We start from the raw sequence: 124,563 nt of genomic DNA, 5'->3' as shown, positions 1-124,563 counted from the left end.
TATTGTTATTGTTAGATCCAATAAAACTTGGAACCATTTTGATCCCTGGTCAGGGCTGGTAAATCAGTCAAACAAGCTGAGCTTGGGTTGTTTGGATTTGGCTTATTAAGGGTGAATTCTTGTTTGTGCTCATTAAGAGCTGAGATAGAGATTGTTACGAGCTGATCACGAGTTGTCAATGTTTTGTTTGTTTAAGTTTGTTTTTCAAAGTAATTTTTAAATATTGATAACATATATTTAGGGTTAATATTTGGTGCTAATGAAGTTACATAACTGTTAAGTAAAAATCACATTAAGGGCTTCAAAAATCCACAGCCCCACAATGTACCAAAATTTCAGGGCTCAAAAATTATACCTTTTTACATAAAAAAAAAGTGATCCAAGGTTTGAACCTATGATTTTCAATGTATCAATTTTGTAACATCACTAGCACCAAATATAAACCCATGTAGGTTAATATTTGGTGCTATTGTAGGAATAGAATTATTGAGATGGAAATCATCGGTTAAAGCTTTATCGACTTAATTTGACCGCATAGATGTGTTCACCATTTGTTTGTTAAAACCTGGATCACATTATTTTGACATAAAAATATAATATTTTGAGCCATAAACTTTTAGTGTATTGTGGGACGTTGTTTTTTTATGCCCTTAAAAAAACTTGTTTACATGTCACAATCACATGATTCAAATTCATTTTATACTAAAGAAACATTACATTGAAGATAAAATTCATAATTAAGGTCGTGTCTATAAAGAGTCTAGGAAAGGTGATTTGTACTTAATAGTTTTGTTTCTAACTGGGTCACCTCTGGTTGAACCCGTTCTGAAATATTCAACACCCAGAGCAGCTATTGGATGGCTATTGATGACAGGTTATTAACACAAAATCGACTTCAACAAGTTGGATTTCACATGGCCAGTTGTGTTTTGTGTACGAACCAGGCAAAAATGGGCAATCATCTTTTCTTGAACTGCAGTGCAGGGTGGCTCTCAAAGTTTGGAAATGGACATGCCACTTATTTTGTAGGTAGGTGAGAGTGGGCCAGTATGTGGAACAAGCCATATTTCAATGGTGCTCTATCAAATTCCATAACAAACTCACCAATTGAGGGTGAAGAGTGGTTTTCCAGCTTGTGATTAGATAAAAATTAAGAGGTAAAAAACCACGTGACCTTCAATCAAGAGGTAATGACCGAGGATAAGTCAGTGGCGGAGATTCTTAATGGTGTTCGTGAGCACCTGATGCCTGTTTTTCATGATTATGATCACCCAGCAAAAGGTAACTGGTCCTTTGCTAATCGTTGGAGGGCCCCTCCTAATAGATACATTGAACTTTCAGTCTTCAGTGTTATCAAAAGGAAATGGACGATAGGGTTTGACGTGAGGGATCACAGTGGCCTTTTTCTATAGTTAGGTTGGATAATAAGGAGATTTTGTGCAGGGAAAAGATACTGAAGAATGGTGGAGAACGTTGTTTGGGGAGATGGAGTGTCAAAGCTGATAATTGAATCTCCAAGAAAAGACGTTGTGCAACGAGGTTTTAGAGTGTCTCGAATAAATTATGATTGAAGATAAGATCGTCAACCACTTTGTAAACAAACTGGACAGTGTAATACTATTTCATATATTGTTGGATATTTGGGTTTGGGTCCAACCCATGAACTGGTTTAACACTATGAGTAAGTTAGTGGGCACTAAATGGGTGTCTAGTGAGGTGGAGGTTACGTGAATGTGAAGAGCTCAGGTTCTATAACCACCTCCTATCTTCCGTTATAAATGGAGGGCTGGATTGTATGATGAGAACAATCATAAATGATACCTATTGCTCGTAACTGTCATTGGGTTCACGGTCTTGCTCACCATCGACTTCAAGGGCTCATGGGGGCATCGATAGGTTGAGTAGAACGCCAAGTACCGGCACGTCGCATCGACTATGACATCTACTGGGACGTGCTTATTTTGTATTCTGGTTTTAATTTATGCAAACACACTAACATTGGGTTATAGGCCCACCGAAGCATGTTATATGTTCCCCCCCGAACAGGGCAGTTAGCTACATCTCATGATCGGGGGTCCCAAAGAGCACCACGTATGTAAGCATGTGCGTCTCGTATCCCCATGTTTATCACCATTAATTAGCGTTGGAGTTTGATGCGATTGCAAAGACTTAAGTACCCTCTCCTCCATTGGTGCAAAAAAAAATGACGGTTCTTGAAAAGGAGTGGTTGTAAAGACTTAAGTGCCCCGAAGATGATTATTTAAGACCCAGTCTCTGCACTGCAGGATTATCTGAGAAAGAAATCTCCCCTGGAGGAGGCTATGAACATCAACCCTCTTACTCTCTCTCTCCCTTCTATTTCTGCTTCTGTGCACATCCATTAGAAGATCATACATTGCTCCATCAAGCACCGACTGACCTGCACATTGACTGTTGTGGAGCCTGATTCAAAGTTTTTACCCTTACAGGAGGAGGGTTTGGGGGCTCATCCCAGCGTGGGTAGCATCATTCAACTCTCACTCTCTCTCTCTCTCCTTTCTATTTCTGCTTCTGTGCACATCCATTAGAAGATCATACATTGCTCCATCAAGCACCGACTGACCTGCACATTTACTGTTGTGGAGCCTGATTCAAAGTTTTTACCCTTACAGGAGGAGGGTCTGGGGGCTCCTCCTAGCGTGGGTAGCATCATTCAACTTGAAGAGTTGTGGAGTCTGATTTAGAGTTTTTACCCTTACAGAAAGGGGGGTCTGAGAGCTCCTCCCAGTGTGGGTAGCATCATTCAACTTGAAGAGTTATGAAGTCTGATTCAGAGCTTTTACCCTTACAGAAGGGGGGTCTGAGGGCTCCTCCTTGCGTGTTCATGGCCTTTTGGCCTTACAGAAGGGGGGATTTACATTTCGTAGAACACCCGTCACCGGAACGAGATGAACACCCGTCACCAGAACGACGGCTCCGCTGAGACCTCCTCGCTAGGGAGAGGAAGACGACGTGGTGGAGCTTCTGCTGGCCATCCTCAGCGCGACTGCACCGACTGGGTTGCTGTCGAGGAGGAGGGCGAGAACGGTGACTCTTAGCTTGGGCAATCTTTCTTTTGATGATTGTGGTTGTAATGTATCGTTGAAGTTAAAATGGGGAATGAAATGACAATAGAAATTGTTGAAAATTTACAGAAATAAACTAAACTCAATAACGAAGACACCACTTTTTACGGATTTGGAATATGACCTCCGGTTAGGGAGATATGGCTCTGACAAGTTGGTCTTAATTTGCGGAAGACACTACAAATCGCTATAGCGATTTGCGGAAGACACAGCTCTAACAAGTTGGTCCTAATTTGCGAAAGACACTACAAATCGCTATAATGATTTGCGGAAGACACTACAAATCGCTATAGCGATTTGCGAAAGACACGGCTCTGACAAGTTGGTCCTAATTTGCGGAAGACACTACAAATCGCTATAGCGATTTGCGAATCGCTATAGCGATTTGCGGAAGACACTACAAATCGCTATAGCGATTTGCGGAAGACACTACAAATCGCTATAGCGATTTACGGAAGACACTACAAATCGCTATAGCGTTTCGCGATTTACGGAAGACACTACAAATACTACAAATTGTTGTAGGAAAGCCTGATAATACTACAAATCATTGTTGGAAGACCCAAAAAAAATTTGGTCCGGAGGGCGCTGCCCCCCGAGCCCCCCGCCAGGGGCGGCCCCCCCTGAACCCCCGCCCGCTGACCGCGGGGCGGGATCCGCGCCGGGGGAGAGCCCCCGGACCCCCCTCCTGTAAGGGCAAAAACTCTAAATCAGGCATTCTCCAGGAAGAACTCTTTGTTTCCCTTGATTTCTTCTCTAGAGAGAGAAAGGCTTTTACAGTGTTTTACGGAGAAAGAAGAAGAAGACTTTGAAGAGTCAACATCATCCTCGACTTTCTGGATGGAGGACATGTTTGTCCTTTTTTTGAATTATTTGTTTTTTCTTTTTTGAATAAAGGGCATTTTTGTCATTTTATCAAACTATCACTTTATGAGAAGAATAACAATAAAGGGTACTTAAGTCTTTGCAACAACACCAGAGTCCGATGCAAAGTTATGTCAACATACACGGGAATACGAGCCCCAATGTGCATGAATACGTGGCGCTCATTCGATCCCCTGAACACGGACGTCGGATTCAATCCCCCGAACACGGACGTCGGATTCAGGGCGAACATACACAACCCTCTCTAGTCCCACACATCACTCATTCCGCTGTGTATGTGGGTATGTCGGGAGCGTTCTGTTTACACTCGTCGATGGCGGCATATCCTGTTATCGATGTTGACGCAGACTCGAGTCTCGAGCATGCTGTGTTGCTGACGGACCAGTGACAGTGAGTCATTGGTGGCATTTCGCAGCCAGTCGCCTGTGCTGGCAGGTAGCAGGAACGGGGCCGGCATGCTGAATGCCTGTCTGCTACCAATGGTTGGCGGACTTGTTGAACCGTGGTTCGTCAGCGGTAAGCGTAACTCTATACCTCTGCTAAAGTTTTTCTTGAAAAGCAGAGGATCCATGTACCCCTTTGCACAATCGGCTTTGAACGGGAACAAAAGGGGGAGCAGGACGCTGCATTCGGACTAGCCACGGTCTGTCTGTTTCTGAGAAAATCGAATTTGTTTTCTCAGAAATAGAAAGACCTGCATTCTTTGTTTTTACAACATTGATAGGGTTTTTTCCACTTTTTATTGCTTCTGCCAAAATGTCGGTAGTGGCTGACGACAGTAGTCGTCGCCATCGACCCACCATCGAGCCCGACTGCCTTGGTCAGCAGACCGACAGCCTCGTAGTTTGGCCGCCGGTGGAAAAAGCAACCAAAAAAAAATAGGGTCGAAAACTATTACCTGCGGATGGATTTCGCAGGGGAGATGAGGGGGCTGAAGATAGTCGGCGGCCTCGCCGGCGCCATTGGATGCATTAATCCCTCGTCAAATTTTCCTCGTCGTCGAACCGTCGTGCTCGCCGAAACCCTAAATCTCGTGTTGGATGGGTCTCTTTCAGAGGGGTTTCGACCATGGGTCATCGCTGAGGAGCAGGCGATGTTTTCTGTCACTGGATGTCGTCGTCTTATCGTCGATGATTTTTCCTGCAACTGGGAGGTCGAATGGGCATTTGCCCTCTTTATTGACGATCGGATCGGGGCGGTTTCCGCCAGGGTTGTCGCTGGAGACCGTCGGGCATGGTGTTGGTCACCATTGTCGGTAGACCTTTCGGTCGATCGTAGAGGGGCATTGTCGATAGCCACACGACGGCGTTGGTCAATGCAAGGCGACGTGGGTCATCGTGGGGTGACGTGGGGCCTTTCGGTTTCTAAGAAACGGAAAGGTTGGACCCCTTTTTTCTGTGTAGTGTACCGGGTCAGATCGGTTGTACCGACCCGGTGGAGGGCCTGAACTAGACCTGTTTTGGGTCGATCGGGTCTAACTCACCTTCTTGGATCGGGCCCGATCCTAGTACCGGATCTGAAATGTGGGTTCGGAGCAGACCCAAACCCATTATGGTTCAAGGTCTAGGTCTGCTTCGAACATCGGGTTGGATCTTACCTGGTTGGATCAAAACTGGACCCATTTGGATTTTGTGTCTGGTTTGATTCGGCTGTACCAGGTCATGATCTGGAACCAACCGGATCGGGTATGGTTCAGGTCTGATCTGATTGGTTTGGATCGAGTCTCGATCCGACTTTAACTCGATCTGACTTTAACTCGATCTGACTTTAACTCGATCCGGGTATGGATCAGATCTATACTGATCCACTTAGATCGAGTCAAGCTCTAGACCCAACTAGATCCGGGCTTGGACCAGGTTTGGCTTCTGGACCCGACCTGGTTTCTGTTTCGGACCAAATCTGGGTCTGGATCAGGTATTGGATTATTGGATCCAATATGGGACCCGGTGATTATGGATATGGATTTAGATTGGATCTAGACCAGAGGTATCCAGTTTGAGATCTATTTTAACAGGATCTGGAACTAAATTGTAACAAATTAGATCTGTAACAGAGTCCAGGTACTATTTACACCTGAACCAATTCTGTGACCTATACGACTCTTTCTAAGACCAATTTAGAGCCATTTTTTATTGGTTTTTATTGGTTTTCACCAGTTTCGAGATGTGGAGACTCTATTTTCATGAATCCATGAAAGTACAAGGATTTTCTCATTCCGTTAGAGGGTTTTTGTGAGCTTTTGTTTATGTTTTATACCGGTTCATTAGGTTCAGAATCAGTTCAGACCCTTAGATGATCGGTTTAGAGTCATTTCAGACTGATTCAGGATATTTTTAGACTGGTTCCAACTTGAGGACCCCGGGTTTTACCCATATGAGTATGTTTTTGTTATTTTTCATGTTTTATAATTGTTTAGTTTTAAAAAAGCATGACTTATGCATGTTAATATAAGTGTTTTATGCTGGTTAAGTTATGCATAAAGTCTTTAAGCATGATTATGACTAAATTCATGACATTTTTTAATGTGTTATCATAAAAAAATAGTTTATGCATATATGTTAAAGCATGAACTTGTATTTTGATGATATAATGCATATTTTGTCATGAATATACATGCATTAATATGTATGCATGGGCATGCTCCATAATAAGAATATGATTTTGGTAAAAGATCATGATTGACTCACTCATGCAATCAACAAAGTGATTTGAGTTACGTTAATTAAGGATTCTTTAGACCGTATTAAGATTCAATATTATGATTGTGTTTGACTTTATAAAACAACGATTCTACCCAAAGGTAGCTCGTTGTATTTCAAATTCATACAGGGTGTAATAGTAGATGTGTATTCCAGCCAATGAAGCATGTTCATACCTAAAGGTATAGTGTTGAATTAACTCTGGTTACATGATTTGCTAGTGTAACGCCCTAGATTTCCAAAACAAAACTAAGTTAAAATTTTCATGATTTTTTTTTCTTTGCAGCGAAACTTATGAAAACTTTTAGCAGCAGAATCAGACGATAATGAGTCATCAATTTTAGAAAACTCTAGGCAAATCACAGGTATATGGCCAAGCACTCATTGACCACCAAAGTGTTACTTTTATCAAAACAACTTGTTTATTACAAACATCAATGCATGAAAAAGTAGTACTTAGTTTTAATAAAGGAAGTAGTACAATCCTGTTTAGAGAAACCCTGAAATTCGTTGTTGTCTTACTTCGCATATCGCAATGCAGGTCCAACACTTGAAATCCCCATTAAACGGAGTCAGAACCACTGTTGCTCTGGTAAGCAAGCAATCATCCACACATCCATTCAACTCAAGTAAATGCATTCACCACTCAAGGTCACAATTCGCAATGATGATGCTCAAGTCTCCCCGAGTTAGCGTATATCACAATAACCTCCTCAGAGCTTTGAGTTGAACACTTAGCTCAAATCTTTATGATTTAGCATGAGCCTCTTCAGGGCTGTGATTTGAATCTCTCACTCAAGTCTACATGACTTAGCGTAAGCCTCTTTAGGGTTGTGATTTGATTACCCGCTTAAGTTTTTATGACTTAGCATTGAGCCCTTTTGGGTCTCAATTGGGATGTCAAAGCTCAAGTCTTCATACTTGACACATTCGTATCTTACGAGCCTAAGACTCAAGTTCCTCGAGCTTTGCTTAATCATGTAGATGCAACACGGGTCTTTGCCCTATCGGTCCAGTAGTATACCGATCATAACACATTCACTAAGGTTATGCAGGACTTGACACAACAATATTCATTCAGTCATACATTCAATACATCGCTGAACCTAGAGCTAATGCATTGTTTCGTTATTAACATTTCACCCCCTAGTATGTGAGAAAACTTTTATCCAGGCATCAATGTGACATTCTTGGGGTTGATTATTTCATGTCTTTTAGATACCCCAGAGGCCTGTTGACCCCATCCATGTTAGGGCGGTATACTCAATATCGGAAGAACCCTAGCAGGTTGGTTTGAATGTATTCTCTACTTGCAGTAGTTGGGTTCAATCCTTAGATCTTAAGGATAACCAGGACCTCAAACCTCTTGAGTGACTGAGGTCCCATTGAACTCTGTCAGGTTCATAATCAAATACATGTCACTTAGGTTGTACCATCACTGTCTGCCACGATGAGCGTTAGTCCTGAAGGGGTTCGTCGGTCTAACTGTTACTTGTCTGATATGTTCTTACCATTCAGACAAGTCAATGCATCCCGCACTGAGGATATATGTACCCAACCCATTCAGTAATCCCCCTAACATGGACATTAGCCACGGGGTTCATGAGACATTTAAGTCTTATTCATATGCATGCTTGGCTGAGTTTTCGGCAATACGGCCATCACGAGCACCTCACCTCTTTTGAGTGGACAACGTACTCTGGCTCTGCGGCCCTTATAAGTCTAGTTGTATAACAGTATCCATGCGCATGCATATGATTCAATCTCAACGGATCAGATGCTCGGCGTGAATCACCATAACGAGCAATTGGCCTATTCAAGGCGCAATAACTACTCTAGCTCTGTAACCCTTACGAGCAATGGCCTAGTCAAGGCATAGCAACTACTTTGGTTCTGCGGCCCTTACGAGTAAAGTGCCTTTACAGGCGAAACATGGAAATGGGTCATTCTTGAAGCGTTCTAACAACAAGGCATCCTCGTGTCATTCAACTACTTCTGACAGCTCTTCTGCCAATCATTTCGATAGCACTTCCCCTGCTTCGATTACAGGAGTGAGTCGAATCTTTCTAAGTTATAGAAAGTACTTGACAGAATATGGGCAACACCTCTTCTGTATGATAAAGTAATATGCTACCCTCTTTCCAAGCTTGGTTGAGCTTCTTCAAAAAATTTTACAACACTCCCTCTCTTTTTCTAAGGAAGGGTGCGTTTCTTTTAAGCTCGGTGAGCATCTTTTTAGAATTCCAGCAACACTTCACCTCTTTGATGAGAACATTGCTACATTTTAACTCAGGAATGGATATGCACCGTTGTACATACTTTGTATCCATCGAGGTTCAATAGAACCTCATGTCATTTCTAGGTTATGCGCAAGTGACTTAGGTCTTTATGAAAAAACAATTTTGCGTAAAGGTGAAGCCTTTCCAATAGGGCTTCATTCATCAAGCAAAATCTTGATCGAAGAGCAGTAAGAGAATCGCATCAGTGATTTGGAGTTGATCTTTATTTGAATACTCATTTATGCACACTATATGTAGTATAAGATGAAAGTTGTGCTTTACATGGCGGTGGCATAAATGAGTGCATATACATATTGTTAGGAGGGTTAAACCGAACAAAATATCTTACATATATAATTACAGAAAGCAGAAGCTTTGGTATCATTTGATGCGACAACAAGACAAAATGCGTAATGTAAATTGCAAAAAGTGGGAGCCTTGGCATTATATAACGCGATGGCAAGATAAAATATAATACACATGGGAATCGACATCTAACGATAGTTGCAAGGCGAGGGCGTGAACACTGAAGTATCCTAGAGGGCTCAGCCAAGGACTAGGACGAGATACTATTTTTAAGAACGCATATACTGCGCATTCAAACATATATATTCGATGATAGTCACAAGGCGAACGCGTGAACACTGAAATATCCTAGAGAGCTCAATCAAGGACTAAGATGAGATACTATTTTAGAAGGTATATGCTATATACAAACAAGCAAATACTTGAGAGAGATGGATCAATGAAGTGAACTTACTTCTGATCGAGGAAGAAACGGCTCCAGAATGCTTCTTCTGCGTCGAACTGGGTTCGAACCTTTCTTTGAGAGGTCAGATGAGTTTGACCTAGTTGAGAATAAGGTCAAGCTACTAAACCCAAGTAGTTTGAACCAAACTAGGTTCGGTCCAAGTCAATTGGGTCAGGCAGGTTCAGACTTAGCCCAAGTAGGTTGGGTCTGGGTCAAGTGAATCAAACCAGGTTTTGAGACCAAAAAGGACTTTGAGTTTGACTAAACTCAACTAGATTCAAGCAAAGTCAAGTGGGTTTGGATCAGGTCAGGTAGGTTCAGGTCAGGTCAGGCAGGCTCAGACCAGGTAGGTAGGCTCAGGCCAGGTTAGGTTAGGTAGGGGAGGTTTAGGAGAGAGAGAAAAGAGGAGGAGAGAGGGGGGTGGCGATTTTTCAAGGAGGGGGTCAAGGCTATTTATAGCCAAGATTACTTGGCCCCCAAGTAATCCCACTTCTTTGGATTTTTTTAGAAAAATCCAAAGGGCTTTTTTTCCCTTCTTGCCCTTAGCTTTTTGGAATTTTCAAGAGGTTCTATTTAGGTGGGGCCCACTAGATATTTTCATGGGATATTTTGTGGGTCCCACCAACCTTTTCATGGGTTTCACAAAAAAATTGGATTTTCGACGATTTCTTTTTAAAAAAAAATTAAGTACGTCATTCTCTTATACTTAGGATATTTGTATCTTCGTGAATATATGTTCAAAACCGTCATGAAGTCATAACTTTCTCCCTAAATAAAATTAAGAGATTTGTACGAACCAACTTTCTTAGTTATGTTGACATAACTAAGAAAGTTGGTTCGTACAAATCTCTTAATTTTATTTAGGGAGAAAGTTATGACTTCATGACGGTTTTGAACATATATTCACGAAGATACAAATATCCTAAGTATAACTGGTTTGTAGAAATCGATTCATTTTGTATTTCGAATATAAATGTTATTTTTACCTAAAAATGCCTCATGAATTTATTCAAAAGTTGTACTAAAAAATTACGGGTCTTACAACTAGTTTCACCAGCTGAAGTCAATTCCTTATGAATTAAGGAGACAGAGCAACTATGAGTATTATCGTTTCCACCAGAGTAGAACGATAATGACTCAATTATGCTTCTCTTATAAAAAGTAAATAATAAAGGGTCTCAATGTTTACTTTTTTATCACAAGTCTCTTGTGAGTAATAATAAAGTTTTCGCTTTTGTTCCTTATTGTATTTGGTTATTTCCTCATTGACGGTTTTAGTAATATTCTCCTATTAGATGGATTTAATTTTTCATATTGAAAAGAAACAGTGTTGTTCACTCTCGGATACATAGACTTAGATTTGACCCTTAGGATTGACGAACCTCCCGCTCTTACATAGGAGAGTATAACCGAACAGAGGGCTATATCTAAGAAGTGGGAGCACTCAAACAAACTTAGCCTTTTGCTTTTGTAATCTCAAGTTGCTAAGAGCATTCAAGGTGTTATTCTTTACTACAGAACACTGAAGGAATTTCTAAGAGCCATTGAGGCTCAACTTGTCAGTTCTAATAAGGCAATGACTAGTACACTAATATCAAAACTAGTATATATGAAATATACTGGTAATAGTCACATCCGACAACACATTTTTAGAAATGAGAAACATTGCATCTTAGCTAAATGACATGAAGTTTGTTATTTTCAATTCTTTTCTGGTCCATCTAATTTTGATCTCATTGCCTACTAAGTATGGACCCTTTAAAATCACTTATAATACACATAATAATTTGTAGTCTTTTAATGACTTCTTGACCAAGTGTGTTGAAGAGAAAGAAAGATTAAAGGGTGAGAGGGTGTCGAGTGCACATATGACCTCTTATAAGAAAAACTATAGGTCGGGGCCAAATAAAGGTTCCTTAAAAAAGATAAACAAAAAGAAAACCTTTAGGGAGAGTTCAAACTCTTAGGCGAAAGCCAAATCCCATGCAAGAGGCTTTTTTTATAAAGTATTTCATTTACAAGAAGAAGGGACATAAGAAGGTGGACTGCTTGAAGCATAAAAAATGACTCAAAAATAAAAGTAATAAATCATTTATTTTTCATGAGTATAATTTGACTCATGTTCCATTGCATAGTTGGTGGATTGATTTTGGTGCCATGGTGCACATTGTCAACTCCTTGCATGCATTTCTAAATAAAAGGAAACCAACAGAGTATGAAAGAAATATCTTTTCAGGAAATAAAGTGTGTTCGCATGTCAAGAACGTTGAAATCTGTAAAGTTATGTTAGAATCGAGATTCATTTTGGATTTAGTTGATATATTTTATGTTTCATCCTATAGTCGGAACCTGATTTCATATTCGAAACTTGATAAGTTTGGTTTTAGTTTTAAATTTGAAAACTCCAAGCTTTATAAAAAATTATATTAATGTAGGTTCAGCATATGTGTGTGATGGTTTGTATTGGTTAAAAACCGAATTCCAAATTTAGAAATCTCATTCTATTGAGAACACAATGATTGACAATAAACATTGTCTAAAGAAATATCAATCCTATTTGCTTTGACATCGAAGGTTAGGATGCATCTCGAAAGAGAGAGTCCAAAGATTGTGAAAGAAAGAATTCCTAAATCCCTTTATTTTACAGATATAGAGTCATGTATTGACTGCATAAAGGCTAAGTAGTCTAACACGTATAAGAAAGATATCAAACGCAATAATGAAAAGTTAGAGATAGTGCATACAGATATTTGCGACTCTTTTTTATCGTGTCATACGGGTGAAAAATATTTTATCACATTTATAGACGATTACTCATGGTATATATATCTCTACTTATTATTTGAAAAATCAGAAGTCTTTCAGGTTTTTAAGGACTTCAAGAAAGAAGTAGAGAAACAAACCGATAAAATTATTAATGTTGTTAGGTCTAATAGAGGTGGTGAATATTATGGCTATTTCACTAAAATGAAACAAAAGGAAGACCCATTAGCATAATTTCTAAAAAAGAAAGGCATTGTACCTTAGTATACCATGCCTGATAGTGCTTACCAGAATGGTGTAGTTGAAAGAAAAAATTGTATGCTTTAAAAAATGGTTTGAGCGATATTGAATCACTTAAACCTTCCCTTGACCTTGTGGGATGAAACTCTTACGATAACAATGCATATTTTGAATAAGGTTCCTACAAAGACCGTTTAAAAGACTCCTTACGAGTTATTGAATGGTAGAAAACCTTCTTTATCATTTATGCGTATATGGGAATGTCTAGAAGAAGATAAACTACCATACCTGTGAGGGATAAATATCCAGTTTTTCTTGCTATTGTCCATTTTGATAATGTCAAGAAAAGTTTGTTCAATGAACATCAATCTCAAATAGAGCAAGTTGTTGATAAGGATATACAACAACAACAGGATTCAGAAGTTCATTTTGAACCACCGATAGTATCTATATGGAAGTCTATGAGGACCAGGAAATTCGCTATCCATCTAGACTATGTAATATATTTACAAGAGTCTAATAATTTTATAGATATTGATGATGATCTTTTCACCTTTGCGTAAGCCATTGAAAGTGAAAGATCAACACATTGGATCAATGCTATGAAGGAAGAGCTTGACTCTATGACAAAGAACCAAGTCTGAGATCTTGTACCTCGACCTAATGAAGTTAGACATGTTGGTTGTTAATGGGTCTTTAAGACAAAGACAAACTCTAAAGGTCAAGTAGAGAGGTACAAGGCTAGGTTTGTTGCAAAAGGTTTCACACCGATACAGAACATTGATCATAATGAAACTTTTTCTCGTGTCTTAAGTATGGAATCGTTGAAGATAATTATGACCCTCATAGCTCATTTTGATTTAGAGTTACATCAAATGGATGTGAAAACTGACTTTCTAAATGCAGATCTGGAAGATGAGGTATACATGCAACAATCTCCTTATTTTAGTGTATATGACTCGAATCATTTAGTTTACAAATTGAAGAAGTCAATTTATGAACTTAAACAAGCCCCCCACCAGTAGTATAAAGAGTTTAATCAAGTAAATATGAACTTTTGATTCATTGAAAATATTGTTGATCAGTGTATATACATTAAGACTAATATGAGTAAGTTCATAATTTTGGTTTTATATGTTTATGACATTCTTATAGCAACTAATAATTGGAGTCTACTACATGAAACAAAAGATTTTCTTTTCTCTCATTTCGATATGAAGGACATGGGTGATGCCACATTTGTCTTTGAAATCGAGATCCGTCGTGATAGAACTAAGAGTATCCTTTCTATCTCTTAGAAATCTTGTATTCGTAAGGTTCTTAAAAGATATGGGATGAATAATTGTTCTCTTAATTCGGCACTCATAGTGAAAGAGAATAAATTGAGCCTAAATGGCGATCATCAGGATGATAATGAAAAAACTCAGATGGCAACTATCCCATATGCTTCGACGGTTGGAAGTTTGGAGTACATGCATACTTGCACACGACCTGATATAGCATTTGTTGTAGGAATGCTTGATAAATGTTAGTCAAATCCAGACATTGCAAAATAGAAGGCAACGAAGAAGGTTATATGCTATTTATGAGGAACAAAAGATCACATGTTGACCTACAGAAAGGTTGACCACCTAGAGGTCATTGGATACTCTGATGCAGTTTTAAGAGAATGTCTCGACAGTAGAAAGTCTACTATTAGAAACATTTTCTTACAAGCAGGTGGTGTCGTCTCATTGAGAAGTGAAAAACAGTCTACAACTGCTGCTCATACCATGAAGGCATAATTTATTGCTTAATACAATATATTTTTTTCATGCTATTTGGATAAAAAACTTCATTATGGGTCTTGAGATTGTTGGCTCTATTAAGAGACCACTAAACATCTTTTGTAATAATAAAGTTGCCACATCCTTCTCAAATAATAACAAGGGCTCAACCTCGTGTCAATACCTGAAGTTAAAATACTTTGTTATTAAAGGACTGTGAATCATTTGGTACGTATTGATATAATTGATATGAAGGAAATGACTGCAGATCCCCTTACTAAAGGGCTAACACCGATATTATATTCTCAATATGTAAAATAGATGAGTCTTTTTTATTCCTTATGATATATGAAAATACATTATGTAGTCACATTTGTGAAAATGAATTGATTCTCTATGGCTTTGTGTATTGTTGATTTTACATAAAGGTTCTCTCATTTGGTTAAAAAGAATAGCAGAATAACAATAATAAAAGACCAATAGAATATGTAAGAGTCCAACCTATTCATAAAGGTAATCTTAATACGCTAAAACACTAAAAATGAGTTGTATTATAGTACATAAAAATATAACATTTCATAAAGAGATGATTATCTCCATGACTCATATGATTCATTCTTGTGATACAGGATCGCATGCGAACCCACATAAAGAATTAAGTCAAGATAACGGTATTGTTTTCTTGCGACTTACATTATAAAGTTGTGCTTAGAGTTTGTTTCTCTTTTGTTGAGTCTCATGCAAGCCGCCCGGTTCAGGTGAATTGCAGCCGGTATGCTTGAACTGTAATAGTCCTCGGGCAAAATTGTGAATGAATTAAATGCTTGAACTTTCTTTTGTGCACCTTCGTTGTGATTGCTTCTTGTGATTGTAATTCTTCTCCCTTTATTTTCTCTTGCTCTCTTGCACTCTGATTACAAGCTTCTGCGACTGGCAAGTGAGCTGACAAGTAGGCTTGCAGTGGTAAGGAAAAACCATCGCGTTGCACTGGCCCATTGAAGGAAATTGGCCCATGACAAGTGGTATTAGAGCTCGTTCTTGTGTTGGGGAAGGGACTCCAGAGTCGGTGTTGACAGAGCAAGATATTGTGGTGCTTTATCAAAACTTGTGCAACACCAAAGGCAAGGCAGTTGTTGAAGTTGAGGAGATGAGTTCACCTCGGGGCCAAGATGGTTGCAACTGTCAACAAGCTGGTGGAAGATGTGACTGCACACGAGGAAACGATTTCACACGCAATTGAATCATTCGGTGGACTGAATGATATGATGGCGAGCATGCAAGAACATGTAAACTTGCAAATGGGGCAGATCACTTCATTGATGACAATAGTGACTGTCTTGCAGACTGACATAGGGGCGCTTCAATTGAAAAATTGTACATTGCAGCGGTCAGTGACCCTAAATGGTGGAAATGGTGAGAGGCCATCAAGGATTGATGTGCCAAGACCTGAAAAGTTTAATGGTTCTCGAGACAGCAAGGCCACTGAGAACTTTTTGTTCCAAGTAGAATACTACTTAGATATTTAAAATGTGATGCTTGAAGATCTCTGAATTAAGGTTGCAACAACGTTATTGGATGGGGATGCTATCACTTGGTGGAGGTGAAAGCGCAACGACATGGAGAGAGGTTAATGCGTGATAGACACCTTTGACGATTTTAAAATAGAACTACGCAATTACTTTATGCTGAGGAATGTGCAGAGGCAGGCATACCGAATGGTTTATGAGCTTAAACATACTAGTTTGTTATAAGACTATGTCAGAACGTTCCAGAAGCTTATGATGGAGTTGCCTAATATGTCACAAGATGGTAAGCTCAACTGGTTCATTGTGGGACTTCAGTCATGGGCATAGTCTAAAGTGGAAAGAAGCAACTCTTGTATTCTGGAAGATGCATATGTGACGACCGAGTGCTCAGTTGACACTTAGTGCAAGCCTTTCACCCCATCAACCAAAGTCGGGAAGAAGCCTGATCACGGAGGAAAGAAGGATGAGCGATGCGACAACAAAGGTGAGGCATTGACACACCATCAATCCGATAAGAAACAGAATTACACAAAGCATAACAATAACAAGGGTATAATTGTGACATGGTGGTTCTGTGGTGATAGACATATCGCCAGACAGTGCCCCAAGCGCCTCATAAAGGACGACGGGCAAGCCAATGCAATGCAGGAAGAATGCAGTGATATTGAATGCAGTGACACTGAGACCATGCAACCACAGATAAGAGGCATGTGATCGATCAATGCAGCTAGAAGTTGCGCAGTTGAGAACAGGCAGGTCAACAAAGAATTGATGCATCTCGAAGTCATTACGAATGAAAAGTCTACTTTAGCTATGGTAGACTCTAGGGCCACACACAACTTTGTCTCACGGAAAGAGGCATAACGATTGGGCTTAAAGCCCGAGCCAAAGCAGAAGACCATCAAAACGGTAAACTCTGAGACCAAACCCATCCTTGGTGAAGCAAGAGATGTAGTTATCCAAGTGGGGAGTTGGGCTGACAAAGCTAACTTCTCTGTCTTGCTCCTGGACGATTTTAAGATGATTATGGGTATAGAGTTTATGCAAAGCCAAAATGTTATGATGCTGCCAAAGTTTAACACGTTGACGATTATGGGGCCAAACTTGTCTCACACAGTGCAGTGCCTTACGCAGAAAAACAAGTCTTAAGTGTTATCGGTGATGCAACTGAAAAATGGTGTCAAGCATGTGGAGCATACATTGTTAGTTGTAGTGCGTACAGAATAAGGGAAGGTAGAAGTAGCAGTGCCACCGACCCTAGCCCCACTGTTGGAGGAGTTTCGGGGGGTGATGCCTCTAGAATTGCTAGAGCGTCTTTCACCAAGATGTAAGGTCAACCATAAGATTGAGTTGACCTCAGGAGCGAAGTCTCTTGCAATGATTCCATACCGTATGAGGCCAGTTGAGTTGAAGGAGTTGCACAAGCAGTTAGACGAGATATTAGACATAGGCATCATTTGTCCATCGAAAGCCCCATTTGAAGCCCCGGTTTTTTTTTTTAGATAAAACATGACGGCTCCAAATAGTTAAGTGTGGATTACCGTGCTTTGAACAAGGTTACAGTGAAGAACAAATATCCATTGCCATTGATAATAGACTTGTTCGATCAACTAGGCAGTACCCGTATCTTTTTCAAGTTAGATATGCTATCAGGTTACTGGCAGGTGAGGATTGTTGAATATGATGAGCTGAAAATAACTTGCATCACTCGCTATGGTGCTTACGAATTCTTAGTAATGTCATTCGGGTTGACAAATACTCCAACCACATTCACGACTTTAATGAACTAGATCTTCTACCCTTACTTAGACAAGTTCATGATAGTCTACCTGGATGATATCGTGATCTACAACAACAACATAGAGAAACATATTTGACACTTACGAACAGTGTTTCAGGTGCTTAAGGAGAATGACCTTTGTGTCAAAAGAGAAAAGTGTGTCTTCGGTCAGGAGGAGATCAGCTTCCTTGGCCACGTCGTGGGGCGTGGTGTGCTGCGTATGGATGAGCAAAAGATAAAGGCCATCCAGAAATGAGTTCCGCCAAGCAAAGTGCCAGAATTGCGGTCATTCCTTGATTTGGCAAATTATTATCGACGTTTCATCAAAGGTTATTCCCTCATTGTTGCGCCCCTCACAAATTTGTTAAAGAATAATCAGGTATGACTCTGGACAGGAGCGTGCCAAGATGCCTTTGATGGCTTGAAGAAAGCCTTAGTGAGGGAGCCAGCGTTGCGACTGCCTGATAACTCAAAACGCTTTAAGGTCCACATAGACACCTCAGACTTTGCCATTGGCGGAGTTATTATGCAGAAGGGTCATCCAATTGTATATAAGAGTCAGAAGCTGAAGGATGCAGAGAGGCGTTACACGGTGCATGAACGTGAGATGATCGCCATCGTGTATTACCTCAGAACCTTGTGGTACTACCTTCTGGGTGCCGAGTTCGTCGTCAAGACAAACAATGTGGCCACGATCTACTTTCAAACACAGAACAAGCTCGATGAAAAATATTTTTGACTGAGTTCAACTTTGCCTTTGAGTACAAGGTTGGAAAGACCAATGTTGCTGTAGATGACCTGAGGCGCAGAGCTGAACTGGAAGCTGCGCACACGAAGCCTTCTGAAGTGCATTTGGAGAGCATATTGGCGAGTCGCATACGCGAAGGGACGCAGCAGGATCCGACAACACAATACCTTGTTTCTTTGGCGCAGACAGGAAAGACTCAGCGATTTTGGCTACAGGATGATATCCTTATGACAAAAGGGGGATGCATCTTCCTGCCACGATAGGGAAGCCTCCACCGAGAACCACTTAAGGAGTGCCATGATACACTATGGGCTGGCCATCCTTGTCAGGAGTAGACCTTAGTGCTCCTTGAGCGTGGCTACTATTGGCCGCAGATGAGGAACAACATTGAGGGGTATGTGCGGACATTCCTCATCTGCTAGTAAGATAAGGAGACAAACCAGAAGGCTATCGGTCTCCTTGAGCCTCTGCCAATTCCAAAACGTCCTTGGGATAGCCTATCCATGAAATTCATTATTAGTCTGTCAAAGGTAGAGGGCCTCAGTTCTATTTTGGTTGTGGTGGATCATTTCTCAAAGTATGTCACCTTCATCCCAACTTCTAAGGAGTGCCCTGCAGAGAAGACTGCAGAAGCAGAGTTGTTCGTAAAGCATGTGGTGAAGCACTGAGCCATACCAAAGAGCATTGTGAGTGATCACGATGCTCGCTTCACGGGCAAGTTCTGACGTAAAGTATTTCGGCTACTTGGCTCTGATTTGTTGTTTTCAATAAGCTTTCATCCGCAGACAGAGCACATCAACGAGATACTTGAAGAGTACCTTAGGCACTTTGTTAGTGACAATCAAAAAAGTTGAGTGAAGCTTCTTGACATGACACAATTTTGTTACAATCTGCAAAAGAGCGAGTATTTAGGCTACAACCCATTTGAGATAGTCATGGGGCAGCAACCACTGACCCCACACACTCTTGTCGCACAAGAAAAGGGAAAGTCATCCTTCGCCTATTAGTTTGTTCACTACTGGCACAAACAGAATGAGTTGGCAAAGGCATTCTTACAGAAGGCAGCAAAGAGAATGAAGAAATGGGCAAACAAGCATCGTCGACCGAATGGGTTTCAAATTGGGAACCAAGTGTTGGTGAAGTTATATCCCGGGCGCAGAGGCATCTTGCATGGACGACACCACAGACTGCTCAGAAAGTATGAATGACCCTTCATCATCACAAAGAAGGTGGGCAAGCTGGCGTATAAGCAGGAGTTGCCCCCAGACTTCAAGGTGCCCCCAGTATTAAATGCGTGCAACCTCAAGCAATTTCATCCAGGTGATAGAGATCCAGAACGCGATGTGCCACAATACGCTCCCATCATGCAGAGGGCCCCGATAGCACAACGAACCTAGTATCGCCTCAGTAAGATCCTTTGTCACAAGGTCAACCACTTGGGCAAAGCAAAAAAATATCTAGTACAGTGGGAGGAAACGACGAAACCAACGTGGGAGCCTGCATTCTTAATGAGCAACCGCTTCTCAGCTGAAGTTAGGGCTTACCATGAAACAAATGACGCCGAGAACGACACATGATTTGAAGGGGGGGGGCATGTTCCCTTGTGACTTACATTGTAAAGTTATGCTTAAAGTCTGTTTTGCTTTTGTTGAGTCTGATATAAGCTGCCCGGTTCAGGTGAATCAATACCCCAAAGAGGCAACCCATATGCTTGAACTGTAATAGCCCTTGGGCAAAATTGTGAATGAATTAAATGCTTTGAGCTTTCTTTTGTTCACTTTCATTGTGATTGTTTCTTGTGATTGCAATTCTTCTCCCTCTATTCTCTCTTACTCTCTTGCACTCTGATTACAAGCTTTCGTGATTGGCAAACGAGCTGACAAGTAGGCTTGCGACGGTAAGGAAGGACTGTCGCGCTGCGCTGGCCCATTGAAGGAAATAGGCCCATGACAAGTATAAACCTTGATTTAGTAACCTTTTAGTGTCAATGGCTCAATTGAAAGAATGTTGAATATTTGGGTTTGAGTCCAACCCATAGTGTGACCCGGTTTGACACTATGAGTGGGTTAGTGGGCACTAAATGAGTGTTTAGTGGGGTGGAGGTTACGTGAAGAGCTCACATTCTGTAACCACTCCTATCTTCTATTACAAATGACGGGTTGGACGATACGATGAAACGATCGCCTCTGGCCTATTACCCATAATTGTCATTAGGTTCAGGGTCCTGCTCACCATCAACTTCAAGGCCTCACTCATGGTGGTGTCAATAGACTAAGGAGAACGTCGAGTACCCACACGTCGCATCGACTATGACATCTATCAGTAAGCGCTTATTTTGCATTTCAGTTTTAATTCATGTGAATAGGCCAACATATATTGCAAGTTTATGGGTCCTGGATTGTGATATTGCTACGAAGTTTAAACCGTCGGACTCGATTTGTAACTCTCAAGTGTAAGCGCCTATATATCACGGTTTGCGAGTTGGGTGTGCTTAATTCGAACGAAAGTTGGCAGGAAATAGAAAAATCAAGTCGATCATTTATTTATTTTGTCGTTCAACCTCTGGCACGAACCCGCGGCACGTGCCTCAGCGCGTGTATAAACCGACGTTCGTCTCCAACTATTCACTGGCGTCTCTCGTTTGGTCTCACACTTCCTCTTCTCGCTTCTCCCCGCCAATTTCATCCCGGGCGTCCAGCCGATCCCGAAATGCAGATCCCTACCTCGATCTCGCTGTCCTCTCGCCTCCGCAGTCGGAAAGCCTAAGATTCTTCTCGGAAGGAGAGGAAGGAGAAGAAGAGGGTTGAGGTGGGCCGGCGTCGCGGAAGAATGGCCTTCATGGCGGTTTTTGAATCCGATCTGCGCGCGCTCTCTGCGGAAGCCCGCCGACGGTATCCGGCCGTCAAGGACGCAGCCGAGCACGCCATCTTGAAGGTTAGCGTTGAGAATCGGTGTCGTTTGCAGTAGTTTTTTTTCCGTTTGTTCTTGAATTCCAGTTGATTCGGGCAAATTTTGTGTCATCGTATCATGGCTGCATTATTTCGTGCAAAAACATATGATAGATGTTCGTTTCGGGTTAAGTTTAGTGGCTTTCACTTGCGTCCGGGAGTTTGTAGAGCCTTCATCTGAAACGAGGAAAATAGGAGCGGTTGGATTGAGTTTTTGTTGTTTTCTGCGAACATTGAAGAGATTTCTTTGATTTAGGGATCAAATGCGTGAAATATTGGCTTTTTTATAGTTCAGTGCTGTCATCTATCGAAAATTTCTGGAGTTATACTTGGAATTCTGTCTAGAATGTCAATAAATATAGGTTTAGGTTTAGGTTTAGGTTTAGGATTGAGAGGTTTTTGTTCTAACAGGATCTTTTGGGTTACTTGATGCTTTTTAAAGGAGTGAGTGAAAAGACTTAGTGAGAAGCGGAATCATATATGGTTTTGGTTGCTAAAACTTGCTCTATTTGAGTATGGACTGTTATTCGTGAGCTATGTGAAACTATGAATGAATTTTGATTCATGCTTTTTGCAGCTTCGTTCGTTGTCGAACCCTAGTGACATCGCGCAGAATGAGGACATACTGCGGATCTTTCTTATGGCATGCGAGGTCAAGACGGTCAAGCTGAGTGTCATTGGTCTTTCGTGCTTGCAGAAGCTGATTTCACACGATGCTGTTGCACAATCCGCTTTGAAGGAGATATTAGCTACCCTAAAAGATGTAAGTAGTGTTGAGTCGTCATTCTGCTGCTCTGTATTGGATGTTGGTCGTATCGTATTACTTGAATCATTGAATGCATTATCCGCCGTTGTAGTATGTACGTATTCGTACAAGGTTGGTGGTCTTGCTTGTTTAGTGTCGTTTCTGGTGTGTACTGTAGAGTTCAATGACATTGAAGAACTGTGCTTGACAATTCTGTGATCGCCTGATGTTCCAGTCTTCCAGACAATCAGACTCCAGTCTAATGGTTATATAATTCCTCCCTTCTAAAAATATGTTGAGAGCAGAGCTCCATTTTTATCAGCATGGCTCATGAGAAGTTATCAATAAGCATCTTTCTTAATTGGTTAAACCTCATTAGATGATGTTGTTAAGTTGTACATGTATATATATGGCTAGGGGTATTTTTGTCTTTTTGTATTAGATGCTGTCCACTAAGGGCAGTTTTGCTTTTTTATTTTTCTTATTTTATTTTTATTTTTCTTTACTGCATTGTAGGGGCTTTATGGTCATTGGGACCATAGAGTCGTTGGGAGCCCCAACGATCACATTTATGACCATTGGGAGCTCCCAATGGCTTTATACCTTGGGTCCTTTTGTATATAATGGCACTACTTGTGCCCATTTTTCTCAATGCTTCTCTTAAGCATTTATGCTCAATAAAGATGAATATTTTTATATTTTGTATTTTTCTATTTAGTTCCTTAACGTCTTATATGCACTTAGTGCTTGTGTTGTTGCCTCTTGTTGGCTATTGTTTTATTTTATAGTGGATTTGTGCTTGTGCACATTATGAGTGTGATCTTGTAAGCCCTTAGTGACATTGGTTTGTAATTATGCATTTTTGTGATCGTGATCTTGTAAAGTCCTTAGTGGCATTGTTTTTGTATTTTCCGCTATTTCATTACAGATATATCGTTAGGGTTGTTGACCTGAAACTGAAATTTGTCCTTCTATATTGGTCTTGCTTCTGTTAAAATTTTAAGACTTCTGTTGACTAATGAGCGAAAACTACCATTGTTTTTTAAAAAATTGGATTGCTCTCTGTGGGTGGTTGCATTGCTTCAGCCCAAAGCCTAATTTGGGTTCGGTGTATTTCTTTGTCCCCTTGGATTACAAAAGAGTTCAAAATACTTTCGGACTGACTGACAATTAGCCCTGTCTGTTTTTCCTGCTTGTTTATGTGCTTTATTTTTCCACTCATATTAGTAAAATTTTGTTTCTTCATAGGAGAACCATATTGTTTTCTTATAGTTTGGGTAAAGTCATATCCTTGCACTCACAAGTGATGTCTCATTGGTGTTGAAATGATGGGCCCTTAGATGCTGCTGGTTAGATCCTTTCACTTTGAATTTTATATATATATATATATATATATATATATATATATATATATAATCCCCTTGAACTAAAATAAGAGTTCTAACATCATTCTTGCTAACATGGTTTCATGTTGATCTTATGCTTTGATAAAGTTTTCCCTACAAACAACATTTATATCATTTGGAAATCCATTAGGCTTAGTAATTTACCTAGAAAACCCACTTAAAACCAATGGCTTTCTTGACTATTTTGCTAGTGATTGTGAAAGTACCATAGCTTTTGAGTAAGCATAGCCGGTATCTGTTAAAATTGTGCATATATAATGTATATATGTAGACATACCTATGTATGTATACTTATTTGTATATGTATATATATGTATTATATATAAATAAATTTTTGTAATTTTTATTTGTTTTTTATGTATTTTATTTTTTGGTCAACACATGGTTGAGTAGCTATTGGAGCTAGTCCAACTGCTAGAGGACTCCCTCTTGACCCACTTAGCCCTCTTGGCATGTGTATATATAGGGGAGAATCCCCTCTTTGAAAGTATGATTTTGACATACTTTAGTGGATGAATAAAATAATATTTTTGTTCCTTGAGCCTTCTTTGTGTGTGCCTATAGTGGCATTTTTGTGGTTGTCCATTTTGGTTTTGGTAGACATTTTGTTCATGCTCAAAGGCTCTTGTTTTCTCACACGGTATCAGAGCAAGGGTGCTCTTGCTCATTGTTAGTTAACATTCACATATTCGTGTGCTTGTGTATCTCTCTTTGAAGTTGGCTAGATTCATTGCTCTGGTGCTCGTGGGTGACTTCTCAAAGTATTCGTGTGGTGCGTTGCTCATGCTCTCTATCTTTTTTTCTCACCTCTCTCTCTTTCCCATCTCTTATTTCTCTCTCCTATCTTCTTCTTTGTAAAAATGGAAGACAAGAAAAATGTCTCCATCATGCTCATTAAACTTAATGATACTAACTATGTCATGTGTTTTTCAATCATGAAACACCATATTTGGAGAAGGGTTTGTGGGGATTAGTGGATGGATTCGATCCTGAACCTAAACTTATTCTCACTAAGGTGGAGAACGAGAAGTTGCTTTTTTTGGTGAGAAAAAAAACAAGGCCATATCCGATTATGAGAGAAAATGTATAGAGTAGAGAATGAGACATTCACATATTATGCCTTGGTTTATTAATATCGTTGACATCAAGAAATGCTCGTCTTGCGAAATTTGAGCATGCTAGTAATGAATACCTCAAAAATATGTATTCCCTTAAAGATATTGCACATGTATGCAATTTACAAGATAAAATTTGGATCATGACTCAAGGTAATGGGAGTATTAGGGAGTACTACAATGGGTTATCCGAACTTTGAGAAGAGTTGACTCTTTCTGAACCAAAGTGGCATTTCCCTTTGGACATTGAGCTCTGACAAAAACAAATAGATATGAAACACTTTTATCAATTTGTAAATGGATTAAGGCCCGAATTTGAAGCCACTAAGCCGACTCTCTTACATAGAGAAAAAATTCCTTCTATTATTGACACTATAGAAGAATTAAGTATGGAAGAAAATAGGTTGAAGAAGCACTCACTCAAGAGTGATGACAAAATCCATTTTGGCTGTATCTACCACCTCATTGGGGAAGACAGGGCATTGAGTATGACAATCAAATAAAAATTACTTATCACTATTGCCATGAACCAGAACATATTAAACCTATGTGTCCTAAGTTAAAAACAAGGGAGAAAAATGAAGTGGCTACGGTTGAATCACCACAAGAGACTAAGGATGTAAATAACTCACATGATTTATCCGTTGGAGCATTGGTAAAAGCTCTTCAACCTCTTCTTAAAAGTTTTTCTTCTTCAATTGGAGTCGTGGTCAAATCCTACTTCAACCCTGGTAAGTTTCTTTGGCTTCTTGATTCTGGTGTATCATTTAATGTAACCCCAAATTTTGATATTCTATCCGAATATCGTACTAACTCAAGTGTGCCTAATGTTTTTAGTGCTGATGGTACATCACTTGAAATCAAAGGAATAGGAAATTTTGAGAACTTTCAAAACTCTAAAAAGATTTCAATAAAAAAAATTAAATATATTCCCAAATTGAATTTAAATCTCTTATCTGTTTCACGAATATCAAACCATGGTTGTAATGTCTCCTTCTCATCAAGTTGTTGGGTGCAGGATCGCCAGTCGGGGAAGCTGATTGGGGGACTATAGAGAAGAAAGTCTCTACTATATAGATTTTTTGGAGATGTCCAAAAATACATTCTGTTGCAATGTCAAAAAATTAGATTTAGACTTGTGACATAGAAGATTAGGACATCCATGTAAACTAGGGAGGTGATCCCAACCATAGAGACTCAACCACAAGTTTCTGTATTTTTCTAGGTGAATCTCTGATCTCGTGCAGGTGCAAGAAGTAACAAAAGATCTTCCTTTTATCAATGAAAGTTGAATACTGGGCCATGGACACTACTATGATGGAGGTGGTATGGCTACGAAGGCTGTTGGCTAACATGGGAATTCAAATAAAAAGAGCTTCAAAGATGTGTTGTAATAATAAGAGTGCTATCTACATCGCCAACAATTATATGCTTCACGAGATAACAAAGCACATTGAAATAAATTGTCACTATGCACAAGAAGAATATCTTTAAGGCATCATTGATCCGCTCTATGTCACTCTGGAGTACCAATTGACAGACTTCTTTACCAAACTCTCTCAGCTCCTAGATTTCACTTTCTTCTTAGCAAACTTTCGGTGAAGGGGAGTGTTAAAATTGTACATATATAATGTATATATATATATAATATATGTGTATCTATATGTATACATATTTATATATGTATATATGTGTGCATATATATGTATTATATATAAAATAATTTTTATAATTTTTATTTGTTTATTTTTTGTTTTTTATGTATTTTATTTTTTGATCAACACATGGTTGACTAGCCGTTGGACCAGCTCTAACAGCTAGAATTCTAGCCGTTGGACTAGCTCTAACGGCTAGAGGACTCCCTCTTGGCCCTCTTGGTTTGTGTATATATAGGGGAAAATCCCCTCTTTTAAAGTATGCTTTTTGCATACTTTAGTGGATGAATAAAACAATATTTTTTATCCTTGAGCCTTCTTTGTGGGTTTTGTGAGTGTGCCCATAGTGGCATATTTGTGCTTGTCCATTTTGGGGTTTTACTGGACATTAGGCTCTTGTTTTATTACTGTATCTTATTCTTATGTTACAAATTCTCTTGCAGCCTTCATCATGCTACCATAAACTATATATTACATTTGATGATCTAATACAGAGGTAAAAGGATCTAGTGTCTTGCTGGGCAGCCGCCCCATGCCGGGGAGGGCCTAGTAGCTAGGCCATGTGTAGGTGTTGCTTAAATACTTTTATCTGTGTTTGCTTTATTTAAAAATAATTAACTATTTAAGAAACATGCATTGTCTTGTACTTGGAGCATGTTATGTTATTCAACTTGAGAATCATATGGTATTTTATTTCTTAGAAGGTTATTCAGTGAGTGTTTCTTTTGAAGAAATCATAGTTTTTGAGTCTTATTGGTGCTTGTTTGATAGCCCAGTTTGTTTGTCTTGAATTGGCCATAGGATTTACTGTGGTCATTTTATGTGCTCCACATGCAAGGTTCCTTGCTTATAAAAATGGTTGGTTTGCAGACAATGTTTTTACATGTTATAGATGAGGTGTATATATATATATATATATATATATATATATATATATATAGAGAGAGAGAGAGAGAGAGAGAGAGAGAGAGAGAGAGAGAGAGAGAGGACTTCTTCTTCTTTTTCTCTCTCTCTCTCTCTCTCTCTCTCTCTCTCTTTCTCTCTCTCTCTCTAAGAAGCAGAAGAAGAAGAAGAACTAGGTGGTGGCAGATCACCCAAACAAAACAGACACTACCCCAGAAACAACTAATACCCAAAATTCCTATTTAATCTGAACCATAACCAATCCAATGACATCAAACTGATAGGCTCTCTTTGTATTGAATTCTGAATAATAGCTGCTTGAGAACGTTCAGTTACTTCAATGTACTGGATTTCTACAGTTGAACTGTTACTTCAATGTACTGGTTTTCTACAGTTGAACTGCTTAATGCATACTGTAATTTTAATTTATGTGTCATATGTGAGGGAGTCTCATAATCCGTAGCTTATAAGCTCTTACTGTATCTAACCTTCAGTTTCTGGTTTTGATGCTGCTTGTCCCTCTGTGTCACAACTTCCTAATATATCCTGTTCATGTTCATTCTTCAGCATTCTGAAATGGCAGATGATAATGTTCAACTCAAGACACTGCAAACTATACTGATAATATTCCAGTCACATTTGCATCCAAAAAATGAGGTGCGTATTATTTCTAGTCTATCATAACATTTTTGGTGGAAGGTAACTTCAGGAGAAATCTGACCTTGTTGTTCAGGATGATATGGCTCAATCGCTTGGAATCATTCTCAGGCTGCTTGCGAATAGCCGATCCCCTGACAGTGTGCGCAAGTAAGCTAACTCAGACATTTAGATCCATCTTTTCCCAGATACTTATTTAGCTTGTTTAGTTGTTGTGCTTTGGTTTGGTTATTTGATGGAATCTTTAAGATTGTCTTGCAATTTCAGCACTGCAGCAGCTACATTCAGACAAGCCTCTGCATTGATTTTTGATCACGTTATTCATGCTGAGTCTCTTCCGGCTGGCAAGGCAGGTTTGGGAACTCACATATCTCGGACCAATTCTGTCACTGGTGATGTTAGTCTCAGTATTCATACTTCAGTGTAAGTCACCTTTTGCAATTCTAAACCTCTTGTGATTATGTCTTTTTGTGCCATTCTGCTACTACTGTTACGATTATTACTATAACATATTATATAATGGCTCATTTGTCACTGGGTTTCTGACTCAATTATTTACAGGCCATTGGATAATGATCTTGTTTCCATTACCCAATCAGCTTCACGAAAGAGTCTAACAGAAGAAGGCAGACTTGGACTTCGATTACTTGAAGACCTGACAGCTCTTGCGGCAGGTGGATCTGTATGTGCCCATAGGATCTTGGTCTTTGTTTGTCTGTTTATACTGATTTTTTCTAAATTCTATGTCTCATTTTCATCAAAAGCTTTTCTAGATTTGTTATACTGCTGGTACTGCAGACTCCAACATATACTTAAATAACTTAGTGTGATGTTGAAGTTATTTGCAACACAAATTTTTTCTTTTATTTGGATTGATTTCTATTTTTTTAGTTTATCATACTGATGTAAGTTGTACTTTTCATTTACATTTAGGGATTGTGGCTACGAGTCAATTCTATTCAGCGGGCATTTGCACTTGATATATTAGAGTGAGTTGTATACCTGCTCTGCATATGTATTTTTGTTGGTGAAGGTGAAACTGTTAAAATTTTATGTTTATGCTACATGCTGAACATCTTGTTTGTACATCATTGGTGTCTTGGCAAATACCTTCATGGCCTTTTAGTTCAAAGCCCCATATGACCCTCTTAGTAGTCAGGACTATATAATATTCTATATGTGGATGAAAATTTTCGTTTGTTTGGCTTCATTAAAAAGTAAAATGATAAATTTTTTGTTAGATCACCATTTTTAAATTGAAGTTGTGTTTGAGGTGCAATTCTTTGTCAGAAATAATTAAATAAAAATGTCTTCTTAAATATACAGGTTCGTTCTATCAAACTATGTTGCGATCTTCAGACATCTCATACCTTATGAACAGGTAATTGTTGTTCTTGGTTGTCTTGTTGGGCAGCACTGAGTTTTTTTACATATTAGTTTCATAACATGCTTTTACCAAGTATTGTGCCACTGATCAGGTCTTGCGCCATCAGATATGCTCACTACTTATGACCTCCTTCCGTACTAATGCTGAGGTAGTTTATGTTTTAAGAATCTGCATGTATTATGTTCTTTTGAACAGCTATGCCCATTTAGATTTTTTAATCCATTTGGAAACTTCATTATTTATGCCAAATTTTAAACTCTATCTTTTACTGTTCCCATTGCGATCAGTTAGAAGGTGAAGCTGGGGAACCATATTTCCGTCGTTTGGTCTTACGATCAGTTGCACATGTTGTCAGGCTGTATAGTTCATCACTCATCACAGAATGTGAGGTATGAAAATCATGCAGTTTTCGTTGCCTATGTTATTGTTTTTTTTCACTTTCAATATACAACTGCAGTGAATGAATAAATCATTATGCTTAATCACAACAGATAAATAGGTCGATATGCAGCATATCTCATAAATATTCCTAAATGTGAAAGGTTTTTTGTTTGATCTCATTTTCTGAGTCTTGAAGTGGAAACAAGGGCATCTCAGCTTTCTGAATGAACTATGAAACCATAAATTTGAATGTAAAATATCTGCACTACCACTGGTTAATATTGTGAATTTTTTCCATGCTTTAGATTGATCCTATCATTATTCATGAGACATGTGCGTACACATGCATGTATACACGATAGATATATGCATACATATGGGTGCATATGTGCTTCTGATCATAGTTAATTGCTCGATGATGGTTGTGCATGATATTTTCTGTTGCATGGAATGACACTTGAACATATTAGGTAGCTTTTTCTTTTGTAATTTGATGTGGAACACCTTTTAGTTATTCTTTTACTGCTATTATTAAAGAAAATTTATAAGCCTGCTCCTAAAGGCGAAAAAGGTAATTTACATATAGGTGCCTAACATATCGCAAATTTATGTTTAGCCACCTCAGGTTTCAAATATCTAAGATAGATGCCTAACCTTTTAAAAAATTTGAAACCCCGCCATCACTTATGGCACATTGGTTGGCCTCTGTTGGTAAATACCATGAGGTCCTCTCTGCCCACCCAGCTTCGACCTTCTGGCAAGGGATGCTACCCGTGGGTTAACTTGTGACATCCCATCAACTTGGTTACATTGACAAGTTGCCCCTAGCAGATGAGGGGAGCCCTTGTGGCCTGAGTTGCTTTTTATTCATGTAACTCTAGCTAACTTTTGAAAATGACAATTTTAACTTTCTTTTTTCTTTAAATTACTCAATCTATTTTTTATAGCTCTCTACTTTTGCAGTTATACTTAGCGGTAAATAAATAATTTCTTTACTGATTTTTTCTTGAACAGGTGGAAGGTTGGGTGTCAATCTTAAATATTTGAAACCTGAGGTGGTTAAACATAAATTTTCCATATGAAATTACCCAAAACGTATTGGTGCAAAGTGGTAGTTGTTGGGTTTCACCTATAGTGAGCTGTTTTCAAGAGTTCGTGAGGTAGTGCTGTTACTTATTTTTCTCCCTATTGTTTTTTTAATGTTTTGCAGTGGGCTTGATTTGTTTGCTTATTATGGTGGTTATCTTGACAATGGAAGCTAGTCATTTTCAACCAATCTAGTGATACTTCTATCACAGTTATTAGATTGATGTATATGAGGAATTACAACTTATAAGCCTCTTTATGTAGGTTGTGCTATGCATGAAATTGCATATAGTGAAGTAGTTGTTCCATACCTATTTCATGATGGATGAATAGTCTCCATTGAGACTTCACAACATAGTGATTAGTATTGGTCTGACAATATGTCTGTGAGGATTCTTCTCCAAAGAATTAAAAAATAAGTGGTCTTTTTTTGGGAATATCTTGGACAACTTATCCTTTTTTTAATAAATGTCATCATCACTCCAATCTGTATTTAACACCTATGGTTTGTCCCTTATTCGACACAAGTGTCGTGGGGTTTAATATCCATTTTATTTTGACCTGTGTGTGTCCATATGTGATCTCTCCTCTCTTTTTTTTTGTTAAGAGTACTGATCTGGACCCCATGGTCTTTTGGTGCTAACCAACTCACAAGGTTAGTGAATATACTAATCTTTGAATCTTCTATCAGGTAGTTCTAGCCTTAATCTCTTTTTCTTCCATTGTCCTTAAGTATGTTTTGCTCTTTGTGACACTGACACTGTACATTGGAAAAATAAACAATTGACAATTCCATTTAAACTTGCACTTTTAGTTTTATATACTAGTTGAATGAACTTTCTTAAACAAAAATTCTACAAAGATGAACTTGCATCCATTCTTTTAATTTTAAGTAATTGAAAGTTTGTATTTGTTTTTCTCCAAATAGTAAAAAATCCTTGTTTCAAGAAACTATTATTTGAAAAGAAAACAGTTGCTTCATCATTATGATTTTTATTACAATGGAGGCATTTGTTATCCATGGTAAAAATGAGAAAAAAAGTAATGAGGATGGGAGGCCATGCATAGTTTACATGAATCTAATGGAATCGGATGATAAGTACTGTGTCTTGGGTGAGCAGATGGAAACACCCTGGAGGAAAGGATTGGAGGAAAGGGGGGAGAGAGTGAACTAGATAGGTTTCAAGAATGCAATCCACCTTTATTGGTCTACATGGAAGGAATTCAGTCTTGATAGGATTTTCCGTGCAAAATTGTTCCTCTGTATACTAGAATAGATAAGCTTTTAGTTTTGCCTTTTTTGCTCATAGAAGGGTATTCTTGCCAAACCTCTTATCTTGGAACTATTTCATATTAAGTGTTCTCCATTACTGTGTCTTTTATTTTGACTTTCTAAGAGTACAATGTAAGGATTGTGAACTCGTACAAATTGCTATTTTTGTAGGCTTATGTCTTTATTGTGACGGCCACATTGACATCTATATTTAAATTGTGTTGTAGGTTTTTCTCAATATGTTGGTCAACTCTACATCTATGGATTTGCCACTGTGGCACCGTATTCTTGTCCTTGAAATTTTGAGGGTAATCTTTGATCCAAGAGTTGTCCTTCAAATGTATGACCCCATTGATGGCTCTGCGGTGAGACTGATCTTGTGCTTATTGCAGGGTTTCTGCATGGAAGCACGCACCTTGCGCCTTCTATTCCAAAATTTTGATATGTGAGTAACCTCTGGTTAATATACTGTTCTGTGTGGTATTGCTTAATCAATGAGTCGTTCGTAGATGTAATTATTTCATTGCTGGTGGCATTATAGTTGGTAACATTTTAGAAGTGTCATGCTTTTTCACATAGTTCCGAGTACTTTGTGAATCCTAATGGGCTTGTCACTTTATATGTAAAATGCGCTTTTTTCACATGGGACTTCAGTGGACTTCATGAATCCTAATGGGCTTGCCACTTTATCTAGATTAGTCTCGTTTTCATAATGACATCAAGGCATCAGAAAATCTTTTGGTTGTCCACTGTGTAATGAAATACAAAAGTGCACAAATAGATGCCACTTATGGGCTTACAAGATTACAAGAATGTGCAGAAAAAGACAAAGCCTCTTATGGGCCAATACAAGCAAGAACACAAGTCTCTTATGGGCAAGCACACACATAAAAATAAATGAATATATTGCTGTAAAATGCTTAAGAAAAACAATTTATTAATATGGGATGTATCCCATATTTATAGAGTGAATAACCAACAAAGAGGGCTAGCCAACTAGCCCAACAGCTTGTTGGGCTAGTCCCTAATGGCTAGATCAGAAAAATAAAGAACATAAATAAAAGAAAAATAAAAGGTACAAAAGTGCCCCTAATGGGCACTACCTATTACACATTAATGAAATGACCAAAATGCCCCTAATGGGCATAACCTATTACATGCACAAATCAGCAAAAATAAAAATAAATAAATAAATAAATATATATATATATATATATATATATATATGTGTGTGTGTGTGTGTGTGTGTGTATACACATACACATAGTGTATGTGCCATATCACAGGGATTCGGCCAGACAGGTACCGCACCCGCGTCGACATGAGGCGACGCGGGAGCGGGCGCGGCACCCGGTGCGGTCAACCCGACCCTGGGTGCGGTCAACGCACCCAGGGTCATTTTGATCCATTTTTTTATTTTTTATTTTTATTTTGCCCTATGAAATGGTATAAGGGTGATTCTTTGGACAAATCAGAGGTGCCAGAAAAGTGCAAAGTGTGTTTTGGAAGGGGTGTTGTTTTAGAGTTGATACCTGGGGATTTGAAGGCAATAGGAAAAGGTTGCAGATTCCTTGTTGGAGTAGCTCCTGCTGCAACTGCACCAGCGGGGATATCGTATAAATCGCTCGACTTGCCCTCACTGTTATAAAAGGTGGGGCTGTTGTCACAACGGGAGAAGGGAGGCATCCTAAAGGGGAATGCGTCGGTGCGAGACAGCTTTTGAGGCGCCGGACTAATACCTTCCCTCTCTTCACCACCAACTCCTCTCTCCCCGTCCTCAAAACCACCACCATCAACACCAACACGAACATTTCTCTTGTCTACCATCTCAAGAACACCACCACCCACCTCCATTAAAACCACCAAAAAAGAAGAAAAATACTACTTTTTTCTTAAGGAAAATACACAAAAAAACCTTGCTTTTTCTTTTTATCAAAAGTCAGCAAACCAGACCACAAACGGAAAACAGCTCCCCTCTGAAGCCACCAACCTAAAGGGAATCATTCACGGTCATGGCTGCTGCTGCTGCGCCTGCAAAGCTCCCTGCTGTGCCTGCACTACTACTGCCCCGGTCTCTGATGCGTAACCAATCTCCCCCTTTCATCCTTGGTTGCTTCCCATGCTTCCAACATTCGGCCTTTGGGACAAATTAGTAAAGCTAACGCTGCTGCCCCTTATTATTTCAAATCACATCACACCCTACAAGTTAAATTTCTATTGCAATAATAAAAAATTCAAAACAAAAACCTCTCTCTCTCTCTCTAACCCTAAACACCAATACATATTTCACTCTCTCTCTGTATGGTTTGAGTCTTGACCTGTCTACATCCATTTTTGGCAGTCGCTTTCCTTCCACCGTCGTTATCCCTAACCCTTTACATGTCTAGAGTGTTGCACCCAACCAGGGTTGGGGACTCTAACCAAAGTTCCTTCACGTGATGCACTAACTAATTGCCCCCAACTAGTCTCTCCTCCACTTCCAGAAGGAAAAAGCGCAAAACACAAAATCTCCCAATATCTTATTATATGTTTTAAAAAAATCTAAAAATGTAAAGGAAGAAAAGATGGCTGGAGGAGGTAAAGTCACAGAAACAGAGGTCAAACTAATAAGATATTGACTGGTGATTTTAAAGCCCGAGTAATTACATCCTGACCAAGGAGATACAATGATATTCTACTTAAATTAAACTAATGGGCCTTGGTTTGATCTTCTTTATAATCATTACAATAAAAAAAATGATGTGAGCACTTGACCATTGATGGTGCGGTGAAATGAGGTTTGTGGGTTAGAGGGGAAAGGGCGGGCAGCTAAGGGCAAGGCCTTGCCCGGCCAGTTAATTATTTTGCTAGAAAGTGACGTGAGCGTAACTGGTGGTGGTATTGATTAGGCCTTGCCCGAAACAGAACGGCCTTGCCCAGGACCCGCGTCGGGGGAACCCGGACCCCTTATATATATATTTTGCCGCACCCCCGCACCCGGATTTTTTGGAAGTGCCGAATCCCCGCACCCATGTGACTTAGTATATGTGTATATAACTATGTATATACATGTGTACATGTCAATAAATTTAACACACTGTTGTAATATTCCATGCATTCTTTGAAAAATGACCTTGAAGAAAAAACTCCTGCTTCTCACTGGGTTTGGGAAACCATGTTAAAGATTAAATTCCATGATATAACTATTACATAATGGGAAGTTAGTGAATTGAGTGAAGTATAAAGGCAACCCCTTCATTTGTTTGGAAACTTGGTAACTATAGTTGTTATTCTGTGTATATAAACATTTCTTTGTTGGTAACCCAGCAATATGATTGCTTAGGGGTTCTTGGTAAAGACACTTTCTCTGTTATGTCTTCAATAAAAGATATCAAGGGAGATTTTTGCAATTGCCTTCTTTTTAACAATATCGTGATCATTTGTTATAGGCACAAATACTGGTCCTGGCAAAATCTTGGCAAAAAGGAACTCTAGGAAAAAGGAAAACCAAGAATATTGTTTTTATTGGTAATTTTAAAAATATTAAAGCCAATGTAAATCAATGACATAGAAACATATATTTTGATACTTTTTGATATTTCTGATATTACTTAACCATTATTATCATATTTTCATGGTGATATCTCAATACTTTCCTTTTTATTTTTAAAAAACATTTTAACACACAATATCTATGGATGGAGAAGCATTTCAATTATATGAAGAGGATCCATGATGCCATTGGTTCATAGTTGATGCGGTTCCATGTTTGGATTTGCATCCATGGATGGATCCATTTGGTTATTGTTTTCTCGTGTCAAAATTTTGTTCCTCAAACAATTGTTTCAAGATATCTGTCGTTCTTGAGTTCTTAGCTTCATTGTCACTATCTTAACAGAAAAGAAAGAGAACGATCTTAGCATCAGTATACACTGTTTCATCATAAGTTGAAGAAGGGAGGATTCCTTTCTATTGCTTCTTTTAGTATCAGAATGCTCTCTCTCTCTCTCTCTGCACACACATGCACATGCACTGTTTGTGGAGCTGATTTTTCTGAGGGTAGTTTCCTTTTAACATTAATATTTGCAACTTCTTTCTGGATGTTACATCATTATTTGAACTTCTCTTCACCATCTTTTGGTTGCTTCTGCTTGTTAGCAACGCAAATTAGCATCACATATAGGTTAAACCAATGTCTTTTGGAGATTTTTTTGGTCCTACAAATGGTATTTAATGTGGTGATGTTTGTCAACCTCTATATGGTCACTTGTTACATTTGTCATGGCAATAGGCTTTTAGTTGCAGTTGTAATGCTATATAATCAAGCATTTCATGATGGCTGTTGTTTTTCTTTGCTAGAGGAAAATAAAAGTTTTTTGGGGTCCATTTTACACTTATAATATTTTTTGGTCCGTATTAGACTTATAATTGGATACTGTTGATTTCATCTGTTTTACTTGTGTTCTATATTTTTGAACGTATGTGTGAGAATTTTATATTTATTGTAATCTTTTGTAGGAACCCTAAAAACACCAACGTTGTGGAGGGCATGGTTAGAGCGTTGGCTCGGGTTGTTTCAAGTATACAGGTTAAATGAACTCCTTATATAACTTGCGTTGCTTATTTGATCCCTTTAGTTTCTGGTGTTCATAATTTACTTCAGATTTGTATATGCATTTGTTATATGCAAGGATACATTTGTTATATTTTACTTCAAATGCATTTTGATACATTTGTTATATGCAAGGTCTACTTTGATCTTGGTTACAAGAAAGTCAAAATAATCCGGGTGTTAATAGCATGTGTTCTTTCTTTGTAGGAACTTGTCATTCCTTGAGTTTTTCAGTGACTATTGTTTTCCTAGGTTTAGTAACTTGGAGATTGACAACTTTATGAAATGTAAATTTTGATCAAGATTCTATTCTGTGCTGTCACGGTTAGTGTTTTTTCCCTTCTAGAATTGGTTTTCAAATGACACATTGCACATGAAGAGCCTGATCTGTGTTTCTTCTTTATTGATTGGCTGAAGTAATTGTTGACATGGAAAAGTAGCTTAGATTGCTTGCTAGAGGAAGACAAAAATTACAATATTTGCCTTACATATATTGCATTATATACAAAGATGAACACATGGTGAAGCTTTTGCACTGTATTTGTTTTTTCTTGTCTTACTAGGAGTGTGTCGATGCCTTGATGGCGAATGAAGCTGGCTCTTACATCATCTAGCAATTCTGTGTGAGCCAATGAAAACAGTCCAAAAGTGAAAAAAAATTGAACATGTAGGGACTTGTTGTAATGAGAGCACAAGAGAAGGAGCACAATCACAAGGCCACTAATGGGCAAAGTACAAGAGCCACTATGGGCAAGCACAAGAACACAATATAGCTCACAACACAAGCCACTAAGGGCTAATCACAAAAATAAAAAATATAATTTTATTAACTCTCAAATCCTTAAGAAAAGCATGAGCAACAAGAATGGGAGAGCACCCATTTATATACAAAAGGAAGTAAAGGGGCAAGTCCAACTAGCCATTGGACTAGTCTCAACGCCTAGAAATATGAAAATAATAAAAAAACATAAAACAAAAGATAAAAATTACAGAACTGCCCCTAATTGCAGGACCTATCACATAGGGTAAAAAGCAGAGTTACCGGAAGCGCCTAGCTAAAAGGGGAAGCGCGCTTCGGAAGCGCGAAACATCGCGCTTCCGAAGCGTGGGGGGAAGCGTCCCCCTTTTTTGGGAAGCGCGCTTCCCTTTAATGGGGGACGCGTTTCCCTTTAATGGGGGACGCACTTCCCTTTAATGGGAAGCGCGCTTCCCCCACGCTTCCCCATCGCTTCCCCAACGCTTCCCCCACGCTTCCCCCTCGCTTCCCCCACGCTTCCCCCTCGCTTCCCCTGTTTTTTCAAATTTTTTGTATTTTTTATTTTTATTTTTTTCGCTTCCCCCTCGCTTCCGAGACGCTTCCTAGGTCGCTTCCGAGACGCTTCCTAGGTCGCTTCCGAGACGCTTCCCGAATCGCTCCTAAGTGGTCCCACGCTTCCCCGCTTCCTAAAATTTTGAAAGTGCCTCGCTTCCCGCTCCCGCTTCCCGTATCGCTTCCCGCTCCCGCTTCCTCAACTGGCAACCATGGTAAAAAGACAAAAATGCCCCTAGAGGGCAAGACCTATTACATAAATATCACAATGAATAAAAAAATGCATATTCATGTATATACATATTAATATTAGAATATATATACATTATGTATATATATATATATATCATGTATATTAACAAGTATATACTTAACACCTCCTCAAACTGATGGGGAAATGACTGAGAGTTTGCTAAGAAGAAAAGAGAATCGATGCGATGACAAGGCCTTGGTGAAGAAATCAACAATTTAATATTCTGATGTCATGTATGGTAACTCGATGGTTCCCTTGAGAATTTTTTCCCTAACATAGTGAATGTCCCGAACCAAACTTGTTATAATGTGGCAAGCACGATGTTGAGCTCTATTGAGTGAAAAATGCATTGGATGCGGTAACGTGCGGTATGCGTTGAGCTATCGGTGACGTGCGGTGGTAGCATGGCATGCGATAAGCAACAATATCGTCGTTGAGGTGATGGTGTGTGGCGGCACAGACATGGAGCATTGTTCGGTTAAACAGTATGCCAGCGGATCAGAGGATGTTGCCTTTGGAGTTGGCACATATTTTGAAAGTATTTTTCAATGGATACTCTCCCAATCTTTCACCTTAGGTTGATGATCTTTAATGACCTTAATTCAGTCATCTCCTTCTAGAGCCTTCTCTTAATCTCCTTCTAGTTTGGTGAGCTTGAGTTGAGGCTCGGGGATAGTGCCCATCACATTGTAATGAAATAGCGAAAAATACAAAAGCAATGCCACTAAGGGCTTTACAAGATCACGATCATAAAAGTGCATAAGCATAAACCAATGCCATTAAGGGTTTACAAGATCACAATCAAAATGTGCACTAGCATAAGTCCACTATAGGACAAACCGGGTAACAATACAAGCACTAAGTGCATATAAAACATTAAGAAACTAAATAAAAAACACAATATAAAAAATATTCATCTTTATTGTGCATAAATGCTTAAGAGAAGCATTGGTTATAAGAGAGGGGTTCAACCCCTATTTATACACAAATGGAGATCACGAGGCTCTATTGGGAGCTCCCAATAGAGTTGTTCGGAGCTCCCAATAGTCACAAATGTGACCGTTGGGGAGCCCCCAATGACTCTATGGTCTTTTGACCATAGAGCCCATGCTCTTTACAAAAAGACATTAAATAAAAAGCTAAAAAATAATTAAGAGAAAAATTGTTCTTAATGAACAATACGATTATACTATTAAAATGACAAAAATATCCTTAGAAGGTTTACCTATTACATCATTATATGCACACATACATACACATATATATATATGTATAATATAAATCAAATATGTATGTATGACAATACATACATATTGTAATATCGCATATTTTTCCATGATTTTTAAATTAAAAAAATATAATTCTTAAATTATATATTTAATTAAATTGATAAAATTGTGGGAAAATATATTATTTTATAGGTGACGTCAGTTGGGTCTGCTCGTGGCCCAGAGCCCACTAACAAGACCTAGTTGAGCTAATTATAATTTGTGAAATTTTTTATTTTTAACCTTTATATTTGAGTAAAAATCAAGCAAAATTTAGGTTAAATTTAGGCGAAATTTCGGAGGCAAAAATCAAGAAGTATTTAGGTTGCCAGATTTTTTCTATGTAAGCAAATCTGATCAGACTTGTCGAGTTTTGCATGTGTTCAAATCTAATCAGACTTGCCAAGTTTTGTTGTGTGTTGAGTTTTTTTTAAGCATGTTATGGAAATACTTCTTGGATCAGATTTGATATGTGTGGGCAAATCTGATCAGACTTGCCGATTGTGACGTGTATGCAAATCAAATCAGACTTGCCGAGTTTTATTAGTCAGCAAATCTGATCAAACTTGCCGAGTTGCGCAGGTGTGTAAATCTGATCAGACTTGCTGAATTTCATCCATATGCAAATTTGATCAAATCTGCCAAGCTTTTATATATGCAAATCCGACCTGGTTTGCCGAATTCTGTATCTGTGCAAATCTGATCAGACTTGTTGATTTTTGTATGTGTGCAAATCTGATCAGACTTGCCAATTTCTGTATGTAAGCAAATATGATAAGACTTGCTTAGCTTTATATGCATGCAAATATGATCAGACTTGTCGAGTTCTGTTTATGCAATTCTGGTTTAGATTTGCCGAGTTTCATGGGTACATAAATCTGATCAGTTTCGTCAAGTTTAGGCGAACTATTATGGATCAGATTTTGCTGATTGTATTCAGTATGGAGATCTGGTCCAGATCTATCGACTAGATGATTGTTTGATTTGTGAATTCAAATCGGCCCAGTTGTTGGCTTGATAAAAAATTTCTGCATAGTTGATTTGGTATATGAATTTGATCATGTACAGATTGATGTATGCATTTTTCTAAAATGATACATAATCATGAGTTGGAATTGATCATGTTGCAATTGTATATATCATACACATGAATCTAAAATTATTTAATGTTTGCATAAATATGATCATATGCATGTTTGATTATTTATGCATGAAATTGATCATGTTAATGTGTTTTGTGAGCATCGATTGACATGCGTATGCGTTTGGTTTCATGTGCAATTATTTGTGTGTTTGAATATACATTTGTGGACGTGTTTTGAAACATTGAGTGTTGCATGTTCACTGAAATTTTGCAAAGATGCATAAATCACTTTTGAAATGCGTTGGTGGTCAGATGTGAACCACTACAGGCCGTATAGGACAGGAGCATGTGTTGCTCTACATATTGTTGACTTTAATTATGCATTGCAAAATTTATTTCTGAAAATTTAATGATTTTAAAAAATAACTGCATTATTAAATTGTGCCGGTCAGGGCTTGAAATTGGTTTTGCATATTGATTTGCAGAACGGTTCTTGTATAAAGAATTTGAATTTTTTTAAAAAGGTTAAAGAGATCAAATAGTGAAATTAATCTCTTCGTTGATGTCCCTTCTATAGTGTGAGAATCTTGGATGGCGGTCTTGGGGGACCGTGAGGATACTAAAACTTCGTGTGTGATTGTGCCCCTAAACCCAATATGGTGGTTCACTTCCCGGCTACGGTTTTAGCAAGATTCAGTCATTTTGCCTGAGAAGTGGTGTTGACTTAACTGTAGTTATCAGTATACCAAGAAAGTTGCGTGTGGATGTTGATTTCTCTGATGTCCCAGCATTAGATGTTGATTTCTAATGTTTCAATGGATGATGCTGATTCTTGATATCGGTCGATGATCAAGTGTGAAACCTAGTAATAAAATACAAATTGTGTGTTAAGCTACAATTGGGAACCTAACTTGGACTTCGAGAATTTGTGTCAGTTGTGAGTATCTGCAGGTTTAAGGAAAAATGAAAATTAAATTTGTGTGCATTTAATATGGACATGCATGTAAAAGTAACTCTGATAAATAACTTAATAAGTTATTCATGCATCTTCATTGAATCATACATTCATACTTATTTTGTTTCACATGATATTTGGTTAAATGCTTTGTAGTAAGTTGTTAATTGTGATATTCCTCTGGAATTTATGCACGAATTTGGTTTATTATATTTCTTTACTGTTTGGATTTTTAAAAAAATTTGTACAAAGGACTTTGGGTTTTGCCCGTTTTCTTAAAACTGTTTTATAGGCACAAATGCTCAGTGATGTCCTGACCAACTGGCTGAAGACTGCGAGCCTTGTCTGACTAGTTTCTAGTTTTTTGACAGAGTGGCTTGTTATGAGATGGACAATTTTTGTGTCTAGATTATTTGATATTTATTTATTGAATTAATAAAGTTTGATTTCTTCTTCATTTGATTCAATGCACAATTTGGTTTGTGGTTTGAAATATTAAATCTATGAGGCCTCGAATCCATGGGCGAGTTTCCGCAATCGTATAATTTTTTTTTCACTATTTTCACGAGGGTCAATTGGGGTCGTCACACACAGACACACACACACACATATATATATATATATATATCATGTACAACTTAACACACATATCCCTAAAGTTTCTATCCTTTGATGTTATTTTTTATAGCGGATGCCCACGTTATGTAGTTGGAGCCATTAAGCTTGAAGGAGAGATCAATTTTGTGATTATCCCTCATTTTGAATGGTAGAAGAGAGATAAAGAAAAAAAAAGAAGAGTGTGAAAGAGCACGTCCACTTGAGTTACCGTAAGCGCCATGAACACACAAACACTTTTAGGTGATTTTCCACAATCACAAACACTTAAGGGCCACCTTTATAGCTCTGATACCATGTAATGATGTATGCGGAATTACAAAACAAAGTGCATAAGCAGGTACACAAGTACAAAAGTGCATACAACGACTTCAAGGAGTCTAGAACTTAAACACAAAGGTAAAGAATATAATATTTGTTGAATAGAAATGCTTAAGCAAAGTATTAGATACAAGGGAGGGGCTCAACCCCAATTTATACAAAAAGGAAATCATGGGGCTCTATTGGGGAGCTCTCAATAGAGTGGTTGGAAGCTTCCGATGACTCTATGGTCTTTTGACCATAGAGCCCAGGCTCTTTTTAATAAAAGAACAAAACAAAAAATAAAACAAATAAAATGAAAAAAAAACTGTTCCTAGTGAACAGTACTGTTACAAGATTGTGAAAAGATCAAAATGCCCTTGAAGGGCAATACAAATTTCAAGGCTGTATATACTGTATACATACATATATATAACCTGTTTTAACAGAAGTGTTGGAATTAACTAAAGATGTTCTCCTTTATTTCTACATGGATTGGCTAAAACTGTGCCAGACCTTTAAATGTTCAGTTTAGCATCAAATTTTGCTCTCATTGTAAGAAGATTCATAGTACAAGATGACATTTTTCCATTATTTGACTTGGGTCTCAAATTGTATATTAGGTTCCAGATACAAGTGAGGAAAGTCTTGCTGCTGTTGCTGGGATGTTTAACAGCAAGGCTAAAGGTATGCCCTTATACTAATGGTTTGCCAAGGCACTAGGCCATACTCCACCTGCTTCTATTTTTCCTTTTTGTACTGTGCAGGTTTTTTTGTCATGTCACTAGATTTATCCCTGTAGCCTTTCTAGTTGGCGAAAATTTTCCTCTAGGAATGATTTACTTGTATGATGCCAGTTTCTAGATGGGTCTCTTATTGGAAGCACCACAATCTCTTTATCGGTTGTATGTTTATGATTGGTTGCTGATATTTTGTCCTGAAGTGTTGGTTATAACGTGAGAGATAGTGAGTATGAATATTTGTTGACTAGTAGCTTACATACATATAGTGCAGATGTACACACAGATCAAGAATACACAGAGTATATGATGCACAAAAACTTGTGTATTGGGGCCTAGTCGTGCCAATAGGGTGATTCAGTTGTCTTATTTCTTGACTGTTATGCAATTAAGATCCTAGTGTTTGGCGAACTTGTCACCAATTTCTTGGCAGAGTAAGATCCCATCAGATTTTCAGGAAAGAAATATGAGAAGATATGAAACTAAAATTTTACTATTAAGAAGTAAAACATACAAAAAAAAATTATGTCAAACTTATAAATAGAAATTAAATGGAAGAATCAGCCCTCATAAATGTTCAAGTTTGAAAATCTTCCAGATACAAGTTTCAAGTACCAACTTCTTGGCAATCGGCATGAACTGGAGCAACAACAGACTATTTGTATCTAATATGTCAAAAACTTATAATTTGAAATCAAATGAAAGAATCAGTTGTCTCACAAATGTTCAAGTTTGAAAACCTTCCAAATGCCGGTTTCACCAACCTACTTGTAATGAAATGGTGGTCTTCCACTGAAGCACGAGAAATCTTCAAAAGAGTGTCTATTGGAGACACTTCAACCATAACCCATAAAATGGTAAAACTGGAAGCACACTTAAAATAATAAATCTTTATTTCTTCACAAGAAATGCTTAAGAAGCATCGATCCAAAGTGGAGGGGGATCACCCCTATTTATACAAGTGGAAGAGATGAAGGAGAGCTCGCTCTAAATATAGCTGTTGGACTTTTCCAACGACTATATTCCTAGTCAAGTCCTAGTTGGGACTTGACTAGACTACAATGTCTAGTTCAAAATGAACTAGACAATAAATAAAAATAAAAAGAAATAAAGAAAACAAAATAAAAGAAAATAAAAAAAAATATATATAATAATAATAAAATATTATATATATATATATATATAATATGTTACATTTTACATTTTAACGCTCCCCCTCAAACTTACGGTACAATGAGCGAAAGTTTGTTAAGAGAAAGTGAAATCTGGGAGCAACAAAAGGTTTGGTGAAGAAGTCTGCTAATTGGTATTCTTATGTAAAATAGGGCAGATCAATGGTTCCATGTAGATATTTGTTTCTGACGTAGCAACAATCCATCTCAATATGTTTGGTGTGTTCATGAAATGTCCAGTTGCTAGCAATATAGATCGTACACTTGTTGTCACAACACATTCTTGAAGCTTGTGTTGTTTCAACTCCCATGTCAGCTATAAGATGTATGACCCAAACTACTTTCATTGTTGTGGTGGCCATGGCTCTATATTCAGCTTCGGTGGAGGAGAGAGAGACCTTCTGCTAAGGGTGGCAAAATCTGACCCGACCCGCTTCTTAGCCGAGTTAGGGTTTGGCTTAAACAGGTTCGTGTCGTAAACGGGTCGACCCGCCTAACCCGTTTATTAAACGTTTCGTGTTCGTGTTAGGGATATGCCAACCCGCCAACCCGTTTGACCTGTTTAATAAACGGGTTAGGCGGGCGGGTCAACCCGTTTAATTATTTATGTTTATCTTGATGATTGTAAGACAACTTGGTGGATATGTTTGTAGTATGGTTGTAACTTGTAAGACAATTATGTTGATGTTGTCTTTATGTTTATGTCTTTATGTTGAAGTTTTATGTTAATGTTGGTAGTATAATTTCATATTGAGATTTGCAGAAAAGAAGTATAATATGTATTTTTTTTGTGTGTTTCTAATTGTGTTATTCGGGTTAGACATGTTATTCGGGTTACTCAGGTCGGTTATCGTGTCTATGTTATCGGGTTGACCCGTTTAATAAACAGGTCGCCGTGTCGTGTCGACCTGACCCGTTTATTAAACGGGTTCACCGTGTCGGGTCGGGTTACCCGTTTAATAAATGGGTCGTGTTCGTTTTTGCCACATCCGACCTGTTTAATAAACGGGTCGTGTTCGTGTTGAGGTATTCTGACCCGCCAACCCGTTAACCTGACCCACCAACCCGTTGACCCGACCCGACCTGATTGCCACCCCTACATTATGCTACTTTTTGTATCTCCACGAAATTAAGGATTCACCTAAGAAAACACAAAAACCAGTTGTTGAGTGTCTATCATTGGAATCACCTCCCAAGTCTGCATCAGTATAGGCAATTAAATTTAAAGACGATGAATCAGACAAGAAGAGTCCTCATGAAATAGAGGACTTTATGTATCTAATAATACGCAAGATTGCTCCTATGTGAACAAAGGTGAGAGCATGTTGAAATTGACTAGCTGTGTATACAACATGTGCTATATCTAGCCTAATAATAGAGAGATAGGAAAGTGCTCTGATAAGTTGTCTGTAAGTAGGGATGGCAGTGGACCGTGGCGGGGGCGGGGGACAAGGTCTCCACCCCGCCCTGTTTCAAAATCGGAACCTCCATCCCTGCACGGGGATGGATTTTGGCCTCCACCCTTGCCTCCATCCCCGTTTCATGTCCTCCATCCCTGGTCCAAATGGGGCGAGGCAGGGCCCCGTTTCTCCTTAGTCTATAGTCATCCCTTAAAGGATTGGGGACGAGGCTAGGCGGGGATTGGGATGGGGCAGGGAAAAGCGTAAGTCCATCCCCGCCTCCATCCCCACACGAGGATAGATTTTAACCTTCATCCCCGCCTCCATCCCCACACGGGGATAGATTTTAACCTTCATCCCTGCCTCCATCCCCATTTCATGCCCTTCATCCTCGGTCCAAACGGGGCGAGGCGGGGAGGAGCCCCGTTGTCTCACGGTCCACTGCCATCCCTATCTGTAAGGAGTGGGATCATCAAGAGGTTCTCCATCATTAATCCTCATTTTGATGTTGACAACCTCTGTAGTGTCTACTTTCTTGTCATCTGCTATGTCACACAGACTCGGCTAGGGAGGTGCCGCACCCGAGTCGACACGCCCCGACACGGGTGCGGCTTCGGACTCGGCCCGGACTCGGTCAACGCCGAGTCAGACTCGGTCAATGAGTCAAGGCCGAGTCTGTCCACATTTTGGACTCGGTCAACTTTGACCGAGTCCAAAAATGTCCATTTTTAAGACAAAAAACAAAAAAAACATTTTTTATATATCTTTTTTTTTAATATATAACCAGACTGTGCAATGCAGCTGCACAGTCACTGCACACAGTCTGTGTGACTGTGCACAGTCTGCACAGTCACAGACTGCATTGCACAGACTGTGTGCATAGTCTGTGTGACTGTTTCACAACTTATGTAAAAATATGTATAAAACACGATAAAAGGTAACCCAACCATTTGAGGTAGCTAAATAAATGCTTTTCCAGTTTAAAAAAATACTAGTTTCACAAGTATTAGAAAAGCTAGCTTAAGAACTACCATAAAGAAATGGGAGTGCCAAATTGAAACTTTCGAAAAAATTAAGGTCATAGTTTTGGCTACTTAATTTACTGCAGACTTGAAGTTTACTATTACAAGTCAATTTAAATTATATCTGTAAAATGATAATATCCTTTTATCTTATATAGTTTTGGCTACTTAATTTTAATTGTTTACTAGAATTATTGTTATATATATATATATATATATATATATATATATATATATATATATATATATATATATATATATATATATAGCCAAGTCCCCGTGTCCAAAATTTTTGAAATTGCGCCGCACCCGTGTCGCACCTGCACCCATGTGACATAGGTCATCTGTAATTTCTGACCTGGAAACAATATCAAAAGCAAATTTAGACTGAGATATTAAATACCCACGAGGGGAATATGCAACTTCAATTCTTAAAAAATATCTTAATAAGCCTAAGTCAGTCATTTCAAAATGAATTTTAAGAAGAGTTTTGATGTTTGCAACTCCTTGTTTATTGCCTCCGGTGATCATCATATCGTCCACATAGAGGAGGATAATAATGCCTGTATGATAGTTCTTAATAAACAAAGCAATGTTAGTCAAACAAGATTGAAAACCAATATCAAGCATAACACGACTAAATCTGTCATACCAGGCTTTTGATGCCTGTTTAAGATTATAGAAAGCTTTTTCTAAACGAAGAACTTTACTCTTAGGGATACTAATATCAGGTAGAACTTCCATGTATACTTCTTCAATTAGATTTTCATTGAGAAAAATATTTTTAACATCCATCTGAAATATGAATCATTTTCTAATGGAGGTCAAAGCTATTAAAGTTATGACAGTGCTCATACGAGCAACAGGGGCAAAAGTTTTTTCATAATCGATGTCATACTCTTGGGCATACCCTTTGGCCACTAAACGGGCTTTATACCTTTCAAGAGTTCCATCGCTATTGGTTTTGACTTTGTAAACCCATCAACAACCTATAGGTTTCTTACCTGGAGGAATATTTTGAATAGTCCAAGTGTTAGCCTTTTCTAATCCAATTCCGTTTTCATGACTTCTGCCCATTCTATATGGTTTTTAGCTTGAGAATAGGATGATAGTTCTATATGTGATTGTATTAATGTAATAACTGCCCTGTATGTGGGTAAAAAGGATTCGTATAATACAAAATTTTCAGGAGGTCTAGAAATTTTGGATGACCTTCTGGTTGGTACTTTGGAATATTTTTCTAATGCACATAGAAGATTTGTCTCTCTACGTCTTGAATATTGTAGACTAACGTCCCTATGAGTTTGCTTTTCATTATCAACATTATGTTCAACAACAATAGGACTTTGATCATTGTCAAAGTCACATTCAAGATCCCATTCATTGGATTTTAAAGTCAAATCTATTAAAAAGGAATATTCAGTGACTTTCTTGGGTTTTTCGAATTCAAAAAAACTTTCTTTCTCTAGGAAAGATACATTTTTTGATACTTATAATTTTTCATTTTGGAAATCAAAACACCTATAGCCTTTTTTATTATCAGCATATCATAAGAAGGCACAAGGAATCGCATGGGGAGAGAGTTTGCCATTCTTGTTGGTGAAAACAAGACACTAACATCCAAAGACTCTTAATCTAGAATAATCAGGAGATAAGTTGACAAGGTTTTCAATTGGAGTTATGTTTTTCAAAGAAGAAGATGGCATTCGATTAATAAGATAGGTAGCAGTTAGTGCAACTTCCGCCCAAAAAATGTTTGAAACTTGATTTGCTATTAATAAGGTCTTAGTAGCTTCCATGATGTGTCGATGTTTACGTTTGCCCATGCCATTTTGTTGTGGTGTGTGTGGACACGATCTTTGATGTGTGATGCCATGTAAGTTAAGATAGTCTTTGAATTCTTTAGATATAAATTCTCTCTCTGAATCAGTGTGAAGATTAGAAATATCATTTTGAAATTTATTTTTAACCATTTTATGAAATGCTTGAAAATGTGAAAAAACCTCAAATTTATACTTAAGAAAGTAAATCCAAGTATGCCTAGAAAAGTCATCGACAAAAATCACATAATATGCATATCCACCTTTTGAAATAACTAGTGTAGGGCTCAAACATTCGAATGTATTAATTCAAGTGGTCTAGAGGAAACAAAAGTTCTATCATGAAATAGTAATCTTTTTATTTTGCCAAGGATACAATCTTTACAAGTAAAACTTTTAGAATTACAAATTTTTCTTAAACTTGGAAAATGTTGGATTTTAGACATATGAGGATGTCCAAGTCTTTTGTGCTATAAATCCAACTCTAGTTTCTGAACATTATAACAGAAAGCATTCTTAGGCAATTACAAAAAATCCATGTAATAAAATCCTCCTTCTCTATGACCTTCCCCAATCAGCTTCCCTGACTGACGATCCTCTACCGAACAACTATGAGAAGAGAATGAGATATTACACCCATAATCAGATATTTGAGAAATAGACAAGAGGTTTAAATTCAGTTTAAGAATATATCTAACTTTTGGAATAAAAAATTTCTTTGTTTTAAGAAGTTTTTCAAAATTTCCTATTCCTTCTATTTCAAGAGAGATACCATTAGCTGTGAAAACTTTTGACACACTTGAGTTACTTTTAAAATATTTGGATAAGCCATTGACATTTGGGGTCATATGAAAAGAAGCACCAGAGTCAAGGAGCCAAGGAAAGTTACCGAGATCGGAGAATGATGAAACAACTGCTCCAGTTGAGTTGGATTCTCCTTTGAGAAGAGGTTGAAGAATTTCATCAATTGAGTCATAGATACTGGTGCCAAGGTTTTAAAACCCGTGACTCGGAACTCGACTCGTTCTTTATTGACTCGTGACTCGGCGGGTCAACTCGGTGACTCGGACCGGGTTTTGTTAACTTTTGATTTTAAAAGAAAAACAATGTATATTTTGTCTGAAACCATGTTTTTGAGTAAACATAGTCTCCAAATGTCTGTAAGAATATAAAAACAACTACAAAGAGCTATAGAGGTTTGCTTGAATAATTGAATTTGATATCTATACAAGCACTTTGACTAATTCATGACTTGAATTAGAGGATTTGGTCACCATGAGTTCAGTCTGCTACTACCTAAGGTTCCTAAAATGGCCAATCATATATGCTAGCTTGTTTTAAAAGTTTTAATTCCCTCTAACAAATCCATAAATGTAAAACAAGGATATATGTGCATATTGAAAGTTTACAGAATGCCCAATATCAACATAAATAAGCAATTTTCTCATGTATAAAACTATGCAGGAAATATATTAATGGCACAACTATAAAAAGACTACTAATATTTGAATATGTACAATTCTTGTTCACGTAACAAATGGATGATGAAACCTAAATGTGACTTCTCATAGGCACAGTTGACCCGCCATATATAGTGAGAATCATTTCTTTAAAATATTTTGCTAGAATAAGTTGATAACACAGTAGTTCGAACAACATGGTGATTTTATTCTATGGATTTAAATGTTTTTTTATCTTTAAATGATTTTTATTTTCTTTTTTATACAAAATCTGGGGGTAACTCTTGTTAAAATATATGTACTTATATATTTCGAAACTGTAATTTGAAACTAAAAAAACAAATTTCAAACATCCCAAAACTCGCACGAGTCAGGCCGAGTCAAGCTGAGTCAAGCCGAGTCAGGCCGAGTCAAGCCCGAGTCAAGCCCGAGTTTTGGCAAACCGAGTTTGCCTTGCCGGGTTGACTCGCTGGAGGGGCGAGCCGAGCCGAGTCAGCCGAGTCAACGAGTTGACTCGGCGAGTTTTAAAACACTGGATAGAAGAAAAAAAAGAGAAAGAGAAAGATAAGAGAGGAAAAGAATGAGCACAATCACAAAATTTCGTAGCAAAGCTTCCTCCAAAGTCCTTTCATTCTCCAAAACGATCCCTTGAGTCACGAACAAGAAGATAAATCACTCTTTACAAATAGAGCACAGAAAACGAGGTGGGAATCTTCAAGATTGAAAGTTATTCAAGGCTCTTAATCCATGTAATGAAATGGTGGTCTTCCACAAAAGGACCAAAAATCTTTAAAAGAGTGTCTATTGGAGACACTTCAAGCATAACCCATAAAAGGGTAAAAATGAAAGAACACACTTAAAATAATAAATCTTTATTTCTTTGCAAGAAATGCTTAAGAAACATTGATCCAAAGTGGAGGGAAATCACCCCTATTTATACAAGTGGAAGAGATGAAGGAGAGCCTTGAGAGTCATTGGACCTAGTCCAACGGTTCTAAATATAGCCATTGGACTAAGTCCAACGACTATATTCCTAGTCAAGTCCTAGTTGGGACTTGACTAGAATAATGTCTAGTTCAAAATGAACTAGACAATAAATAAAAATAAAAAGAAATAAAGGAAATAAAAAATAAAAAACATAATAATAATATAATATTATTATATATATTATATATGTTACATTTTACATTTTAACACTTCTGGGCATGAACTGAGGCAACGGCAGACTATTTGTTGCTAAACATTCTGAATAGAGCCCCTAGTGCTAGGAGTACTCAACTCAGGTAAGATAGTGTGGCTCTGTTAACCCAACTGTGTTTAGCTAATAAAAAGAAAATGCAGCAGCAGGTCATACTAACGAACAACCATTAATAAGTAAAAAATAATAACAAAAGAACCAACAATTTTAGTCAAATAGTGGTGTGAATAGATGACCTTTCATGCAAATGAAACAGTAATAAATTGTTATATGTCGGTCTCCCCCTGAAGTCATCTTGAATCAAAGTCTTTCATCTAATAGTCTCGTGTGTTACCTGGATACTTGTAAAGGTGCAACATATTATTGTCTAGCCATGTCTTAGACGAATGCCAACATCGACAGTTTTTTACATGGCTTACACGTGACTAAATATGAACTTCAGAAGTGTCACAACTGTTGTGTTTGTTGAACATGACATGTGTTGGATACTCCTTTTGTGATGTATGACACTTCCTTAAAAACTTAAGTGTTTGATAATTTATAAGGTTTTTATATAGATGTGATTCAAGGCTCTAACTTGGCAGCTGCAACTTTATTCAATGTTCTGTGCAGGGGTGGAGTGGAGTCTTGACAATGATACTTCTAATGCTGCTGTTGTGGTTGCTAGTGAAGCTCATGCAATTACCTTGGCTGTTGAAGGGCTATTGGGATTCGTGTTTACTGTAGCTACTCTGACAGATGAAGCTGTGGACATTGGTGAAGTGAGATGCTATGCGGGTTTTTTTTTCCTTTAGAAAATGACGAGAGATCGTATTTCTGATTTTGCTTGCTGAAACTTCCAGCTGGAATCCCCAAGATGTGACAATGATGCACCAGCAAAATGGACGGGGCAGACTGCAAGCCTATCTATGGCAATGGTTGACTCATTGTGGTTGGTCATCTTGGATGCTCTTTCCCTTATCTTGATGAGGTATGTTGATTTTTCTTTACCTAAGCTGGAGTAAGTGAATTCTCATATCTTTATTCTAACATGGAGCCATGCTGTGGAAGATCACAAGGAGAAGCTATTATTTTGGAAATTCTAAAAGGATATCAAGCATTTACTCAGGTATAAGGAACATCTGAAGCTGTTTAATTGAGCATTACCATGTCTAGAATTTATAATTATCTATGAATTTCTCTTTCTGCCACAGGCATGTGGAGTTCTTCGTGCTGTAGAACCTCTAAACTCTTTTCTTGCATCTCTGTGCAAATTTACCATCAATTTTCCTGATGATCTTGAAAAGAAAAGGTATGTAGTTGGCAAAGTCTGATAGATGTGGTCAAAATTATTAACAGCTGCAATAAATTTAATTTACATAGTAATGCTTTGCCATTGATAATTTATTATGTCACTGTTGAAAGCTTGGATCTGAAAAAAATCTTGGTTGCACTCCCATTGTAGTATTTTATTTAAAAATATCTACTGCCCACTGCATAGTTATGGTTGAGATGTTTAACGTCTGAGGAGAAAAATAATGGACTTCATTTTTCTCTTACACTGGAAACACAACACATATCTTCCATGTTATCAGAATTCTTTAGAATGGCTGATTTGCCTGTTTTTACTTGCATCATTTAGGATCACGAGGACTCTTATGAATGAATGTTGGAAAAGTCCATTGCTGTAATATTGTTTTCTTCTCTATTAGTTTGGACACTGAACTCATTATTTTAGAGTGTGATAATATCAGTAGAATTCAAAAACCTATTAGTGAAGCGCAACAGGTCATCTTGCTCATCATTGCTGCAAGGTAAGCGGTGCCAATAGTAGAAACCGGCGCAGGGTTGGTGACAGGAAAATAATGGAACACCAATTAGGTGTCACTGGAAGAGCTTCACCAAGTGGCGCCGGAGGATGGCATCTTGGAGAGGGGGAACTTTTAATTCTGAAGCTTTATGTGATAGTAGAAGGCAATGGCAAAGAAGAAATTGGCAATAGAGATTTTGACTATTAAGGAGATGATGGTACTGACACAATCAAGAATAAGAGAGAAAAAGTGGGTTGAGAGGAGAGGAGTGAAGAGCTTTCGAAAAAAAAACAGAAATAGAAAATTTCTCCCTTTATTTTGAATAGGAAGCGAGTCTATTTACGAATATTTATAAACAATAAATAAACATAGCCAGAAGATGACTGTTTATGTAAACATCCAGAGTCCAGACACCTATGGTACTGGGACATGCCATTTCGGTCGGCGTACCCGTGTCGACATGGAGGCAGGTACCGGACACGCCATTTTGTGTGTCCTATCCATTTTCAGTTTATAACTTTATATTTTCAGTATATAATATATATTTTAGATATAGAATATATATTTAGATTATATTCAGTTTATTTTGAATTTATTTTGTATTTATGTGATATATATATATATATATATATATATATATATATATATATATATATAGCCATGTCCTCGTACCCACATTTTTTTGGAATTGCCGTGTCGTACCCTCTGTACCCGCACCCGTACCCAGGTGACATAGCAAGTACCCAGGTGACATAGCAAGACACTAAATGTCCTTGAAATAAATGCACCTTTTTCTGTATGTCTGTGCTGTTTTGAGGAGCTTATTTTATTAAGGTGCAGTCATCCACACAATAACATTGGGATTACACTTGTATGTCGGGTACAACCATGCAGATTATATTTTCTGGAAGTTAAGGTCTCTATGATTGCAGCACTGGAAACTAGTTAGAGCACGTCTGACTGATCGGCAATCACAGTAGATTTCTTCCATTATCCTATGAAGATAACATATCATTTACTCAATCCAGAAATTAATCATTTACCTTATCTTTCTTAAATGTTCATTACTGGCTCTATTTCCTTTGGTGGAGGATGAAAGTGATACTTTTAAAACTTTGTGTCCTTTTCCCAAGTTTGTTACATATTTATAAGATGGATATCATTTGGGCCTAGCTATGATTTTGATGCTCTGAATCTCGGGTCATGTATTTGATTCCTAGGTACCTATATTGAGTTATTTAGTTTTAGTGTAAAGAATGATTTTCTAATGGTTTTCATTTGATTTTGCATCTTGTACTGATACTAAATGCAGTATGCTACTTCATGTATTATTAGTGCAACAATGTCACCTGGGTCAAAGCGTCTTGAACATTTATCTGATCAGAGAGATAGTATTGTCCTTACTACAAAGAATGTGCAGGTATTCTCTCATTCTTCATGCATAATTGTTTTTGTTAATTGTAAGGTACAAGTAATATGGTTGACATGTAATTCCCAATTTTGAATGTGATTCTTGATTTCTAATAATGATTGCTTTCTTTAGGCTTTGAGGACTTTATTCAACATTGCACATAGACTACATAATGTGTTGGGACCATCTTGGGTTCTGGTATGCTACATGGTCTCATATCAAAGATGTTGTTGCTGAAGTAAGATTGCATTTGCTTTGTCTTTTAACACAATAGCTTTGTGACACTTGTAGGTTTTGGAGACATTGGCTGCTTTGGATCGAGCAATTCATTCTCCACATGCTACTACTCAAGTAATGATCCCTCTCTCTGGTTTGTCAGTTCTAGTTCTAGTTATAACAAAAAATGCAAAAATTATTTCCTCCTATCTGCGCTTGTACAGTGGCACAATTGTTCAAAATTTCGAATCAATAATAGTCTCACTTTTTTTTACCTCTCAAACATCCATATTCTTCCATCCTGGTGTGAGTGCAAACCTACATCATGGAACTTATTTCCTTCAACTTGTGACTTCATGTCGGTAAAATAGTTGAAACTTCCATAATGATCACTAGCTGGCTGTTGTAAGGAAATAGGGGGAAGTGTAACCTAAGAATGCACAAGCATTCACAAAGTCCAATAATGGACAAGCATTACAACATTCAAACAAGAAGTCCACAAAGGGACAATATGAAAGCCTAAAAAGGCTATACAAGCATAAAAATAATGAAATATTTATTGGATTGAGCCTTGAAAGACATAACATTTACAAGGGGTGAAGTCCCCTATTTATACACAAGAGAGCACATGAGAGGCCATTGGGGGCTCCCACATGGAGTTGTTGGGAGCCCCCAACAACTCTATGTTGGCACTCCCAATGCATAATACAAAAAGAAAGGAAAAAAAATACAAAAATAATCTACCTAATTTAAAATAGTTGTTTCTAGAAACAACTATATTAAAAGACTAAAATACCCCTATTGGGTATATTGACAAAACTACCTCTATCGGGTATATATATATATATATATATATATATATATATATATATATATATATATATATATATATATATAAAGTGCATATATTTTAACACCCTCCCTCAAACTTTACGAAGAAAGTTATCCCCGAAATCTCCATCTTTATGACATATCAGAGGATTTTGCAAATATAAGTCTTCAAATGCTTTCATTGGTGATCATCCTCAAGCACCTTCATTGGCTATCTACTTGATGTATCGAAGGTATTACACCTTAAAGATCCTGCATAGAAAGAATAAACCAAAAGAAGACTCCAAGTACACAAGAAAATTATTCTAGCCTAAGAGTTGCAAAATTTTAAACAATTATAAAGTAAGAATAAAATGGTTTAAACAAAACAGTAATAACTTTTCGAATCATTAGATATTAAGAAAGACAAGAGGAGCATCCCTCATAGATGAAGTAAAATCATAATCAACTTATTTTTAAGGAACCATAATATTAATTATAAGAAGATTTGATTATTTAAAGGACACAAAATTCATTAAGAAGAGATAAACAATTATCCATAACAATTATCTTAAACGAAATGGTGGTTTTTCACAAAAGCACTTGAATGTCTATTTGAGACACTGCAAGCATAACCCATGAAAGGGTATAAATAGAAGAACACTCTAAAATAAATATTTTATTTCACACATAAAATGCTTAAGAAGCATTGATTAAGCACCATGTGAAAATATCTTCAAAAAAGAATCAAGTCCAAAAAATGACTTCAATGTGAAATTATCTTCAATAAGGTCAAGTTCAAAGATGACTTGATTAACCCATAAGAATCACAATGAGGCTAAATGCACAAAAGCACAATGAAATACTCATAAAGGAGTACAAATGCACAAAGGCATGAAAATAAATCTTTATTTAGAGAACTCAAAATCTTTAGAAAGAGCTAATTAACTTTATGCATGCGATTATATGATCCATGCAAATACAAACGAAGAGATAACGAAAAGATGAGTTAATTAAATTTATGTGTACCACAATGAAGACAAGATAATCAATTAAAAACATAATTCACTCACCCATCCTGGAGTGATTTTAAGTATAGAAGACCAAATATACATATATATATATATGTTATCAATGAAATGCATGAATTTTATCGATAAATATTTTTCCATACAAGGAAGGAACACGTAGTAAAGATTTTTAAGAGATTCATTAAAGAATTTAAAAGATCCGACATGACAAAGGGAATGATATAAGCAAGTCAAAACCAATTTACGGAAGATGACAAATTTAAAAAATCCCATAAATATCAAGAAATAGTATTTTGCAAAGAGAGATTTTAAAACTTATATAAGGAGAAATTGAATTTGTAAATCAACACCAATTTGTGAAAAATTACATTCTCACGAATATCAAGGAGTGATATTTTGCAAACTTTAATAATGCAATGCAAGATGCATGAAATTATTTCAATCAATCATTTCTCATAGAAGAGAAGAGTTAGACAATTTTGAATAGATTAAAAATTCTCAAACATTTGAATGAGTAAATTAGAGCATCAATTTAACCATCGCTAGCAATCACCTCCTAGTCCTCCAAACCTCAAATATCAAGTGTATCAACGGCTAAACCAAGAGCATAAACAACATGCCACTAAAGGGCCAAAGACACACACGGTGTGTAAAAACACCTCTTGTCTACATATAATGACACTTGAAACGAGTGTATCAGCGACTAGAACAAGAGCACAAAGCCAACAATGGGCTGAAAATCACACACGAAAGTGTGAACAAATGTCTCTTGTCTACATATAGTGACACTCAAAATCAAGTATAGAGTACAAAGCCAACAATGGGCTAAAAACCACAGACGAAGGTGTGAATAAACATCTCTTGTCTACATGTAATGACACTTAGATAAGAGGCATAAAAAAAGGAAAAGACAATCGAGGTAAGAAAGCTTATAATGAAAACACTAATGCAATTAAGAAAATCAATTTTGACCATATTTCAAAACACCATGGTTTCAAAAATTAGATATCCATCACAAATACACATAATTAAAAGCATCCATTAATAAAAACAATGGCCAAAAAACAAATGAGCGATCCAATACACTCGCAATCAGAGATTACATAATTGTCAGTTAGAGTCAAACTACACGTTGACAATCTAAAATGACATAAAACGAGGTGCACACAACTCACCCCAAAAAATATCTATGATACAATAATAATAAGGCCAAGAAGATTGATGCATCATATAAAAATCTGTGATGGACAAAAACAATGCCACAAGAAGGCAAAAAATACTCACGAAAATCATTTTCCAAATAGGTTAGTTCATAAAGGAAACTGATTTGAAAATTCAAATCAAAGATCCACTAATGCTAGATGATCAATCTTAGAAAAAGTGTAATCATATGCACAACAATATGACAACTTCTTGCAATTTTGTATAAACACGGATCATGCTTAACATAATCAATTCTTCAAAATAAAGTCATTTACATCAAAAAGTCTACTATAAGACAAAAAAACATGTAATATTAAGGAAATAATGCATATAAAGTTTTAGGAACTTTTACAATCCCAAAAGTAAACATAATTACTACCTATCATGAATACTTGAAGCAAAAATAATTTAATAACTCAGCTATATAGAGGCCATGAAATTATACCAATCATCATTCATAATGCAATCTATTTTGTGTGACTATGACATATTTTTAGAGAAAAATGAGTTAATCATTATAAAATGCATTCAAAGCATCCAATGCAAGATTTATTTTCTATATAAAAGTCAAAATAGAGATGAACATAAATATCATTCTCAAGCATAAATGTTTTTCAAAGAATTAGTTTTGCATAATTAGGAAAACATCTTAAAGTTAACCATTGTAATGAGATATGCGGAAATATAAATTTACAAAAGATAACGCAAGAGGGTTCAATAAAGAACCAAATATCACAAGCACATAAAGTGCAAAATACACAAAACCTACCAAGGGGTAAATGCCAAAAGGCAAAAGAAGAATATTATCGAGGAAAAAAAGTGAAAAAACCATTGAAATCACATAAAATATGAATATGTCAATATGCAAAAATAGACATGATATTACCAAAGAGTTAAGGAAAACATGATGACATAAGATGTTCATCATACAAGTTTCTAAAATTTTAAGGAACTCATAAAATTCATATAATATACCTAAAAATCATATTTTATCATATGCCTAGAACTATCAATAATTATTACGATAAAAACCAAATGCATACAATAAAGGAATTAGCCATATGAAAATCACAATATTTAAGATTTTTAAAGGAAAATCATCTATTCTTATAAAATATGATTTTTATGATGATATGCATAATTAAAACAAAAATTTTATGAAAATATACTTATGCACAATATTTAATAATTATTTAAAAAAAAACCTATTCATTTTTAGCATATTTAGCAAGAGGCTACTGTTTAGCAATATATATATATATATATACGTAAATGAGATACATAAAGACACAATACATGAGATACAAACCGGGTAAGAGCTTTTCTTGAATCCAAGCCACACAACTTTGAGTGACATGTTTTTCGAGACGATCATCGTGATGACGCAACACATGATCTATTTTTCTAGAGACCTTGCGTTGATACCATGTAAGAAAATAGGCGAAAGTGTAACCCAAGAATGCACAAGCATTCACAAAGTTCAATAATGGACAAACACTACGGCATTCAAACAAGAAGTCCACAAAGGGACAATATGAAAGCCTAAAAAGGCTATACAATTATAAAAATAATGAAATATTTATTGGATTGAGCCTTGAAAGGCATAACATTTACAAGGGGTGAACTCCCCTATTTATATACAAAAGAGAGCACATGAGAGGCCATTGGCGGCTCCCACATGGAGTCGTTGGGGGCCCCAATGACTCTATGTTGGGACCAGAGTTACCTGTCGAGGAAGAGGGAGCGGGAAGCGATACGGGAAGCGGGAGCGGGAAGCGAGGCACTTTCAAAAATTTAGGAAGCGGGGAAGCGTGGGACCACTGAGAAGAAAATTCTGAACCGTCTCGGAAGTGACCTAGGAAGCGAACCGGAAGAGAGGGGGAAGCGAAAAAAATGGGAAAAATGGAAAAAATGGGGGAAGCGAGGGGGAAACGTGGGGGAAGCGCGCTTCCCATAAAAGGGGGATGCTTCCCCTCACGCTTCGGAAGCGTGACGTTTCGCGCTTCTGAAGCGCGCTTCCCCTTTTACCTAGGCGCTTCCGGTAACTCTGGTTGGGACCCCCAATACATAATACAAAAAGAAAGGGGAAAAATAAAAAATACAAAAATAATTTACCTAATTTAAAATAGTTGTTTCTAGAAACAACTATATAAAAAAGACTAAAATTCCCCTATCGGGTATATATATATATATATATATATATATATATATATATATATATATATATATATATATATATATAATGTAAGTGCATATATTTTAACAGGTGTGTTATAAGGTGCTTTCCTCTTTGGAGGTTTCCTAAAACAGTTCATATCATTGTGATGTTTATGCCTTTTTCCTTTTGTTCCAATTCCTTGCTGTATGCTCAGGAAGTCTCTACAATGGTTTCAAGGCTTACAAGGGACACCTCTGGTCAGTACCCCGATTTCAATATCTTGTCTTCATTGAATTCTAAGGTTAGTAGCAAACCTCTTTTTGTAATTCCTTCTGTTAAATAATTATCTTGGTTACTAACTCATAAATCTTTATTTTCTGTGAAGCTGTTCGAGAGTTCTGCCATGATGCATATATCTGCAGTCAAGTCTCTCCTTTCTTCTTTAAGAAAGTTGTCTAGTCAAAGCAGTGTTGTACGCACTCATGCTTCTGGGCAAGCATCAGGATTTCACCAATTTTCTGGCACAAATGCTTCTGTTGGATCAGCTCAGCAAATTGGAAGCATCACATTTTCTGTGGAAAGAATGATAGCGATACTCACAAACAACCTGCACCGTATGTATCTTAATATGTGCTTATAGAGGTTTCTAGTGTGATGCATCAAATTCTGCACACTTGCTTACTCTTAATCAATAAGTGTTCTTTTCTTTCTCTTCCCATCTCCCTCTTTTCTTTTGTAAAGAAATTGCCCCTTTAGTTTGGTCAGTAAATAGGTGACATACCACAGGTAATACAAAATTGGTATGATCAGAATGTTAGTTCTTTCAAGATTTATCTCACTACTTGATGTTCATTCTGAGTTTTAGTTGGCTGATGGCTTCAGCGAGTCCCTTCTATAAAAAAATTCTCCTTGGCCATCTGTTGCTCGTCATGTTTAACAATATTTGCAGTTTAATAATTGTATGCGTAGTATCTTCTTCACAAATGTGTTTGTAATATGTTCTATACATACATGCTTCTGTCCGCACCTGTGTGTGTGTGTGTGTGTGTGAGAGAGAGAGAGAGAGAGAGAGAGAGAGAGAGAGAGAGAGAGAGAGAGAGAGAGAGAGAGAGAGAGAGAGAGAGAGAGAGAGAGCTTTTTAATGGATGTAAGCAATTTCAACACTTTCCTCGGACCAATTGTGATTAATTTTACATGAACTTCATAGCATGTGTATTTGTTATATTTTTGGAATCTAAGGAGTTCCTTTAAATTACTAAAATGCTTTTGGTGTTGAACTTGTTATTGTCAAATAAGAACAGCGGATCACATACAAACCAATCACTCAGGTTGTGCTTGTATATACAATGGAAATGGAGGCATTGATGCCTTTGTGCAGATGAGTGCATGGACATTGATGCAAGTAGGTGTTTACCTTTGTATATTCTGCCTTGCCACTCCTAAATGTCTGGAAGCATGATCTGTGAATCAGATAGGCTTGACCTGGTTGTTTTCGGCTGAGAATAATTACTAGAGAACTATCTTCTGGAAGTTTGATAGCGTTGGGTAAACCTATGTTGTCTTTTCAGTTTCCATTATGCATGGACGTGTGTACAGGGTTTCTGTTGCTTTTTATCAACAAACGGTATTTTAAAGCACACTTTCCATCGGTGACATTACTGCTCTTTAGATGTAATTTAGTTGAGACTTGAGACAATTGATATAGAAATTTGTGATTTATTACATGATGATATCCTTTTTCTTATGGACACATATCAAGTGTTACAAATTTGTTATTGGTTTCTTTTTTAATCAAGAAAAATAGCATTTGATGCTTTATCTTTGTTGGAAGTGTCATTGCATGTTACTTTTTTTTTTAATTCACTGTCCTTTGCTTTCTTATGGATTTAATGGATTGTTTGTGTAGCTAACAGTTCTTGCATTAATTTTATGAACAGGGGTGGAGCCCTTATGGGATCTTGTTGCTGGTCATCTCCTTGAGGTTTGATCAAATTGGCATATGTTTCACATAAAAAGATTGTGATTTTTTCTTCTTTACTATTTACGTGCCTCCCATATTTCAGCTAGCAGAAAACTCCAATTTGCAAATTCGAAATGTAGCCCTTGATGCACTAGACCAGTCAATTTGTGCAGTCTTAAGCTCCGATCAATTTCATGAGCTAACTCTGCCTATGCACTCATTGGAAACAGACCAAGTGAGAAATAACATTCAGTTGGTTAACATGCCCTGCCTCCATGAACTGGCCTTTCTAAGTCTTTGTATTTATGTTCCATATCCAGATCGGGGCTGCTGATATAGAAAAATCGTTTGAGTGTGCTGTCATTTCTCCATTGGAAGTTCTCTACACATCTACCCAAATACATGAAGTTCGTGTTGGAGCAACAAAAATCTTATTGCATGTTTTAGAGGTAAGTTTTTGTTTGCTTTCATGAGCTCCTAGTTTATAATACATTCTTGTAAAGCAAAGCTACATTTAGATATTTCTGTGCTAATTTAATTTAACTTTTCAGAGGCATGGAGAAAAGTTGTACCACAGTTGGCAAGGAATCCTTGAAATGCTGAGGTATGTTTCATGGGTTTTTGTTCTTTATTCTGACCTTTGTCAAAGAAGAATCATCTAGCTTATTGCTTTCATTGTCATGATTTGTGAATTTTCATTTTGAGATTTCTTTTTTGCCAGGTTAATCGTGGATTCTTCAGAGAAAGATCTCATTCCACTAGGGTTCCAAGTAAGTATCATCTTCTGATCTCTGAAGCGTAATGAAATATGCGGAAAAACAAATACAAAGTGCACAAGCACTATTACAAGTCCAATAAAAAACAATACAAAAGAAATAAGGCACTATACAAGCATAAAGTGCATATACAAGACTTCAAAGAGTAAAAAACAATACCACAAGAATATAAAAAATATAATCTTTATTGAGTAGAATGCTTAGTAAAAGCGTTAACAACAAATGAGGGGGAAATTCCCTTTATATACACATGGAGAGGCTCAAAGAGCCGATGGGAGCATCCCAACCATTGGGGAGCTCCCAATGGCTCTTAGGCTCTTTGACCAAAATGCTCTTAGCCAATTACAAGATTACAAAAATAAAAGAATAAAAGGACTGATGTGCCCCTAATGGGCACAACTAGAGTTACCAAAAGCTTCTTAGGTTGGTGGGAATAATGCTTTCCGGAAACTCGCTTCTGAAACTTCATGGGAATCTCGATTCCCCATGTTTCTTCTATGCTTCCCACACGCATGGTCTATGCTTCCTATATGCTTTCCTCACATTTCTTTTTATGTTTTTCATGTATTTCCTCTCACGCTTTCACTCACTTCTCATATACTTTCGCTAAATTGGTAACCATCATTGTTAGATTTTAACAAAAAAATAATTTTTACTGAAAAATTATAACCATATTGCTTCATGTTTTATTTATATTTCGCTTTCAAATTGATACTTTGCTTTCCGCTTCCTATAAATTTTAAAATGCCACGCTTCTCGCTTTTGCTTCCCATATAGTTTCCTGCTTCTGCTTCATAGTTTGACAACCTTGGGCACAACCTATTATAAAAGATGAAAATACCCCTAGAGGGTATATTACCTATTACAACATTATAAATATATATATATATATATATATATATATATATATATATATATATATATATATATACATGTACAACTTAACGTTCCCCCTCAAACTTACGGTGTGATTATCGAAAGTTTGAAAATACAAAAATGAACAAAGGGAAGGATCCAAGTCTTCATTGATAATCTTCACCAAATGCCTTCATCGGCCATGTCCATCTTCATGATGCATCAAAATTTCTTTTTCAACCCATATCATCTTTAAGGACCTGCAGAGAGAACAAAACAGAGGTTACAACTACACAAAGAAAGATATCTTAACTAAATAGATTTAAAAGAAAACATTTTAACACAATAGTTAAAAATATAGGTTACATGTATATAGTTTCAAATATATATATATATATATATATATATATATATATATATATATATGGAGAAAAAATGATTAAGTTCTATATAAAAAACATAAAGACAAAATAATTTTAAAAGTAAGATATGCACCTTAATCAATAATTTTAAAATTTTAGAACCATTAGCAACAATTCAAGCAAGGTACAATAACCATTAAGATAGACATAAGAAACATGCTTCAAAATCATTTTTTAAGAGTTTCTTGCTTAGACAGTCATAACCATAAAAACAACATATTTTTTCATAAATTCTGAACATAGTATAATTTTGATCACTAAAATTAAAAAAAACAAGCACATATTAGAAACCCAAGAGAATGCCTTAAAGGCTACAATGAGATACAAAGCAAAGTGGTCACTTATGGACCAAGACCACTCTCATAATGAAGATACACAACTCACTAAGTGTAGCAAGAAATATAAAATGTTTTCATTAACAAAATGCTTAGAAAGCACATATTAAAATATCAATAAGATATAAACAATTTTGCAATAATGTCTCAAAGGCTTGGGTAAACATTTTAAATAAGATACCACTCATTAATTATACTAAGCAAAACATATGTATATCAAATGTAAGAACTTAAAGGAGTTCACAATAAACGAGGAATTGATTAAATTCATACAAAACATGCAAGACAATCAACATGAAACAAATCTAAATATCCTCGACATATATATTCAACATGCAATTAAAGCATATTTGAGCACATAATAATGCATGATTTTTTTTTCAATGAATAAACATTTTTCATACAGAAAAATGGACAATGGATAAAATTAGAAAGTTCTTGGCGAGATTTTAAAAATCTTATATTCAACAATTTATAACAAAAGGAATGATATTTGCAAATCTCAACACCAGTTTGCTCATCAAAAGCAATCACCTCTGATGACCTCCAACTCAACGTCCTCAAAATTCAAGTGTATTAGCGCATAGGACAAGAGATCAAATACAAATGTCAATAATAACAATACCAGTGACCATGTACCAACAATACTGGCTACCTAAACTAACAATAAATATCAGCTACAACCACAAGAGGTGCACATCCCTCACCTCACAAATGATTGTAAAACTGTAAACAATAATGTTAGCTACAATGGGTGCACGTAACTCAACACAACCATGCTTGTAAAACTTTAAAATAAAATGTCACTCAAATAAGAGAGAAGATTGGAGAAAACAAGATAGGCAAAAAATATTGTAATGAAGACAATCTAATGTCAAAAAACAAGAAGATTTGAAAACAATATTCAAATCAAAGCAAAAAAAAATCAACAATATGAGATTTAATCCATAATAAACAAAATGATTACAAGCAAATAACAATTGAGCCATCACTAGCAAAGATCAATATGAGCATCCAATAAAACAACAAAGGCCAAATGAACAATTGAGTGATACAACTCACTCATAGAACTAGCGGTCAATCAACTATCAGTCAGAGCCAAAACATTGACAATCTATACTAACAAGAAGACAAAGGTGCACACAATATCTGTCAGAGCCAAAACATTGGCAATCAGAGGTGCACACATAAATCACCTCAACAACACAGAAGTGCATACAACTCACCTCGATAAGGTCAAACAAATATTAATGGATCTATCAAAAGAAAAGTGATGGACTAAGTCATATAAAGGGGCAAATAGAAAAACCTTGAAAGACACATTCCAAGAAACAAGAGCCAATTTGACAAAAAATTCAAATCAAGTGAAACCCTCAAATAAGTTTAGAAAAAATATGCAATAAATGCAATCATATGACAAGATAAAATGTCCACCAATGAGAATCTTTGTCCATCAATTGTTACAAAATAGACAAGGACAAAAGTGGCCACAATCACAAGGGCCGCTAAAAGGGTCAACAAGAGAACACACAATAACATAATTATTTTTAATAATTTTTAAAAAACACACATAAAAGGCATTCATAATCCTCATAGAGGAGTTCAACATAAATTCCACAAGGATGAGTGCATAATTCCTATAAAAGAACAAGTTTTGCATGAAGAAATCATGCTCAATTCCTTACACACGAATAGACAAACTCATTCATCAATGTGTATGTAAGTCAATCACAAGTGTATATATCAATATGAAAAATCATTTATTTAAATTTTAAAATAAAAAGCTATTCATGATCACTAAGATCCTAACCACATATCTTTAATACTACATAAAGTGTTCTATGTTTCACATAAGAATACATCAAAGAGAAAAAATTCAAACACAAGTTAAGCAAAATCTCATAAAAACATACTTGTGAATGACACACAAAACCATTTTAAAATAATTATTTCAAATCATTTTAAAATATTTAACAACATAAAAAACAAAACAAAGTCCAATATAGCAATAAAAAAATACAAAAAATTTGAAGCCATACATAAGAACATGTTTTGACATTTATAGCCATAAAGTGCTCTAATAAAGCATCTAAGTGCCAAAAATACATGCTCAAGAATACTAGTACATATTAAATAAAGAGAGTTCAAAAACCTAAGATTCAAACTTGATCTCGTAAAAGTATACACATATATAAATATCATTTCACAAAACCAATTACATATTATAAACTTTATAAAACATTTAATAAAAATAAATCCAACCATAAATTTGAAAAACATTTAAAGATTTAGTTTTAGCAAAAATAACAAATAATTTTTCAAAGATATGAAAAATGAGTGTTTTTTCATGCATAATGCATGAGATAGACAACTCAAGTAAAAATAAAGATTTAAGATACATACCGGGTCAAGATCTCCCTTAAATTCAAGTCATATATTGATTATGATTCCTTCACGAAGCACGAACTCGAACCAAAGAATCCCATGCCCCAACAACAACAACAACAACAACAACAACAACAACTACGCCTTCATCCCAAAACAATTGGGGTCGGCGATATGAACCAACAAAGAAAATCATTCTGGATCTTCCACATGAATCCTTCTCCTCCAATCATTTCTATCCAATGCCATGTCCTCGGTGAGGTTCAAAGCATTCATATCCTTTTCTATCATCTCCATCCAAGTCTTCCTAGGCCTACCCCGACCTCTTTTAACTAATATATTTTCCCATTTCTCCATCCTTCTAACTGGAGCATCATTAGGCCTTCGCCGAATATGTCCAAACCACCGTAAACGATTCTCTCTCATCTTATTTTCAATGGGTGCAACGCCTACCTTCTTACGTATCGCCTCGTTCCGAATCTTATCTTTTATTGTATTTCCACACATCCATCTAAGCATCCGCATCTCAGCTACACTCATTTTTTGAATATGATGTCTCTTGGCAGCCCAACATTCTGTATCATATAGTAAAGCGGGCCTAATAGTCATCCTATAAAACTTTCCCTTCAACCGCAATGGCATTCTACGATCGCACAACACTCCAGTTGCACTTTTCCATTTCATCCACCCAACCTTTTATCCTATGATTTACATCTCCATCAATTTCTCCATACTTTTGAATGATAGATCCCAAATATTTGAAACAATCTTCCACCGGTATTTCTTGCTCACCAAGCTTCACTACACTCCTATCACTACTTCGTTGCTTACTAAACCGACATTCCATATATTCTGTCTTACTCTTACTCAACTTAAAACCTCTTGCTTCCAATGTCTGTCTCTGTAATTCTAACTTAGCATTAACCCCAACTCTAAACTCATCAATCAAAATGATATTATCAACAAACAATAAAGTCTCTTATTTTTTATCTGTTCTTGCTCTATTTTGAGAGTTTGTGTGATTAACCCTTAGTGACTCTTGTACTTGTGAGTGTGCACCTTTGTAGCCACTTTGTGACATTGTATTTGTGCACTTATTGCTTCATTACATGGGCCTTTGGTGCTCTTGGACAAAAGCTTGAAGAGGAGATTTGTTGGATTGGTGGAGCATTGGTTCGTTGTCTCGAGAAGCTTGTCATCAAAACTTCTTTCACACTTTTTTCTTGCCATCTCTTCTTTCTTCTTATTCTTATCTTCATCCTTTCCTCCACTATGTCCGATAAAGAAATTGTAACGGCGGTTCACATCAAATTTGATGAGAAAAACTACATGTGGACCACAACGGTCAAAATAATACTCATGAGAAAAAACTTATGGCATTTTTTTGATGGATCCGCATTGGAACCACAACCAATTCTCACAAAATTGGTTATTGGAGCCAATGGTGGATCAAAGGAACAAAGTCTTAAGGGGGTTGAAACGGAAAAAGCTATGATTGATTAGAAAAAACATATAAAGAGTAGAAACTAGGCCATGCCAAGGTTCTTTCCCTCTTTATGGGTAGTAAGCATCAGGGGCCTTGCTTCAATATTCTTTAATTTGAAAGACGATGAGGCTTGAGAATATATTAAATAAACATATACCCAAAGAGATGTGGCATATAAATGGGATCTCAAAGACAAGGTGTATAATTGCAAACAAGGTGATAAGGCCATGTGGGAATATTATAGTACCCTCAAGAGGCTTTGGGAGCAATTGGCTAAACTTGAGCGTAGATGAGAGATGCCAAATGATGCTCAAGAATGAAATGGAAGAAATACAAATATGAGGAACTATTGTTTCAATTTTTTAGAAGACTTAGACTCAAATTTTAACAAGTTCGGGTCAATATTATTCATAGGGAGAATCCTATTCCCTTTGCATGAAGTTTTGGCTCAAGTAGCATAGAGGAGACAATACTAAAGTCTTTGTCTGAATCTAAGGAGACAAAGGATAATGTGTTGGCTGTTTCAAGACCGGGGGGCCAATACAAATGTTTACAAACCACCCAATTTTTCGAAACCTTATAATGGAAAGCCTAAATAAGATGACAACAAAAAAATAACTATGTTGACTTGTCATAATTGTGGAGAACCAGGCTATATTAGACCATTTTGTCTCAAATTCAAAGGAAGAGAAGAAAAAAAATGGCATCTGTGGGAGCATCTCCCGAAAAAATAAGTAAAACCAATGAAGATTCTAAATCTATTGGAACTATGTTCTCTCAAATCATAGAGGCGCTTTATCCACTAATCAAGAATTCTTCCTGTAACGCCCACAAAATCCCGGACTTATAATTTTTTAAGAAAATTTTGAAAGCCTTGTAATTATTCTTTTATCAGAGTTTAAAATAGCAGTTCAACAAAAAAAAGGTGTTTGAAATAACAAGTCAACGAACCTTGGGTGCATTATAGGTGAACCTTTTCCATTACACAACGGATTCGTAACTCCGTACATTCATTGAAACCAAATAGATTCAAAACGAGGGTTTAAAGTTTATACGAAAAGTGAAATTTCAAAGAAACCCTTTTACCAAATTACAAAAGATGTCCTCATGAGCGAAACGTCAGGGAAAGAGTCTCATCTTGATATCATTACGCCATCGTGTCATCGCTTGCCGTAACGACCTAATCATCACATGTACCCATGAAACAAGGTCAGATCGATAAAAATCTGATAGGTGCATAGATATAACAATTCTGAATAAGACTAACACATGCATAGTTTCATTCGTGATATGTAGTTCAGAATAAAAAAAATGAGCATGCTAATCTTGTTTCTGTATCATTCCAATTTTATCAGATGTCTCCTAAGAGAGCAAAATGAGTATGCTAACAAAATTCAGAACAAAACTAACATATACGTTGTTCCTTTCGCGGTGTGCAAGTCGAAATAAGTAAAATGAAAATAATAAATTTGTTTCAATATTAAACAATCCTGAGGGTACGCACAGGAGAGAACACTTGTTTCAATATTGAACAGTCTTGAGGGTGTGCACAAGAGAGAATGTAGAAACAATTGAGACTGCTCAGGGGTTTGTTATGCTATGTATTTTGATACCCCGATCAACTAGCTGAGTCTGTTCCTAAAAGGACGGCCAGTGACTGAGAGAGAATTCCTGAGAGGCATTCGTGGCAAGAGATGCATCTAACTTCTTTAGAAGTCCATAGGAACTATCACCTAGGATATTTTTTTATAGCCCCTGTGAAAGTATCTTCAATAAGATACTAAGATCAAGACCTTAATATTCTTGATAACAAATATGTGCACACATGCACAATAAGAACACTTAGAACACTTGTGCACAAAAGCACAAATCAATCTCACAAATGCACTAAAAGAATAAAAGCTTTATTGAATGCTTGGGCTTTGACCCAAAGCCATACTTATGCAAGAATGAGGGCCCATATTTATAGGGCATTAGAGGGCCTTGGAAGGGGCTCCACACATAGTTGTTGGAGCCCCTCCAATGGTCACAAATGTGACCGTTGTAGGGGTCCAATGACTAGTGTGTTGGCCCCTCCCAAGGTAAGTACAACTTTATGTAATAAAAAGAAAAAGAATTTAACAAAAAAGAAAGAAAAAATACAAAAATGAATTACAAGCATATTCACGAAAAAGAATATGCATAAAAACAACTACCCCTACGGCTATCAATACAAAAATATATATTTTATATATATAATAAGTGGATACATATACATATATATATATATAATATGTATATGTATTACCTTATATATATAAAATATATATTGGAGTACATGAAATTGATTACATAATTTAACATGCCCCCCTCAAACTTAGGGCACGATGACCGAGAGTTTGCCAAAGAGTAAGCTGAATCGCGGAGCACACAAAGCTTTAGTGAAGAAATCTGTCAGCTGATATTCTGACATGACATATGGAAGGTCAATGACACCTTTTAGATACGCTCACGAACATAGTGACAGTCCATCTCTATGTGTTTAGTCCGTTCATGAAAAATGTGTTTTTTAGCAATATAAATTGCACTTTTGTTGTCACAGCATAGCTTGGTGGGCTCTTCTATTGTGACCCCCATGTCTTCTAGCAACTGATGTATCCATACAATTTTCATGGTAGTAGTCATCATGACACGATCTTTGGTTTCAGTTGATGATAGAGACACTTTTTGCTGCTTCTTACATCTCCACGAAATCAGTGAGCCTCCTAAGAACACACAAAAACCTGTGGTAGAGTGACGCTTATTTGGGTCACCTCCCCAATCAGAGTTAGTATAAGCAATTAATTTTAAAATAGAAGAGGAGGATAGAAAAACTCCCTTATTTAGAGTACCCTTTATCTATCTTACGACTCGCAAGATGGCACTCATGTGGACTGATGTTGGTGCATGCTGAAACTGACTTGCAGTATGAACTACATGTGAGATATCTGTCTGGTAATACTTAGATACATCAACGATCCTACAAGTTGTTTGTAGGGAGTAGGATCGGAAAGAGGAACACCATCATCAATCTTCATTTTAGCTCCTACTATAGCAGGAGTTTCGCAAACCTTTTCATCCGTAATACCTAACCTGTCAATGATCTCAGAAGCAAGCTTAGTTTCAGATAAGAAATACCCTCTATGAGAGTATGTTACTTCAATATCAAAAAAATAAGTTAGAAAACCCAAATCAGACATTTTAAATTTATCTTTCAAAATTGATTTTATGCTCTTAACTCCATTAGAATCACTACCAGTGATGAGCATATCATTCACATACAACAACAATATCACAATCTTTGCATTGGATTTTCTAACAAACAAAGCAGTATCAGTAAAACAGGATGAAAAACCATTTTCTAACATTACAGAATTAAACCTATCATACCAAGCCTTGGGAGCTTGTTTCAAACCATAAAGTGCTTTCCGAAGGCGAAGCACTTTCTCTTTGGGTCCCTTTGGAGGCCTCCATTCTGGGTGGGGCATCCATATATACTTCTTTATTCAGATCATTATTTAGAAAGACATTTTTAGCGTCCATTTAATAGAGGTTTCACTTGTTGATTGAAGCAACAATAATGAGACACTGAACAATGACCATTCGAGCCACAGGGTCCAAGGTTTCCTCATAGTCAATCATATATTCTTGACTATACCCCTTTGCAACTAAACAAACCTTATATCTCTCAAGGGATCCATCACTCTTAGTTTTAACCTTAAATACCCCTATTGTTTTCTTACCCTTAGGAAGGTCTTGAAATTCCCATGTCTCTTTTCAGAGCTCTGAGTTAATTTTCCATTGCAACTATCCATTCAAAACTTTTTTTTGCTTCCTCAAAGTTTCTAGGTACTACGTAAGAATGGATGACACTAAGACATGCTCTATATTTGGGTGAAAAAGAGTCATACGATATGAACCTAGAGGGAGCTTTCCAATGTCTTCCGGTCCTACGTAGGTTCTCCTCACCTTGAGGAACAATCTGACTCATCATATTTTTTAAGAGCACTTTGGAAGGTGTTTTTATCTCTATGAACATAGGTGATGGGTTCTCTAGATGGTCCCTCATCGATATGTTGATCAGAGGAGGAGAGCAGATGAATGATTTCCTCAATTTCATTATCACTTGAGTCATTTTGACTTGATTCATTATCACTAGTATCATCATCTTTAGCTAACAGTTCAAATAGAAAAGAATAGTCTAGATTCTCATTATGTGATTTTGGGCTTTTAAAACCACTAAGATTCTCCAAAAAACTCACATTTCTAGAAACATACTGTTAAGATAAGTCGACCTCTTAAAGTTTAATTATACTTAAGGCTAGTTTTGGTATTACCTAAATAATGAGGGACTCATATGTAAATTCATTCTTTTGGCTAATCTCTATTTAACCAAGTGGAGATTAGACCTAATACAATCAAGACGTTGTAATGAAATATGCGGAAAAGAAATGTATGTCCTACAATGGACATTCACACATAGAAATCAAAGAACAAGTCCAAAAGAGGACATACACAAAAGCCAATAATGGCTAGAAAGCATAAAATCTTATAAAGGGACTAAAAGGCTTGAAGAAGCCACACTTACAAAGGGGGAGACCCCACTTATTTATAGGCAAGAGAGGAGTGAGGGAGAGATAAAGAAAAGAAAGAGAGAGGGACCATTGGGAGTCCCAACAAGGAATCGTTGGGCTCCCAACGGTCACAATTGTGACCGTTGGGGGCCCAACGACTCCTTGTTGGGGCCCCCAATGGCTGTGCATTTAATGTACAAAAAAACAAAAAAGAAATAAGAAAAAATAGGAAAAGAAAAAAGGAAAAATAAGAAAAAGAAAAAGTCTACAATGCCCCTATTGGGCGAGTTTACAGAACTACCCCTTATCGGGTAGTGTATGATAAATACATTTATATATATATATATATATATATATATATATATATATATATATATATATATATATAGATTACATATATTTTAACACCCTCCCTCGAGCTTTACGGGGATACAACGGAAAACTTGTTGAGAAGAAACATGAAACGAGGAGCAGCAAGAGCTTTGGTGAAGAAGTCCGCCAACTGGTACTCGGATGTGACGTAGGGCAGTGCTATGGTTCCTTTTAGGTATTCATCTCGAACATAGTGACAATCCATCTCAATGTGTTTAGTACGCTCATGGAAGGTGTGGTTGCTTGCAATATAGATAGCACTTTTGTTATCGCAACACATCTTCGAAGGATTTGAGATGACGATGCCCATATCACAGAGGAGACTTCTAAGCCACACAAGCTCCATGGTTGTAGTGGCCATTGCACGATATTCCGCTTCAGTTGAGGATAATGATACTTTATGCTGCTTCTTGCATCTCCAAGAAATCATAGAGTCACATAAGAAAACACAAAAACCAGTGGTTGAGACTCTATCATTGAGATTTCCTCCCCAATCAACATCTGTATAAGCAATCAAATCAAGGGATGATGAAGAGGAAAGAAAAACTCCCTTAGTTATGGTGTTTTTAATATATATGACAATCCTTAAGACTGCACTCATGTGCACAGTTGTAGGTGCATGTTGAAACTGACTGACGGAGTGAACTGCATGAGCTATGTCTGGCCGAGTGATGGATAAGTATGTCAGAGACCCAACGAGTTGACGGTAGGGAGTAGGATTCTCGAGAAGTGTCCCATCTTCCAGCCTTAGCTTTGCATTGATAACCTCAGGGGTTTCTGTCTTCTTATCATCCAAAATTCAAGACTTGGAACAAATGTCAGCAGCAAGTTTCATCTGAGAGAGAATATACCCTCGGAGAGAATATGCAACTTCAATACCTAGAAAATATCTTAAGAAACCAAGGTCAGACATGTCAAAATTTTCTTTTAAAATTTTCTTAATATCACGGATCCCTTGCTCATCACTTCCAGTGATGATCATATCATCAACATATAGTAGTAGAATAACTACAGAGGACCCTGCACTTTTCACAAATAACGCAGTGTCAGTATAACATGAACGAAGATTTAAGCTAGTCATTACATTGCTAAATTTGTCATGCCAAGCCTTTGGAGCTTGTTTTAACCCATATAGTGCCTTTTTTAGTTTAAGGATTTTATTTTCACCAATAGATACTCCTGGTTGTGGATCCATATAGACCTCTTCACTTAGTTCGCCATTAAGAAATGCGTTCTTAACATCCAATTGATAGATATGCTATTTTTTAACGGATGCAACCGCAATAAGAGTCCTAACACCAGTCATTCTAGTTACGGGAGCGAAGGTTTCTTCATAGTCTATTCCGTACTCGTGAGCATATCCTTTGGCTACCAACCTAGCTTTATAACGTTCTAATGACCCATCACTTTTAGTTTTAATTTTGAAGACCCATCTACATCCAATAGACTTCTTTCCAATGGGTAATGAAGTTATTTCCCAAGTTTTAGCCTTTTCAAGGGCACTAAGTTCTAGTTTCATGGCCTCAACCCATTTAAGAATGTTTTTGGCTTCATTATAGTGTGATGGTTCATGATAAGAGTGTAATGCAATTAGGCATGCCCTATATTTAGGTGTTAGGGACTCATAGGAAACAAACTTATTAGGAGGATTGGAGATTCGGCTAAATCTCCTTAAAGAGGTTTCTTCTATGTTGGAATTTTGAGAATATTTTTCTAGAGCGCTTATGGGAGTTTCTTGACCACGCCTAGCATAGGTTTGAATTGACCTATTTTCAAAATCATTACTTCCATTTTCAACATTACTAAGAGGAGTATCCTCTAAATCATTAGGAACATCCTCTTCGTGAGGAGTCACATCTTCTTGAGAGAGAAGATCAAATAAGAAAGCATATTCGCTTTCATCAATATCTTTATTTTTCTCAAAGCCGTTCTCATTTTCTAAAAAGGTAACATCTTTAGATACATATAGTTTGTTGCTTTTGGGGTCGAAGCACCTAAAACCTTTTTGATTTTCTCCGTATCCTAAAAACACACATTCGATAGCTTTGGGAGATAACTTATCTCTTTTATGTGTAAGGACAAAACACTTACACCAAAAAATTCTTAATCTATTAAAATCGGGTGTTCTTTCAAAGAGTTTTTCATAGGGAGATATATTTTGCAGGGATGAGGATATCATTCTATTTATCAAATAAGTGGAAGTTAAGGCGGCTTCGGCCCAATAGCATTTTGGAATTTCTTTGGAAATGAGAAGAGTCCTAGTGGTTTCCAAGATGTGTCTATGCTTTCTTTCGGCTAGACCATTTTATTGGGGAGTCCTAGGACATGACCTTTGATGACAAATGCCATTGGTTTCCAAGTATTCTTGAAATTCATTCGATAGATATTCTCCACCGGAATCGGATCGAAGAATGGAGATATTAGTTGAAAATTGATTTTTGACAATCATATGAAATTTTTTAAAGAAATTAAAAACTTCGGATTTTAGATTGAGAAAATAGATCCACACATATCGAGTGAAATCATCAATGAAAGTAACATAATATGAGTATCCTCCTTTTGATATGACCGGAGAAGGACCCCAAACATCCGAATGGACTAATTCAAAGGGTCTTTTGCATACAAATGTTCTCTTTGGAAAAGGGGTGGATTTCATTTTTCCAAAAATACAACTCTTGCAAACAAAATGTTTCTCATTACAAAATTTCTTTCCGAAAGGAAATGAGTACATTTTTGAGAAGCTTGGATGTCCAAGTCTTTGATGCCAAGTTTCAATATTTTTATCTTGGACATGATTACAAAATGAGTTAGTGGGAAGTTTCAAATTGTTTATGTAGTAGAGATCTCCCCTCCTATGGCCTTGCCCAATCCGCTTCCCGGACTGGAGATCCTGTATAGAGCAATCCTTGGTTGAGAAGGAGATTTCACATCCATGATCACATATTTGAAAGACAGATAAAAGATTTAAATTAAGTTGATGTACTACTCTTACATTTGGCACAAAAAAATCTTTTGAAAAGTCTAAGGTTCCAAAACTTTTAACTTGTAAAGAGGTACCATCGGCGGTGGAAACAAAAGAATTTTTGGAGTTGCTACATACATTGGATAGTCTATTTTCAATAGGGGTCATATGAAAAGATGCTCCAGAATCAAGAATCCAAGAAGGCGTACCTGGAGGAGAAGAAGAGGCAATGGCGGCTTCCGAAGTTGATGGCGATTTGAGTAGAATTTGAAGTGCTTCGGATAGTTGAGCAAGGGAAAATGACTCTTTCCCTTTCATTGGCTCCTCCTTCTTATGTGGGATTTCTTCAATAATAACAACTTTACCTTTTGGAGGTTCATTTATCTTTGGACAATTAGGTCTTATATGACCCGGTTCTTGACAATGATGGCAAATGGCTTTCCTATAATTGCCATTATAGTTATTTTGCCTCCTAAAGTGTGGAGTCTTATAAGCTTTCATATGATTGTCGGGTTTAGACACGACAAGAACTTCATCTCCTCTTTTAATCATGCAAAAACGTGTTTCTTCTTGGCATATTTCGGCTATGGCATCTTCCAATGGAAGCGATTTTGATCTATGAAGAAGGGAGGACCTAACTTGTTCATATTCGGGCCTAAGCCCATGTAAAAATTGAAAAAAGTGTTCTTTTTCCATTTGTTCTCTTCGCATTTCCACATCTTCACTAGATACCCATTTGGGTTCAAGAAGGGATAGCTCATCCCATAAAGGTCCAAGAGTGCTATAGTAATCTCTTACACTCATTTCACCTTGCTTAATGGTACGGATTTTTTGTTGGATAAAGAATTGACGAGCAAGGTCTTTTTGGGTATACATACCTTTCATAAAGAACCATGCTTCATTTGCTAGGCGGAATTTAACAATGTTGGCGCAAATCTTTAGCTCCACGTTGTTCATGAACCATGCAAGAATTTTTGCATGCTTACTTTCCCAATCTTCTACCTTGGATTGGTGATCTTCAATAGCCTTCATGCGAGCATTTCCTTCTAGAGCTTTTTCTTGATCACCATCCATTTTCTTAAGTTGAAGTTGAGGTTCCCTAATGGTGCCCATAACATATCCCCAAAGCTTTTTACCTTTGAGGTTGTTCTCCATGGCGGCGGCCCACATCATGTAGTTAATACCATTAAGCTTGAAGGAGAGATCAATCTTTTGTTCTCCTTCTATCATATAATCAAGAATGGAGGACAAACCAAGAGAGAGGTAAAACTAGACAACTAGCTATATGAATCAAGAGCACAACCAAGGCTCTGATATCATGTAATGAAATATGCGGAAAAGAAATGTATGTCCTACAATGGACATTCACACATAGAAATCAAAGAACAAGTCCAAAAGAGGACATACACAAAAGCCAATAATGGCTAGAAAGCATAAAATCTTATAAAGGGACTAAAAGGCTTAAAGAAGCCACACTTACAAAGGGGGAGACCCCACTTATTTATAGGCAAGAGAGGAGTGAGGGAGAGATAGAGAAAAGAAAGAGAGAGGGACCATTGGGAGTCCCAACAAGGAGTCGTTGGGCTCCCAACGGTCACAATTGTGACCGTTGGGGGCCCAACGACTCTTTGTTGGGCCCCCCAATGGCTGTGCATTTAATGCACAAAAGGTACAAAAAACACAAAAAAAGAAATAAGAAAAAAATAGGAAAAGAAAAAAGGAAAAAAGAAAAAAAAGAAAAAGAAAAAGAAAAAGTCTACAATGCCCCTATTGGGCGAGTTTACAGAACTACCCCTTATCGGGTAGTGTATGATAAATATATAGATTACATATATTTTAACAGACGTCTCTCTCTCTCTCTCTTCTCTGTACATGATATCAGAGCCATCGGCCTTGGGAGCGTGACTTCGGGGTCTGCATCAAAGCGTGCGTGAAGGGTACCAGATCGCGTGAAAGGGACTCAACCTAAGGTGTGTTCGGTATTTGTTTTTGGAATCGAGTGGTATAGATCTGATAACAGATCTGCAGTCTGACAAAAGTCATGACTCATATCTGTAATCAGATCTAAAAGTCGAGGTGAAATATGGGTTTCAGTCGACCAACTCTGATGGATACATGTACGGGTGCAGTAATGTCGTCGTGAAGTTGGTGACGACTAGATGTGTTGTGGGTCAATTTTTTTTTGTTGTTGAGAAAAAAAAACAGGGATTCTTATATCGTCGTGAATCTGCACAAATTTTTTTGGATCTCATCGTATGTTCAGGTTGCTGCAGTAATGTCATCGTGAAGTGGGTGACGACTAGATTTGTCGTGGATCTGCATACGATCAGTTTTTTTTTCTGGTTGTTGAGAAAAAAAAAAAACAGGGATTCTTATATCATCGTGGATCTGCATTTTTTTTTGGATCTGATTATATGTTCAGGTTGCTGTGAAGCTTATATCATCGTTTTTTTTTTGTGGATCTGCATATGGTCTTTATCTTATGTCCTGGCTGATTCAGATCTGATCATAGATCTGCTTATATCGTCATTCCTTTTAATGTTCTGGTTGTCGAGAAAAAAAAATATAGGGATTCTTATATAGTCGTGGACCTGCATATTCCTTTGGATCTAATCGTATGTTCAGGGTGCTGTGAAGCTTATATCGTCGTTTTTTTTTAAGGTCCTGGTTGATTCAGATCTGATCACAGATATGGGTGTCGCGGTGAAGGCAAATCACCATTGTGAATCTGTACATTTGTGGAGTTGATCATTTACGAATTGAATTTTTTTTTGTGCACGTGGTCATCTATTGCAGCAACGATATTGGTTGTGGCTTCTTAGTTCGTGTTATTTACTATGGGTGAAGTTCAAAAATCTGATTATAAGAATGAAGCTATTGGGGAATATAAAGCCTTCACCAATCCTTTCTCATATGGTTCTTTAGTGAAATTAAATGAAACAAACTATGCAAGGTGGTCAAGAACTTTTATGATGTTCGTGTTCAGACATTGTACAAAACATATTCTGTTGGAATCTGAACCAAATGACAAAACAGGAAAATATAATACTTGGGAAGAAGATAATGACATTGTTATGTCATGGATCATGAATAACATTGAATCTCATATTGCAGATGACTTAATTTATTACAATACAACTAAACAGATGTGGGACACTCTTCGAGATTGTTAGAAAGTGACTTGAAATACATTGGGTTCAATAATGAACCCATACTTATGCACGTGGAGTGCAAATATACCCATTAAAGGGAAACAACATAAGCACATAATGTGCTAACACATAAAACCCATAAAAAGGGAAAAATATGACATAAAGTCATAAGTTGCATATCATTGAAGAATAATGGAGAAGGGGTAAAAACCCCATTACAATGGAGCATAAGCTCCCTCAAGAATGCAAGATACAAAGGGGAAATCCCCTATTTATAAGCCTGAAAAGGGACCACCTTGGGGGCTCCCAAAGGGGACGTTGGAGAGCCCCCAACGGTCACATTTGTGACCGTTGGGGGCTCCCAACGTCACTTTTGGGAGGCCCCCAATGTGGTACGAAATCCAAAAATATAAAAAACAAAAAATAAAAATAAAACAAAAATTACAATGCATATTCCAATTGGAATATGCGTAAAATGCTAATTTACAAGAATACCCTTGAGGGTATTTTAGGAAGATAAAATATATATATTTATATATATATATAAATAGAGATATGTATACATATATATATATATATGTATGTATACGTATCTTTATATATATATATGTACATTTTAAGGATCAACATATTTTAACAGAGATACGTACTCTCAAGAGACTAATGTGGGTCGTATTCTCCAAGTTGAACAAGAAATATATAATTTACAGTAAGGTGATCAATCATTGGGCCAGTACTATGCCTCTGTTAAGGCAGCCTTTGAAAGACTGAATGCTCATAGGCCTCTGTGTTGCTCAAAACAAAAGGATCATCAAGAACAAACTATGGTTGCTCGGTTCCTCTGAATTGTACTTAATGGTATATACCCATTTGCATCCAACAATGTCAGCCTCCAATGGGGGATCAACTAGGTCTCATGTATGTTGAGACAATAAGGCATCCATTTCGTCTTGTATTGCTTGCTTCCACCTGCTATCGAGCTTTGCCTGTTGATAGCATAGAGGAATAGTTTCAGCCGATAAGGCTGAAATAAATGCTTTTATCTAACTTCCAATTCTGGCATCGGACACAAAATGAGATATAGGATATAAGGTACATTGTCGTGTCCCCTTCCGTAGAGTGATTGGCCTGTTATCATCAACATGAAGGTCACTGTTGTCAGTAGCACTTACCTCAGGAGAAGAAGAAGATGAAGGCACAGGAGGAGGTGGAGCTCTACGCACATATACCAATGGAGGATTATGAAACCGTGAGGAAGGTAGAGGTTGATTTGGTAATTTGAGCACAGATTCCAAGGAAAAAGGAGGTACAGGAAGGAGAAAAGAATCATCTGGATCAACTTGCATCTGAGCACCAATACTAGAATAATATGGAATGGACTCCAAGAAAGATACATCCGCACTAACATACTCTCGCCGAGAAATTAGATCATAACATCGATACCCTTTTTGATTTTTTGGATAACCTATAAACATACATTTAATTGCTTGAGTAGCTAATTTATCACGGTCAGGTCCAAGTTTGTGCACAAAGCAAACACTCCCAAATACTTTGGGTGAGAAAGAGAAAAGTGGAGCATTAGGATTTAGGATATGCAACGGAATTTGATCTCCCACGGATGATGAAGGCATGCGGTTGATCAGATAACAAGCAGTGATAATTGCATCACCCTAATATAAAGCAGGAACATTGGATTGAATTATAAGGGTATATGCTACATCAAGGAGGTGCTTGTGTTTTCGCTCAGCCACCCCATTTTGTTGAGAAGAATAGGCACAAGTGGTTTGATGTTGAATGTCATGGTCTTGATAAAATTGCAACAAGACTTTGGTTTTAAACTCAAGGGCATTATTAGTGCGAACAATCTTGACAACATATTCAAATTGAGTTTTTATTTCAAGAATTAATGATTTGATAATACTGGGAACTTAAGATCTTTCTTTTATTAAGAACACTCAAGACAACTTAGAAAAATCATCAACAATAACAAGATAATATCGACACTGAGTTCTGGTAGGAATTTTACTAGGACCCCATACATCTGCATGAAGAAGTTCAAAGACCTTATGACTGGTATGACTCTGACTAGAGGGGAACGAACTTCGCTGATGCTTGCCCAACTGACATGCTTCACACTGAAATGACGTAGTAGACGGAATTTGAGGAAAGACATAACGAAGGTTCGACAATGAAGGATGACCAAAACGACGATGCCACTAAACAGGACTGGAGAAGTGATTTACTGCAGCATAAACATTTCCCACTGGATGATGTAGGTAGTAGACTCCATTTTCTTCATAGCCTCCACCAATCTTCTTCCCCGTCAGCAAATCCTGAAAATGACAACCCACCTGGTCAAATATCACTCTACAGTTTAGCTCTTTTGTAAGACAACTCACTGAGAGTAAGCTTTGAGGAAATGAGGGAGCATGCAGAACATTTTTCAACTGCAAGGAAGAAGATATAGAAATATTTTCCTGACCAACAACTAGAGAGCTATGTCACATGGGTGCGAGTGCGGGTGCGGGTGCAACACGGGTGCGGCGCAATTCCAAAAAATTTGGACACAGAGACTCGGCTATATATATATATTAAAAAATATATATTATAAATATATATATATATATTAAATATATATAATTATATATATAACAATAAATTAACACATAAAGATTATAAATTTTAAAGCAAAAATAAAAAAACAATTCTTAACAACACAAACTTACCAAAATATAACACATAAAGAAGCTTGTGAGTATGATAAACAACAAAACTTATCATAAATCTGCCTCATCGTCTGAATTAGAGGGAAGAACAAGATCGAGGTAGTCCATGTTGAGAGTATGTAAATTATGTTCTCCCTTCAAGTCAAAATCTTCTGGATTTACATCCCAATTCTTGGATGGTCCACAACTGCATCAAAAAATGACTATATTAGTATCTAACTTAAAACTTTGAATATAAATATTTAAATACAAACTTTGAATACAAAGAAAAAAAAGTACCTATACTCTTCTTTGGTGCGGCGAGAAATTAATCGTAGATTTGAGTGAACATAAACCAAATCCTCTGCTCTTTTACTAGTGAATTTGTTTCTTTTAATGTTGTGAATTTGAGCATATGTACTCTAATTTCTTTCACAACAAGATGATGTAGTAGGTTGGGATAACAACTTCATTGCAAGACGTTGCAGATTTGGTATCTCTGATCCATATGTTGCCCACCAATTAAGGGGATCTTCCTCGCCCCTTGCCACAAGTGCTGCTAAAGAATCAAATCTCCCAGTAGAAAACTTGCCAAACTCACTATTTACAACCTTAAACATGTGAGGATCATTAAAAAGTCTTCCCAAATATATCATTCTATTTCTTGATATCTCAGGATCTTCATTTGGAGAAACACGACCAACACCTGCTGTCAACCATTTTTTGCATAATATTTTGGATTGAGAGAGTGTGTCATGCAATGCAAAGGTGTATTGCTTTTATCCCATCTTCTCACTAAAACTGAATGTACATGATTGTAAAATTCTGAATCATCAAGTGCAATATCTTTCTTCTCATGTTTAAAAATGATACTTTGAACTTTTTCAATCATATTGTCCCACATTTCATAAATTATATGAAGCATGGGTACATCTTTGTCAACTTCTCTCAACATTTCCCAAATAGGCTCTGTAAATTCAACAAAATATGTAATTTTATCCCACCAAAAATCATCACAGATGCATTTTTTGATAGCTTGAGCCTTGACATCATATTCAGTATGATAAAAATTCCAATCTTGATCAGCCACCTGTTAAAATATGGTATGCGTATGGATCTGGATCTAGATCCATACGCACGTTATGTTTTAACACATGCTCAATGCCATTTCATTAATGGCCTTCCTGTAATTCTTTTGTTATCTCAGCTATTGTATTTTTACCTATTTATAAAGTTTAGGGCTGGGAGGTTGGGTTAACGTGCGCCGCCCCCAGCCATTGTGAATCTCCCTCCTCTCTCTCTCTCTCTTTTCTTATTTCCTGCAGTGAAGGCTGAACCCCACACAGAATCTTATATGGTATCAGAGCTCCAGGTTGCGGAACCCTACCAGACGTGTGTTCAGCGAGATCTGAAGATTTCTGAAGGAACAGTTTTTGATACACCTCTTCGTCCATTCTTCTTCCTTCTTGGTAACTTCTGCACTCGTTCATTTTTCGGATTCTTGTTTATTCCTCTTCTTCACAGTTCTCATTATCATCACCATACCATCTGTCTCTCTTCTTCAGCATTAACGTCAGCAGCATCATTAACGTCTGCAGTTTTCACATTTAACGCCCCTCTTCGACATCAACGACTGCAGTTTTCCTCTCTTTGATTGCAGTTTCCTCTCTTTGATTGCAGTCTCTTTGATTGCAATCCCTTTTATTCGTGTTTTCCCTCTTTGATTGCAGTCTCCTTTTGATTGCAATAAAATCTATTGCATTTTTTTAGTATTTTTTGATTTATTTCCTCTTTGATTACAGAAGTTTCCTTTTCTATTACTGTTTAATGTTTTCTGTGCGACGCCTATAGGCAGGTTATAACAGTCTACAATCTCGACCCTAAAAAAAAAGGGTTTACGTCTATTAGTATCACGGGTGCATCCCTTATTAAAGTTCTATTGATTGATTGATATGGATTACTCTTCGTCATCCACCTTGTCCTTCGGTCCCTCTGCAAATTTCTTGAGTCAGCTTGTTACAGAAAAACTTACTCACTCTAATTTTTTGACCTGGAAGAGACAAATACTTCCTTTTATACGGAGTCAGGATCTCGATGAACATCTGGATGGTTTGGTTCCTATACCACCACAGTTTATTTTGCAGGAAACCACCAATGAGAAGGGTGACACAATTACTATTTCCTTTAAGAATCCAGAGTATACAGCCTGGAGGAAGCGGGATCAGTCTTTGGTTGCTTATATTACGTCAACACTATCTCAAGAAGTGTTGGTTACTCTTTCAGATGATTGCACTGCGGTGGATCTGTGGAGTAAGTTGTCTCAGACATACTCTCAGATATCAGAAGCTCGAGTTATGTACTTAAAAAATGAGTTTCAAAGTTTGAAGAAAGGCTCCATGCCAGTCATGGAATACATAGGCCGCTTGAAGAGTATTACTGACCAATTGGCGGTTATTGGAAGTGCTATTTTAGATAAAGATAAAGTTCAACAACTCCTCAATGGATTGGGCCCTGATTTTGACATGTTTACCACAATTTTGTCATGCCTTCCTCACTTGCCTACTTTTGACGATCTTCAAGCGAAACTTCTCCAGCATGAGATGATTATGAAACAAAGAGCAGAAGGAAATGAATCAGTTTGTTCTCATTCAGTTTTGGCCATGGACACTTCTGTCGGTTTTAGACGAAGAAATGGAGGGCATCAAGGAGGCAGAGGCCGGGCAGGGAGGTCGTGGTATCTTGCCTACACCTAATATTTCTGGTGTTTTTAATACAGGGAATCAGAGGAGAGTGCCCACTTGTTTCTTATGTAACAAAAGAGGACATGTGAAAGCTGATTGTTGGTTTAATCTAGAAAATAGAGGAAAAATAAACAAAATTGAAAATAAGTCAGCTACTACTGTGGACACGAAAGCGCCATCTACAGATATGCAACAACTTTTGTTATCAGCATTGTCACAGATGACGATTAAGCAAAATGAACAAGGCGAGTGGTATGTTGATTCCAGCGCTGCCACTCATGTTACGGGTAATGTCGGTAAGTTATCTCACTTATTGCCTTATTCTGAAAAAGGTAGTATAGTTACGGGAGATGGAACTTATCACTCTATTAGTCATACTGGCAGTGCACATATCCCTATGTCAGAGTCCTCACTTCACTTGTCCAATGTTGTCCTTGCTCCTAATATTAAAAAGAACATTGTTTCTGTAGCTAAACTTGGTGACGATATGAATTCTTCTGTCGAATTTACTCCCTCTTCTGTTTATGTTAAGGATCTACGAACGAATGAGACATTCGCTAAGGGGGAGCGACAAGGAAACATGTACGTCTTCAAGGAGATTCCCTCAATGTCTTTACCTTCAGCCCCAGTCCTCCAGTTGAAGTCGTCCAAGCATTCTTCAGTGTCTTCGCCTTCAGAGTCTTTGTTTTTCTCTTCGTTGGAAGTTTTTAATTCATCTCATTGTAATAAGCCAGATATTTGGCACAGTCGTTTGGGACATTGTAGTCGGGGCTTCGTTGAAAGTCTTGTATCTGATGGTCTTCTTCCAGAGTCTAGTTTATGTTCATTTTTAGATAATAATAAATGTTCCTCATGCGAACTCTGCAAAAGCCATGTTCTTCCGTTTCATATTATTAATAAAAGGACTTCAAAGCCATTTGAGATTATTTGTTCCGATGTTTGGGGACCCGCACCTATTCCTTCTCTTTCCGGTAGTCGTTACTATGTTATCTTTATTGATTTTTATTCCCGTTATACTTGGCTATATTTCTTGAAACATAAGCATGAAGTTTTTCAACTATTTCGGAAATTCCATTCGATGGTCAAAACAAAGTTTTCCTGTGATATTGTGCATTTACAATGTGATGGTGGGGGCGAGTATTCATCAAACGAGTTTATTGCCTTTCTTCGGGATAAAGGAATAAGTCGACAAGTTTCTTGCCCTCATACTCCTCAACAAAATGGGGTTGCGGAAAGGAAACACAGGCATATTGTCGAGAGTGCGATGAGCATGTTACATGATAGCAATGTGCCCGTTAGTCTCTGGACAAAAGTTTTTCATACGTCTGTTCATGTCATAAATCATCTTCCTATGGCACTTCTGGATCAACACTCTCCATATTATACTTTATTTGGGCAACATCCCTCTTATGATGAGTTGCGTGTTTTTGGGAAAGAGGGAAGACCGGGAGAAAGAGCGTACGGGGGAGTCAGGGTGAGGGTTGCACAGAGAGAGGGATTCAGAGAGAAAGGGAGCATCGCCTCCGGTGATGCCCTAGTGAGAATTGGGAGGGTCAGGGTTCGGGGATTGCGCAGAGAAAGTCAGGGGAGAGAGCACAGAAGGCAGGGGCGCAAGGGGGGAAAGTCGGGTGTGGGGAGAGAGAAAAGGGAGAGAGGGTGTGTCAGGGGTGCAGGGGGTTCCGCCTCTTCTTTACAAGGAACCCCCCTCCTGCAGGGTGTTAAAATGTAAACTGTAATATATATATATATATATATTATTTAATATTATTATATTTTCTTTTATTATTTCCTTTTTCTATTTTTCTTTATTTTCTTTTTTAGCATCTAGTTCAATAGAAACTAGATATTTGATCCAGTCAAGTTCCTGTTGGAACAAGAACTTGACTGTGCAAATAGCTGTTGGACTGTAGTCCAACAGCTATAATAAATGTTGTTGGACTATAGTCCAACAGCTATAATAATAAATGTTGTTGGACTGTAGTCCAACAACTATATTGGAGAGCTCAAAATGAGCTCTCCTCTCTCTCCCCTTTTTTGTATATATAGGGGTGAACCCCTTCAATGTAAATAACTATGCTTCTTAAGCATTTTGTTCATGAATAAAGTATTATTTATTTTTCAAGTGTTCTTCCCTTTATACCCTTTCAAGGGTCATGCTTGTAGTGTCTCCAATAGACACTTGTTTGTGAGTTATTTGTGCATTTGTTGAAGACCACCATTTCATTACATGGTATCAGAGCTACGAAATCCTTAGATCTTGAAGTGCTTCCTCCTCGATTTCCGTGCCACATTTACAAAAGGTGTTTCATCACCTTGTTCTTGGCTCAAGAAGATTTGTTTGAAGAAAGGCGAACTTGTGCTACAAAAAATTTTGGTTTTGTATCCTCTCTTATTCCTTTGTCTACTCTTTTTCTTTTCTTTTTATTTTTCTCTCTCTCTCTCTCCTATTTATTCCTCTCTTACCCTTATAAAAGATGGATGACAATGATAAGATCACCATCATTCCTATGAAGCTAAATGATACTAACTATGTAATGTGGGCTTCGATTATGAAGCACCACATTTGGGGAAAAGGTTTATGGGGTATAGTGGATGGTTCCGATTTGGAACCTAAACTGTCTCTTACCAAGAAAGAGGGTGATAAAGAGGTTCCTCTAACGGAAGAAGAGAAGAGTAAGGCGTTAGCCACTTATGAAAAGAAATGGAAAGAATGGAGGATAGGGCATGCAAAAATTATGTCATGGCTCATCAATAGTGTAGACGATGGCCTGGACCCTAGAGATAGAGAAGAGAGAGAGAGAGAAGAGAGAGAGAAGAGAGAAAGAGAGAGAAGAGAGAGAGACGGCTGCAAAGAAAACCTCAGAACTCATAATTTCGATTAGGGCCTCTCTCTATGTTAAATAGAGAGAGGCTTAAAGACCTAATTACAATACAACCCCATTATAAAGAACTAAATTACAAAAAGCACCTTAATGAAAGATAACTCTACTTAAAACCACCTATTCTCAACACTCCCCCTCAAGCTGGAGCATAGATATCGATCATGCTCAGCTTGTCACAACATTTTGAAAAATTTGGTCTGGCAAGAGGTTTTGTGAACATATCTGCAACTTGGTCTTCCGACTTTAGATATTGGGTAGTGATATGACCCGCTTGAACCATATCCCTTACATAGTGGCAATCAACCTCAATGTGCTTTGTTCTCTCATGAAATACAGGATTGTTCGCTATATATGTTGCAGCTTTGTTATCGCACATCATGGTCATGGGAGAAGAAACCTTCACCTGGAGATCAAGAAGCACAGTACGAACCCACATCAATTCAGCAGCTGTTTGGGCCATAGCCCGATATTCTGATTCTGCACTAGACCTCGAAACCACATTTTGCTTCTTACTTCTCCAAGAGATTAAGTTGTCTCCCAGGAACACACAAAATCCTGTGGTAGATTTTCTATCTACTACAGATCCTGCATAGTCAGCATCAGAATAGGCCACTATATCCAGAGGTCCACCTTTCTTGAACAATAACCCCTTTCCAGGAGAAGATTTTAGATATCTGAGAATCATAATAGCTGCATTCCAGTGTACCTCAGTAGGTTTGTCCATAAACTGACTGACTTTACTCACTGCTAAAGCAATATCTGGCCTGGTCACAGTTACATACAGTAGTTTCCCAACTAGGGAGCGATAGCTTTTGCTATCAACTAGTTTTGACCCTTCTTCAAACAACTGAACTTTATGGTCCATGGGAATATTTGCTGGTTTAGCTCCCAACATTCTTGTTTCCTTTAATAAGTCAAGAACATACTTTCGTTGGGACAAAACCATCCCTTCACTGCTCCTGGCAACTTCTATACCCAGAAAATACCTGAGTGAACCAAGGTCTTTTGTAACAAAGTGTTTGTGAAGATGAGCCTTTGTGGCTTCAATAACTTTCACATCATCACCTATAAGAATGATGTCATCCACATATACCACCATAACAACTATGCCAGAGCTAGTTTTCTTTATGAATAGTGTATGATCTGCTGCTGACCTATTAAAGCAAAAACCTGACATTACTTCAAACAACTTCTGAAACCATGCACGAGGACTTTGTTTCAAGCCATAAATTGCCTTTTTCAATCTACACACCTTCTGACACTCCCCCTCAACCTCGAATCCTGTAGGTTGTTGCATGTAAACAGTTTCAGATAGGTCCCCATATAGAAATGCATTTTTCACATCTAATTGAGACACGCTCCAACCATGTTGCACAGCTACTGAGAGAACAAGACGAATGGTACCCATTCGTGCAACAGGAGAAAAAGTTTCAAAGAAATCAATACCATATGTCTGAGTATACCCTTTGGCTACTAATCTGGCCTTGTACCGTTCAATGGAACCATCAGATTTGTACTTTATCGTATATACCCATTTGCATCCAACAATGTCAGCATCTGCAGGGGAATCAACTATGTCCCAGGTATGCTGAGATATTAAGGCATCCATTTCTTCTTGCATAGCCCTCTTCCAGTGAGTATGAATCTCGGCCTGCTGATAGTTCCGAGGAATAAGTTCAGCAGATAAAGCTGAAATAAAAGATTTCATCTGATTTCCAATTCTGGCTTCAGAGACAAAACGAGACATGGGATATAAAGTACATTGCCGTGTCCCCTTTCGTAGAGCAATCGGCCTGTTATCATCATCATGAAGATCATTATTGTCAGTAGAACTTACCTCAGGGGAAGAAGATGGAGGCACTTGCGGAGGTGGATCTCTACGCACATATACCAATGGAGGATTATGAAATCTGGAAGAGGATGAAGTGTGGTTCGGGAATGAGGGCACGGATTCCAAGGGAAAAGGGGGTATAAGTAATGGGCAAGACTCAGCTGGATCAACTTGCAGCGGGGAACCGATATTAGAGTAATATGGAGTGGATTCCAAGAAAGACACATCCGCACTGACATACTCTCGGCGAGAAGTAGGATCATAACATCGATATCCCTTTTGATTTTTGGGATAACCTATAAATATGCACTTTGTAGCTTGAGCAGCTAATTTATCACGGTCAGGGCCAAGTTTGTGTACAAAGCAAACGCATCCAAACACTTTGGGCGAGAGGGAGAAAAGAGGGGTATTTGGTTTTAGGATATGAATTGGAATTTGATCACCCACAGAAGAGGAAGGCATGCGGTTGATCAGATAGCAAGCAGTTGTAATTGCATCTCCCCAGTATAACGCAGGAACATTTGATTGGATCATAATGGTCCTGGCAATATCAAGTAGGTGACGATGTTTTCGCTCAGCCACCCCATTTTGTTGAGATGAATAGGCACAGGAAGTTTGGGGTTGGATGCCACTATCATGGTAAAATTGTAACAGACTTTTTGATTTAAACTCGAGAGCATTATCAGTGCGAACAATCTTGACACTCGATTCAAACTGAGTCTTTATTTCAAGAATTAAAGATTTGATAATATTTGGAACATCAGATCGTTCCTTTATTAAAAACACCCATGATAACTTAGAGAAATCATCAACAATAACTAGATAGTATCGACACTGAGTCCTAGTAGGAATCTTACTAGGACCCCATACATCTGCATGAAGTTCAAAGACTTTATTACTAGATTGACTCTGACTCGAAGGGAACGAACTTCGATGATGCTTGCCCAACTGACATGCTTCACACTGAAATGATGTGGTGGAGGGAATCTGAGGAAAGACCGAACGAAGCTTTGACAATGAAGGATGACCAAGACGACGATGCCACTGAACAGGACTAAATGAATGGTCCACTGCAGCATGCACAGTACCCATTGGATGATGTAAGTAGTAGATTTCATTTTCTTCATAGCCTCCACCAATCTTCTTCCCCGTCAGCAAATCCTGAAAATGACAACCCATTGGATCAAATATTACTCTACAGTTTTGTTCTTTTACAAGACAACTCACAGAAAGTAAACTCTGAGGAAATTTTGGGGCATGAAGAGCATTTTTCAACTGTAATGAGGAGGATATAGAAATATTTCCCTGACCAACAACCGGGGAGTTACTCCCATCGGCTAATGAGACTCCAAGCTGAGCCTTAATATCCTTCAGAACTGAAAAAACAAGTGAATTTCCACACAAATGCCTCGATGCACCAGAATCAATAATCCACTTACTGTCAGTCGGATGAAGAAGATTTTCGGTTGAATAGGCAACACCAGCAACAGGAGAGGTAGAGCTCAAAGGACGAAGAGCTATCAGCTCATCATATTCAGCACGACTGAGGGTTATACTACTGTCACTTGCAGAAATATTGTCTTGTGCCTTTGTTGCCTCGAGAGAAGTAGTATTAGCTCTAGGAGCATATGACTTTGATGAAGATGAGGTTGGTCGGCCATGCTTATCCCAGCAACGATCTTCTAAATGTCCAGATTTTCCACAGAATGTACATTGAAGCTTTCCTCTGCCTCCCACACTTCGGCCGCGACCTCGTCCTCGGATGTTCTGAAGATTTCCACGTCCATAACCAGATGAGACAACTAAGGCAGAAGACTGAGTCACAGGCTGAGAATGTGGAAGAGATATAGCAATTCTGCTTAGACGGTTATATGCCTCAGCAAGAGTAGGCACATCCGACCCAGTCAACATTTGGACTTTTGCAACAGAAAATTCTGAAGATAAACCTGTAAGAAACCTAGCAACCATAGTTTGTTCTTGATGATCCTTTTGTTTCGAACAACAGAGAGGTCTGTGAGCATTAAGTCTTTCAAAAGCAGCTTTTACGGAGGCATAGTACTGGGCCAAGGTTTGATCTCTCTGCTGTAAATTGTATATTTCCTGTTCGACTTGTAGGATACGACTCACATTAGTTTCTTGTGAGTATGTATCTCGAAGATTGTCCCACATCTGTTTGGCGGTATTATAATAAATTAAACCATCTGCAATATGGGGTTCGACACTATTCATAATCCATGACATGACTATGTCATTATCTTCATCCCAGGTAACATATTTTCCCACCTTTTCAGTGGGTCCATCTTCCAACAAGATATGTTTTCTACGATGTCCAGATACCGACATCATAAATGTTCTGGACCACCTGGCATAGTTAATTTCATTTAACCTTACAGACGAGCCGTACGAAAAGGGATTGGCAAATGCCTTATATTCTCCCATATGTTCCAATTTTTAATCACCTTTCGAAGTTTCAGCCATACTGCAGGTAAAAAAAAAAACTGGACAGTCTCCACACTAACCAAAAAAAAACCCCGCGTGTTACACCCACACGCCAACAGATATTCCAACCAACAGTTGTTCACTTACGAACAACAATAAAAAAAACCCCACTACAGTAGTGAGCAGCAGCCCACAAGCAGACAGATAATTCAGCACTTCAGTGATTCACAGCTAACACGACTTCTGCATATGCAAAAAAAATTTTCCATAACAGGGGCAGCTCCCCAGACATATACAGTTTGACAATACGTCATTAATTTTTTTTCGAGCAACACCACTAAGAGTTGGATTGCTGGAGAGAAAAAAAAATAAGCAGGAAGTACCAGCACCAATCAAACTCCACACAGCCACGATATCACCAATCAAACTCCACACAGCCACGATATCAAGATACACAAAACATTTTCAGTGCAAAGAGTACCAGCACCAATCAAACTCCACACAGCCACGATATCAAGATACACAAAACAAGCCCCCAACCATATGTAAAATCATCAACAGTAATCAGACTCCCAACAACAACTATAGCAATATCTCACAACATGTTCAGTGTATACTATACCAACAGCAATCAACTCCCAACAGGTAGCCACGAAACCGAGACAGTAGGCAGTCATGAAATGATAAAACAAGAAGCTGCGAACTCACAGCAAACATCCACGACAAGAAGCTGCGAACTCACAGCAAGCATCCACGACCAACTGCGTGATCAGATCTGTCAACAGATCCAGAAAAAAAAAATTTCATCGCTGACCTGATTAGGTATTTTTCCTTTTACTCATTAGATCTGTTGACAGATCTGGTGGCCTCCACGATCTGATGGCCTCCACGATCGATCGAGCCTTGATCAGACTCGATCACGCTCCCACGATCACGCTCCCACGGTCGGTACAACTTTGATACCATGTAGACGATGGCCTGGACCCTAGAGATAGAGAAGAGAGAGAGAGAAGAGAGAAAGAGAGAGAAGAGAGAGAGACGGCAGCAAAGAAAACCTCAGAACTCATAATTTCGATTAGGGCCTCTCTCTATGTTAAATAGAGAGAGGCTTAAAGACCTAATTACAATACAGCCCCATTATAAAGAACTAAATTACAAAAAGCACCTTAATGAAAGATAACTCTACTTAAAACCACCTATTCTCAACAAATAGCATATACATTAAAAAATGCTCTAGTCTAGCTAAGTTTGAGCATGCCGATAAGGCTTGGGAATACCTCAAAAACATGTATTCCTTTAAAGATATTGCACATGTATTCAATTTACAAGATAAAGTTCGGACAATGACTCAAAATGATAAAACTTTTCGACAATATTATAATGAGTTGTCCGAACTTTGGGAAGAGTTGGCTCTTCTTGAGCCCAAATGGCATTGTGCCGAAGACATCGAGCTTCGCCAAAAGCAACTCGATATGGAACATTTCTATCAATTTGTGAATGGTCTAAGGCCGGAGTTTGAATCCACCAAATCGGCCCTTTTACATCGTGGAAAAATTCCTTCTATTGTTGATACTATAGAAGAGCTCACTATGGAGGAAAATAGACTTAGAAAAAGTACTCTAAAAGTTGATGATGACTCCGTTTTAGCTGTATCTAGACCGGGGAATCATACTCGTGCTTACAAGCCGCCTCATTTTGGAAGGCAAAACGGCGACTTTGATAAAAGAAAAGTTATTTGTCATCATTGTCATGAACCGGGGCACTATAGGCCTCAATGTCCAAAGTTAAAAAGAAAAGAAGAAAAAAGAGTTGCATCTGTTGAATCTGAGACAAAAGATCAAGATGCACCTGTGTCTATGGCTCAACTGATGGAAATCCTTCAACCTCTTCTCAAAGGGGTATCCTCCTCAACCGAAGCTTCAACTGGAGCGACAGTTGCATCTTTATCCAGTCCAGGTAACTTTCCTTGGCTTTTAGATTCTGGTGCTTCTTTTCATATGACCCCAAATGTTAATAGTCTATCCGAATGTCTTAAAAATAACTCAAGGGTGTCAAAGGTTTTTACAGCCGATGGCACATCTCTCGAAGTAAAAGGAATAAGATGTTTTGAAAATCTTCAAAAATCCAAAAGATTTTTTATCCCAGAAGTTAGATATATCCCTAAACTTAATTTGAATCTCTTATCTGTCTCACAAATATCTGATTGTGGATGTAATATCTCCTTCTCTTCTCATGGTTGTTGGGTACAGGATTGCCAGTCAGAGAAGCTGATTGAGGAAGGCCATAGAGAAGGAGGACTTTATTACATGGACTTTTTGGAATTACCCAAGAATGCATTTTGTTATAATATTCAGAAATTAGAATTGGATTTATGGCACAAAAGGCTTAGCCATCCTCATATGTCTAAAATTCAATATTTTCCAAGTTTGGAAAAATTTTGTAATTCTGAAAATTTTTCTTGTAAAGACTGCATTCTTGGCAAAATGAAAAGGTTACCATTTCTTAGTAGAACTTTTGTTTCCTCACGACCACTTGAGTTAATACATTCGGATGTTTGGGGCCTCGCACCAGTTATTTCCAAAGGTGGTTATACATATTATGTCATTTTTGTTGATGACTTTTCTAGACATACTTGGATTTATTTTCTTAAACATAAATCTGATGTCTTTGCTAACTTCCAAATATTTCATAAAATGGTTAAAAATAAGTTTCAAAATGATATTTCTGTTTTTCGCACTGATTCAGGGGGAGAGTTTATGTCCAACGAATTCAAAGACTATCTCAATTTACATGGTATTACACATCAAAGATCATGTCCACACACTCCACAACAGAATGGCCTAGCCGAACTTAAACATCGGCACATTATGGAAACTACTAGGACATTGCTAATTGCAAATCAAGTTCCAAAAAGTTTTTGGGCTGAAGCGGTCCTAACTGCCACCTACCTCATTAATAGGATGCCATCTTCCTCATTAAAGAATACAACTCCAATAGAAAAGCTTGTTAATTTAACTCCAGATTATTCTAGATTAAGAGTCTTTGGATGCAAATGTTTTGTTTTCACCAACAGAAATGACAAACTCTCTCCTCGTGCAATCTCATGTGCCTTTTTAAGATATGCTGATAATAAAAAAGGCTACAGGTGTTTCGATTTTCAAAATGACAAATTATATGTGTCAAGAAATGTATCTTTTTTGGAAAAAGAAAGCTTCTTTGAATTTGAAAAATCCAAGGATGTCACTGAATACTCGTTTTTAATTGATCCAACTTCAAAATCCAATGAATGTGATGTTGGATGTGACCTTGACAATGATCAAAGTCCTATTGTTGTTGAAAATGATGATAATGAAGAGCAAATCCATAGGGATGTTAATCTACAATATTCAAGACGTAGAGAGCAAAATCTTCCATGTGCATTACAAAAATACTCTGAAGTCTCACCTAGAAGAATGTCTAGAATCTCTAAACCTCCAGAAAAATTTGTGTCTTATGAATCTTTTTCACCCACGTATAGGGTCGCCATTACATTAATACAATCATATGTTGAACCATCATCCTATTCTCAAGCAAAAAATCATATAGAATTGATAGATACCATGAAAATAGAATTGGATGCACTAGAAAAGGCCAATACTTGGACGATACAAGATATTCCTCCTGGTAAGAAACCTATAGGTTGTAGGTGGGTATACAAAGTCAAAACCAAAAGTGATGGGACCCTGGAAAGATATAAGGCCCGTTTAGTAGCAAAAGGAGATGCCCAGGAGTATGACATCGATTATGAAGAAACATTTGCTCCTGTGGCCCATATGACCACTGTTAGAACTTTAATAGCCTTGGCCTCCATTAGAACATGGTCTATCTTTCAATTAGATGTCAAAAATGCTTTCCTGAATGAGAATCTCGTTGAAGAAGTATACATGGAAGCCCCACCTGGTATTAGTATCCCTAAGGGTAAAGCTCTTCGTCTAGAAAAAGCTCTTTATGGTCTTAAACAGGCTCCAAAAGCCTGGTATGACCGATTTAGTCATGTTATGTTTGATATTGGTTTTCAACCTTGTTTAACTGACACTGCTTTGTTTGTTAAGAAATCTGATGCAGGCATCATTATTCTTCTTCTCTATGTGGACGATATGATCATCACCGGAGACGACAAACAGGGAGTTGCAAATATCAAATCTCTTCTTAAAATTCACTTTGAAATTACTTAGGTTTATTAAGATATTTTTTAGGCATTGAAGTTGCGTATTCCCCTCGGGGGTATTTGATATCTCAATCTAAATTTGCTCTTGATATCGTTTCCAGGTCTGGAATTACAGATGATAAGAAAATAGACACTCCAGAAGTTGTCAATGTTAAAATGAAAATTGATGATGGAGAACTTCTTGATGATCCTACTCCTTATAGACAGCTTGTTGGAGCTCTTTCTTATCTTTCCATTACTAGGCCAGATATAACTCATATGGTTCATACAGTCAGTCAGTTTCAGCATGCTCCCACCTCCGTGCACATGAGAGCGATTTTGCGTATTATTAGATACTTAAAATCCTCTCTTTCACGAGGACTCTTCTTGTCTGCTTCATCTTCATTAAATTTAATTGCATATACTGATGCTGACTGGGGAGGTGATCCCAATAATAGACACTCAACTACTGGTTTTTGTGTGTTCCTAGGTGAAACCTTAATTTCGTGGAGGTGCAAGAAGCAACAGAAAGTCTCTCTTTCCTCCACCGAAGCTGAATACAGAGCCATGAGAACCACCACTATGGAGGTTGTTTGGCTCAGACGATTGCTAGCGGATATGGGAGCTAAAGCAACGCAAGCTTCAAAGATGTGCTGTGACAACAAAAATGTGATCTACATTGCAAGCAACCAGACATTCCATGAGCGCACTAAACACATTGAGATGGACTGTCACTATGTCAGAGAGGAATACTTACATGGAACCATTGATCTGCCATATGTTACATCAGAATATCAATTAGCAGACTTCTTCACCAAGCCTCTCGCTGCTCCCAGATTTCACTTCCTCTTAGACAAACTTTCGCTCATTTTACTATAAGTTTGAGGGGGAGTGTTAAAATGTAAACTGTAATATATATATATATATATATATATTATTTAATATTATTATATTTTCTTTTATTATTTTCTTTTTCTATTTTTCTTTATTTTCTTTTTTAGCATCTAGTTCAATAGAAACTAGATATTTGATCCAGTCAAGTTCCTGTTGGAACTTGACTGTGCAAATAGCTGTTGGACTGTAGTCCAAGAGCTATAATAAATGTTGTTGGACTACAGCTATAATAATAAATGTTGTTGGACTGTAGTCCAACAACTATATTAAGAGACGTTGGAACCCAACGTCTCTTTTGGAGAGCTCAAAATGAGCTCTCCTCTCTCTCCCCTTTTTGTACATATAGGGGTGAACCCCTTCAATGTAAATAACTATGCTTCTTAAGCATTTTGTTCATGAATAAAGTATTATTTATTTTTCAAGTGTTCTTCCCTTTATACCCTTTCAAGGGTCATGCTTGTAGTGTCTCCAATAGACACTTGTTTGTGAGTTATTTGTGCATTTGTTGAAGACCACCATTTCATTACACAGGGGTGTTTAAAAAAGAGGGGGGGGGTTGGATCCGGGTTGGGTCCGGTCGGATCCAATCTGGATTCAATTTTTTTTTTTTAAGTTTGGATCTTACACTTCCCTTTCTGGTGCTGTGGTCTCTACATCATTACCTCCCGATAAGGTTTCATGGCTTTTGGATTATGGAGCCTCATTTCATATGACATTACATTCTTCTTTATTTTTTAGATGTTGCATTAATTCAACACCAAAAAATGTTTTTAGTGTCGGCAGATCCTCTCATAGTATTCAAAGCGTTGAAAATTTTGAAAACATTTCAAAATTCTCTATTCCAAAAGTTAGGCTTCTCTCAAAACTAAATTAAAATCTTTTGTTTATTTCACAAATCATCGACCATGGGTGTAGTGTCTCCTTCTCATCGAAAAAATGTTTTGTACAAGATCTTTAGTTTGTGAAGCAGATTGGGGAAGGCTACATAGAAGAAGACCTATACTACGTGGATCATCTTCTTCTTCCAAAAAGCAATTTTTTTTTTATAATGTTCAAAATGTAAATTTAGCTTTATGGCACCAAAGATTGGGGCATCCTAGTTTGTCAAAATTATCTCATGTACCCCATTTAAACAAATTTTGTAATGAAAATTTTTATTGTGAGGATTGTATTGTTGGCAAAATAAGGCTCTTTCCTTTAAAAAAAACTTTTTTTTCTTCTAAACCATTTGAATTAGTGCACTCGGACGTATGGGGACTTTCTTCGATTTTATCTAAAGGTGGATTTTTTTATTATGTAATATTTGTTGATGGCTATACAAGATACTCATGAATATACTTCCTTAGGCACAAAAATGTGGGTTTTGATAACTTTAAAAAAATACCATAACCTTATCAAAAATCAATTTGAGACCAAAATTTCTATCTTTTGCTCCGACTCTAGGGGAGATTTTATGTCAAATGTTTCAAAACTTATTTTAAAAAATAATGGAATTATTCATCAAAGATCATATGCCTATACTCCTCAATAAAACAAATTAGCCGAGAGAAAACATAGGCACATAATTAAAACCACTAGAACTCTTTTAATTGTAAAAGATGTTCCAAAACATTTTTGGGTTGAAGCATGTTTGACGGCCGCATACTTCATCAACCGACTCTCATCATCTAAGCTTCAAAACATCTCTCCATATAATTTTTTTTAAAAATCTATCCCAATTATCTTAGATTAAGGCCTTTTGGATGCAAGTGTTTTATTCTCATTGACAAAAATGATAAACTCTCTCACAAAGTTATACCGTGCGCTTTCTTTGGATATGGAGAAACTCAGAAAGGGTATAGATGTTTTGATTTAAAAAATAACAAATTATATATATATCTAGAAATGTTCGCTTGCCTGAGAAAGGCTCTGAGTACTCTTTTTTGCTTGAATTATTGCCTCAATGTAAGGGTGATTTTTCGTATAAGAATATAGAGATAAAGATCCTCAATCAAATCAGGATGGTGACAACATTGAAACTGGAGGACCTAATATAATTCAATATAGAAGACGTGATAATAATAGTAAACCAAATGCTTTAGAATGGTACTCTACCTTAAAATCAAACTAAAGTCGTCAGAAAATCATATAGGACTTCTAGACCCCCAGATATATTTGTTTCATATGAATCCTTCTCGCCTCAATATAGGGCTTGTCTAACTAGGATTTTGGTTTATTTTAAACCTACCACATATAAACGAGCAAAAAAATATCTCGAATGGGTAAAAGCTATGAATAAAGAATTAGGAGCACTCGAAAAATCTCTGACTTAGGAAATGTCTGATTTGCTTAAAGGTAAGAAAACTATAAGATGTAGATGGGTGTATAAACTTAAAACTAAGAGTGATGGGACCCTAGAAAGAAACAAGGCCCGATTAGTTGCTAAAGGGTATGCACAAGAATACAGAGTAGACTATGATGAGATATTTGTACCAGTAGCTAAGATGACTTCAATTAAGACCCTTATTGTTGTTGTTGCTATTAAAGGTGGTCTATATACTAAATGGATGTTAAAAATGCTTTTTTAAATGGAGATTTAAAAAAAGAAGTTTATATGGATTCACCTCCTAGATATGAAATCTTTTTTGGTAAGGTACTTCGATTGAGAAAAGCTCTTTATGGTTTGAAAGAGATACCTAAAGCCTGATATGATCACTTTAATTTTGCCATGCTAAAGCTTGGTTATACTGATAATGTTATGTTCACTAAGAAATTTGATGCAGGTATTGTTATTCTTCTCCTTTATGTTGATGTTATGATCGCTACTGGTGAAGACAAACAAGGAGTAAAGGATATTAAATGTATTTTCAAAATACATTTTGAAATGACTGATCTTGGATTTCTTAGATTTCTTCTTGGAATTGAGGTTGCTTACTCTCCTCAAGGATACTTGCTTTTTCGAACCAAGTTTGCTAATGATATCATTGACAGGTCAGGCATTACTGGTGAAAAAAAGGTGAACACACCTGGAGTTCTTAACTTCAAGATGAAGATTAATGATTAAACACCTCTGGATGATCCTACTCCATATCGCCAAATGATTGACGCCTTGACTTATTTAACTATTACTAGGTCTGATATTGCGCATGCAGTTAATACTGCTAGCCAATTCTAACATTTTCCTACCATAGTTCACGAGTGTTGTGATGAGAATTGTTAGATATTTACAAACATGTACCTCTAGAATTCTTTTGTTATCCTCTTCTTCCTCTCTTGAGTTGATTACTTATTCTGACTTAGATTGGGAAGGAGATCCAGATGATTGACTCTCAAATACTGGTTTTTGTGTTTTTGTAGGTAATTCTCTGGTGTCGTGGAAGTGCAAAAAGTATCTGAAAGTGTCTTTATCATCCACTGAAGCTGAGTATCATGCAATGGCTACAACAACATAAGAGATCATTTGGTTGTGAAGATTACTTGAAGACATGAGCATTTATCTTCGAACACCTTCCAGATTGTGTTGTGATAATAAGAGTGTGATATACATTGCCGACAACCATACATTTCATGAAGAAACCAAGCATTTCAAAATGGATTGTCACTATGTGCGTGAAGAATTTTTGAAGCACACCATCAGTCTACCTTTTGTTACATCCGAATATCAATTAGCAGACAACGCTTCTGTCACCTTGATTTTACTTTCTTCTTGACAAACTTTCGGTAATTACACCGTAAGTTTGAGGGGGGTGTTAAAATGTATTTGTGTATATATATATATATATACCCATCAGGGGTATCTAGTATGTTTGTAAACTGGGATATTTCAGTAAATTCATCTTGTAACAGGTGTCAACCTAATGTTTTTAGTTGCTTTTTTATTTCTCTTTTTTATTTTGTAAAGCTGGCAGCATTGGGTGGTGGTCCAACTAGCTGTTGGACCAGCCTTTTAATACATGGAGTGCCTATTTAAAGGCAGTCCTTCCTCTTGTAATAAAAATGCTTGATGCCAAGCTTATTTGAATAAACCCTTTTATTTTTTATGTGTTCTTGCTCCATTTTGAGAGTTTGTCTGATTAGCCCTTAGTGACTCTTTGTATTTGGCCCATTAGTGGCTCTTGTAATTGTGAGTGTGCACCTTTGTAGCCACTTTATGACATTGTATTTGTGCACTTGTTGCTTCATTACATCTGATACCATGTAATGAAATATGTGGAGAAACAAATACAAAGTGCACAAGCACTATTACAAGTCCAAAAAAGAACAATATAAAAGCACTAAGGCACTACACAGGCACAAAGTGCATATACAAGACTTCAAAGAGCAAAAAACAATAACACAAGAACATAAAAAATACAATCTTTATTTAGTAGAATGCTTAGGAAAAGCATTAACAACAAATGAGGGGGTGATCCCCTTTATATACACATGGAGAGGCTCAAAGAGCCGTTGGGATGGGTGCATCCCAACGGCTATAAATATTGGATGTATACAAATCATCACGAAAATCATCAACATTGTCTAAAATGTACATTTGTAGGATGAAACTTTTTTGTTCCAAGGTACAGCAGGTAAAACTCGACCTTTTTAAAGTTATCAAAACACCCTTTAGTGATGGAAAATAATGTAAGACTGCTTTGGCATTTCAACAACTGTTAACAGAAAGTAATTTAGTAAACTTGTTGGCAATTAGTCTGTTTATCCATGTGCATGTCTATGTGCTTCCTGGCAGAGTGTTGAAGTTATAAGTTGATATCACACACACATGCACATATAAATACCTCTGTATGTGTGAGGATATGTTAGGTTTTATCCACAAAGCAGATCTTCAATGGTCTGTGACACCCTTATTCTGTTTGAAGCATGTTTTGCCTTCAATTGATAAGCATTAGCAAGGGTTGCATTCAAGAGAACTGCAATTAAGCATGAAAAGTTCCTTGATTATATCGAAGTGGAATTTCATCCAAAATAATCAAAATGCCTATTGCTTGGTACTGCCATCTCATTGTAAAGACAATGTAGGAAACCAGGCTGTGAGACACACATAGTCCTGTTGCTGTTTACTGGAGAAAGTATTATTATTGGTCTGTTTGTTTTCGTTTAAATATTTTATTATTCTTTACTGTATCTTACAGTTTACCTGTCTATGGATTCATATTACCACATTACTGTTTTGATAGCACTTCATCAATTGAAATTTGGGACCTCGAATTTGTTTTTGATCCACTTTCTGGAGCTTTTGACCTTCACATTATTTACTCTCATGTCTTGGTTTAAGTTCCTTTGGTTGTGTTTCTGTCTCAGAGCGTTCGTGTTATCATGAATGATGCACTTTCAACAATTCCATCTCATTGCTTGCACATGTAAGGATTTGCCTATCTGATTACATTTTTTGGTTGCACAGCTGGATCTTTGTATTATATTTTTGCTGCTTTCTTGTATGGTTTTTCCTTCTGATTGTGCCATGTTACCTCTCTTAGTTACTATCCATTCACCAGTTTTTGCATTTTAGTACCTTCTGTGTTGTTTAGTTTTCGGGTCACTCACCAATTTGTGATTGTTCCAGACTTGGGGGCACATGCAACTAACTTTATCAGACTGTCCCAAAATCTCACTAAGATTTTCAATCCATTTAGATCTCACATTCTGCAGTCTATTTCCGCAGGTGTATTGAAGTTACAGGCGCATATGGTGCACAGAAGACGGAGATCAATATCAGCTTGACTGCCATTGGTCTTCTGTGGACTGCCACTGATTTTATTGCCAAGGTCCTATGGAGTACCAAGGAAGAGGGACTTACTCACCTACAACTGGAAGATAAGGAAGCAGGTATGTTCTTATTGGTATTATTTCATCATTACCAAATAAATTCATTTTTTTTTTGTTCTTGGATATGTAAAATCACTTCATTTAGCAGACTTAATTTTATATTCAAGAGTAGTTGTGCGTTGTTGTCCATAGGGGATACAATTGATCAGCAGTCAAGTCCAAAGCAGCTGGAACATGGTGCTCAAGGGAAAGATGAACATCCTATAACTAAAACTAGTGATCTTTATGGCCGAGCTCTGCTGATGGTGGATAAAGGTGATTGTGAGAAACTTCTGTTTTTAGTGTTCTCCATACTCCAAAAGCTAGGAGCAGATGAAAGGCCAGAGGTAATGACTCCCTTAGTTTGTGTAACATTTTTCAACATTGTGATTTCCATGGGGAAAATAAAATAAGGGGACAAGCAAATATGTTGACTAGTGAAAGCTACACAACTGTTTGTATTGGATGCAGTTACAAGATTTGTTGACCATTATATGGAAACAATTATTTTTCTCTGATCACAAATGAAAATTTCTTATTCTTTTAGCTACTATATTTCTTAATCATATAATTTGAAACAACGATTCAAGGATGGCAGGATTTGGTTGGTATATTTTGTCACCCAATCAATCATTCAACAAAATACTGCATAAATTTGTTATTTATCACTAAGTCTTATTCATATAACCTACTTCCATCTTCTAACCATGTTCCATAGTCATATTCAGCATATGTATCAGTCCTGCTTACTGCTGTCAATGTAAGCTTGGACAATCTTTTACTATGAGCATTTCATTCATTTGGTTATTGAGCGCCCATGAATTTCAGGTGAGAAACTCTGCAATCCAAACTCTCTTTCAAACTCTCAGCACTCATGGACAGAAACTGTCAAGAAGCATGTGGGAGCAATGCCTTTGGAATTATGTCTTCCCTATTTTGGATAATGTTGCCTCTTTGGTAGGTTAAACTACTTTGCTAATGCTTCGTCTGTTTGTGAGTTTCTGCATGAAATTTACTTTAAATTCTTCTTTTGCAGGCAGCTAGATCTTCTAAAGTTGAGTGGCAGGGAAAAGAATTAGGAGTAAGAGGAGGGAAAACAGTTCACATGCTTATACATCATAGGTAATCCATGATGTTACTTCTTCAAGAATTTCTATTTGTTTTCATGTTCTCTTGGTGACCTCATAGAATTTATATTTTTGGATTTTTTGGGCAACATTTTGCAGTCGTAATACTGCTCAGAAACAATGGGATGAAACACTTGTCTTAGTATTAGGTGGAATAACACGCATTCTTCGTTCGTTCTTCCCTTTCCTTCTTACACTAAACAACTTTTGGGCTGGTGAGTCTACCGCTTGTCCTAGTTGTATGAGGATTCTTGTTTATTAGCTTATGTAACTGTTCAGTGTTTATTTCATCTTATATGTTTTATGTTTGTGCACATTTTTCACCTTTTCAGGTTGGGAATCGTTGCTTGATTTTCTTAGAAATAGCATCTCAAATGGTAGTAAAGAGGTTGCCCTTGCAGCTATAAATTGCTTACAAACAACTGTTCTCTCTCATGGCTCAAAGGTGATTTCCAAACTGTTTTGTTTGTTAACAGTTCTCTTCCTAAATATTAATTCCTTTCCCTTCGTGTTTGAGTTATATATATATATATATATATATATATATATATATATATATATATATATATATATATATATAGGGTAAATATTGTCTACTAATGAAGGTACGGAACTAATGAGTAGAAATCACATTTTTCTTCAAAAATTTCTAATTTTTTTGTAGATCAAATGTTACAGATGTGATCTACATGGTTTGCTTAGTAAGAAATTTGTTTTGAATCATGTGATTATGACAAGTAATTAGGTTTTTAAAGAGGTCCAAAAATCAATGGCCCACAATGTAACAAAACTTTATAACTCAAAAGATCACATTTTTGCATCAAGAAAGCATGATCCAAGACTTTATCCTTAGCAAACAAAGCATGCTGAACACATCAATGTGGTTAGATTGAGTCGATACAACTTGCACCTATGATTTCTAGCTCATTAGTTCCTTACCTTCATTAGTAGCCAATATTAACCCATATATATATATATATAAACACGATGGTTTTAATCAGTATATTTGAGAGGTCATGGAGAATGATGTATAAAACGCATAGTGATCAATCAGGATTACTTCAAGATATTTGTCATACTATGTTTCAGAAGAATTTGAAACCAGAAAACTTTAATACTGATTCTCATGACATCAGGGAAACCTGCCAATGGCTTATATGAAATCCATATTTGATGTTTATGAACTCATTCTGCAACATTCCTCAAGCTACAAGAGTGTGGTTGCCATCAAGGTGAAGTTGGAGATATTGCATAGCCTTGGTAATGTACTGGTCTGAGATTTTGCTTTAATTTTAGTTCGATGATTCTGTTCCATTGTATAAGAAAAATGCTTTTGAATCATGGCAGGAGATTTCTACGATCAAGAAAAATTGATGTTTGATAATGTTATGTACTCAAGATTGCTGGGAATTGTGCATCTTGCTGTTAGATATTTGAAGATTGTCAATGATGATGCAGAAACAGATTCTGTAAGCATGAAAACTTAGTATCACTGCATTTATTCTCGCTAAATGGGCTGCATCATTATTGTTCACTCAAGTCTTCTATGGCTATCACACAGCTTCCTAAGCTATAGAACATATGCCTTTCTGGTTCTGCTTCTTTGCTGAGAAAAGTCCATGTTTATTCACAAATTCATGTTTTTTTTCCAGGGTAATATTACTCCAGTTCAACGCACTGTGTTAGAAATGCTTCCTTTGTTGGAGCCTGTCCCACAATTATCTACAATGTGGTCACTTCTTTTCCGGCAGTTGTTCTCTTATCTTCCAGTATTCGAACCCCCTTTACAAGAGACAGATGACAGCACTGTACGGAAGCATAAAATTGCCAACCATATTTCAGTTATTACTTCAATAGCAAACAAAGACTACAGCAAGCATAGCTCCCCTTCAGAAACTGACATTGCAGATGTTTCTGGAAATGTACAGGATGGAAAATCAGTGTTACCAAGCTATGACATACCTAATGATGGATGTGGTATTTCTCAATCTAAATCAGAAGATCAGGTTCCACATAATAGGCCATCCACTGGCAATTATACAACGTTGACCATCTCAAGTCAGTTCGCGGAAAAGCTTGTACCTGTTGTTGTGGGCCTTTTCGTTCGTGCTCCAATAGCAGAGAAATGGAATATTTTCCCAGAATTGATTCAAGGTCTTGGAAGGTAACAGTTTTTGCAAACGGCTATTCTGCTTATTTCCCTTTCCTATCTAGAATTCTTGAAGTTTTGCGGCATTGTCTGCCTTATGTTCAGTTGTGCCCTATGGTCTATCCTATTTAATCTAAATACCCAAGATATATGTTTATTTAGGTTTCTTTATTTTCAACTTGTACGTGAGATGCCCTGTGATGTATTGTGGTTTGATACATGCATTGATAAATATGCATTGGTATTTATCATGTTTAACATCTGAAGGCTTCTTATATGTGTATTCACAGGAAGGAGCTTTAATTTAATTTGTGATTTTATCTAATTTGTTTTATCTTTTATTTTTTTGGGGGTGCTAGGAGAGGATGGAAGGAGGGATCTTTTTGGCTGATTATTGGCCGAGATTGTGGCCATTTGTAGTGTTTGCTGTTGATCTTTGGGTATTGTTGATCTTGATTGCTTTGTTACCATTGTTCGCCTTTTTGCATCTTTTTATATTGACATCATTTCTATCTATCGAATGTTTATTCACAAATGCCTTTTACGTAGTCTTTGTTGCTCTATTAAATTGTACATAATGAATCTTATTAATTTTTACCTTATTATTGTTAATATCTTTCTCTCTCTCTCTCTCAATATATATATATATATATATAACCCTCTGCTTTATTATTATTATTATTATTATTATTATTATTTTGGCAAATGCTTGCAGTCAGGACTCAAGCACATGTTTCCATCCTGACCTGCTTTTACCCATGTGGTAAGATAGATTTGGTTAATTCTTTAACTTAGTGGCAAGCTCGTACCATCAAAACATTTAGATGTTTCCATAGAGCTCATAAATAGTAACATTATGAAGTTCGTTATTCAAATTAATAATGCTTTTTTGTTTTATATTTATGTTATGAAGGTGCATGACAACAAGAAGAGACCATCCAGATGGTGAGCTTTGGAGACGTGCTGTTGAAGGATTCAACCGTGTTCTTATAGATGATATCAACACTCTGCAAGATGTCAAGTTGGATCTGAATATAAGCAGGCCTCCCAGGACACGGTTCTGGAAAGAAGTTGCAGATGTCTATGAAATGTTTCTTGTTGGATCATGTGGGCGTGCACTTCCATCAGGTGTTTGTTCACCTACAGCCCTTATTGCAGATGAGGCGCTTGAAATGGCTGTTCTAGATGTTTTGAGTGATAAGATGCTCAAGTCAAACATCGATGCTCCAGCTGAGGTTTATCTCTTTTTTCTGAAATTTGTTTTGCTGCTTCTTACTTGTCTTTCAAGCTTTTCATGTTCTGCTGTTTAATTTCTGTAAGATATTATATTCTCTGCAGATATTGCAACGGCTAGTTTCTACTTTGGACCATTGTACATCAAGAACTGCTTCATTGCCGGTTGAAAGTATAGGACTCTTGCCTTCACATTGCAGCCGATTCTCATTAGCTTGCTTACAAAAACTTTTTTCATTGTGCAGGTAAAATTTTAATTTTGGAAAGCTGTTTATGTAATGAGATATGCGGAAATACAAAAGGTTCAATAATGAACCGAATAACACAAGCACTTAATGTGCAATTTACACAAACCCACTATGGGGTGAATGCCAAACGGCAAAAAGAATATTATTCAAGAGAGAAAAATGGAGAAAACTCGTATATTTTGAGAGGGGGGAGACCCCTTTATATACAAGAGGGAGCAACTAAAGTTGGGGCCATTGTGGCTCCCATAATGGACATTGGGGACCCCAACGATCCATTATGTGGGGCCCCCAATGGTCCCTTTCATGAGCAATAAAAAATAAAAATAAGAAAAATAATAAAAGTAAAAATAAGAAAAGAAAAAACCTAAAAATAAAAAAGTACATGGTGAAATAACCAGGGTATTTTGATATAAATACACAGAATAATATATATATATATATGCATCTATGTAACAGGGATTCGGCTAGCAGGGTGCCGCACCCGCGTCGACGTGACTCGACGAGGGTGCGGCACCGGGTGCGGGTGCGGCACCAGGTGCGGTCAACCTGACCCTGGGTGCGTTGACCGCACCCACGGTCATTTCGGTCCATTTTTTGGATTTTTTTTTTAATTTTGCCCTATGAAAAGGGAGTGGGTGTTGTGCAGCCGCTGGAGTGTTGGGGTAACCAACCCCCCCTCCCCACGATCCCCCACGACCCCCATCTCCCTTTTGTTTCGCCCCTCTTACGCACTCTTCTAAACCCCCCATCCTCTTCCTCACTTGTTACATGTCTCTCTCACTTGTTATCTTCCTTCCCCTACTTCTCTCCCTCTCGTTTTCCTTTCTTTCTCGCACCATTTGGTGAAAAGGCACACGGATCACACGAGCACGATGGCGAGGGGACTCCTTTGGATTCACGGTAGCCGAAAGAGGGAATCAGAAAGAAATCAGGAATCCACGATTCACAGGTAGGGTTTACTACGATTGTCGTGGGTGTATTTTGTTCCAAGTTTGCAATGGGTTGTAACACACCCCAAATATAAAGGATTTTGAAAGAAAAAAAGAGGGGTTTTAATGGCTGCCGAAAACCCCAAATCGGCAGATTTAGGGGTTTCGGTTGCTTTGAACCCCAAATCAAAAGAGGAGTTTTAAGGGCTGTCGTAAACCCCAAATCGGCAGATTTGGGGATTTCGACTGCTATGGACCCAAAAAAAAAATCGAAGATTGAAATCATGGACTGAGTACTGGCAACAAAACGTTTTTTTTCTTCTTGTATGAAATCCATGAATAGAAATCTGTGATTTAGTTATCCTAAATTAAAATTGAAAAAATGTTTGCAATTTGCCTCAACTAATCGGTGTTCTCTTTTGTATCTCAAAGTATAGTTGTGTATGACTGCGGGTTTGCATTTTTATCCATGGTCGAAAATCTGTCTGCAACACCTGCATTACAACAAAGGATGTGTTTTATTAGTTGTTCTCACTTTCTTAGTTCTTATCCCATCATAATTGTGTAATGAATGGTGTCGTACATTTGGATGCAAGTAGGAGTTATATTGGTCGAGATAGTATGAGATTTTATGCTACCTAAAATGTGATGAACATGAAATGTCGAGGAGTTATCTTTTTAAGTATTAAAACATATGTTGTGATTTGCAATATAGATTGTAACTGATCACACCCCTAATTATTAGAAGGGAAATCTATGTGTGTTTATGGATATTCTATAACATAGGGAATTTGTAGGTATTTTTGGCACACGTGGGTCCAGGGGTGTTACATATTTAATCCATGTACAACTTATTTTCTTAGATACACTATGGTACTGTGCTATGCTTTGCTGGATATTGGTTTTTCAAGATGATTATACCGTGATGGTACCATTCACACCAGAAATCGTGAAATATGTTGTTTGTTCATGCACATTTTTTTTATAGAAAACTATAGTTCTAATTGAATTTGAACATGTTGAGTAGTGGATTTTTTATATATATATATATATATATATATATATATATATATATATATATATATATATATATATATATATATATATATATATATATATATTTACATTTTTGCCCCTGCCGCACCCCCGCATCCGGGTTTTTTGGAAGTGCCGAACCCCCGCACCCATGTGACATAGATATGCATATATATATATATATATTAACACCCCTCATTAAACTTTACAAGGAAAAAACTGAAAGTTTGCTAAGAAGAAACAAAAAATGAAGAGATGGAAGTGCTTTGGTGAAGAAGTCAGCCAACTGATATTCTAATGTAACATAAGGCAATGTAATAGTCCCTCTAAGGTATTGATCTCGAACATAGTGACAGTCCATTTCAATATGCTTGGTGCGCTCATGGAAAGTATGATTGCTTGTAATGTAGATTACACTTTTGTTGTCACAATACATCTTGGAAGGAGTTGAGATGATGACCCGCATATCACAGAGAAGACTTCTAAGCCATACAATCTTCATGGTTGTAGTCGTCATGGCACGATATTCAGCTTCCGTTGATGACAAGGATACTTTTTGTTGCTTCTTGCTCCTCCAAGAAATAAGTGAATCCCCTAAGAAAACACAAAAAACAGTGGTTGAGATTCGATCACTGGAATTACCTCCCCAGTCTGCATCATTATAAGTAGTTAAATATATTTCATATATATGTACATGTACCTCAAGTAGGTTTAGATGTTTCCATCAAGCGTCAATTTTAGGAAGATTTAGACAGAGTAGTACAAGGGATATCTCATGGAGAAAAGATTTTCATCGGCGGTGACCTTAATGGGCATGTAGGCATTAATAGGGATGGATTTGAGAGTATCCATTGGAGGCTATGGTATAGGAGAAAGAAACGAAAGTGGAGAAAGAATTTTAGATTTTGGTTTGTCCTATAATATGATCTTAGCCAACACTTGGTTTAGGAAGAGGGAGTCTCACCTAGTAACATTTAAAAGTGGGGTTAATACGAGTCAGATAGATTTTTTCCTACTTAAAAAGAGAGATAGGGGTTGTTGCATCGATTGTAAGGTTATACCAATAAAAAGTATAGCTACACAACATAGAGTCTTAATTTTAGATCTTAGAATTAGAAAATGCCGCAAAAGAGATAGACATAAGATAGATCCTAGAATTAAGTGGTGGGCACTGAAAGGAGCTAAACAAGGAATGTTTCTAGAGCAGGTAGTTAAGGAAGTTGATTAGTGTCTCGAGGAGGATTCAGAAACAATGTGGAATAAGATAACGGGTTGCATGAGAAAGGTGGCTAAGGAGGTATTGGGTGAGTCTAAAGGCGGTGCACTGCTAGGTAAGGATACATCATGGTGGAACGAGGATGTAAAATTAGCTATTAAGGTTAAAAGAGAGTGTTATATAAATCTAAGTAAAAGTCATGATAATGAGAATTTAGAAAAATATATGATAGCAAAGAAGGAAGCTAAGAAAGTAGTTCGAAACGCGAGGGATAAGGTATATAAGGAGGTTTATGACAAGTTGGATACCAAAGATGGAGAAAAAGATATTTATAGGCTTGCAAAGATGAGAGATAGGAAATCCCTGGGTATGGTTAGATGCATCAAAGATGAAACTCAAAGAGTTTTAGTCAAAGATGAGGAGATTAAGGAGAGAGGGAAAGATTATTTTGATAAGCTTTTTAATGGAAGTCATGCTCATGATCTTGGAGACTTCTTCATTCCTTCACATGAGATGAATCGTGACTTCATGCGCAAGATTCAAAAGAAAGAAATTGCAGAGGCGTTAATGAAAATGAAATCAAGAAAGTCAGTTGGACCAGATGGTATACCTATCGAGGCTTGAAAATGCTTGGGTGAGAATGGTTGACAAATCTTTTTAACAAGATTTGGCGGACAAATAAGATGCCTAAGGAGTGGAGGAAGAGTACTTTGGTGCCTCTATATAAGAATAAGGGTGACATACAAGATTGCACAAACTATCGTGGTATAAAACTCATGAGTCATACTATGAAACTTTGGGAGAGGGTGATTGAGCATAGGTTGAGGAAGGTTGTCATGATATCGGAGAATCAATTTGGTTTTATGCCTGGAAGATAAACTATGGAAGCTATACATCTTCTTAGACAAATTATTGAGAGATATAGAGAGAGGAACAAAGATTTGCATATGGTTTTTATTGATTTAGATAAGGCATATGATAGAGTACCTAGGGTTGTTCTCTGGTGGACAATGATGAAGAAAGGTGTTTCTCTCAAGTACATTAGTATAATTAAGGATATGTATGAAGGAGTAGTAACCAATGTCCGCACTTGTAGAGGGGTGACAACTAATTTTCCTATAACGGTTGAGTTACATCAAGGATCTGCTTTAAGCCCTTTCCTATTTGCTATAGTGATGGATGAGCTTACGAGATCAATTCAAGAAAATGTGTCATGGTATATGTTGTTTGTTGATGATATCGTTTTGATTGATGAGTCTAGAGTTGGGGTTAATGCTAAGTTAGAATTATGAAGACAGACATTGGAAGCAAGAGGTTTTACGCTGAGTAAGAGTAAGACAGAATATATGGAATGTCGGTTTAGTAAGCAACGCAGTAGTGATGAGAGTGTAGTGAAGCTTGGCGAGCAAGAAATATCGGTGGATGACTGTTTCAAATATTTGGGATCTATCATTTGAAATGATGGAGAAATTGATGGAGATGTAAACCATAGGATAAAGGTTGGGTGGATGTAATGGAAAAGTGCAACTGGAGTGTTGTGCGATCGTAGAATGCCATTGCGGTCGAAGGGAAAATTTTATAGGACGACAATTAGGCCCGCTTTATTATATGGTACGGAATGCTGGGCTGCCAAGAGACATCATATTCAAAAAATGAGTATAGCTGAGATGCGTATGCTTTGTTGGATGTGTGGAAATACAATAAAAGATAAGATTCGAAATGAGGAGATACGTAAGAAGGTAGGCGTTGCATCCATTGAAAATAAGATGAGAGAAAATCGTTTACGGTGGTTTGGACATATTCGGTGAAGGCCTAATGATGCTCCAGTTAGAAGGATGGACAAATGGAAAAATATATTAGTCAAAAGAGGTCGAGGTAGGCCTAAGAAGACTTGGATGGAGATGATAGGAAAGGCTATGAATGCTTTGAACCTCACCGAGGACATGGCATTGGATAGAAATGATTGGAGGAGAAGGATTCATGTGGAGGACCCTGAATGATTTTCTTTTTTGGTTCATATCGCCGACCCCAATTGTTTTGGGATGAAGGCGTAGTTGTTGTTGTTGTATATATGTATATATATCTATCTATTTATCTATATATATATATATATATATATATTTGTAAATACCCAATAGGGGTAAAATGGTCATTTCACTCATTCATGCATATTCATTTTTGAATATGCCTTTTTCTTCTTCTTCTTTTTCTTTTTCTTCTTTTATTTATTTTGAGGTTGGAGGGGTCTACCATATAGGTCACACAAATGTGACCGTTGGAGGGGCTCCAACGCCTATATGGAGCCCCTCCTTGGGTTCCATTTTGCCTATAAATAATGGGGTCTTCCCCCTTGTAAAGCAATCCTTTTGTAAGAGGTTCTCTCATTCTTCAATAAAGTGATTTATTATTTTTTCATGCCTTTGTGCATGTATGCTCCTTTGTGAGTGTTCATCTTGCCTTTGTGCACATATCGATCCATTGTGAATCTAGTGCCTTTGTGCACATAGCTTTAGTGTTGAAGATATTTTTATAAAGAAAAGCCTTTTTGAGATGGTATTCTTGATATATCGCACAATTCTCATGACAACTGCCATAGGAGCATGCTGGAACTGGTTTACTGAATGAACAACATAAGCGATATCCGGTCGGGTAATGGACAAATAAGTAAGTCATCCAATTAATTATCGATAAGGAGTATGATCATCAAGTAGAACATCATCTTCAAGTCTTAATTTAACATTAATAACTTCAGGAGTTTCTACTTTCTTATCATCTGAAATCCCCGACTTAGCACAAATGTCCACTGGCAACTTCATTTGGGATAAAATATATCTTCTTTGTGAATAGGTCAACTCAATACCTAGAAAATATCTCAGAAAACCCAAGTCAGACATATCAAAAGTTTTCTTTAACATAGACTTAATGTCATTTACTCCCTCTTTGTGACTTCTTGTGATGATCATCATATCATCAACATAAAGTAGAAGAATTATAATAGAATCACATGTTTTCTTAACAAAGAGAGCAATGTCAGAATAACATGAAACAAAACCCAAGTTAATTAATACATTACTAAATTTGTCATATCGATCCTTGGGAGTTTGTTTAAGACCATACAATACTTTCTTTAGTTTCAAAACTTTCTCATTTAAATTCATACCAGGAGGAGGATCTATATAAACCTCTTCACTAAGATCTTCATTTAAAAAAACCATTTTTAACATCAAGTTGATAAATATGCCATTTTTTCATAGAAGCAATTGCAATAAGAGCTCGAACACTTGTCATCCGTGCAACCGAGGTAAACGTCTCATCATAATCTACCTCATACTCTTGTGCATATCCTTTAGCTACCAATCTAGTCTTATATCTTTTTAAGGAGCCATCACTTTTCGTTTTTACCTTAAAAACTCATCTACATCCTATGGGTTTCTTTCCTTGAGGAGAATTAACAATTTTCCAAGTTTGAGCTTTCTTAAGTGCATTAAGTTCATGTTGCATGACTTCATTCCAATGCGCATATTGTTTAACATTATTGTAATGAGATTGTTCATAAAAAGAGTAGATGACTAATAAACAAGCTCTGAAATATGGTGAAAAAGACTTATAAGACACAAATCTATTTGGTACTTTAGAGATACGATTTGACCTTCTTTGAGATGATTCTTCTAAAGACATTTGAGAAAATTTGTCAAAAGCACATGAATGGGTATTTTCACTTCTTCTAGTATAAACTTGAGTATTATTTGTTACATGTCCATCTATACTTTCATGAGAGTCATCTCTTTCATTGTTAAAAGTTTGTTCATTTGGATTTTCAACATTATTGAGAAGTTTAAGATTCTCAATCGAATTTGATTCATCTTGTCGGGGTAGTAAATCAAATAAGAAAGAATAGTCAATGTTTTCTTTTGGCTCATCATTTGCAAAACCATCTTCTTCTTCAAGAAAAGTAACATCTTTTGAGATATAAAGTTTATTATTTGATAAGTCAAAGCATCAATATCCTTTTTGTTTTTCGCCATATCTTAAGAAAACACATTCAATAGCTTTTAGAGAAAGCTTATCATTTTTGTGAGTAAGAACATAGCATTTACTACAAAAAATTCTTAGCCTTTTGAAATTCGGAGACATATTATAAAGTTTTTCAAAAGGAGAAACATTTTTTAAAGATGAAGGAGTTTTATTAATAAGATATGTTGAAGTTAAAGCGGTTTCGGCCCAAAATGACTTTAGAATATTTTTAGAAATTAGAAGGATTCTAGTTGTTTCTATAATATGCCTATGTTTTCTTTCCGCAAGCTCATTTTGTTGCGGTGTGTTAGGACAAGATCTTTGATAACAAATTCCATTTTGTTGTAAATAAGTTTGAAATTCATTTGACATATATTCTTCTCCTGAATCCGGTCTTAGAATAGACAAATTACTTAGAAACTGATTCTTAATCATTGCATGAAAATCATTAAAGATGGAAAACACTTCAGATTTTTTATTTAGAAAGAAGATCCATATGTATCTAGTGAAATTGTCCACAAAAAATACATAATATGATAAATGCCCCTTAGACATGATAGGAGAAGGACCTAAACATCGGAATGAACCAATTCAAACGACCGTGTAGAGACAAAACTTCTTTGAGGAAATGGAGTGGCTTTTAATTTACAATATTTGCAAGTCATAACTTTATCGTTACAAGAATTTCCCAAAAAGGAGAAGAGAGACATCTTTAAAAAATTTGGATGGTCAGGTCTCTTGTGCCAAACTTCTATACTTTTGACATTTACAAAATTACAAAATGACTTGGATGGTAGAGTCAAAAAATTCATAAAATATAGATCGCCCCTCCTATGGCCTTGCCCAATCAGCTTCCTTGAATGGAGATCATGCACGGAGCAATCTTTAGGTGAGAAAGATACTTTGCAACCTTGATCGGTAATTTGAAAGACCGAAAATAAGTTTAAATTGATTTTTGGAACCACCCTTACTTTTGGAACAATTTTTTTTGAGAATGTTTTAAATCAAGTGTTCCAATGTTTTCAATTTTCAAAGAAGTCCCATTGGCCGTTGAAACATAAGATGTTGTGGGGGTGGAATAGACATTAGAAATGATGTGTTTATTTGGTGTCATGTGAAAAAAAGCACCGAAGTCCAAAATCCACATACCTGGAGGAGATGAGGAGGTTGCGATGGTGGCACTCGAAGTAGAGGAACACTTAAGAAGATGTTGAAGTGCCTCCGAGATTTGATTTAAAGTGTCTTTAATGTCTCCTCCATTGTTGCTTACTTTTTTATTTTGGGCATTTTTACCAACCGCAACCACTTTTCCTTTAAGCTTAGGGCAAACCGGTTTGATATGACCCAGTTCATTACAATAGTGACAAATAACACCCTTTCTAAAGTCATTATTCTTGGTAAAGTGGGGAGGCCTATAGGGCTTAACATTGGATCCTGACCTAGTAACGGCCAAGATCTGATCACTTTTATGAGTCATACCAAGACAAGTTTCTTCTTGGCATACTTTGGCAAGGGCATCTTCAGTAGGTAAGGCCTTGCTTTTATGAAGAAGGGATGTCCTTGTTCAAATTCCGGTCTAAGACCGTGAAGAAATTGAAAGAAATGTTCTTTTTCAATTTGTTCGCTTCTTAATTCAATATCTTCTAGAGCCATCCACTTGGGCTCAAGATGAGCAAGTTTATCCCAAAGGGAAGACAAAGCACTAAAATAATCTCGGACACTCATGTCCCCTTGTTTAGTGGATCTAATTTTTTCTTGACAAAAAAAATTTCTAGCTGGATCCTTTTTTGGTATACATACCCTTAAGAAAGAACCAAACTTCATTGGCTCTTCTAAACTTAGCAATGTTGGCACAAATCTTTATGTCAACATTGTTCATGAACCACGCCAAAATTTTGGCGTGGTTACTTTCCCAAATTTCTACTTTTGTTTGATGCTCATTGATTGCTTTAATGCGATCCTCACCATCAAGAGCCTTTTCAACACCACCTTCGATCTTGGTGAGCTTCAATGTGTTAAAATATGATGATCTCCAGGTTCACCTCTGCAAGAAAAGAGAAAACACGATAATGGGAAAGAGGTTGGAGAAAAATAACATGTTAAAGTGTTCAGCGTGTTTTCATTGTATTAGGGTATGAGTATTTAACTAATACATACTTTTAGGGTACAAAATACCCTTTAATAACAAAAAGAATTACAACACTATGTTTAGATCTGGATCTGATCCGGTACAAAGGTCGGGTCCAGTCACTTCTTTTCATCCTCCCTCAAGTTATGCATGGTCTTGAACCATGAACAACTTGCTTTTCAGAAACCAGAATTTGTCCTTTGTGAGCCCTTTTGTTAAAATATCTGCAACTTGTTCATCGGTTCGCACAAACATAGGCTCATCCTTTTCTTCAACCTTTTTCCTGACGAAGTGTTGATGTATCTCAATGTGCTTGGCTCGACTGTGATAAATAGGGTTAAAAGACATATTAATGGTACTTTGATTATCACACAACAGAAGTGATCGAGCAATCCGTTTTCCCATCTCTACTAGGAAAGGTAGAGATGAGAAAGAACTTAGAAAATCACTTCCAAGATTATAAATAACCCAATTGGCTCTGATACTATGTAATGAGATATGTGAAAATACAAAAGGTTCAATAATGAGCTGAATAACGCAATCACTTAATGTGCAATTTACACAAACCCACTATGGGGTGAATGCCAAAAGGCAAAAAGAATATTATTCAAGAGAGAAAAGGAGAGAGAACTCCCACATTTTGAGAGGGGGGAGACCCTTTTATATACAAGAGGGAACAACTAAAAGAAGGGGCCATTGGGGCTCCCATAATGGGTGTTGGGGAGCCCCAACTATCATAAATATGACCGTTGGGGGGGACGCCAACGATCCATTATGTGGTGCCCCCAATGGTCCCTTTCATAAGCAATAAAAAATAAAAAAATAAAAGTAAAATTAAGAAAAAGAAAAAACCTAAAAATTTAAAAAGTACATGGTGAAATGACCAAAATACCCCTATCAGGTATTTTGTTATAAATACACACAATAATATATATATATATAAACAGTTTCTTCTTTTTTTATTTTTTCTCATTATATAGCAACGCACTGTTAGTTTGAGTTGTAGGCAAGTCTATCTATTGGCGGTAACAGCATATCCACAATGCCTTCTTTAACACTTCTGTCCAATCAAACTCATTAAAGTTTTTATAGTCACATTATCATCTTATACTCACTGACTTTTTGTTCCTTGAGGCCAATATAACACATAAAATTTAATCCCAGCAACGTGTTAAAGTTATTATACAATGATCTTGACTAATTTCCAGACATAGTGATGCTTGTTATCTTTAAATGAAGAGAATACTTGATCAGCTCCAACAGGTCATTGATGAGTGTTTTCATGAATAAATGTATTGGTTGTGCTGCAAGACATTTAAGGCTTCAATGCAGTTTTAGATCCTTCGAATCAAAAGATATCCAACTCTTTTGCAGCATGTAAGATTTGTGTTTTTCATCTGATATTAGAAAATTGATAGCAAGTCACTTGTTCAAATTCAGCAACAGCATTCTTGATCTGAAAACTTTCATCGAAACCATGAATAATGTTTTGGATTAGACTTTGTTAGTTAGCTTTTCCTTTCTCCTGCTGGAGTAGATTCCAATTTTATTTGAACACAAAAGATATGTTGCGGCATATTTCCATGTTGGTAGCACGATCCTCAATTACTTTTACTTTTTTGACAGTTATGAGCAGGGCAGCCAGTGGCACACATCAAGGTTTGAAGTTTCTCATGTTGCAGTAACACTAGTTATCAAAAGATGCGAATTCATCCTAGATCGGTTTCTGATTGATGAAAATGACTTAGGTATGACTTTGTTTTACTTCCTGTAACTTGAAATGGGAAGGTGTGAAATCTTGCAACAGCAACATGGCTAGGGACTTTGAGGCACCTCTAGAGTTAAGTCACCAGCTTTCATAGGTTGTGGTTTTTGGACCATGATCCAAAGGTCAGCATGCAGGGACATAGTATGCTGATCAAAGTCCAACTAGAGAATTTAATAACAATGTCCTTGTCGCTTTATCAAAAGGACAGGTTCCCACAAACATAATGGGTATGGCCTAGCCGATTATATTGTGTTTGGAACAGTGGAAAATTGGAATGGTATTAAGAAACTCTATGACTATTGGAACAGCCACGACAAGTTTCTGCAGGAGTGGAGGTCTTGGTTACCATTCCAAATGTGTCTGTAATTCTAAACCTTGAGAAATTACAGAACAATGCGAAAAGTGGACTTTGCAAGTGTCAAAAAGGAAGAAGCTTTCCAAGAGTTACTGGCATACACACATTTGGACTGGAGTATACTTTGATGTCCGAGTTAGACTCAAAGAAGTGTTTAGGGCTCAATAAAATCTGTTTCATTGGAATGTTACTGTCCAGCACATGCTTCCTCTCTGTCTATGAAATTTTCTGTAGTATAAGCTATGGTGCTGGGCCAGTGAAGGATGATGCCATCCCAACTTGAGATTTGTCAAGTCAAAATTCTGTGAACTGAGTGGAGAGTTACTACTTACTAGTTATGTTTTTTCTTTCTTTGCACTTGAACCCAATTGTTAACTCTCTTATGGTTGTTTTTTCGCAGGTGAGCTGCCTCTTCCATCTGTTAGAATTGAGGAGGCTCTTTGCGTGCTTAAAGAGCTTGCCCGCCTTGTCCTTCATCCTGCAACTGCCTCTCATCTTCCTCTGCAGCCACACATCAGGGCTGCATTGCCGGAGCATGATCTTGCCGATAGACGTACTCACCTGCTGGTCCTCTTCCCGTCGTTCTGTGAGCTTGTTGTTTCCAAGTATGCAACCAAGACCCTCCCTTTCTTCTTCTCCGGTCCTCCCCACCTCTCTCCCTTCCTTAGCACAATAGAGTGAAGATGGTTTTCCTTGAGTGGGCATATTTCAAAACCTTATAATCATCCTAACCATCGAATGATTTTGGTGAACTCTCCTATGCTGAATCAAGGGTCCAATATTAGCCGTTTAGATCTCTGATTGGGTAGTTTTGCATTTTTTTTTTTGGTTCATCTGTTCATTCTTCCACCAACGGTGGAGTGGTTAGACGTCATGGATCTGCAGAACTGTTAGATGTTTACAGCTTTCTGAAATCCACCAGCCCTATGGCTTCATGACTTGTAATATATACATCCCAGAAGTGGCATTCTCCTGCCACTGAGGTAAAATTCAGATTGTTTGTGGTGGCTCACAAGTCATTCTTGCAATTTTTGTAGGGAACCACGAGTGAGGGAACTGGTTCAGGTATTACTACTACTTGTCGCTGCAGAACTGGGGCTACAGAAAAGAAACTTGGCTACTTAGCATGCGATAGAGGATGGTATTTAACATTTGTAACAGGTTCCCTATTCTTGCTGCCATTGGATATCTCAGCCTACTCATGGAATGCAACCTGGCGCACAAGTTCTCTCTCACCCTTCTGTGACATCTCAGTTGTAAGTCTGTTGTATTTATATCAATTCCCACTTTCCTTGTTTTTTCTTTTTTTTTTCCTTGTCTCTTTGGCCCGTGTATTCATGTATATTTGATCACCTTCTAGCCATGCCATCTAAGCTGGGTCCAGTTTTGAAATCTTTATAGAAGTTTGTTTTGAAACGTGAGGTTGAATATCACTCTTTTTTCTTGTTACTGGTGAGTTTAACCAGAGTCTGTTCTTTGAAAGGATTTTGTTGGTCACCCTGAAAAAAAAAGTAAATATTCTAAATGTTTCTCATCTCTTCTTCCTACTTCTCTACATGCCTTTTTTTTTTCCGAAATTTGACACTTTCGATCTAACCAAGTTCGAACCCAAACATAAGTTGGTGGTCTGGCAGATTCTTTTTAACCGCACATTCCCTGTCATGAAATGAGCTAGTAATAGAAAATGGCTAGAAGTTGAAAAAAAACAAGTTTCAACGCGAGTCATAATTGCCCCAAAGGGGTTTGGCGTAGTGGGATGGGTCCTATGCTGCTGGTCCGGCAGTCTGAGTTCAAACCTCATGGGCGTCTGGAAGTATGGCAACTCCCTGGGGGAAAGGGCTAAGCCCATAGATTTTTACACTGCAAGGACAGTGATCGTAAATACGGCAGGCAGAGCCAGTGTGACTCTCTGATCCTGGTGGCAGTTTCTTCCTGTAAATATAAAAAAATAAATTGAGTCTTAATTTATATATTTTCCTATTTCTCAGAACCCTTTGAGTTTTACTTTTAAGTTGTTAAGTATCTTCTTTCTAATCTTGTATATGATGCTGCAGACAAATTTACCCTTTCAAAAGTAACTAAAGCTCGTTGAACTACCACCTTTTTTAACTCACAAGCCTTGTCTTAAATCTTTCCATCTGAGGTAATAAATAAAAACCTTGGTTGGCATATTTTTGAAGGGACATTTGAACAATTGTCTTCATAATCACAGATGAGCCCAAGACCAAACCAAGGGTGGCACCCTTTTTTATGACACGCTGTTCTTAGGAAGCGGCTTTGGCCTCCAAAAAAAAAATAACAAGGGTGACGAAAGTTTAGGGCCTGTTTGGATGGCAGTTCTTGGAAAAATGTTTTTCATGTACTTGTTTTTATTAGTAAATTTTATTGAAAAGAATGTTTAAAACGATATCTTGAATTTTGATGTGTTTGGTTGTGAAACCTATTTTTCATAAAATAATGGGACCGAAGCAGTGACTGCCGTTCTCCCTTCTTCTTTTCAGGGACCGTCTGCATGTCACTGAAAGTCTGTCGGCCTTTTTTGCGAAAATGCATTGACGGGGCATGCGTTTTCTGCCAGAGCCCACAGTGACAAAACAAACTTGGAAAACGTCTTATCCATGGAAAATGAGGTCGTTTTCAATGCTGGACCTCCTTTTTTTGCGGTGTTGGGGGTTCCGATTCTGTTTCTGCGTAAGAAGGTGCCGCGTCTTCCTCTTCCATGACATGCAAATGGACCCTCAGTGTACCGACGGCAAAAAGGTTCCTTCAGTATTGGTATCGGCCCTGAATGGTTTGGCCAACGTTTCAGGTGTATGGGCTGATACCGTTCTGTATCAGGCAAAAATAATAAAAAATCATTATGTGACAATCAGAACGTGAAACCTGCTAAAATTATTAAATAATATTAAAAAGTAATTGTTAGTATTTTTCATATTTATTAAAAAATAGCCGATTCAGGAATGAATCGATTTGTATGAGCTGATACAGGCCGATAGGCACCGATACTGATAACATTGCGTCTGCTTCATACCTGCCCCCCAACCCCATTGGAAAACCACTTGTTAGAAAATCATCTCCCTGTCAGATCTCATTCTCAAAATGCCATCCCAAAACATCTCCTCAAGCCCCTACCAACCCTGCCCCCAAACAAACCACCGGTATATAAAAATCTGCTAACTGGCCCCGAATTCAACTGTCAACACCTCATAAAACACATATTGGTCCATCACCAACAACTGATTTGGGATCTCATGCCACCTCTTTACCCTTCTATTGAGTTTTAATTTAGCCGATGCACCTTCGCTTCGCTCCTGCCAGTCGCTTTTTTGGCAAGTTTTTTACTACAATCTTGCCCAAAATTGATGATGAGGATGGAAGCAAGATACTAATACGTGTTGATCGACACTTCATTAATTTCCTGGCATAAGATGGCCGGAAAATATGAAATATTTGTTGACGGAAAAGATATTATTGTAGTTTTCCGGTGAATTTTTCGGCAATATATTGGACGAAACTTGGAGAGGTGGTACAACGGCATTTCTCTCCAAACTATGGCCAGATTAGTGCTGAAAACTGGAAGGGGCCGTGTAGTCACCGTCTTGCAGTGAGAGTCGAAAAGAAAGGGTATCCCAGAGAAGAGAGCTAACCCCCGATAGGATTAACGCTCACTATGAAAAAACGGGTCTCACTCGTTTTTCCAAAACTTCATTTTAGTTCCTCAAAAGACTGTTTTGAAAAAGATTTTTTGATAGCAACGTCTGCCAAACATCCTCAAAACGAAGTTTTGGGAAAAAAATTTGTTTCCAAAACCTCATTTTGAGCGTCATCCAAACGGCCGGAATGTTTCAAAGTTGGCAAAAATGAAGGAAATTACGTTTGAAAACTTGCATTAAAAAAAACCACCGCGGTGGTATCCGGGTCCTGTGCCAAGCTGAAGGCCCAGGTTCGAATCCTTCTGCCACATGGGGCATAAGAGATATCTGTTAGGGGTCTGGCTAACCCCAGCTTGCCTTTAAAAGAAAAACTTACATTAAAAAATAATTTTAGCTGGGGAAAGTTGTGATAAAAGTTGTAAAGAAGAGCAGACTGTTTAGCGATAGACGCTAAAAAATCCTTGTACACCAAAATTCATATTCTAAAGATTGCAGCACTAGACATATTTAAAACGGAAAATGAAACACAGAGGGGAACTCGTCAAGGAGAGTGGATCAGATCAGAGGCTAGCCGGATAAGATGAACGGCGTCCGGGCACCTCCCTTTGAATACTTACCTCTTAAGATGGGTTCGGAAAGTTTTTTATGGCAACTAAGTCATACAGGATGGACGGTTGAAAACAAAGATAAACCGCTGTTTTTTTATGCCGTTCATCAAAGATGGATGAGCGGGCATCAGAGCGAGCTTTATGTATTACTCCTGACCGTACCTGCTTTCCTGATCAAACACTTGTAGGTTGTTTGTTTCACCCAATTTACACGTGAAAAAGAAGGTTTAAGTATGAAACCCTCATTTTTTTTTCGTATGGAGGTGAAACAATAATGCTAACGCCATTTTCCTGTGAGGCCCACAACCTTCATGGGTTTTTCACGAGTTTCTTTTCGGGTTGACGATGCATTTACTATGTAAATTCAAACACACTGGCCGATAGACAGGTTGTCTAGGTTCAAATCCTATGAGGATCACTAAGTGAGCATCACTCACCCACTGGGCAAGCCGAAGCAAACGTGGAGACTCCATGAGATTTTCAGAAAACGTTTTCTATCTCGGTTTATTCAACTCAACCGGCCGGACTGGTTCCCTGCTGGCTGGTTGCACTGAATCAATCGCGTGCGCTACGATGATGGTCATGGTTATGATGATGTTGATGTTTGGGAAAGAGGGGAAGAGTTGCAGACGATGAAATTGGGATGACATTCTCATTGAAGTTAGGAAAAGGATGAGCTGGTGAATCGTTCAATGGCAATGGAAAAGTTGGGTCATGGTCATCACCTTTTACAGCATAATGTATCGTATACGTTATATACATTGGGAAGTAGGAGCTTTCATGGGCACCTCTTCACTCTGCTTCTCTGCCATTGAGAGAGGGCTCTCGTTTTTTTCAATGTGAGGGCAGAATGGAGAGGCATTCCACCCATTTTCTCAAAAAACTTAATTCCCATTTTTTCATTTCTCAACAACTTTACAAGTGGCAAGCTGGTAATTGACATGCCTTCTCAAAAACTGGAATCGCTCTCATGGCGGATGGCCTTCCTCATCACATGGAGTTCTTTTCTTATTGGTGGGAATGAAACAAACAACCCGCAGATGGGGGTATTCGTGAAAAAGTAGTACTGTCATTGGTAAGTTGTAAAAGGGAGCTTTACAAAGAGCCTACACGCCTACTCTATTTACATCCACAACAATACACACACCAAAAAGGAGCCTATGCAACTCTCAGCTTGTTGTTCATTGAGTCGTGATGGCTCACGTGACCTGCTGGTTTAGCCTTGCAGAAGCGGTCACCGTGTCCGCGACCCCTCCCGGATACGTAGTCAGGTTAGGATTGTTGCGCAGCTCCGCACCGGTTACTCTCTCTGCATCTTGAGCAGTCACGGCCTTGTTGCGGACGGTGATGACCGTGGCCTCCATCGCGTCGCCGATCGTGAACGCGCCAGCCGGCGCCGGAGTCGAGAAGTGCTCCACCACCTGCCCATCCACCGACT

At 37.3% G+C, this 124,563-nt stretch overlaps 2 protein-coding genes across 2 annotated transcripts in view; one reads left to right on the top strand and one right to left on the bottom strand.

Annotated features, from left to right (window-relative positions):
- The first annotated feature begins 21,170 nt into the window (after nt 1-21,170).
- Nucleotides 21,171-121,780, top strand: LOC149829315 (uncharacterized). Its single transcript, XM_090018035.1, has 44 exons — nt 21,171-21,475; nt 22,067-22,252; nt 27,881-27,970; nt 28,047-28,120; nt 28,238-28,393; nt 28,532-28,652; nt 28,904-28,959; nt 29,297-29,351; nt 29,449-29,505; nt 29,645-29,746; nt 32,325-32,405; nt 32,490-32,542; nt 36,595-36,664; nt 43,096-43,159; nt 51,897-52,045; nt 52,127-52,254; nt 52,335-52,392; nt 52,478-52,575; nt 54,410-54,494; nt 54,618-54,683; nt 54,777-54,836; nt 60,118-60,204; nt 60,289-60,517; nt 61,841-61,884; nt 61,967-62,098; nt 62,184-62,312; nt 62,415-62,467; nt 62,585-62,633; nt 102,159-102,217; nt 102,520-102,683; nt 102,816-103,009; nt 103,491-103,619; nt 103,699-103,784; nt 103,889-104,004; nt 104,122-104,234; nt 104,926-105,049; nt 105,137-105,258; nt 105,442-105,953; nt 106,852-107,173; nt 107,277-107,416; nt 118,368-118,489; nt 119,265-119,469; nt 119,902-120,120; nt 121,366-121,780. The coding sequence occupies exons 1-43, from the start codon at nt 21,371-21,373 to the stop codon at nt 119,987-119,989; spliced, it is 5,133 nt and encodes a 1,710-aa protein (XP_089874161.1). The 5' UTR covers nt 21,171-21,370; the 3' UTR covers nt 119,990-120,120; nt 121,366-121,780.
- A 2,311-nt stretch (nt 121,781-124,091) lies between these two features.
- LOC149829314 (late embryogenesis abundant protein D-34-like) overlaps nt 124,092-124,563 on the bottom strand; it is a 797-nt gene continuing 325 nt past the window's right edge. The window contains exon 1 of the mRNA XM_090017343.1: nt 124,092-124,563. This exon is cut by the window's right edge and continues 325 nt beyond it. Within this exon, the coding sequence (XP_089873469.1) occupies nt 124,325-124,563 (239 nt within the window). The 3' untranslated portion in view covers nt 124,092-124,324.

This window comes from Nuphar pumila, chromosome 9 (assembly GCF_984573655.1).
Source record: "Nuphar pumila chromosome 9, dmNupPumi1.hap1.1, whole genome shotgun sequence".
In the NCBI taxonomy this organism is placed as follows: domain Eukaryota; kingdom Viridiplantae; phylum Streptophyta; class Magnoliopsida; order Nymphaeales; family Nymphaeaceae; genus Nuphar; species Nuphar pumila.
This window is presented reverse-complemented; position numbering and strand designations above follow the sequence as displayed.

Excerpts from the sequence above, each read along its gene's own strand:
- LOC149829315 (XM_090018035.1), top strand. The coding sequence starts at position 21,371 with ATGGCCTTCATGGCGGTTTTTGAATCCGATCTGCGCGCGCTCTCTGCG. Across the intron at positions 62,099-62,183 it reads ACTCATTGGAAACAGACCAA|ATCGGGGCTGCTGATATAGA; the intron begins GTGAGAAATAAC and ends TTCCATATCCAG. Across the intron at positions 104,235-104,925 it reads TTCTCTCTCATGGCTCAAAG|GGAAACCTGCCAATGGCTTA; the intron begins GTGATTTCCAAA and ends TCATGACATCAG.